The sequence below is a fragment of the Gymnoscopelus braueri genome (assembly GCF_963280865.1).
Source record: "Gymnoscopelus braueri genome assembly, contig: SCAFFOLD_113, whole genome shotgun sequence".
Classification (NCBI taxonomy): domain Eukaryota; kingdom Metazoa; phylum Chordata; class Actinopteri; order Myctophiformes; family Myctophidae; genus Gymnoscopelus; species Gymnoscopelus braueri.
Window position 1 is genome coordinate 1 of NW_027660441.1, and position 144,179 is coordinate 144,179.

The 144,179-nt window shown below is 41.4% G+C and overlaps 3 protein-coding genes across 3 annotated transcripts; 2 read left to right on the plus strand and 1 right to left on the minus strand.

Moving 5' to 3' along the window:
* Window positions 1–3,371: 3,371 nt before the first annotated feature.
* LOC308081558 (protein NLRC3-like) lies at window positions 3,372–89,925 on the plus strand (the record flags this gene model as incomplete). Its single annotated transcript, XM_080457922.1, has 17 exons — window positions 3,372–3,489; window positions 21,043–21,130; window positions 25,418–25,499; window positions 71,069–71,184; window positions 74,927–75,020; window positions 75,127–75,230; window positions 75,565–75,705; window positions 75,847–75,933; window positions 76,101–76,343; window positions 76,525–76,572; window positions 77,089–77,575; window positions 78,592–79,968; window positions 80,069–80,239; window positions 81,044–81,217; window positions 81,397–81,452; window positions 84,718–85,242; window positions 89,915–89,925. Exons 6-17 carry the CDS (start codon window positions 75,185–75,187, stop codon window positions 89,923–89,925), a joined length of 3,366 nt encoding a protein of 1,121 aa, XP_080314048.1. The 5' UTR covers window positions 3,372–3,489; window positions 21,043–21,130; window positions 25,418–25,499; window positions 71,069–71,184; window positions 74,927–75,020; window positions 75,127–75,184.
* Window positions 39,002–40,642, minus strand: LOC308081557 (uncharacterized protein; the record flags this gene model as incomplete). Its single annotated transcript, XM_080457921.1, has 1 exon — window positions 39,002–40,642. The coding sequence occupies one exon, from the start codon at window positions 40,640–40,642 to the stop codon at window positions 39,002–39,004; it is 1,641 nt and encodes a 546-aa protein (XP_080314047.1).
* Window positions 89,926–89,947: 22 nt separating the features above from the next.
* On the plus strand, window positions 89,948–104,340 carry LOC308081560 (sorting nexin-4-like; the record flags this gene model as incomplete). Its single annotated transcript, XM_080457923.1, has 13 exons — window positions 89,948–90,039; window positions 90,434–90,572; window positions 92,272–92,421; window positions 93,287–93,334; window positions 93,759–93,814; window positions 97,256–97,328; window positions 97,571–97,632; window positions 98,046–98,111; window positions 100,044–100,133; window positions 101,680–101,779; window positions 102,117–102,262; window positions 103,486–103,600; window positions 104,153–104,340. 13 exons carry the CDS (start codon window positions 89,948–89,950, stop codon window positions 104,198–104,200), a joined length of 1,185 nt encoding a protein of 394 aa, XP_080314049.1. The 3' UTR covers window positions 104,201–104,340.
* Window positions 104,341–144,179: the final 39,839 nt, after the last annotated feature.

Sequence of the window (144,179 nt, forward strand, 5' to 3'; positions counted from 1 at the left end):
AGATGGAAACTTTTGTTTTTTTATCTTTGGTAGTCTAGGACACGTGCACAAGTTGTTTGTGAGGGGCCTCCAAATGGCCGGCCTCTCCAAAAGGAGGGCTAAACAATTAGCAAGGTACTGCTCAATATCCGCGATTATAGGAAGCCGCTCAATTTAGAGGAGGCGTTGTTTCCTTTACCCATGATTGTTTTCCGCTGTGTTCGACAAATGTGCCATCTTTTGTTTTGTATGTAACAATGCTCTGCTTTACATGCACTTTGTAACTGGCTGTTTCCCTTTATCTGACTGCACTGACAGTGTTTATGTCCTTTGTACATCTTGTACTTCTGTTTATGTGGACATAAATAAATATTTCGTGTGTGTGTGTGTGTGTGTGTGTGTGTGTGTGTGTGTGTGTGTGTGTGTGTGTGTGTGTGTGTGTGTGTGTGTGTGTGTGTGTGTGTGTGCTATGACAGTTTACCTCAAATGATATTAAATTTAAATCTCAACATATAGAATCATGAGCCCTGTATGTATTGAGACGTATGTTATGGCCAGATTATTGCTCTGTGTGTGCAGGGTGGTCTGGGTAGGTGTTTGACTCCCTGCCCTGGCCAGGAATAAACCCATAAGGGTCCATTTGGTAACTGGAACCAAATGGACCCTTACAGATCTGTAACTCTGAGAGTGTACACATGGAACCAAATGGACCCTTACAGGTCTGTAACTTTGAGAGTGTACAAATGGAACCAATGGACCCTTACAGGTCTATAACTCTGAGAGTGTACACATGGAACCAAATGGACCCTTACAGGTCTGTAACTCTGAGAGTGTACAAATGGAACCAAATTATTTTCACACATGAACACATTCAGATTCACAGATCGTTTCTGTATCCGCTCTAGACCAGATCTGTAACCTGCGACGCCCTTTTCACCTCCTCTTGATTGGTTCTCATGTCTTTTCACCTCCTCTTGATTGGTTCTCATGTCTTTTCACCTCCTCTTGATGGTTCTCATGTCTTTTCACCTCCTCTTGATTGGTTCTCATGTCTTTTCACCTCCTCTTGATTGGTTCTTGTGTCGCTGAACTGTCAATCTTTTTTTTGTGACCAGTCCATGGTCTGAGAGGAGGAGAGGAGGAGAGGAGAAGAGAGGAGGAGAGGAGAGGAGAGGAGAGGAGAGGAGAGGAGAGGAGGAGAAGAGAGGTGGAGAGGAGAGGAGGAGAGGAGAGGCATAGAGGAGAGGGAATAAGGTTTTTAAGAGAGGAGGTCTTGAAAGTTGGCATCTGGGAAACAAAGGAATATAAAGCCCTCTTTACATCAGAATATTTCTAGCATTACCAGTGTTTCATCCCAGTAAAGAATAATGATACATTTGCCCGTTGTGCAGTATGCAACAGTTACTTTTCTATTGCCCACAGTGGTCTAAATTACTGTAAAAGAGGTGAGTATAGGTGAGTAGTATGTAGCAATGCATTGCAACGTGTTGTGAACTTGTAGATCAGCTTTTTTTCCCCCGCTAAACGTTTGCTCCAGAATAGTGAGGCTATGGTTGATGTGGTTCAGACATGCTGAATAATAGAATGGAGTTTTACTTCCCCTACATCCAACACACACACATTGTTTATTCAATACTGGATACACATCTGGATCCACACACAGAGGAATGTTGTCTGTCAGAGTCAGGCCCTCCCTATTCTCTCTGTGATTACAACATGTTGAACTGACTTCAGTTATACCATTTAGACCCTCTATACTTGCACTGTACTTGGTGCGTTCTATCCTCCATCTACATCAAATCTCTTGCAAGGTGTTGTGAGCTTGTAGATCGGCTATTCTTGGCAAATATTCCCCCCAGATTAGGGATGCTGGGGTTCAAGTGGTTAACGATCAAGTATAAAGTTATTTTCAATCAGTCCTGATGGAAACGGATATTCTCTCAAGTTTTCCTCATGACATAGTAGCTGTCCTACTGTCTGTCTCTCCTACACTGTCTCTCCTGACAGTGTAGGAGAGACAGACAGTATGCAAGCTGAGAGGGAGACAGTGTAGGAGAGACAGACAGTATGCAAGCTGAGAGGGAGACAGTGTAGGAGAGACAGACAGTATGCAAGCTGAGAGGGAGACAGTGTAGGAGAGACAGACAGTAGGACAGCTGAGAGGGAGACAGTGTAGGAGAGACAGACAGTATGCAAGCTGAGGGGGAGACAGTGTAGGAGAGACAGACAGTAGGACAGCTGAGAGGGAGACAGTGTAGGAGAGACAGACAGTAGGACAGCTTAGAGACAGACAGTGCAGGAGAGACAGACAGTAGGACAGCTGAGAGGGAGACAGTAGGACAGCTTAGAGGGAGACAGTGTAGGAGAGACAGACAGTAGGACAGCTTAGAGGGAGACAGTGTAGGAGAGACAGACAGTAGGACAGCTGAGAGGGAGACAGTGTAGGAGAGACAGACAGTAGGACAGCTTAGAGACAGACAGTGTAGGAGAGACAGACAGTAGGACAGCTGAGAGGGAGACAGTGTAGGAGAGACAGACAGTAGGACAGCTTAGAGACAGACAGTGTAGGAGAGACAGACAGTAGGACAGCTTAGAGGGAGACAGTGTAGGAGAGACAGACAGTAGGACAGCTGAGAGGGAGACAGTGTAGGAGAGACAGACAGTAGGACAGCTTAGAGACAGACAGTGTAGGAGAGACAGACAGTAGGACAGCTGAGAGGGAGACAGTGTAGGAGAGACAGACAGTAGGACAGCTTAGAGACAGACAGTGTAGAAGAGACAGACAGTAGGACAGCTTAGAGGGAGACAGTGTAGGAGAGACAGACAGTAGGACAGCTGAGAGGGAGACAGTGTAGGAGAGACAGACAGTAGGACAGCTGAGAGGGAGACAGTGTAGGAGAGACAGACAGTAGGACAGCTGAGAGGGAGACAGTGTAGGAGAGACAGACAGTAGGACAGCTTAGAGACAGACAGTGTAGGAGAGACAGACAGTAGGACAGCTGAGAGGGAGACAGTGTAGGAGAGACAGACAGTAGGACAGCTGAGAGGGAGACAGTGTAGGAGAGACAGACAGTAGGACAGCTTAGAGGGAGACAGGAGAGACAGACAGACAGACAGACAGACAGACAGACAGACAGACAGACAGACAGTATGCAACAGTATGATCTCTCTCTCTCTCTCTCTCTCTCTCTCTCTCTCTCTCTCTCTCTCTCTCTCTCTCTCTCTCTCTCTCTCTCTCTCTCTCTCTGCACAGACAACCCCTCCCTTCTCATTAGCCAGAGACCAGATTGAGGCAGAGGGAGAAAAGATTCCAGTTGTTTGCTGGTCGTTTTCCCCAGCGAGAGAGAGAGAGAGAGAGAGAGAGAGAGAGAGAGAGAGAGAGAGAGAGAGAAAATGGATCAAGTCGTGTAAAATAAAACACAGTCTTACAGATTCAAAGGCTTCATGAAGAACAACGTTTAGTCATCTAGCCGACAGTGTTACTGATGTTAGTTCCACTTTAAACTCTGGGTAAGTTAAGTTTTGTTGCACAAAATACATTAGCTGCTAAGTTGCTAACGTAAGATCCATGATGGTAAAATGTTTACTCAGTGAGTTAAGTTGAACTAAACAGTGAAACAGTCATTTGTGTATTTGTGGGTTTATTTTGTGTTAAATTAACACGTGGTTACATTACACTAAAGTTTGTTACAGTAGCTCTCCCAGGGCTGTTCAAGAGAATGTATCTTCATATCACAGTGACTGTGTTTACATGGACCTTAATATTCCACTAATAATCAGAATATATCTTCATATCACAGTGACTGTGTTTACATGGACCTTAATATTCCACTATTAATCAGAATATATCTTCATATCACAGTGACTGTGTTTACATGGACCTTAATATTCCACTAATAATCAGAATATATCTTCATATCACAGTGACTGTGTTTACATGGACCTTATTATTACACTAATAATCAGAATATATCTTCATATCACAGTGACTGTGTTTACATGGACCTTAATATTACACTAATAATCAGAATATATCTTCATATCACAGTGACTGTGTTTACATGGACAGGGGGGGTTACCAATCGTATCAAAACACAAGTTGACTGACAGTCAATGACACACAAGTAAGACGCGCGAACGCTGGAAGCGAACGCAGCCCTATTTTTTTTTGGTCTTTTTGAAATTGTTATGTTGTGTATTTACGGACTTCCGTGTTAATAATCCGTGTTATTTCACCGTGATGGGGAGAGCGTAGAGAGAAAGTGACGTGACTGCCTCCGCCTCGTATTGAAGTTAATGGGGGGGATATGGTTCTCCTACGCTCCACTCTGACATTTGTCAGCAGGCAATGAGAGCGTGAGTCACATGGGGGCGCGTCTGTCAGCAGCCAATGAGAGCGCGAGTCACATGGGGGCGCGGCTGCACACATACTGCACACAGAGAGACACACACACAGACAGAGACACACACACCCCGAGCATGGTGTCATAGTAAGCTGCACTTGGGCGGAGGCGTTCGCAATCACTGGCTGCTATTTATATATTATTATATCACTACATAATGTTATATCATTGACCTAAATGGTGATATATCAACAAGGACAGGGCTGATGTAAAAAAAAAAGTGTCTGTATCAGAAATACTTTTGGACAGGAGAAAAACTATGGGTTACTTGCGTAAAAGGAACCGGAACGCGGAAATCATTCTCTTAACACACCAGCTTCCTTCTGCCAAGCAAAAAAGAAGGGTGTTTTTGTGAACAACTCGTTCGCAATTTACAAAACCGGTTTTGTTGCATTGCTTCTCTCGTTGTTCACATATGGGAGATATAAACCCCCGGAATGTATCTACGAATCGAGATACCACAACCTGCTGTCCCAGGCGTGGCCCCTGACACCCAGGCGCCATCAGACCCACCGGGTCTAAGGCACGGAACAGGAGAAAAGTGGGGCCCTGACAGACCAAGGTCTGCCTTATAAACTAAAAAGCAGGCACAGCCTGTCTATTCTAGTGGGGGGGAGGGCCCTGACAGACCGAAGTCCGCCTTATAAATCTAAGGCCCAGACATCGGCCTATCATACACTAAGGCACAGGGGCATGAACAGAACCTACCGCCGTTCCATGCACCCATCCACCCTCAGGTGGAAGCCACACCCAGGACTGCGTGCGCCATGGAAGACGCCGCCACGTCCAGGCTGTAGAAAGCAGCGAAAGTCGACGGAGACGCCCAACTCGCTGCGATACAAACGTCCTGAATAGACACCCCTCTGAAGAGGGCCCAGGACGCCGATACACCCCTAGTAGAGTGCGCTCTCAGGCCCTCAGGCACTGTGGCTCCCCTACTGGTGTACGCCAGGCGAATAGCCTCCACAATCCAGCGGGAAAGCGTAGACTTAGTCACCGCCCTTCCCCCAGGCCCGGGGCCCAAGGAGACGAACAACTGGCTAGGCCGGCCCTGGGCCGCAGTCCTCCGGACATACAGCCGCAGGGCTCTCACTGGACAAAGACAGTGCAGCCTCCGATCCTCCTCTGAGGCAAACGGAGGCGGGTGAAAAGCCACCAACTCGGTTGGCGTAACCACCGCCAGGTGGTTCTTGGGGATGATTGCCGGGTTAGGTTTTAGAACAACCCTACTGCCATCACCAGCGAACCTCATGCACTCCGGAACCACCGAGAGGGCATGTATATCGCTCACCCGTTTCGCTGTTGTCAGCGCAACCAAGTGTACCGTCTTGAGCGTGAGGAACTTCAGTTCCACCGTCTCAAAAGGTTCAAAAGGAGGACGAGAGAGTGAGTCGAGCACCAGGACCAAGTCCCACGTGGGAAACAAGGACCTTGAGACAGGATGTTCACGCAACGCGCCCTTCATGAACTGACACACAAGTTGTTGCTTCCCCGCGGTTTTCCCATTGAAACCAACATGGTTGGCCGAAATGGCCGCCAAGTACACTTTGACCGTGGAGAAAGCGTTTCCAAGATCCAACCTATCCTGTAGGAAGGTCAGGATGTCTGCGACCGAAGCCTGGAACGGGACCACAACTGGGGACCGTTCCACACACCACTCCTCGAACACACCCCACTTAGCTCCATAGACGGACCTAGTGGAGTGTGCCCTAGCGGCCTGAATAGTAGCTACCACTCTAGGTGGAAGTCCAGTCGCAGTCAAATTTTCCCTCTCACAGGCCAGACCCACAGATCTAGGTCGGCGGGTCTGGGATGATGAATCTCGCCCCCCCCCCCCGCCTGCTGCAGCAGGTTCTCTCGCAGCGGGAGGGGCCAAGGCCGCTCGTATAGGAGGGGAGCTATCTCCGACCTCCAAGTGCCCCATGCTGGAGCCACCAGCAGCACCGTCAGGTCCCGGAGCCTGATCCGTTCCAGAGTGGGGTGGTTCAGCTCCAGTGGAGGGAACGCATAAAGTAGCCCCCCCGGCCACTCGTACGCCAGGGCGTCCAAACCCAGCGGAGCCTGGCCTTTCATTGAGAAAAACAGCGAGCACTTCGCGTTCTCCTCCGAGGCAAAGAGGTCCACCTGGGGCCGACCGAACCTGGTCCAGATCTGGGCCGCGACCCTGGGGTGCAGAGACCAGTCTGAATAATGAGTCCTGCCTCTGGACAGAAGATCGGCTCCCCTGTTCAGAAGTCCAGGCACATGAGAGGCGCTGATTGATTTCAGGTGCGAGTCGCACCACAGTATCAGCCTCCGAGCCAGACCATCTAAGGTAGGAGACCACAGACCTCCTTGCTTGTTGATGTAGGCCATGGTCGTGGTATTGTCTGTCCTGACCAGAATGTGACAACCACCGATGTGGGACCTGAAGTGTTTTACCGCCAGAAAGACTGCCATCAGCTCCGAGTAGTTGACGTGGGCTTTCCTCATACTGCGGTCCCATAGACCCCTGGCTATCCGGCCCTCGAATGTTGCGCCCCAGCCTGTCAGGCTGGCATCGGTGGTGATCATCTTCCTCGAGATGATCCTCCCAATCGGGACGCCCTCCGACAGGAAAGAAGCTACTTTCCATTGTTGAAGGGACTGCATGCACGCTGCGGACACCGTCATGCGACGAAAACCCTGAGTGGCCGGGATCCTGAGGGAGCCCATCCATCTCTGAAACGGCCGCATGTGTAGCCTGCCCAGGCGCACTAAGGAAATGGCCGAGGCCATGAGCCCCACTGCCCTCATGCAGATTTTGTACTGGACCTTGCGTCACAGTTGAAACAATGCCAGACACTTCAGGAACGAATTTATCCTCTCCTGAGACAGACGCGCCCTGAGAGCGACCGCGTCCAGCGCGATACCTATAAAAGTAGCGCGATGGGACGGGGTGAGCACGCACTTCTCGAAGTTTAGCGTGAATCCCAGGGAGGTCAGGTGCGACACCACCAGATTGGTGTGATGACATGCTTCCTGATGCGAATCCGCCGTCAAAAGCCAATCGTCTATGTAACTCGCTATGCGAACGCCACTCTGCCTCAGAGGGGCTATCGCTGCCTGAGTGCATTTCACGAACACCCTGGGACTCAGGGACATCCCGAACGGGAGGACCAGGTACTCGTACACCCGACCCTCGAATTCGAACCGCAGGAATTTCCTGTGCGGCGGGTAAATAGGGATGTGGAAATAGGCGTCCTTGAGATCTATTGAGCTCCACCAGTCGCCCTGGCGGACTGAGCGTAGTAACGCTGCTGCCGTCAATATTTTGAATTGAAAAGTTTTCAAATACCTGTTGAGAGCTCTGAGATCCAAAATGGGACGTAATCCACCCCCTTTCTTCTTGACCAGGAAGTATCTCGAGTAGAAACCGAGACGCTTTCTCCCGGTAACACTTCCCGTACGGCATTCTTGCGTAATAGGGAGGAGATCTCCTCTCGTAACGTCACCGCCGCTTGTGACAACAGTACTTTGTTGGACATGGGTGGTTTGGTGGAAAACTGCAGTCTGTACCCCTTTGCTATCGTACGAAGCACCCAGGGGTTGGGGTTGCATTTCTTCCATTGCTCGATGTGCATTAACAACGGATTTGGGGGGGTTGTTATTGTAGTCGAGCGTACATGAGCCGCCATCTTGGCTGCACTCGTTGGCCTGACAACCGTGCTTGGTGTTACTTCCGGGCCCATGTACGTGGCCATTTTGGAAGTACTGGCCGCACACGTGGGCACCGCCATTGTTGCCGTCGACACGTGCCTGCAAGCAGCGGCAGCCATTTTGATTGGCAACACGTGTTGTGCAGGGGGGGCGGCCATTTTGGCTACCCCCACCGTCCTCACGACATTTTGGCTTATTTTTACCTTGTGGCTCTTTTTCATGGACCAAGGAAAATTTTGGCGTGACCCCTTTGGAAAATGAAGGTTTTGGCCCGCCACAAAGCCTTTGTTCTGTCCAGCGACCACCATGGTGGTCGCTGGCTCATTTTGGGTGCTTTTGGTTGCAATTCTTTTTAGTTTTTTATTACACAAGCATTTATTGTCATATAAGAAACATTTGCAACAGAAGCAGGGGACACAAGTGCATGCACATTCACGTAATCCTGTACTATGAAATGTGTATGTGTCTTGTAACTCGGGGCTCGTGGCGCAATTTTCTGTCGCCGCTAGCTCCGGTGAGGATCTCCTCCTCTTCCTCGTCGTCCTGGCACTGAGGCCCGAGGCCACTAGAACCTGGTGCAGATCCCCCGTCTGAGGGGAGAGGGAACCAGGGGAGAAAACGTCCCTGCTCGTCTGGCAGGGAGTGACAGTGTCACCTACCCCGCTTGGAATGGCGACCCCTGTAAGCGCCTCTCTGGTGAGGCTTGCTGGGTGGGGGGCGTGAGCGGTCGTCCTCCCTCCGGTCACGCTGTTCGCCTCTGGAGGCAGGCGGGGCGGAGAAGGAATGGGTCTGGCGAGACGGAGCGTCCTGTCGGGTCGGTGGTCTGCCTCTCTCCGGCCGCGGAGGACGGTTCTGGGGTTTGGGGGGAAGGGACCTGGCTGGAACTTGGATGCAGGACAAGGCAGCCTCGTCCTGAGCTTTACGCACTGCGTGGCTGTCCTGCAGGTAGCCCATGCCCCCATGGAAAAGATTACCGGGAGTCACCTTAAGGTTCTGGAGGTTCTTCTTGTCATCAGGACCCTTGAAGGTGACGTGGTCGAGCCACCGCGCTCTCTCATGAGTGACACACAGTCCGAGCCCCCTGCCAGTCCACTCTGTGGAGTATTTGTTAAGCAGGATAATCTCCTGTGTGATGCGCCTCATCTCTGCTAGCTGCTGAGGTGTGGCGGCGTCTCCTGCCTCGCCCAGGAGCACTTTCAGGGACCCCTGCAGCAGAGCTGCGGCGTTGAGAGCCCTAGCGCCCGAAGTAAAAGCCTTGTAGATAACTCTGGTGGCTGCTGAGCCAGACACGTCCTTCTCGTTGGTCAGACACGGAGGATCCTTTACCGTGGAGAAGGGGGGCTTCTGGCCGCGTGGCTGGCTATGGTTAAGTGAGAGGGCCAGGGTGCGATCCATGGGGGGGAGGGCCACGAGGCCGAGCTCGCTCGCACCCGCACAATCGATGTTAAAACGTAACCTTTTAGGTTCAGCGTCCGGGCCTAAGGGGGAATCCCACGACGATGAGAGGGCTGCGCTGAAACCCTTTGCCAGGGGAAGCTTAGATTTCTTGGCAACCTTTTCGTCCACCGAGTCGAGACCCTGAAACTCCGAGGGGTTGGTGGGGGGCTCCTCGGTGTCGTCAGCCGGCCACTTGAGACCGCATCTGATGGTAGCTGTTTTGTAGAGCTCCAGTAAGGTGGTCTCACCTCTTTCGGCCGGTGGAGGAGCGCTGCCAGGCTGGGCCACAGCCGCCACCGCAGGTACAGTAGCAGGGAGAGGGGTCCTCACTTCAGGTGGGCCGAGGACTGGGGGGCCACGGTCATCCGTGGCATCGGCGTCGTGCAGGACGACCTCCCCTTCCCCCTCGACTTCATCGACGACGTGGTAGCCGTCTCCATCGTCATCGGAGGCCCGGGGTTGGTAAGAGGTGATGGCCTCGTTGTCGGCCTCGTCATCGCCGACAGAGGTAACACTCACCGGCGGGGAAAAGTAGCGAAGAGCTGCTCGATGCTCGGCGCCGCTGCTGCGGCCCTCAGGTGGGGTGAGAGGGGGATCCACGTTGGGCTCGGTGCCCTCGTAGTGTTCCCTCGTTGTAGGAGAGCGTGAGCGGGGGTGTAGAGTAGGCCTCGGGTAGGCCGATCGGAGCTGCTCCCGCGGTTCCAGAGCCCGTGCAGAGCCGGCTGCTGCTGACGCTCGGGGCCGTCGACGTTCCTCCCATCCGGTGGCTAGGCTAGCTGGCCCGCGGTCCGCCGATCGTCGAGAGGAATAGTAGCGGCGGTCTCCGTCGAGCTCGTCCTCGTAGCTGTCATACAGGGCCCGTGGTGGTAGGAAGAGCCTTTGGGCCCTGCTGAACTGGCTCCTGAGCTCGGAGGTGTGCATGCCTGCACACTCGAAACACCTCGGGTCGCCGTAGACGGCGTCCTCAGCGTGTGCGAGGCCCAGGCAGCTTACGCAGTGGTCATGCATGTCCCATTCGTCCAGAGGCTGGGAGCATGAACGGGAGCCGCACCGCCGCGGGGGAAGATCCATGCTGGTCTCCCGGTGTCGGCGATCGGCGACGGCTGGACGGTCCCGTCGAGCCATGGTGAAGAGGGTGGCTAGCTAGGCTAAAACCACCGAGGAGAAGAGCTAACCGCTAGCTGCTAGCTGGGCTAACGAAGGCTAGCGTGGATGAAGGTTAGCAGTGTTTTCCGCGCCGGGAAAACAGTAGTTAGAAGAGGGAGAAAAGGTCGGGGAACTCAGTGGACTGGGATCCGACCCGTCGCTATTGAGCTTGTAGAAACCTGCAACGTCGATTCTTAGAGTGTGGAGCTCCTTCAAACGCTTGGCAGAAAGAACAAAGAGAATGACTTCCGCGTTCCGGTTCCTTTTATGCCTTCGGGGAAGGGGCTACCGGAAAGCGACGGGAGGCCCATCGGGCCAAAAAGGGTTTTGGCCCTGAGGGAGTGAATGTGAAGCTTCTGTATCATCGCCAGAGGGCGCTGTTTCCCATATGTGAACAACGAGAGAAGCAATGCAACAAAACATTAGTTAAACTCCAATCTGGGAACCCAGAGCCAAATAAGAATGAAAAACAGCGCCCTCTGCTGTTTGTACTATCTTACTTGGCTCTGGGACAATGACGACGTAGCACCCGTGCGCAAGGAAACCGGGGTTTTGGTCTGCCTTCAGCCTTTCACTTCCGGTGGTGCCACTATGTTTTCATTCCCACTAACAATATTTCTACACGGAACACTAACACCACTTCTCCCAGAGAACATGGATCGTTTTGGTTATAAGCCCACTTGTTTCTATGATGAAAGAGTAAGTTAAAATGTGAATATCTTTCCGTGGTTTTGTCTGCTCCGCGGACGCTATTGTTAAATTAGTTTGGGTTTGTTTCGAGGGGGAAGGATCGACGGACACGTGAATCCCGCCCACTACATTTGATTGGGTAAAGCGCGGCCTGCTTCCTGATCTGAAGGCACGCCCACTTGTAGCCCAGTGCGTACATGTTATGACGAACCTTCACGACAGATTCCAACGCAGAGCAGAATCTGTTCTTGAGAGATTAGTTAAACTCTAACTCTATGGTTAAACTTGCAGAGTGACGCTACATCTTCTGATAGATGTACTTGAATGTTGACATGAAATAATAATCCTGTTTAGTGTTTCATTAGCACAATCGATCATCATCGTGACAAAATTGGCTACAGCTTGTAGCGACGGCGCACGTCAACACACGTTGAAACAAAGGCAAAGGAGGATTCAACAGTGATGTCACTACAGGAAGTAGCACGGACAAAGCTGTTTATAAACCTCAGTGACATCACTGACTAATCCTTGGTATCTTCATGTGACCGACTCAACTTTTCTCTGCTCTGTGGAAAATCCTGGCGACGCAAGGTTATAGATTGACGACAGGGAAAACTTGTCTTGACGTTCTCGGTCTCGCGGACAGGTGGTCCTAAACCCAATACCATGGGCTTGAATCTCTGTTGGTTTACTTTTATTATTATTATTATTATAATTATTATAATTATTATTATTATTATTATTATTATTACTATTATTATTATTATTATTATTATTATTTTTCATTGATTCAGGAAAGAGAAGCTTCAATACACTTTCTCTAATAGCAATTTCGAGCTTGTAGATCAGCTTTTTACATTGGAATATGGAATGTTCCAATGGGCCATATGCTGCCCAGTTGAACAACAAACATTTTCAACTCCAAAATAGGGAGGCTAGGATTAAAGCGGCACTATGTAACTTTTTTTAAATGAATGAAATGTTATATTGTCCAATCTGTATGGTAGAGTATTTTAAAACAATATTACTTATACAATTGGGGTGGTTGTATTTAGTCTCCCTAGTCTTCTATTGAGACATTTAGATCGTGTCAAAGGTCATGTCTCACCTAGACGCAGGATCTGACACATATTTTGACCATCAGGTCAAGATTAAATTTGCTCCATTTGATCAATGGTAAAAAAAATCAGCACATGTGCAGGAAACCGCGTTAAAATCCGGAGTAGAAGAGGAAAGTTACATACTGTAGTGCAGCTTTAATGGGGTTAATATGCATAATAATATGCATGTATGCATGTGATTTGTTTTTTGAATTTGCTGTGAATCCCATGCACCTCAACAGAGAAAGTTATTATTATTATTTTATTTAAATTAATAGTTTAACCATGCAGTCAGCGAGATTCATATTTTGGATATTCATCCGTTGAGTCATTTCTTGAGTGCTCACGCCAGTAATGTCCTTCCAATTTGACAAGAGCTGCATAGAACTCTATCTCATGAGTATAGGGTGACGAGGCGTCCTGTTTTATGTGGAACCGGGGAGACGGAGAGAGGGAGGGAAGGAGTGAGGGGCGGATAGAGGAGGATGGGACTGGAGAGAGAGACAGGTTTAGAGGGGACCTAGAAGGAGAGAAAGATAGTATGTGGGAGAGGGGTAATGCATAGAAAGTGCTCCAATCTTGGAGGTGCAAAACATTTTTCTTTGGAGGTGCAAGAAATTCCAACAAGTTCTTTGGCAAGGCAATGTAGGCTATTCATTTGTTTTCCCCCTTACATCATTTTGAGCTTACTATTACTGCAAGACGTATTCTGCAGCTTTTACCCTACTTATAACTTTTTCCTCCAAGATTCTCTAAGATAGCCCATCTACAATCTTACAATGTGTCGCATTGTGACACTGCTCATGCTAGGATTTGAAACTGGCTGGTCACAATGTGTCTACAGTACTTTTTCCTTGTCCTGTAATCTGTTTTTAACTGCTGTACTGTCTTTGGCGCCTGAATTTCCCCAGTGGGATCAATAAAGGTCTTTACTATCTTATCTTATCGCCCTGTTTGAAATTGTCTTTGTGTGTTTGTGGGAGAGAGAAAGACAGTGTGTGATGTGTGTGTGGGTGTGGGTGTGGGTGTGGGTGTGTGTGTGTGTGTGTGTGTGTGTGTGTGTGTGTGTGTGTGTGTGTGTTCTGAATGGCTGCCATGCCTATAAAGGGCTTTACATAGCACGCCACGACAGAATAGTTGATCTCATAACTAAGGACATATAATCATGTTACACCATCAGTGAGAATGTACACACATTTCTGTGTCAAACCTTCCATGTTTCAACTCTGTACTGAAAATCCTGAAATCTTTGCACATCTCTCTGCTAATACACCAGATGTTGTTGTTGTCAATGAAGGCTCCAGATTAGTTTCCATTCTTGAAATGGCCTGCACCTTTGACTCTAGCTTAGAGGAAGCTTTTATGACCCAAGTCATTAAATACCAGCCGCTCCTCTAGTCTATACCATCACAGAGCTACAGTAGGTTATAGGTGCAATCTACTTGTATTTATCTTTTGCAGCCTAGGACATGTACATAGGTTGGTTGTAAGAGGCTTCCAACAACTTGGGATGCCAAAAAAAGCAGCTTAACGGCTTGCAAAATTCTGTGATTGTTTTGGGTGGTCCCCAGTTCAAATATGATTATTTTAGGGGGTTCCTTGTTCAAATATGATTATGATTATTTTGGGGGGTCGCGCCCTGAAAAGGTTGAGAACCACTGGACTAGACTACATATGGCTTGCGATAAACTCCAATACCGACATGAGCCCGTAAAATGATATGATATAAAGACAGACCCACATATGGGGAGAGATTTGTCTCAAAAGTATTTGTGAATCCAATGCCAAGATGCACAAATATTCCATGATTTACAAATGTGTTTCCATGATTCACAAATGTGTTTTGCAATCTGCAAACACAAATTATTTATTTGTGACTTTTGTAAATATGAATTTGTAATTTTTACAAAAATGTATTATACTTGTGTGTGCATTTATCATAAAATATCATTTGCAAATCATCAATTCTGCGTGTCAATTGTTGAGTCTGCATTTGTGAGTAGACCAACACACGCATACATTCCTTTTCCCTGTTACATCATTTTGAGACAAACGTCACGCTTTTTAAGAACATTTTTACAAATGTATTTTCCTATCTGCAAACTTACTTGTAACTTGGCATTTAAATACATGTGCTATGATTTGTACAAATATATGACTCTTTGTAAATATATAATTTGCAAATTGTAAAAATAATTTATACTTGCAGGCGCATTTATCATAAAATATCATTTGTAAATCATAAATTCTGCATGTGAATTGTTGAATATGCATTTGTGAGTACACCATCACGCGTATTCAGTTTTGAGACAAGCTTCACACTCTTTTGGTGAGATTCACTCACACATACCTGCAGATCCACACTGTGCTTGTACTGTCCCACCCCCACCCCATGGCAATTACAGCCAGGTGGGCACTGCCACTAATCAGTTAGACAGGAGGGATTTCAGATTTTTCTTTTATTTGGGGGTAAAAGTTGGGAAGCTGACTATTTTACATAATTCAAGGCTGCTGAATCTGAATAATATGGTTCCCATACAAATTTGATTGTTTTTAACCTTCTAATTTGCATTAAAAAATGGCTGCCAATGTTGAACAATTTCAACATGGCAAGCAACACTGAAAAATAAAGTGTCTATATCTATGTTCTGAGGGTCAGACAATGTGTGTACGGTATTTGTAATGTAATTAGTGGTAAGCCTACTTCTAAATATGCAAATAGAGGCCTCCATTACAGAAAACAGTTTACTACTCAAAGAAGTGGCCCATATGCACCCCCCTTATTTTCTTTTCTTTTCTACTTATCTGTATTTTTGTGTGCACTTCAGACAGTTGCTTGATTCAATATTTAGACATTTAATGTTAATTTAATCAGTTGCAGGTGTTCATGCTACATACATACATGCGTACTGTGTATACAGTACATACATATATACATACGATCAGCACCAAACTTGGCACAAACACTGTTCAGGGGTCTGCCATGACAATAGTCACACCAGGGGCCCCCAATGTATTTTACCTTTTGTAACTACGTGTCTTTGTGACAGTAGTATTTTCATGCTGGCATACCTGAAGAATATGTACAGGGCAAGGTTCGAGTCAGAAAATGACATGAGACATGAAACTCCACATTAGCCAAGAAGAGACAGACATGGACCACCCGTGATCATGCCATGAAAAACAGTTCACTCAATGACTTGGTGACCTAAGATGACACGTCGATGTAGTTGACAGCAGTTACTGGGAAGTAGGAGGTCAAGAAATTCCACAGAAAAGGGAATATAATCTCAAGGGGAAGTGTAGCAGATTGCCTTAGTTACAGAGCCGTAGGAAGCCATTCCCAGTTGGGGGGGGATATATTTGTACCGGCCCACACGCATGCATGCGTCGTGCGCGATTTTTTTCACGGATTTTCGCGGATTTTGAACTTTTTTTGTTACTTTATTTCGGTTTTAGGGTTAGGTTAGGGTTAGGGTTAGGGTTATGTTATTTTAATTATTTTGGGGGAGCCAGCCCCCAAACTCCTGAAATGCATAGAAATCTATGAAATTTAGAATAAAAAAGCCAGCCCCCCAAACCCCTAAAATACATAGAAATCTTTATATTGTTGTCTGAACACTATTTATTTATTTTTGTTTAAGTATTTATTTATGTATTTATGCATTCATGAATTATATTATTTATGTATTTGTGTTTAAGTATTTAAGTATTTAAATGCATTTATGTATTTATGAATTATATTATTTATGTATTTATTAGCTGTTATAATAATCCATTGTGAAGAATTCCTTTTTCCAGATGAGCATAACAACAACATAAGAGTTGTTCTTTAAATGGGCACACTATTTAATTATATTGATTAATATATATTAAATACATGTTTATTTATTAGACTTTAAAAACTCAACATTAATAAACAATCAACCATATTACTATTAGTCTACTGAAATAGCCTAGACTATGCCCACATCAGCAGCCAATATGTAGCCTGTTGGGCAGGTAAATAGAAATACTGACATCTTGTTAAAAACACAACCAGATAAATAAGATGTAATATCCCATACCGAATCGATCTTAGGAGATGTTTCATTCATGAAGAACTGTGACACTTGTGCTTAGGTCCTTTGGGTTCTTATATTTTTTGGAATGTTGTTCTCCTGAGGCATGTCTGTCTGATGTCAGCCAGCCCACCATGCACCACAGAAAACATACGCCGACATACTTTAAAAGGTTTACAGTTTGCTTTGTAAACTTCTCCAAACATCTCCACTGACGCTGTCAGACAAGGCACAGCTCCGCACAGAACGTATCTTAGCAACGTGAAAGCGCTATTGTCATTGGTCGTGTTTTGAGTAATGAGCCAATGAGCTGCTGAGCACACTCCCAGACAATGGCATTATAGCCAGCGTTGCCAAGTCTGCTTATTTCCAGCAACCAAACTTTGGCTTGTTTTTGGCTTGTTTTTGTAGGTCGCCTGGCTCATTTCTCTCACTATACTTGGCAACACTGACTCACTGCGCTCCCACTCTCCCAGTAAGGGTACAGCCACACATGATGGGATGGGATGGGATAGACGGGCGGAAGTCCCATACACACCCATGTTATCGCGACCGTTCTTCCGGTTTTAAACTTAACATGGGTGTGTATGGGACTTCCGCCCGTGTTACGGACGGTATCCCATCATGTGTGGCTGCACCCTAACACAGCAGAGCAGAGAGACAGGACAGCACCGCTCTGTCATTCAAATTGATTCCCCGACCTTAAAAATACGGCACACCCACAGGCCCACAGCTGGTCTCTGATGAGCAGGTAATGAGGGGGGAGGGGGAGGGAGAGGGGGTGTGGGAGAGGGGGGGTGGGGCCGCTCTTCCACCTTCAAGCAGCTCACACAGCTGATCGTGATCTGGGCCCAGCAGCCCTCCCTTCCAGGCAGCGGCCGCGGGGTCCTAGTGCCGGCCTCATTTGAGGCTTTTTTTCCTCCTCTTTTTCCCCATGGCCTCGCGGCCCAAATACCGGTTCGCGGCCCACGCGAGGCCGCTCCGCGGCCCACGGGGGACGAATCCCCCCGTCCCCCCCCTTTCCTACGGCCCTGCTTAGTTATCATTATTAGGAAATGTGCCCATGTAATAGGGTGTGTCTGCTCACTAATACATAAGTTACAAATCAGTATATTAATATGAGTTTGGTTCCTCAATTGTTGTTTGTCAAACTTTTTGGGCTGACCCCATGTCCAGGTGACCTTTAGTCTAGTTATCTCCCATAATCACTCTAAACTTTAGGTAATGTTTCAACCAAACTGAAATGCAGATGTCCTTTGTTAACATAAAACAATCAGTCATGATTAATTCCACATTTCTATAAAGAAAACATCAACACAATGGATGCAACTGCTAAAATAACCTGAAAGTATTGAATGTGACGCAGGCTTCTTCTTTCTGGCGGAGTCAGGTTACTCCTAAAAGGCCTCACAGTGGATTTGTTTCTATTATAATAAACAATTAATTCCATCACTCATATTATAAGCATCAGATCACTTTTCCTCCATTTCATTATCAGATGTTGTACACATACATATCTTTTAGTTAGTTTCATACTTCAGCATGATCGATACTGTTGATTAAATTACATTATTCAAATAATCATAATTGTCATCATGTCCAGCATGAGATCTGCCACTCTGCTTCATTACAGTCAAGATCCTCTTTCTTGACCCCCCTGTGGTTTTGTAATGGCCCAGTACTTTTCCCATATGCATGTGTGTCTGTATCACAGCATTCGTGCCTCACGCCCAATCTATGTGTGCGCGTATGCCTGTGTATGTTGTAATCGGCTTTCTCCAGCCCAAAGTACAGGATACACCTGCTATGTACTTTCGTGTACTAAGCATTTTCAGTTCCTCAGATTATATTCTCATCTATTTCTTCATTTCTTCATCCTGTTCGCCACTGAGTGACCAGTACTGTCGACATCTCCAGTGTCATACGAGGTAACCTTCGCGTCCAGTAACCAGTAACTTTTTGTGTGTTGTATTGCAGTAACATCCTGTCCCCAAGATGTTTGGGGAGCTTTACTCACACAGCATTATTCAGTAAAGTGATTTGATTCATTCTTCATTAGTGTAAGCTTATAAGCAAGGTTTATGATCCCCGCTGTGCTTTACTCTTTCCTATTACTTCTTCTCTTCTTTGACCATTGTTTAGTATAGGCCTAATAGGCAGACATGGAGACCATTATCACCTGCCCTGGCCTGGGATTTGCCATAAGGGATCCAAGGTACCCACGGTTAAGGGAAGCAGGGTTGAAAGACTGATCTGAAAGCCATGTCTTTCGACACATAATGGGAACGGATATTCTATATAAAGTGAACTATATTTAACCACTTAAACTCTACATGGTTGACCGGAGGCCCTTGGGGCTTTATACTAGTGTATTTTCCCTGGTGTTAGGTAGGACACCTAACAGGTTGACAAGTAGCCTTTCCTGAAGCTCCTACGCCCAATATCTCCCCTGCCAAGTGGGGATTCCCTCTTGGCTCCCATGCGGAAGACCCAGGTTCAAATCCTGGGTCTTACAGTTGTAACAACCACTTGAATCTTAGCATTCCTATTCAGGGGCAAATAGTGAACATCTGATCTACAAGCTCACAACGTGTCTCAACGTGTCACAAGTAACGTTATCATGCATGTTGTGAGCTTGTAGATCGGCCATTTTCGGTTATTTGGTGTTCAGAGAAAACAGGAGGGCCAATTATAGAGCCCTGGGAAATTGGTCAAATAAGTATATGGTTTAAGTTGTTTCCACATCAGGAGAGGACATAAAACGTGGGATTACAGCTTTATTTTGGGGGGTTGGAGGGGGTGATATTATTCAAGTCTCTTGCATGAACAAAAATGATGTTGCGCGTTTTCCAACGCAACACTGTAAAATTGTGGATTTCATAGATGTTAGTAAGGTTGTGGTGTCTATTTGCATAGCTCTCCCGTGGCCAGATTTCTTTAAAAAAAGTTTTTGTATTACAATCTAGGTAGCTGGCTAGCAGTTTGTATGTTAAAGCGGCACTATGTAACTTTTTTTTAATGAAGAGAATGTAATTTTGTCCAATCTGTACAATTGGGGTGGTTGTATTTTGTCTCCCTGCTCTTCTATTGAGACAAAAGGTCATGGCTCACCTAGACACAGGATCTGACACGAATTTTGACCTGCTAGTCAAGATTAAATGTATCCCCTGAGCAAGTAGGCAGGCTCTATTAGCTCAATGGTAAAAAATGTCAGCGCTTGACCAAACCATTCAGCATTGGAAAATATAGATGACTCGATTTTCAGCCTGCTATGTGGCGCTCAAATCGAGTCCTATCGCGCTGATCAGAGCAATGGCCATTTGAAATGTTTGACACTGCTACACTGCTGCAGTGTAGTGCCACATATGTGTGCAAATTATTTACATTTTTGTGTGACTATTGTCATGGCAGATCCCTGACCAGTGTTTGTGCCATGTTCTTTTGTTCAACTTCCCAACGTTTACCCCCAAATACCTATTATTTTCTGAAATCCCTCCTGTCTAACTGATCCCTCCTGATTAGTGGCAGTGCCCACCTGGCTCTAATTGCCATGGGGTGGGGGTGGGGCAGTCCAAACACACGTTTGGATCTGCAGGTATTTGTGAGTGAATCTCACCAAAAGAGTGTGAAGCCTGTCTCAAAACTTAACGGATCTCACCAAAAGAGTGTGAAGCCTGTCTCAAAACTTAACGGATCTGCACAGATCTGCAGAAAGTATGAATCTCACCAACACACGGATCTGCAGAAAGTATGAATCTCACCAACACACGGATCTGCAGAAAGTATGAATCTCTCCAAATGTGCTAAAAACTTAGCACATGTATTTAAATGCAAACTTACAAGTTACAAGTAAGTTTGTGGATAGGAAAATACATTTGTAAAAATTATCTTAAAAAAGAGTGATGTTTGTCTCAAAATGATCATGTAACAGGAAAAAGGAATGTATGCGTGTGTTCTACTCACAAATAAGATCCAACAATTCACACACAGAATAGATGATTTACAAATGATATTTTATGATAAATGCACACACAAGTATAATATTTTTTTGTAAAAATTACAAATTCAAATTTACAAAAGTCACAAATAAATAATTTGTGTTTGTAGATTGCAAAATACATTTGTATGTAATCATGGAAACACATTTGTAAATCATGGAAGCACATTTGTAAATCAAAGAATATTTGTGCATCTTGGTATTGGATTCACAACTACTTTTGAGACAAATCTCTCCCCATATGTCCCCCCTTTGTGTGGGATGAGAGACGTCATCAAACGACAAGTTGACTTGCAAAAATCAGAAGTCATTAATGCCCTTACAGTTTTTCCTGTCGTTCGCAGTGTATGGCCTTGCTTTTTCCTCATGTGCTTTAAATTATGCCAATAATATGCATGTGTCATAATTCCTAGTAGTTCGGGTAGTTTATCATTTTGTGGTAGGTGGACCTCATCAATGACTCAAGCCCAGGGGCCTCCACAGGACCACAACCCTAAATCCCGCCTGGTTGCATTGTAACATGATACTAAGCACACATTTTTTTCTCACAGTTTTTTTGTTGGTGAGGAAGTCCTCAGATGAACTCAGCCACGACTCACAACATGACACTCCCTGTGTTTCAACTGCTGCTTCATGAAGGTAAATTACGCACAAAGAAACACAACTGGAAGGGCTTCAGCTCTCATCTTGTACTAGTGGAGAAATAGGATCACGATGCAAAGTTATATTCACCTTCAGGTGTTGTTTGTTTATTGAACTTTATAAGCATGATCACTGGTTCAAAAAGACTGTCATTAAAAAAAACTACATAATTTTTTGGTATTGTCTTTTACTGTACTGTCTTTTGTCTTGACACAAAAAATTAAATAAATTAAAAAAACTATTATAATTTTTTTAAATTGTGTTGCTGATTCTACAATAAAAAAATAATAAACTATAAACATACCTTGAAGTATAGGATCCAATGAATGTCCAATGTGCTGCAGACTATAGGGACAGAGAGCTTCTCTCCTCAACTGGATTACAACAAACAGAGTCACACTCCACCCAGCGTCACTCTCTGACGTCAGAGCCCCAGGTGAGCTGCCTGACAGCAGCTTTATTCAGGTTGCTTAGCAACATAGACGTACAATGCAGGCGTCAAGTCACACGGTAAAAAAAAAAGGAAAGGATCAGTGGTGACTGGTGGAAAAAGTATTCAAATGTTTTACTTAAGTAAAAGTATCAGTACTGCAATGTAGAAATACTCTGTTACAAGTAAAAGTCCGGAATTCAAACTTTACTTGAGTAAATGTATTGGTATCAAAATGTACTTAAAGTGCCAAAAGTAGAAATCAGTCATGCAGAATGTCCCCATTTCACAAGTTTTCAAATTGAAAATGGCAGATCTACAAGCTCACAATGCGTCGAATTGCAGCGCATTGTGAGCTTGTAGATCTGCTATTTTCAAATTGTCGAACTGTACTGTACATAGGGCTGAAGTGGGTAATGTATGTTTTGTAATAATAATCAAAATGGAGGGTAAAAAATGGCAGTGAATGTCACCTCCTTTCTATGGGAAAATTGAGTTGATAAGTCCCTATATATTTAATTCATTCATTTTGAGAACTTGAAATGGGGCATTCTGCACAGTGAGTACTTTTACTTTTGGTACTTTAAGTACATTTTGATGCCAATGCTTTTGTACTTTTCCTCAAGTAATTTTTTTATTCCGGACTTTTACTTGTAACAGAGTATCATTGCAGTATTGATACTTTTACTTAAGTAAAACATATGAGAACTTCCATCCATGCAGCCCATTAGACTCTATAATGCTAATGCTAATAATGGGTATAGGAACACGTTTGATTTTCTGTGTAGCCTATTTGATTATTTCACAATTATGCAGTATGACCATTAAAATTCAATTAAGGCCTATACAGTAGATGCCCATTTCAATTAAATAAAATCACCTCTCAACTTCTGAACATGCTGTGTCATGCTCTGGCCTCTGGATACATTATTAGCAGCATAATGCATGATTCTAATGGGCTGCAGTGATGGAAGAAGTACTCACATGTTTACTTAAGTAAAAGTATCAATACTGCAATGTAGATATACTCTGTTACAAGTAGAATTGAGGAATAGTACAAAAGTATATTGGCATCAAAATGTACTTAAAGTACCAAAAGTTAAAGTACCCATTGTGCAGAATGTCCCATTTCAAGTCGAATGAAAATTGTGTATGTTTTGTAATAATTATCTAAATCAACAACAATGTAACTAGTAACTAAAGTTTTCAAATAATTGTAGTGGAGTAAAAAGTACAATATTTGCCTCCGAGATGTAGTGGAGTAGAAGTAAAAGTATTGAAAATTGGAAATACTCCAGTAAAGTAAAAGTACCTCAAAATTGTACTTAAGTACTGTAGTTGAGTAAATGTACTTAGTTACTTTCCACCACTGAACACACCATCATATCACTGCTCCTGTCAGGGCTGCAGGTGACATCAGGGCTCCAGATTTGAGGAGCTTATAGGCTAAACGTGACATTATCTTTTAAATCACTTCTTCAGACCTACCTTTTTAGAGGAGCTTTCATGTCTTATATTATTTCTGCTTTAACTTTTTTATTGCCTTATTCAAACCCTTATTGTTATGTGTCCTGTGCTTTAATGTGTTGTGATTTGTGAAGCATTGTCATGTGTTTTGGGAAAGTGTCATTCAAAGTATTATTATTAATTAATTAATTAATTAATGTATTATTAGTGTTATTGTTGTTAGTGATTGATTGATTGATCACTTTTAACAAGTTGTACAACAGTACAGCAAGTACAATTACACAAGCAATGCTAAAACGATGACAAAAAAAAAAAGCCTCGATGGCTTGTTTCCATTGTGGTCATATGTGTTTCCATTGTGGTCATATGTATTCAATTCATCATAAGACTTACAATACAATACAAATCATCATCAATACAGGAGAAATAAAAGGTATATTTAGAGGGGAGGGGGGGGTTACTCTCTGGTGGCAAACTAGAAGACTATCTCTTCCAGTAGTGGTTTTTAATGAGGATAGGGAGTCACACCGTTTGATGGCTGGTGGTAGGGGAGTTCCACATTTTGGTGGCGGAATAGTAGAATGCATTCATCCCTGACATCAGTGGAGCTCCCTCTGGTGCTGTGCCCATGGGCGTCTCTCACTCTTGTGTAGTAGTTTGACAGATACATGCAGGGCACTGATCCCCTGAATATCTTGAAGACCAGGCCCGTTGCAAGGTGCTGTACTCTGTCCTCTACCCTGAGCCATACCAGCCTAGTAAAGTGAGCTGAGGTTGGGTTAGGCGAGTCCTGGGAGTCTAGTAGTCTGACTGTTTTGAGGTCTGTATAGTTTTATTTTTAGAGGCATTTAGGTGCTAGAGTACCATGGAGGTGCATGCATAGTCAAAATCAGTGGTGAAAAGTAACTAGTACATGTACTCAAGTACTGTAAAAGTAACGAGTACATGTACTCAAGTACTGTAAATAGCCGATCTACAAGCTCACAAAAGATCGCAAAAGATTTGTATATTGAACTTGTGAAATAGGACATTCTGTATAATGAGTACTTTTGGTCAAAATGACACTGGATGAGTGTTGTTGTTGTTGTTATTGTTATTGTTGTACATGTAACAGCACTATATTTCCCCCTCAGGGAGCCTAAGCTGTCCATCATGTGTTGTGGAGCATGGTGTAGGCCTAAGGTTCCTCGTGGTGAGCACAGATTACTGAACATATCGTGACACAGATAACACTAATCCACTTACCTGTTCCCAGAGCGCCTGCTACTTCTCTGTGTCATCTCAAGCTGTCTTTTAGATGGGCAGTAAAAGGACCTAATGTCACAGGGGGAAAAAAAATTCACATCACAATCAGGTTGAATGGGTGAAATGTATTGTCGTGCCCATCATTTGCAAGAAAGGGGGAAAGAAACAGAAAAAACAAACAGTTCATACATATATATATATTAGAGGTGTAACGATACATTTTAACGATACGATACGCATCATGATACATGGTTGACGATACGATACATGGACGATATTGGTTCATTCATATCGATACGATACAATGATTTACAATCGATACAGTAACTATTTAGCAAAGAAATGTAATCTGTGTGACACATGTGGATAGCGCAGAATTTTTAAGTGAGACATTTATTATTATGGATATAAATAAGTAAACACAGTGATTATTGACATGAACACAGAGAATACTCACATTTATTGATAGACCAAGTCTTTTTTCTTCTTTAAAATTGCTAAATACAACAATCAAAATGTACTTAAAGTACCAAAAGTAAAAGTACTCATTATGCAAAATGTCCCATTTCAAGTTTTCAAATGTATGAAAATCTTTTGAAAATAGCAGATCTACAAGCTCACAATGCTTCGCATCGCAACGCATTGGGAGCTTGTAGATCTGCTATTTTCAAATGGCCAAAATATATATAGAGCGTGCCAACGTGTCGTCACCACGGGGGGGCGTGGCATTGGGCGTGGCATTGGGCAATGTTAAGTCAACCTGGTTTTTACCCCTCAAAGATGTCCACCGCTACCAAAAGACACTTGTTGACGCCCCCTTCAGGATTGTTGGCACGCTCTATAGGGCTTAAGTGGTTCATGTATGTTTTGTGATAATAATCCAAATCTACAAAGTAACTTGTAACTAAAGTTTTCAAATAATTGTAGTGGAGTAAAAGTACAATATTTGGATCCTAGATGTAGTGTAGTAGAAGTAAAAGTATTGGAAATTGGAAATACTCAAGTAAAGTACAAATACCTCAAAATTGTACTTAAATACACTACTTGAGTAAATGTACTTAGTTACTTTACACCACTGCTCTCCAGTGGTGGAAGAAGTACTCTGATTATTTACTTAACATTTTATTCCTCTTGTGTTCCAGCATGCACTGCATCCTGTAAGCCTACAGAGCGAGCTGTCTGACCAGGAGCTCCTCGCCACTGCTGTGGAGTCTGGCTCTCATGGTGAGTACACAATTTTCAATTTTCAATTCAATTCAAAGGGCTTTATTGGCATGAGAAAACATACGTTTACATTGCCAAAGCAGAAAGCATAATACAACAATACAGCAATACAATCAAAACAAAAAATATGTACATTTGAAAGTCAGAATCTTCGATAGGTCAATTTCTATGTACCAAGATCACTGGGTGCAGGTATAGTGCCGGAATATACACAATGATTAGTCTTTAGGGTGGTTGTGTTCCGTTTGATATCCTTTTCCTATCACAGCAACTCACGAATCTTGCTGCTGTGTTTGCACATTGTTGTACTTCGCCCAGCAGGTATGGGAGTTTTTTGTCATTGGTCATGTTTTCAAAATCTCCGTGTGTGGTTGTAATCTGTGGGAAGTATGTGTCTCTGATGTCTTGGTACAATGGACAGACGGTTAGGAAGTGTAGCTCGGTTTCCACTTCATTTTGTGTGCAGTGGGTGCATAGTCTGTCTTCTCTCGGGATACAGGTCTGCCTGTGACGACCTTTCTCGATCGCAAGACTGTGCTCACTGAGTCTGTACCTAGTTAAGATTTTTCTTTGTTTTGGGTCAGTCACGGTGCTCAGGTATTCTGCCACTGCGTATTCTCTGTTTAGGGCCAGATAGCATTCTAGTTTACTCTGCTTTTGTGTTGCTTCTTTCCAGTGTGTCAGGTAGTTTTCCTTTTGCTGTTTTATAATTTGGTTTAGTCCAATGGGTTTTCTATCTCGTGGCTCTGTTTGTGCCCGGAGTTCCAGGGCCAGCTGGCTGAGGGGGCATCTCTCTAGGGTTTCGCTGTGTGTGAGTGCCTTGTTATGGAGTGCATCTAGGTCACTTTCTTTTAGGTGGTTGTAGAACTTAAGTGCTCTCTTTTTTATTTTGATAATTAGTGGGTATCGTCCTAATTCTGCCCTGCATGCATTATTTTGTGTTTTTCGCTGGGTACGGAGAATGGATTTGCAGAATTCTGTGTGTAGGGTCTCGGTTTGGTGTTTATCCCATTTTTCAAGGTCATGGTTTGCTAGTGGTCCCCAGATCTCACAACCATAGAGGGAAATTGGTTCTATCACAGAGTCCAGTATTTTAAGCCAGGTTTTAATTGGGATGTCTATTTTGATGTTTCTTTTGATAGCATAGAATGCCCTTCTTGCCTTGTCTCTCAGGTCCTTTACAGCTTGGTTGTAGTTCCCTGTGCTGCTGATGTTTAGGCCAAGGTAGGTATAGTTTTTTGTTTGTTCTAGTGGGATTGTATTTAGGAAAAATTGATGGTTTTGGCGGCTGGATCTTTTTTGAAATATCATGATTTTAGTCTTAGTTAAGGCAGGTACAGACTGCAAGAGCTTTAAGTGGTCGGGGGGTCATCTGATCGTTAAGCATTACACACTGCAGGAGTTTATTTCTTGAAATCGGCTGTCATAATATCGTTGTGGTCTTCACAACAGGATTGATCCCCGACAAGGGCTGACACACTGTAGGATAGTTCACTAGGATGCTATCTCCAGAGTCAGACCCAATACATACATTTGAGTTTATTCCAATTCATTTTAATCGACGTATCCCGTGATATGCCTCTCTCCCTCTCCCCCCTCTCTCGCTCTTTCTCTCTCTCTCTCTCTCTCTCTCGCACGTCAAGTGCGCAGAAGCGGTCAGTGACAGCGTTGCCATGTCCGCTTATTATAAGCGACTTTGGGCTTGTTTTTCTGTAGAGTTGCTTGTAAATATTGGTTGTTGCGGGGTGCATTTTTTGGGCTTATTTGTATAGTTGCTTATTTGGCCTTGTTTCCTAATGTTGTTTAAACCAGTGGTTTAAACAACACATAATATGTATTTGTCCGCAGACCCCCCTTCTGTAAATATGTTGTGCCATCATAGACCCCCATACAAGATTTGTGTGGATTTGGAAAATATTCCACAATTTTCTCAAGATTTTTCTTTGAAAATAGCTGCGACGCGTTGTGAGCTTGTAGATCGGCTATTTTCAAATATCCAATGTATTTGTAAATAGGTTTAAAGTGCTCAAGTGGCCTTTTCTTGGGCTTGTTTTCATAGACCTGGTTGCTTATTTCTCTCGCAACATCTGGCAACGCTGTTCTGACACAACGTGCACATGCTGCACACACACACACACACACACACACACACACACACACACACACACACACACACACACACAGAGCTCGCTCTCGCTCTCACTCTCTGTCTGTCTCTCTCTCTCTGTACAATTCCTCTAAAATAAACAGCCCACCAGGCTCGCTAACTCTCTCATTTTGTTTTATAATGTTAACTTAATACAGGACTGGACGATAATATTGCGGTAGGGACTGTTTGTTGTGGTCAGATCCAGCGACTCCCCCCTAGCCACGGTGGCTGTAATGTGCTCTCATTGGCTGTAGCGTGCATCTCCTCGCAAGGTGGTCGCAGCCCCGTTCATATTGTATGATATTGTCTGCTGTCCTGTCCCAGACAGAGCTGAATATCTAACATGGTAGTTATCTGAAAACGGTCTGAAAGCCGTCGCAGAGCGGATAATCGCGGCCATATCGTCTCGCGGTGCCTTTCACACATAGCGAGCATTATCTCGCAGATCAAAGGCCGATCTGCGTCAGATCGGGAGGTTTTGTCGGCAAAAAATGTCGGCGACAGCAATATCGGACCCAATCTCCTGCAGTCTGTACGGGCCCTTAGGTTCACTGTCAGGGCCCATGTCTGGGAGAATTTGTGTAGGAGATCAAGTTGCTGCTGTAGTCCTTCCTTGGTTGGAGACAGCAGCAGCAGGTCATCTGCAAAAAGTAAGCATTTGATTTCTGTGTTTGCCAAGGGGATGCCTGGAGCTGTGGACTGTTCTAACGTTTTTGCTAATTTGTTGATATATATGTTGAAGAGTGTTGGACTCAGGCTGCATCCCTGTCTAACTCCTCGGCTTTGGGGGAAAAAGTCTGTGTGCTTTTCGCCTATTTTAACTGCACATTTGTTGTTAGTGTACATTGATTTTATGATGTCATAGGTTTTCCCCCCAATGCCACTCTCCAACAGTTTGTACATCAGACCCTCATGCCAAATTGAATCGAATGCTTTTTTGAAGTCGACAAAGCAGGAGAATAATTTGCTTTTGTTTTTGTTTAATTGGTTGTCAATTAGGGTGTTTAGAGTGTAAATGTGGTCTGTTGTGCGATATTTTGGTAGAAAGCCAATTTGTGATTTGCTCAGGACATTGCTTTCTGTGAGGAAGTTTAGAATTCTGTGGTTGAGGATCATGCTGAGGATCTTTCCACACGTACACACCACACACGCCGATATATCATAACTCTATGACGCACGCACATACGCAGTGATGTAAACTTTAACTAAGTACATTACATTTACTCAAGTACTGTACTTAAGTACACTTTTGAGGATTTTTTAATTTTTTTACTTTACTGGAGTATTTCCAATTTTCAATACTTCTCCACTACATCTCAGAGGCAAATATTGTACTTTTACTCCACTACAATTATTTGAAAACTACAAGCTCACAATGCCTTGCGATTGTAGATCTGCTATTTTCAGAAGATTTGTATACATTTGAAAACTTGAAATGGGACATTCTGCATAATGACTACTTTTACTTTTGGGTACTTTAAACACACACACACACACACACACACACACACACACACACACACACACACACACACACACACACACACACACACACACACACACACACACTTTACATCACTGGCGTAGGGTGGACTCTAATGTTGACCGGGCAGGATCTGTTCCCCACCCCCTGTGCCCCCCCCCCCCCCCCACCCCCCTGTGTTGCGGGACACATACACGCGTGAGCGCGCTTTCTTTTTAAAAAGTAATCAATTAATGAAACGACCATAAAGCAACATTAACAACACACTCTACCATCCTTCAGTGGTGGAAAACTTACTCAAATGTTTTACTTAAGTAAAAGTATCAATACTGCAATGTAGAAATACTCTAGCTGTTACAATTAAAAGTCCGGAATTCAAAATGTACTAAAGTACAATGAGTAAAGTATAAAAGTATTTGCATCAAAATGGAAATGAAATACTTGAGTAAAGTACAAATGCCTCAAAATTGTACTTAAGTAGCCTACAGTGCTTGAGTACATATGCTTATTTACTCACCTCTGTAATTTAATTCATGAATCCCAGCCCAGGATCAATTTTCTTTTGGACTCCTTAGGACATGATCTGACAGCTAGACAGGGCAGGCCGGGTCTTTACTGACTGCAATAAAAAGACAGGAGAGGGGTGTGTGAGGGATTGTAGTGGGTGTTAAAAAGCCCACCAAGTTGGACAAGGCAGTGATTATAAGTCAGTAAGGTCAGTAAGGTGTGTGTGTGTGTGTGTGTGTGTGTGTGTGTGTGTGTGTGTGTGTGTGTGTGTGTGTGTGTGTGTGTGTGTGTGTGTGTGTGTGTGTGTGTGTGTGTGTGTGTGTGTGTGTGTGTGTGTCAACTAGCATGTCCCTGCTGTGATGAGAGAGAGAGAGCGAGAGAGAGAGAGAGAGAGGGTTCGACCTTTGCTGCGTGTCACCCCCCATCTCTCTCCCCATTTCCTGTCAGCCTACTTTCCCTATCCCTCTCTAAACAAAATAATAATAAAAATAAATATATTTTAAAAGATATTTTCGTGAACGGAAATGACGACCGGATGCCTGATGAAGCCATCAAATCTATGAAAAAGTTAAACTGCAACACCATGTTATACAATATGTAGTGGGGGTCCCTGCTTCAGCTCTCTTTCAGCTAAGGGGTCCTTGGGCTGGAAAACGTTGAAAACCCCTGGAATAGAGTAATAATAATAATAAATATAGCTGCAAGCAGCGATAATACGGGGCCAGGGATTGCAGAGAGAAGAAAGAAAGAAGCAATGATAAGTAATATGCACAATAAGCCATAGAAACATAGAAGACTGAACTTGAGAGAAAGAAGACCATGCAATTAACAAATGAGCATTTAAACCCTCACTAACCCTAACCTCAGTAAAACTATGCCTTCACCTAACCTCAAGAAATACTATGCGTAAGCCTACGAATGCCAAATCATGATCACCTCAACACATCGTCGGGGACAGGGATTGAACCGGTGACCTCCAGACTCATAGGCTGCCTTTCTTCTCATTGAGCTCGAGATATGATAGCCCTGGTAGTGTCTGTTGATATATATAAGTCTTTCCGTCCCTGATAGACCAAGCCTCTGTTTTGCTAACTACTCTAGATCACTGGTTCCCTAACCATCTACCGAAATTGTACGTCTCCTCGGAACAGAAACCAGTGAAAGTAGCCGATCTACATGATGATGAGAGAGAGAGAGAGGAAGAGAGAGAGAGAAAGAGAGGCAGTGAGAGAGAGGCAGAGAGAGAGAGAGAGAGAGAGAGAGAGAGAGAGAGAGAGAGAGAGAGAGAGAGAGAGAGAGAGAGAGAGAGAGAGAGAGAGAGAGAGAGAGAGAGAGAGAGAGAGAGAGAGAGAGAGAGAGAGAGAGAGAGAGAGAGAGAGAGAGAGAGAGAGAGAGAGAAAGAAAGAGAGGCAGTGAGAGAGAGGCAGAGAGAGAGAGAGAGAGAGACACATGGAAACTGGAGAGAGAGAGAGAGAGAGAGAGAGAGAATAGATTGGAGAGAGAGAGAGACATGGAAATGGAATAGATTGAAGAGAGAGAGAGAAAGAGAGAGCCATGGAAACGGAATAGATTGAAGAGAGAGAGAGACATGGAAACGGAATAGATTGATGAGAGAGAGAGATGGAAACAGAATGGATTGATTGGACATCTCAACCTATTGCCATTAACAGGAATCGAACTCTCAACATTCGGACTAATAGGCTGCAACACTACCTATAGTGCTATAGCTTTGTCCAAGCTGAGGTTGTCTGTTGAAGATCATAAACTCTTGCCTTCTGTCATGAACCAAGCCCCTGTTTCACTAACACTAAGATCAGTCGTTCACAAACCATTTACCAATAGAGAAATTGTATGTCTCCTCGCAACCGAAAACAGTGAAAGCAGCCGATCTACAAGCTCAGAAACACGTTGCTATCTGAAAAGTTTTGAGATTGTAGATCGGCTATTTTCAGAATGAAGTATGTCATATATTGAAAAAACATACTCTCAAACTAGAAAATGTGCTCCTCAGAGCACAAGTCTCCGCCAGCAGACCCGTGCTATTTTAATAGCACGGGTCGTCTTGGTAGAACGGGTCGTCTTGGTAGAATGCGCGTGGTTTTTGGTGTTCTGCAGGGGCGACTGAATATGTAGTGTCTGCATCTAAAAGATGTTCTTCTTGAAGCAATGTGTCATATGGGAGTCGTCGTAATTGACTGGTTTGTTCAAATGCTTGTCTGTCTTCTTCATCTTCATTGTCTTGAACAGTTTCAGCAGTTGATTGGTGTGTTTGATCTATGTCAGTTTTCTCTAGTGCTACATAATGTATTTGATCAAGGCGGCCAATTGTTACAGTATTAAGACTTCGGCCTTGTTGTGGGATCAATTCAACTCTATAGTCCTCTTCTGTGTTACTGTTGTAGATGAGTATGCTTTCTTAGCTTTGGCCTTCTGCGCCTTTGCTTGACCAATGTTAGGTGTTCTCAGAGGGACACACACACGCACGGACGGGTGATTTGGACTGGAAGGTACTGTTCCAATCAAGACTGATTGATCCTGTCTTACCTCACTTCAAAAATGTAAACGGCCTTTTGAAGTGACACACCTATTTATAGGATTGTATTTCGTCATGCGTCCCTCTAGTCTAGCCAATCAAAGGCATTGGTGTCAACATATTGACACGTGTCACGTGGAGCTTGACCAATGTTAGCTTGGCTAACAATGTTTGCTCACACACGGCGGGACGAAGCGAAAACATACTCTCCACCTACGGCCTTGTTGTGGGATCAATTCAACTCTATAGTCCTCTTCTGTGTTACTGTTGTAGATGAGTATGCTTTCTTAGCTTTGGCCTTCTGCGCCTTTGCTTGACCAATGTTAGGTGTTCTCAGAGGGACACACACACGCACGGACGGGTGATTTGGACTGGAAGGTACTGTTCCAATCAAGACTGATTGATCCTGTCTTACCTCACTTCAAAAAGCGTAAATGGCTTTTTGAAGTGACACACCTATTTATAGGATTTTATTTCGTCATGCATCCCTCTAGCCAATCAAAGGCATTGGTGTCAACATATTGACACGTGTCACGTGGAGCTTGACCAATGTTAGCTTGGCTAACAATGTTTGCTCACACACGGCGGGACGAAGCGAAAACATACTCTCCACCTACGGCGGAGACAATAAGCATTTCAGGTTATCTTTAACAATTGCACATGCATTAATTGACACAATCATGTTGTGTGCAATGCAACTTTAATGAAGCCTGCATCAAGTGAGGTTTGAACTGGCGACGTTGCGGTTGTCAGGCAGACGCTTAAGCGAGAAACCATTGGACCGACAGACCTGAACTGGTGAAAAAGCAGCTCACACAGATGATACAGTTTCACGCAACTAGCTGAAAAATCCTGGGTTTAAGTGTTTTTCAAACTGCTCAAAATTGCGGACAATCTAAGGGCGGAGCTTACTGGTCAAAGCGATAGATGTGTACCTCATGAGTCAAGGCACAAGTGTAAGCAAGTTTCACGACTTTCGGCCAAACGAGGCATGACTTTTGCCTGTTTAAAGTTTGCTTGTTTAAAAAATTGCTATAGCGCCCCCCTTTGGCCAATTGAGATTTGTTTCAGTGATATTTGGAATGACCCTCTACATTACTGCAAAGTTTCAAAGAAATGTGAGTCTGCATGTGTGTGTTAGGGGCAGATGAATAATTGTCATAAAACTGCAATATTCATTGACTCATTAAAGCTTCATTTTTTCACTTATGGAAAATCCTCTGCATCGTTGAGTCGGCATAGGTCCAAAGTTCATGTGTAAAAAGTTTCGTGCAGATTACTCAAATATCCCAGGAGGAGATTTAACTGTTTTTCTTATAATTCAAAATGGTGGGAGATCTAAAGGTCAGAGGTCAAAAGTCAGAGTTTCATGGCTGTAGGTCAAACAGGGCATGAGTTGTACCTGTTCAAAGTTGGCATTTTCAATTGAGTGCTATAGCGCCACCTTTTGACGAAAGATTGTGAGATTTATTTCTTGATAGTTTTTCATGACCATCTATCATATGGCCGAGTTTCGTAAAAAGCGTATGCACGGTTCAGCCAGAACTGCGAAAAGTGGCAGAAGAAGAAGAAGAAGAAGAAGAAGAAGAAGAAGAAGAAGAAGAAGAAGAAGAAGAAGAAGAAGAAGAAGAAGAAGAAGAAGAAGAAGAAGAAGAAGAAGAAGACGAAGAAGACGAAGAAGAAGACGAAGACGAAGAAGAATAATGCCAATATCAAAACGGAGCCATGCTGGCAGCCTGGCCCCGTAATAATGCCAATATCAAAACGGAGCCATGCTCGCAGCCTGGCCCCGTAACAATACACCAAAGTGTGTGAGCCTCAAGGCCTGCTGGGAAGTCTCTGAAAGAGGGGAAAGAAAACAAAAAAAACAAAAAAAACAAGAAAAAGTGCTCCTCGGAGCACAGGTCTCCACCAGGTCAGGTACGTTATTCTGGCCTCCTGGTGGCGCTATAATAGGCCAATGTGAAAAGGGTGCCAACCGTGCCATTTATTCTTGCATTGACACTGCATTCATGATTTGAGGCATTTTGTTCCAAAAATGTGTTTTTCTAAATTAGACCCGCTGGTGGCGCTATAACAGGCCAATGTGAGAAGGGTGGCATTTCTTCCTCGGCCTAGTGGGAATGTGCGTTTGAAATTTCACGGAAATCGCAAGCTGTGTATACTTTGAGGCTTTTTGTTCAAAACGGACCAATCCTGCAAACTTTGGAAGCCAACCTTAGGCAATGAGGATGGAATATGGGAAATCGGACAGATCCGTGTTGATCACATGACTATAGTGATACTGTGTACCGATTTGCATGACGTTTGGATAAAATTTGTAGTAATATTGCACAAATCGTCCTCCTGGTGGCGCTATAACAGGCCCATGTGAAAGATTTGGGGCAGAGGTTCTGAATTGGCATCCAGGGAGTGTGTGTGCACAGTTTCGGAGCGACCGGGCCAACGGTGCCGGAGAAAAGCTGGTGACAGACGGACACACACACACACACGGACGGACGGACGGACATGGGGTAAAACATACTCTCTCGCCATGCCTTCGGCCTGGCGGAGACAAGAAACAAGTGCAAGTCACCTAGGGGCCTCCTCTGTGTGCAAATGGTGTAATTTAGTACATTCTGGCGATTACTTTTTTATTAGGGTTGTACAATTAATCGAAAAGGAATCAAAATCACAATATTAAAGCTGCAGTATGTAATTTTCCTCTTCTATCCCGGATTTGAACCCATTTTCCTGTGGAAGTGCTGGATTTTTATGATTGAGCTAATAGAGTCTGCCTGCTTGCTCAGGGGATATATTGAATCTTGATCATCAGGTCAAAATGTGTGTCAGATCCCATGTGTCTAGGTGAAACATGACCTTTGACACAATCTAAATGTCTCAATAGAAGATTAGGGAGAGAAAATACATTACATTGTATTAACATATTATACCATACATATTGGACAAAATAAAATTTTAGTCATACAAAATGTACATAGTGCCGCTTTAACTACAGCAATTTACAATTCACAGATGCTGCAATTAATTGCATAAAGGAGGGGGGGGGTCCAACATTTATTTCTAAACTAGGTATTTAGTGTGTTGGTATTGGGCCAAGAATCACATACTATATTGATTTCACCCTTTAATATACAGTACTGTACTGTATACTAAAGGTCCATACATTGTTGCATGTTTAGTTCACTGTCTAGAAGTCATGCACTGTATCATTTACATGTTAATGTTGTTTTTCTTGACATTCCAATTAGTTTCCATTCCTTTCAGTATGGCATTGTAAGAAAATTGTTTTCAATGGGCTAAACATGCAATAATACCAGTTTGATCCTTTGAATATCAATTTATTTTGACATCATCAAATGTGGAAGTTATACGAGTAAATAAAATTGAAGCTTGACTTAAACACTTTGAATCTATGCTTTTAGTGATGGAGTCCTATTTGTTACTGCACAAACATCTCTTACTTATCTGCTAACCAATTTTTTGATTTTTAATTGTCCACTGTTTCAGTTTCAACATGATTCTCGAGTCTTGTGCTCCACACTGCGGCTTAGTCACTGCCGCTTCCTGGTAGCAAACCAACCAAATCTTTTTTTCCTTGGAGGCCCATCTTCTTACATCTGACAAAAGTCACACCTTAGACTCCTACATACACACTGATTCTCATCCCTATTGGCTGAAACATTGGTTTTGTTGTGTTTATTCCTTAATAAATATCTTGCTTGTTATTCCTTTAATTGTACTCTATTTCCATTTTGTTACGAATCTGAGCCAGTTTGTAACAACTTGAATAATGAAAACAAAAACAACAGTTGTTGACCTGTTATTAAAACTGAAAGGTTGTGAGTTCTGAAATGAACAAGGAGTATTGAACAAGAAGAAATCAGATACTGTATGTCATCTTCTACGCACTTAGAAGCTGGCGTTACAAGTTTGATGGAATGCAAGTCAAGGAGAATCAGGGGGACAAGTGTATGAATAACATATTCTAGTTATTGTGACCTTTGTCAAATAACCAGTTCAAGAAAACAAAACAACACATATCACATATTTTCTGAACTCAAAGTTCTACTTTGGTAATGCCAAAGTTTGCCAGTAGATGTCAGTCATGTGCAGCACTAACAGAAGGCAGAAAGGCCTCAGGATTTTGGTTCTCCATTCAGCCTCCTCTCAACCAAAGCCTAAAACCTCCTGACATTCACTCTCTAACTGAGTCTGACACTGTCTGATGTCACCTGACGGAGCGCTGCAGGACTGAACTAATACAAAACGGGGTTTCCACAGTAACCTTCAGTACCGTTGTTGACTATTGTTGTTCCTAATGCAATTTACCCACTTTAACCTACTTAGTTTACTGGGGTCCACGATGGCTCTATACTAGGTCCGCTGGTATTTTCCTCTATACCAAATGTTTTTTTGTTGTTGCTGAAAATAGCTGATGAAAAAGCTTACAGCGCGTCTTTTTTACCTATTGTAAGGATCAGTTATTTTCGCCAAATGTTTGCCCAAGAGTTCACGTGCATGGCTAAGCATGTCATAGTGGGGTGAAAAGGCTGTGCATTAACTCATTTTCAGGTTTTAATTTCATGCAAAATGATTTTCAGGTTTTAATTTCATGCAAACTGACCTTAGGGCGCGCCCCCACCAAGAGTTGGCTGGCCGCTGATTGCAGAATCTGCCAATGCATTGTCAATGCAAATGCGTGGATTCTTGGAAAAAATCCGCAAGACCAGGAATCCACGCATTTGCATTGACAATGCATTGGCAGATTCTGCAATCAGCGGCCAGCCAACTCTTGGTGCCTTAGGGCGCGCTCCCACCAAGAGTTGGCTGGCCGCTGTTAAACGCAGGTTGTGCGCGGCCACAGTTTTTTGCAGCCAGCGGATTCTAAAAAACGGGAGTGTCGCGCCTGTCACTCACTTTCAGGACCCTCCCCGCAGCCCGCACTGCCCACTGCCTGCTGCCTTGAGCACCATGTTGCTTCCTGAGTCTTGAGACGGTCCGCCTTCGACTCACCCGATTGGACAGAGGGAGAAAATCAGCGCCTGCCTCCAGCAGTTTTATGCTTAGTCGCGGAGAGCAGATAAACGCAAGGTCTGCGCGAGAGGCGGAAAAATCTGCTCTTGCGTGAATCAACGCATTTGCATTGACAATGCATTGGCAGATTCTGCAATCAGCGGCCAGCCAACTCTTGGTGGGGGCGCGCCCTTACCAAGGTTCATGCACTGTGCATATATCTGTCCGATTTTCATCATTCTAGAATTGCTGTAATTGTAACAATTCATAATAATAGAAGAGAGTTCTCTATGAGAGAGCAGGTGGCAAATGTAATGAATTTGAGTATCAGCATGGTCACATATCTGTGTTTAACCAATAAACAGTTGTTTCACGTCCTGGGATCACAATGAACACCTCTCTGTCTGAAATATACCACACACTACTAATTAAAACATCTATACAAAAATATATGGAAATTGTTGTTTTATAATGATACTATTTTGACGTTTATACATATATCCTCACACCTAGGAACACAGCAGAGGCTTTCATAATGATGTTTTATTCATCATTCATCAGGTATTAAAGATACTCAATCTCTATATTCTGATTGCTATAGGTTTGTATACATGTAGTAACAGGGGTCTCTGCATCTAGCTATTTTATATTGTTCTAATTACAAATTTTGTTTACTAATTTCTTTGTGTCTTCACTTCCAATTTCACTTGTTTCTTCTGTATCCTGTATGGGTTCTTTCTCCTGATTGGACATACTGTAATTGGTATCCTGCCCTGAAAATGCATTTTCAGTTGATTACAGAGCTGGAGACACAGGGAGAACCCTGTTAGTGAACAGGCACTCAAATGATTACTATCAGAATATAGAGTTATTTTGCATTTATTTTCACACTTAATGTACCTTTAACTGTTTTTAAATACATTTTATTATTAATCTCATATTATGTAAATCCATTTTGCTCATCACAGTAGCTTTAGAACAGATATAACAGGTATTTGATTTTTGACATAGACCTTTCTAAACAGATAAAGCATCACACAACATGGTAATTATTTACACCTCAGATTTTTGCTGGATACTGATTATAATCATCACTTAATATAATCTTAATCTAGTGCCCATAACATCACATACTTGAGCAGCCCTTTACTTCCACTGCACAGAGCATGAGTCCAGTACACAAAGGATTATGGTCACCATAGTCTTTACTAATTCTACTCATTATGATCTGGATTGGTTTAATAACTATCATCTGAGTTTCAGCTCATCAAAACCAATTGAAAAATCTGGTGAAAAGGACTTTATTCAATCATGTCTGAAACCCATTTGAGTTGCATCAGGAACCTTTGGTATGCTGTGTTAAAATGCAAAGCAAACAACTATACCATATTGTACACACTGTATCACTATAAAAAGAAAAAGAAAAAACAACAACAAAATATGTTTACATGTTAAATATTTTGAATACAGTACATGATTAAAAACTAAGGAGTAAAAGAAGTAGATTCCTAAAGCCCTGGAAATGTAATAGGTTTTAGAGTTGAACATGTAAGTCAACTCAGTGCCAATGGCTCTAAGGCAGTCAGGACTGTCACGATGGTCCAGTTTATAGTGTGTGGCCATAGAGTCTTCATCATTACCAAAAAATATATATATTTACGCTCATCTGTTTTCATTTTCATTTTGCCATCCCAAAAACGACAGGGACATTCTAAGTAGTAAACACAACAAGTGTTAGAAATAAAGAACCCACTAATCAGTTTGTTTGTTTTCTTGCTATTTTTATTATCAATATTCACATTCCAACCTCAAAGTCAGTGGTGTACATGGTCCTGAACAATTGGTAAAACTTTGCTAGAGAGGAGAGTTTCTCCTTTTTCTACCTTAGTCGTGTACACTGCCTTTCCTCTCATATCCTTCAGGGACTTAATGCGATTCATGTAGCCTGGTTTGCATTCAGCCTTCTCTCCCTCAATGAGCAGGTCTATGTACTCTGGAGTGGAGAGTGGATTGGGCTTCAGTGCAATCTCTTTCAGTCTGTTTAAACACTTGGCTGATAGCTCCATTAGTATTACCACCTGCATCTGCAGGTCATCATATTCAGCTGTTAATTTAGCAATCACGTCCTCAACAGACATCTTTTTCTTTGAAGCTGTTTTATATTTTTCTTGTAACTCTTTCACTGTTCGCTTTTCTTTGACATCTATGTATTCCCAAACGTACATCTGATTAAAATGTACACTCCAGTGGCATTTCTTTGGGCACCTACGGCAGTGCCCATCTGATCCAATTGCACAACAATTAATCTTATCTGCATCATTGCTATACGCACAGGGATAGTGGCATGTTTTGTTGCACTGCTGACAGTTGGTGTTGAATCCATCTTTTACAATTTGGTTTGGCTTTTTGATTGTGACCTCAAACTCAAAGTTCTTATTGGCAGCAATATCAGCTTTGTGAGTGTCAAGTATTTGAGCTGTTTGTCTTATCTCATCGAGCTTAGCTAACCCAAGTGTGACCTGCTCCTGCAAGTTTTCAAGTGAGTTTTCAAGCTTCTTTCGTTCTCTGAGGACCTCCTTTGTTAAAGTCAGACTTGTTGTACTAATTAGGTTCAAAGCTTTGAAGAAGTTCCTCATGCTTCTGAAACCCATGTCCCAAAACATTTGATCAAAGGAACCATCTACATCATTATCATCATCGTCATCACCACATTTACCTGCATTGTTTGCGCCACAGGATGTGTTGTCTGCAAACAATGCAGAATTGTTAAATTTGAAATGAAGTGGCATTCCTTTGTTTCCTGTAGGACATGGGACCCCTGACTCTTTGATTGCCTCCAGGACTGGTGGGGCCTGACCATCTGCAAATGTCACCAAAATCCTGATGTTGTCTGCTATGTCTTTGCCAAAGATTGAGAGCACTGAATCAAACACATATCTCTGTGCAGGTGATAGCCGTGCAAGAGAGGACTGAGCAACAAAACAAACAGCATCAATTTCAGAGACACCATGAGGGTCTTTGAAAAGATTGTTCAGTTGCTCTGAGATCAGCTTGTCTCTATCTATTCCCCGAGTGTCACCAAAACCTGGTGTGTCAACGATGGTTAGTGAATAGTCAATCTGAAATCCCTCTTGGTGGTTAATTTTGTATGCAGTGACTTCAGATGTCTGACTCTCAGCTTGAGATTTCGTTGGATCCTCATAAATTAACTTGAACCGAAATGAATCCTCCCATTTCACACCAAGGATGTAGTTGATCATCCCATTGATGAGGGTGGTCTTTCCTGCCCCACTTGCTCCAAGAACCAATATGGTGCGATTAGATTTAGGTGAGTCTTTACCTAAACTAAATCGCTTACATCCAGCAACTTTTAAGAGGTCATCCTCTTTCATGGGCAGTTTGTCAATAATGGGGGCTCCTTTATGCTCTACTGGTTTTTCTCTTCTCTCTTCCATGTATTCTTGCCATTTTTCGGGAAAGTGGTCATTAATGGGGGCTACTGTATGCTTTACTAGTTGTTCTCCCTTGTATTCTTGCCATTTTTTTTGGGTGAAACCTTTTGCGGCCCCCCACATCTTCCCTAACATATTAATTTCACTGTGTTATGTCGTGTAGTCAATTTAAAGTACAGAGTACAAAGATATTTTTCTTGTGACAAATTCTTGTCAAGTCTTGCTGTGAATAGCCTACTGTAAGATGATGTTGCTGTTGACTTCTTTGTGTCTTTTGAGTTCTTGTTGGTCCAGCCTACAAAACACAAAACACAAAACATCTATTCAATCTCAACCAGTCTGTCAAACAACCAATTTGTCTGACGTCAACATCATCATCAGCAACATTTCCCAGTCAGCATCCATCGGCAAATCCTGCTCCAACAGTCTAATCATCCATACAATAAATAACAGTAGAGCAGAATTTAGTTATTTTGTCTTCTGTCACCTTACATGTACAGTACAGTAGATTAACAAACAGTGGTCTTTACCACTAAACAATCAAGTTAAAGACAGTGTTTTTACAGCTAAATAATCAGGGTGCACATTCAACTGTGTTTTCACAAATGAATTCTGTACTTAAGTTAGTGACAAGTATTGTTCGACAGGAGTAATATACTACTGTAATATTGCTTTTAAAAGCAAATAGCTTTCACATGTACAATACTATAAAAACCAGGCGCAGGACAAATTTATCAAAGACTAGTAAAATGAAAATAGAGTCTGCACACTTTTAAGTAACCTGCTCCATATGCAGTCGATAGTTTATTACGTTTCTACCAACACAAGGTCTTCTTCTATCTGAAGTAGACCTTTTGTTGGTCGAAATGTAATAAACTATTGCTATTGGCAGCAAGTTACTTAACAGTGTGCATACTAGAGCAGTTTGACTACTGATGCAGTGCAGCTAATGAGTGAATGATTTGACCAAAGTTATTATTTTATTATTTTAACCAAAATTAAGACTAAAAATACAAAAAAGGGAGCAAAAATTGCATTTTGACTTGACCTACAACCTAACTAGAATACCTGAAATCAAACATAAAATAAAAATGAATATTTGTGAGCATGTGCGTGATATTATGATAGCGTTCCACCTGTTTTTGTCACCCACCTCGGTGGCTGACCATGCCTACAAAGTTATCTCATTTGATATCCTCAAATTATTGTTTTCAAACGAGGAAAAGGCAGAAGGAGCGAGTGCATTTTCCGGCAGCGGCTGCTGCCGCGGAACTGCCACGGAACTGCCGGTGGAGGAGCGGCAGCTGCCGGCAGTGACTGCCGGCGGTGGAGCGGCAGCTGCCGGCGGAGCAGCGGAACTGCCGCGGAACTGCCGGTGGAGGAGCGGCAGCAGCGGAACTGCCGCGGAACTGCCGGTGGAGGAGCGGCAGTCAACTTATTTTTTCCGCCGATAAAGTATAGTTTTGGACCATGACGGAGGCGCGCCGACTCAGCAGACCTTGAGGCCAAGGAGTCGCGCCCGAGCGCCTCCAGGCGCGAGTGCCCGCGACGACCGGCCGATGGTCTGCTAGTCGACTAAGCGCCGTCCGAGTTATGTACCGATAGGCACAGATTCGTAAATAATATTGGTGGGGACTGCGTTACACAAACGCAGCACACTCCCAAAGCTGGCGCCGCCGGCAGCTCCGCGGCAGCAGCCGCTGCCGGAAAATGCACTCGCTGTCCCTCGGAAAAGGGGGTGTTTCATGCTGCTTTAAGAGTCTCAGTTCTAGCAGTGAAACTATGCGAGCATACTAGGCTCTACTAAAATCAAATGACCACATGATCAGCAGAGTGGGATGTGCTTTAGTAAATACATTAAATATTTGTAAAATGTTCCCAGATTGTCAGTTTTTCCCCCACTTTATATAGTTTCATAGATGACAGTGTGTTACTGCATGGCATCATACTGTACCTGTGCTGGCTGCTCTTAGTTCAGTTGATGAGCTCTGGAGTCGAGTATCGTTGTAACTCTAAAGGCAGATCAGGGCATCTGCACTGAGGTCTTCAAATCTCCTAAAAACAATGAGCATAACATGTTACACATAATCTGTATCTTATTCCCTGCTCTTAAGACATTGAGATCCTTTGTCTAGATGAGACATGACCTTTGACATCAGGCGCGCAGGAAGTCGTTAATACCTAGGGGGGCTGTGCGTCGGGGGGGACTCGCGCGGGTGTGCGATTTTTTTGCGATGTTTTGGGGGTTTTCTGTGTTTTTCCCCACACAAAAAGGCAGAAAGACAGTGTAAACACCAGGTTGAAGTTCATCCATGACCGTAACAGACTGCTATGATCCATAAAATATATATATATTATAAAAAATAAAATAAAATAAAACTTTTTTTTTTTTTTTTTTTTTCTTCCCATCACCAGGGGGGCTGCTCCCATCACCAGGGGGGCTGCAGCCCCCATAGCCCCCCCCTTCCCGCGCCACTGTTTGACATGATCCTGTTTCTGGTTTGACACAAATTTTGACTTGAAGGTCAAGATTCAATGTATCCCCGGAGCAAGCAGGCATGCTGCATTAGCTCAATGGTAAAAGATGCTGAACTTGCGCAGGAGACCTGGGTTCAAATCCGGGGTATCGAGGAAAGTTGCATAGTGCAGCTTTGAACTGAAATGAAGCTATTGTATCAAGATCAGCAGGCGGCAATTTAGTAATGTAGTAATGTAGTGTGTCAGACACAACTGTATTAGAAATGCGAGGTTAAAATTGGCCTGTCACAATTGATATAAATTCTATTATTTTGCATAATAGTCATAATTGTTTCCATGCAGATTTGTTTTCATATATTTTAAAATGTTCAGAAATATTGGAAATAGCAGATCTACAAGCTCAACTTGTCACATATGTTGTGATGTGACAAGTTGTGAGCTTGTAGATCAGCTATTTCCACTATTTAGAAAAAAGAACATTTTAAAAGTATACAATTATTAAATATGGTCTACTTTGGCCATAGTATATTATCATTTGTACGACAATAATCGTCAACTAATATAAAATGTCATGATCGTGACAGCCCTACATATCTGAGCATCTGACCTGGGGAGTGGGGCTTCTTCTGTGTGCACAACCATGTGATCAAATGTTATAACAATGGATGAAATCATCAACAAGCTAAGCTCTCTCTGTTGCTACTGTAGGCCTATACTTTTGGAAGTGGAAATAATTCCTACCATTTGTTTTCTTAGTTACGCTAAACTGTTGCTGGGAAAAGACCAAATTTAGCTAGCATAGGTAAGAATATGACTGTAACAATGTGCTGGTAGGTATATCAATGTTCTGGTAACCGTATTCCTACCAAAAATTAATTAATTAATTTAAACATTATTACAGATCCATATCATCAGAATCACACTTTTGGTGGGTATTTAGAGCAATGGCTATTGAACACCCTTTACGTCTGTGTGTTGGTAAAAACAAATATTGAACCAAAGAAAAGTATTAAAAAGCGCTTCTAACAAAACCAGCTAACTCCATTGGATCCTCAAACTTTCTGTTAAACCAGCTAACTCCACAAAAGGGGGGTGGACTTAGCTGGTTTTGCTGACTCCAGGCTCCACACCCTTTTGACCGCCAACCTCATTGTGAGCTTGGAGGTCCATTCAGCTGTTCTTATCGATATCAAAACCTCCACTTTTTGTTTCGTTTACTGATGCTGTGATGCATTAGGAGGCACAGCTCTCCCTACAAAAATATGGCAGCTGCGATGACGCATCACTCCAATAAACTGCACCGGCCAATAAGGTATCTATGTTTATATATCAATGGCAGTGATCATGACCTTCAGGATAAAGCTAATTATCTTAATTATACCACATATCGTTCAAAGTCCCAATTTGTCCAATATAAAACTTATTGGGCTGCACTAAATGTATGCAATACAATAAGTTTTTCTGCAGTGATTGGAATCTGCCCTCTCTAGTTGCTTAATAACATCAGGGCCAGTTCTAACTGGTTATGATGTCTAGGGCGAACCCCTCAGCCGCACAAATGTCACCAATCAGAATTTCCAAAAAAAAAAAAAAAAAAAAAAATACAATTAAACACAACAACAACAAAATAATAATAATAATAATTGATTTATTGTTTTTATTGGCAAAAATGCATGCATGTGACCATTATAATACATACATGTCAAAAAGATGAAATACAAAAAGGCAAAAAACTGGTACTTACTGGGTGTCATTCAACATACAGGTCTTGATCACAGCCGGTGTCAGTGATGAATGAAGTCACCTGAACAGAAGACAGACACTTCAGTTATACCATCCACACACAAACTGGACCTAAAGATTACTGTACATGATAATATCATTTAAAGCGCGTAGCGTAATTGGTCATGGTTAAAATGTTGTCTAATGTCTAAATGTATGTTTGCAGGGATCAGTTGCTCTAGCTATATTATGTCTCCTGTATGCTTACATCCTTATTATCTAACATAAAAGTCAAAGTGAATTCTAGGAGCCCCATACTGTTGGTATTATTCAGGTTTAGGTGAGCGGGGAACATATAGAACCCGGGGAACATACGCTCCCTCATTAAGATGCTTGTCAAAACGATTTTTTTCTCTTTTCTACGATATATTCCAAGAAAATTACGAATCATCTTAAGTGACAAGATTGTACCACACCTCACACATACATTAAGTAAAAACTACAGATTACACCCAATTGATTTATTTATACATGTAGACAACAAATTAGTGCTTTGCAACCGCTATGTTGGATGGTACTGTCAAATATTTTCCCTTCCTACAGATCAATTATAAAAAGCTCTTAGTAACTTACTGTGTTCCGTTGGTGCTCCGTAACAAGAGATGAGGAAGATGTTCTCTGCACCGTATTTATAAAGCCAGAAGAGAAAACCACTCCTCTGGCGCTATCTGGTCAAAATAAGATAGCATTTTTTTTTTTTTAATTCCTTTAGTTAACCATTGATCATTTTCTCCCTTTCAATTGGGCCGTGGGACATTTTTGAAAAATGTCCTGCTTCGCACTCACACAGTTACACCCATCAACACCTTGGAACTGCTCAGTACAACACTCCCACTTTGTAATATGTTGGTGCACCTATAACAAGAATTAATTGGATAACATATCCAATATGAGAGTGGGTGTGTTCAGTGTTGTAGGTGATTGATGTGGTTGGCATTGGTAGTTATAACATAGTTTTGGAATGTATGTGAATGTGAGCAACTGATGGTAGTGCAGATGAGTGGATAGGAAATGGAAATGAGTGAAATGTGTGGAAGCAAATGATGCTAGAAAGTGAAAAGAATATACGAGATTGTAGAAATGTTTATAATTTATATAAATAATATGAATATGGATATTATATGTGTGTGTATGTGTATATATATATATATATATACACATACACACACATATAATATCACACATATATATGTTCAAAGAATATAGACGAGATTGTAGAAATGTTTATAATTTATATAAATAATATAAATATGGATATTATATGTGTGTGTATGTGTATATATATATATATATATATATATATATATATATATATATACATATGTCACAGTACGTTTGGAGAACCAGTACGATTGAAGACAGAGCGCTCGTTTTTAGGCACGGGGCTCCTTCGGGGCGAGGCGGGGCTTTTCGAGACAGGGTTTATTAGCGAGGCTCGCGAGGAGGAGAAGGAGGACGGCGCTGCGAGGCGGGGGGTTATTACGCGAGGCTCGCGAGGAAGAGGAGCCTCCTCCTCCTCCTCCTCCTCGCGTAATAAACCGTCCCGTCCTCTCCTTCTCTCCTTCTCCTCCTCCTCCGAGGAGGAGAAGGAGAGCGCGGAGAGGCGGGGCTTTGATGCGCCGACGGAGACCTGTCTTTTGTTGTTCCCCCCCACATAGCAACCAGGAAGCTACGCTAGGGGAACCATAATATCTATGAGGGGAACGCTGAACACGCGTTCACACGCACGGCGCGCCGACTTAGTGGAGCTTGAGGCCGAGGAAGCGCGCCCTCGCGCCTCCAGGCGCGAGTGCCCGCGCTGACCGGCCGATGCTCCACTAGTCGACTCAGCGCCGTTTGATTTGTAAACCGATAGGGACAGAATAGTTCTTTTCATGGATCACTGTGTGTGTGTGTGTGTGTGTGTGTGTGTGTGTGTGTGTGTGTGTGTGTGTGTGTGTGTGTGTGTGTGTGTGTGTGTGTGTGTGTCAGGGAGAAAGTAAAACAAAAGCCAGAACACAATAAAAGTATCTAAACAGTCCTGCTTTCAATAAACCAAAAAAAGCAAGAGCGCGTGCGCGTGTGTGTGCGCGTGCGTGTGCGTGTGTGTGTGTGTGTGTGTGTGTGTGTGTGTGAGACTGTGTGTGTGACTGTGTGTGTGTGTGTGTGTGTGTGTGTGTGTGTGTGTGTGGCCATATATGTTTGTGCACAAGCCTGGCTTGTGGCTCCCTCTAGTGCTGGGTGGGTGGTAAAAACGAGCGCGCTTTCTTCAATCGTACTGGTTCTCCAATCATACTGTAACATATATATGTGGCACGTTGTGCCTCAATCATAGCCTGGTAAACCCTCCCTCCGGAAATCTCATTTCCATTTGATTCCAGGAGTGAGTCTGGCATGAAGGCTTGTCTGGGCGTTTCTAGTGCATTACCAAATAACCGAGCCAATCAGCGTCCTCGCTCATTGTTTTGTGATTGACAGCGGGGGTAGGCCAATCAGGTGGAACCCGAGTGGTTCACACGTCATTAATCAATACACCTTTCATACAAGCTGCTCATTAACGTCAAAGACAAACCAATTACTCCTGGTGATAATCACTGCAGCCTAAAGTGGCTTAATTGGACATCAAAGGGCCACTTGGACATCAAAGCTACATTACTCCCGCCCAGCTCCAGCCCACAGCCAAATTGCCCATATAGGTCTGCAGGCCAGACTCACTCCTGAAATAAAATACAAATGAGATTTCTGGAGGGAGGGTTTACCAGGCTACCTCAATCATGTCATTGTCACAAAACCTTGAGTAGAGATGGGATTTATGGCTCTTTTAAGGGAGGGATATGTTATATATTATGCATATGTTATATATTATATATACATTTATTATATTGTCGTTGTCCAGCAGGAACCAGCTAACTCCATTTTCAGCGCTATTGAACACCCTTTACGTCTGTGTGAAAAAAAATTACTAATGAAGGAACTAATGAAAAGTATTAAAACGCGCCTCTGACAAAAACTCCCAACTCCATTGGATCCTCAAACTGTTTGTCAAAACCACGCAACTTCCCCCCTCTCCTCTTCTGCTGCTGTTGCACAGCACAGCGCAGAGCGAACTGCGCAGAGAGCGAACACAGACAGAGGAGGAGCAGCACATAAACAAACTAAACGCCAAGGTTTTTCTCCCCGTAGTCTGTTAAAACTATGCAGTGTACCTTTTTATCTTTATCAAACTTAGCACTGACGGCCGCTAATGTTATGAAAACAAGTAATTCTATTTCTAAAATCTATGAAGTATTTAGTGAGGAGAGCAATGTGACAAGAAATGAGTTCAGAGCATTTATCTCGCTAGTTGAAGCAAACTCCAACTCTGTGAACCCCTCTTTGCAAACGTTATTGTAATATTTAAAGTCCTGTTTATTATTGTAGGCCTATATAATAAGTGTCATGAAGCATCAGGGCATTAATTCACACGTTGTGATGCATTGTGCAGCTTGGAGATCCATTGTTAGCTTTTAGGAATTTAGCCCCATTTGAAACCTCTCCTTCAGCAGCGATTGGAGCTATTGTCAGCTTTTCCGACTCCTAACTCCACTTGAGCTGGATTTGGGTAAAAAGTGGTGATAATATAATGACACATGCAAGTATCTGACAATATATGAAGTCACTATACCAACTACTTTGATGAGGCTGTACTGCTTTGTTTTAAAAATATAAGGTTTTCTTCATTTCCTGAAAAAAAAAATATATATATATATATATTTTGTTGTTTCATTTCCTGAAAAATGAGCGTTTTAGAGGTAGCTGGTTGCTGCTGGACAGCAGAGATATATTAATTGCATATATTACAATAAGATGTATTATAATGTATATGATATATTATAATATAATACATATTGTATTAATGATGTAATCTATTATTATTATATATTTTCAAATATAATATATTATCATAATGTTATATGTTGTATTATTGTATATATGATATAACATCAATTATAACATATTTATATAATACAAATATAAATAATGTTATGAGATATAAATATACAAATATGTATATATATTTATTTATATACAATTATAAATGTTTTTTAAATATATAAATATACAAATGAGCCATAAATGAGACAGTCTTTTGAACGGCTCTGTGAAAGGAACGGATCGCCAAGACCCGGCGGTCACCAGAGATTTTGACCCAGGACGATTCGACCCGGACCATTCGACCCGCTTTCGACCCGCTTGGACCTGACATTTCGACCCGGACCGCGAGAGAGAGAGACAAAGAGAGACAGAGAGAGAGAGAGAGAGACAGAGACGTAATAATAATAATATGTACATTGATTTACCAAACAATTATTATTTGTCTGTCAGGGTGAAACAAGCCCAAAGGCTTTCAAGCACAGCCATTGAGATAAAGTATAGTTTTGGACCATGACGGAGGCGCGCCGAATCAGCAGACCTTGAGGCCAAGGAGTCGCGCCCGACCGGCCGATGGTCTGCTATTCGACTAAGCGCCGTCCGAGTTATGTACCGATAGGCACAGAATCGTAAATAATATTGGTGGGGACTGCGTTACACAAACGCAGCACACTCCCAAAGCTGGCGCCGCCGGCAGCTCCGCGGAGCTGTAAGGCATACATTATTATTTTATTTAGAAAAGAAGGTTTACAAAAAAACTTCTTTAAAAAAAAGTATGCAACTGGGGGAGCATGCTTACAATATTTACTCTTAAATATACTCAGGACCTCACCGTCACCTTGTACCTTCAGGACCTCACCACCGTCACCTTGTACTCTACTACCCTCTAGGGGTTACACAGATAATTCGACCCGGTAAATTTGGGTCGAGCTGACTCAAATTCGCGGCTGGGCGAATTGTCCTGGGTCGAAATCTCTGGTGACCGACCCGGTCCCCTTAAAAGAGCCATACATATTGCGCTGGTGATGTACGTGGAATGTGAATACTGATTAAGTGTGACATATCTATTGGTAAATAGACGTGTGAACTACTTCGAAACTTCCATATGCTGTGATTAGCACCACTTCAATAGCACAATAGCACCATTATTACCTGAAAAGCCGTTTGAACAGCTATTATAGTTTATTCTGTATAGGGCCTAGGCGATATATTTTGGCAGTGGTGGAAAAAGTACTCAAAGTGGTTACTTAAGTTAAGTACCAATATTGCAATATAGAAATACTCTGTTACAAGTTTAAATCCATACAACTTAGCAATACACATTTTTGGAACAAAATGCCTCAAATCATGAATGAAGTGTCCGTTTGCCGTAAAAAACAAATAAATTAAAAATAAATTCTTGCAGAATGTTATTTGTTATGATACCCTCCATCACATAATATAGGCTACTGTTATTGGATTTCTCAGCTATATTATGTGTTAACAACACTGATATCTTATCTCAAATGCAGGTAGGAGGTTTTACCCCGCTTTTCCTGGATAATTTAGCAGATAGGAGCTTTTGCACTGCAATATTCAGTGATTGCATAACTATATGACAGAGTAAACTCTGTAGAAGCAAATACATAACTTTACAACTACAAACAGTTGCATGTAATTATTCTTTTTTTATTCAAAACCCTCCAATAATTGTGAACAAATTGAACAAAATACTGTTCACTGGATGGCTCAAAGATTCAATAATAATAATAATAATAATGGATTTTATATAATAATGAGGGACATGAAACTCCAGGCTGATTTTGAAATTAGTTTTCCAGTTTAGGTTAAAAGCTACAGCAGATTAAAAACATGGCAGACTAATAAACAACAAAGCTGCAACAAACAAATGAATAATGAGTGTGTTCGATTTTCAGTGTGATCATCGGATCTGAGGTGAACCTTCTTAAATGAAGAGTAGAACAGCAAGGCAGAACATCAAGATGACATCACATCAAGACTGCAGGGACAAGGGCTAGATCGAGGCAAAAGACTGAAAACTGGACTGGCATGACAAACAAGAGTACTGGACTGATTGGGAGCAAGGCAACACAGAAAAGAGTGGCACAACACTAGCAGGACAGAGAGATGCACAATCACACACACAGACTAACAGAAGGACTACGGATGGCGACCGCGGGGGGGGGGGGGGGTGGTGACGACGGAGTGCGGGCGGTGACGACGGAGAAAACAGCGCTACTTTTTCACAGTGCCCCAATTATAAGAAACATACATTTGTTGTCAGCAGTGCATGCAGCTGAGGGTTGTGTCCATGTAAAATGTATTGTAATGGAGTTGTTTTCACCTTATGACCCACACAAAGTACATAATACTTGTATAACGAGACAATAAGGAAAAAACAGACTCAAAACACAGGGCAGCCATGGGTGTAAAGGAACATCTTTGTATTCAGATCAGAGAGAAATTAGAAGGTTACGGTATCACAGGTATAGGTCCGCATCATCGGTCGGCATCTCTCTGTAGTGTAACAGAGAACGCACCAGGTTTTAACAGTGTCCAGTAACATAAACATATGACAGGATGTGACATAGATGAGGTTCCGGGCGAAGGTGGACTTCTCGGATTGGATGAGAGCGATGATTACGTCGTCGTCTGATGATGGTAGATGATGAAGATGGTAATGATGGTGTGACAGTTTATCTCTGGACAACAGCGTCCCCATGTCTGGGTCAACACGTTTGACATCTCTGACCTGTCACTGGTCAGGGGTGGCTTGGTGACAAGGGTGTAAGACAGCTGTAGAAAGGATTAGTGTGGAAACAAAACATAGATAGTCACAGAGACAGCCTGCAGCTAGTTTGACCTTGGCTTTCATAGACACAGAGTACAGAGTATTATACATTTAACATGACTGATTTACAGGCCCAAAAAGACATTATTAATAGGACATTTTAACCAGGTTAATGGACCCTAGACACATTATGATAATTAAGATAAGAGATCAAATAACTCTATCATATTGATTGATTGATTGATTGATTTAATACTTTATTAGTCCGAAATGTAAACAGCACGGAGGTATAGTAGGCCTACAGTAAAACGTGGGCTAAAAGGATAACACGAAAAAAGTCCTGGGGACTTGTTTCCATTGTGGTCCTATTTACGTGGTAGCCTACTTATTGTACCATCCATGGGTGAACCATGGGTACAATAAGTTAAATCAGTTGGATCCTCTTCTCCTTGTTTTACACCTGGAATAATAATAATGATACAAAGGGACTGAAGGGGAAAATATATAAATTGCCCCAGTTTGTACATTAACACCTCTATTACAAATACAATATACAGTAAGCCTACCTACCTGATATATCACCAGTGCACAGGTTTGCATAGATCAGGGGTGTCAATACTTTTCCATGAGGGCTACATGACAAATGTATGAGATTTCTGTTGGCCAGATACAAATGAACTTCACTTTATTTTTATGTCCTTTCTCTCTTTTTTTTTTTACAAGCTACCCACATATTGCAGTTCAAATGATAAGAAAACATAAAAAAATAAAATAGAGTATGCAAACAACTTCTTGTCAGTGCAGACGATTGCTGCAGAATTCACAAGGCATTCTTTTATAAATCCCCCCTCAGCTGATGGCTCGCTGTGTTTCACCATCTTGTGAGCCAGGAAATAACTAGTCCTGATGAGACCATCATTTGTCATTTAAGCTTGGTATAATGTCCTTGCTGTTTCTGCAATTGTGTTAGTAACTCTTACTTTGCCACTCAGTGTGATTGTACTACATTTATAATGTCCTGGACTGCATTATTTGAACAAAAAAATCATTATATTTTCTTTTAATTAAATGTTTTTATGAAGGATATAGAGTGGTGTGGTGACATGCACTAAATTCCAACTGGACCCAGGAATCGAACACTGGCATAGATGAAAGATCGGAGAATAAATTGAGTTATTTCTAAATAAGGCTATGCAAACATGAATTAACATGAGTTAAATTAACTTCAACTCAAAAAGTTTTATTTTAATAGCTTTTTTTTTCTTTTTTTTTTGTGAGATCTGACGTTCATAGTGACAGAACACTGTCCCAAAAAAAAAAAAAAAAAAAAAAAAAAACAGAAGACTTCTGTTTTTTGTTTTTTTGGTTGCATAGTGTTCTGTCACTATGAACGTCAGATCTCACCAAAAAATAAATTAAAAAAAGCTATTAAAATATGTGATCTAACCTAAGGCCTATCCGCGCACCTTTTAAGCTGTGGCGGCTCAGGGGTGGAGTTATGAAATTTTTCTACTGTACCATTCATCCTAAGATATCATAACGTCATAGAAAAGGTAAGAAAACTTTAGTCCAAAATTCTCCTTTAAGTAAAACCATCCATTAACTGTCACTTAGCCCATTTCCCAGAAATGCAACCCTGCAAGAAAACAAGTTCAAAGTCAAAGTAATACGTATTTTATTGTCTGGTTTGTGCCAAGATACTCTTTGTACACTGTTGTTCATTATGTGGCAAGAGGCAGCAGATAACACATTTTTTTTATAGGATAATGGTCTCATACAGGTCAATGTGGAGCAGGTTGAAGGTTCAATGTTTTTTTTAATTATCACATGCACTTACAATATAATTTTGCTGTTACAACATTGAAGTCCTCAATGGTGTGTCACAACCCGGCCCGCGGGGCCATGACAAATTGAGGAGGACACGGTGGTAGTGCTAAAAGTAACAATGATTAATGAACAAAAGTAACTAATGCTTACAAAAGGTATGAGATGTGCAATTCAGTAAGATCAGTGATGTCAACAATGCCTTTTGCAGGGTGAGAACAACACAGTCTCACTCCGAAGAAGGCACATATTGCCTTTTGGTCAGAACCTCAGGAAGGCACTATTTGTTAAGCACCCCTGGCCACTAATCATTCAAATACAACGAACGCTATCACAGTAGTGGACATACACATTTGTTACATTAGTAGCAGGCTGCAGTGACCTAAAAGTCTTGACAATAGGAATGACAGGGCGATTTATTGGAGAAATGATGGTGATTGTGCTGTCCAGCTCAGCTCGGCCAACAATCACGGAGCCCTGCCGTTACTGCGTCTGTGATGTCGGCAGGGAGCTGTGTGTCTTAGCGAGTATTGGATGCTGCTATCTGGAAACTGCCCTCAGCATGACACGACCAATGAGAGGTAGCGCTTTCGTTGTTGCTAAGATACGGTGTGTGGCACATAGCGTCTCGTGTGTGGCACATAGCGTCTCTGCCCCATAGCCTGTAGATCTCTCGAACATGATTGGCGTAGCCGTAGCGTTTTTCGCCTGCTAAAAAAACTCCAGAAGATTCGCCCCAAAAAACACTCGCCCCCATTTTCTTGTATTTGTTTTACTTGAGGATAAGGTTAGAAATAAGTTTAGGGTTAGGCATAGTTTTACTGAGGTTAAGTTTAGGAATAAGGTTAGGTTTTGGCACCGTTTTACTGAGGTTACGTTTAGAAATAAGGTTAGGTTTAGGCATAGTAGGCTGGTTTACTGAGGTTATGTCTAAGAATGCCAGGTGAATAAACTACCGCCAGATTTGCCCGGGGCGACTGTGTTTTGGGGCGAGTGTTTTGGTATTTAACAGCAGTGCAGTGCGCATGAGATTGGTTACGTATCAATCGGCTGTTAACATTAAACTATGAGAGAACAGGCGATATGGATTTGGGAGCGTAATTACAACGCATTGGTCTCACTTTAAAACCGAAGGTTAAAGAGTATAGCCTATCTGTTATGAAAGAACACCCCCCCGCCCCCTTGGCAAAAACTCTTTAGGAAAGGGCCGTTCGCCTCTCTGCTAGAAACATGCGACCGCCTGTCTTCCTGCCTTGGAAGAAATGGGCCTGTGACGTTGAATTGTGGGCGTTCACTCCCTTTCATATATATAGGGGGGCGGGGCTAAGGTCCCTAGGGACTAAATCTGTTTACTGGAGTGGGCACACCCACTCAAAAACATTTAAAACTAAAACATTTAGAGGGGGAAAAAATACGTTATGCCCAGTCACTATACTGGAGGCCAAGTCTAAAATAAGAATTGAACACATTGGATATCAATACAAAGCAACTGAAAAAAATATACATTTTTCTCAATGGTAGATGGAGACTATTTCAAGTGACAAACCTGAGAACAAGTGACCAAGATATGACTGCATGATAGACTAGTATCAATCAAAAATAAAAGGTGGCATGAAGAGGTACAGGAAGAGTGAACAAGAGAAAATAATTCAGCTCTTCTGTTATTTTTTTATTCATGCACTGCATTGCTATTATATTGCCATTTGAACCAAAAATTCAAATGGCAATGTAGCCAAATGTAACCTGGTGTGAAAAGGTCTCTACAGAAATGATGTAAAAAAAAATAACATTTTACATCTTGAGAATGAGATTATATAAGGACAAGCTGTTAGGAATCCATACAAATTATACTAAGAAATAGTATATCTGTCTATTTTCTATTCTATTCTCTCTGCATCTCCGATGTCTGATATAATATATCAGACATTATATACTGTGGGATATATAATATCCTAGGGTCGCCAACACCTGCTGCAACAACAAGAAGGGGACGTTTGTGTACTCACTTTATGTATATATTTGAATGTTTTCTTATGTTCTTATTATCATTTGAACTGCAATATGTGGGTAGCTTGTAAAAAATAAGAAAAAAGGAAAGGAAAAGGAAATACAAATAACTAAGGTGAAGTTGATTTGTGTCTGGCCAACAGAAACCTCATGAATTTCTCATGTGGCCTTCATGGAAAATTATTGACACCCCTGATCCATGCAAACCTGTGCACTGGTGATATGTCAAGTAGAACTAGGACTATGTGTTTCAAACAGTGGTGTAAAGTAACTAAGTACATTTACTCAAGTACTGTACTTAAGTACAGTTTTGAGCTACTTTTACTTTACTGGAGTATTTCCAATTGTCTATACTTTTACTTCTACTCCACTACATCTCAAAGGCAAATATTGTACTTTTACTCCACTACAATTATTTGAAAACTTTAGTTAATAGTTACTTTGCAGATATAAATTATTACATTATAAAACATACATTAACCACTTTACACCTTTACACTTTATACCTTGGCTATTTGAAAATGCGATGCGACACGTTGTGAGATTGTAGATCTGCTATTTTCAAACATTTTAGTACTTTTACTTTTGCTACTTTAAGTACATTTGGATACCAATACTTTTATACTTTCACTCAAGTAAATTTTGAATTCTGGACTTTTACTTGTAACAGGGTACTTCTACATTGCAGTATTGATACTTTTACTTAAGTAAAAAACATTTGAATACTTTTTCCACCACTGGTTTCAAATCTCTTAAAACATGTGTTTGTAATACAAGCTCACTGACAATAGGTTAACAATAATGAAGCAAATCATTGACAGCTTCCATGGGAAAGAAAATTCTTTATTATTTAATGGATCATATCTGATCTTTCTCTCTCATATAAAATAGTTATTTTCATAACCTGTGTATCAAAGGTTGTTGGTTGGACACAGACTGTCTCCAGTATAGAGGATGTTTGGGCGTACAACCAGGTGACCTGATGAGAGGCTGGTTAATGAGTTAAGATGAAAGGTGCCTTAAAGCCTTTATTTACATATGTTACATTATATTACATATATTAAAATTATGTTATAATGTTAGAAATAGTAAATACTCTACATGCTAGGTGAACAATTTACTTTAGTAGATTAAATACTACATATTGCTTTGCATCATGAATTAACATATTTTCAAAAAAGTGCGTGAAATTTACAGTATTAGCATAGTCCATTAGGATAATGGATCTGAAAAATCCACTTTTCTGGGAGAATTTACAAAAATAAATTATTGCAGAATGTTATTTGTTATGATACCCTCCATCACATAATATAGGCTACTGTTATTGGATTTCTCAGCTATATTATGTGTTAACAACACTGATATCTTATCTCAAATGCAGGTAGGAGGTTTTACCCCGCTTTTCCTGGATAATTTAGCAGATAGGAGCTTTTGCACTGCAATATTCAGTGATTGCATAACTATATGACAGAGTAAACTCTGTAGAAGCAAATACATAACTTTACAACTACAAACAGTTGCATGTAATTATTCTTTTTTATTCAAAACCCTCCAATAATTGTGAACAAATTGAACAAAATACTGTTCACTGGATGGCTCAAAGATTCAATAATAATAATAAATATAGCTGCAAGCAGCGATAAGCGGGGCCAGGAGAGAGAGAGAGAGAGAGAGAGAGAGAGAGAGAGAGAGAGAGAGAGAGAGAGAGAGAGAGAGAGAGAGAGAGAGAGAGAGAGAGAGAGAGGGAGAGGGGGAGAGAGAGGGAGAGGGGGAGAGAGAGAGAGAGAGAGGGGGAGAGAGAGAGAGAGAGAGAGAGAAAGAGAGAGAGAGAGAAAGAGAGAGAGAGAGAGACGGAATAGATTGAAGAGAGAGAGAGAGAGACGGAATAGATTGAAGAGAAAGAGAGAGAGAGAGAGAGAGAAACGGAATAGATTGAAGAGAAAGAGAGAGAGAGAGAAACGGAATAGATTGAAGAGAAAGAGAGAGAGAGAGAGAAACGGAATAGATTGAAGAGAAAGAGAGAGAGAGAGAGAGAGAATCCGAATAGATTGAAGAGAGAGAGAGAGAGAGAGAGAGAGAGAGAGAGAGAGAGAGAGAGAGAGAGAGAGAAACGGAATAGATTGAAGAGAAAGAGAGAGAGAGAGAGAAACTGAATAGATTGAAGAGAAAGAGAGAGAGAGACTTGGAAAAGGAATAGATTGAAGAGAGAGACAGAGAGAGACTTGGAAAAGGAATAGATTGAAGAGAGAGACAGAGACATGGAAACGGAATAGATTGAAGAGAGAGAGACATGGAAACGGAATAGATTGAAGAGAGAGAGAGAGACATGGAAACTTAATAGACTGAAGAGAAAGAGAGATGGAAGCAGAACGGATTGAATGGACATCTCAACCTATTGCCATTAACAGGAATCGAACCCTCAACCTTTGGATTAACAGGCTGCAACACTACCTATAGTGCTATAGCTTTGTACAGATTGAGGTTGTCTGTTGAAGATAAAAGTGAACCAGTGAAAGCAGCCGACCTACAAGCTCAGAAACACGTTGCTATCTGAAAAGTTGTGAGATTGTAGATCGGAGAGAGAGAGAGAGAGACATGGAAACGGAATAGATAAGGATAATTCCTTTAACAGGTCCGTTCATGAAAGTCCTTGCGGTCTTGTTTCCAACGAGGGCCTGTGAGCAATTAGGGGTTAAGAGTCTTGCTCAGGGACAAATTTCATTTGCTGGCCTGGCCTGGAATCGTACCTGGGGCAACTAGGGCCTCTGGCTCCCTAGGCTGGCTCACTAACCACTCAGCTATGGCCGCCCCTCAAAAGAGAGAGAGAGAGAAAGAGACATGGAAACGGAATAGATTGAAGAGGGAGACATGGAAACGGAATAGATTGAAGAGAGAGAGAGAGAGAGAGACATGGAAACAGAATAGATTGAAGAGAGAGAGAGACATGGAAACATAATAGATTGAAGAGAGAGAGAGAGATGGAAGCAGAATGGATTGATTGGACATCTCAACCTATTGCCATTAACAGGAATCGAACCCTCAACCTTCGGATCGACAGGCTGCAACACTACCTATAGTGCTATAGCTTTGTCCAGGCTAAGGTTGTCTGTTGAATATAAAAGTGAACCAGTGAAAGCAGTCGATCTACAAGCTCAGAAACACGTTGCTATCTGAAAAGTTTTGAGATTGTAGATCGGCTATTTTCAGAATGAAGTATGTCATACATTGCAAAAACATACCTTCTCAGATAAGCATTTCATGTTATCTTTATCAATTGCATATGTATTCATTAATACAGTCTTGTTGTTTGCAATGCACTTTAAATGAAGTCTCCACCAAGTGAGGCATGAACCGGCAACCTTGCTGTTGTGAAACATTCTCTTAAGCGGGAAGCCATTGGACCAACAGACAAGAACCTGTGAAAAAGGAGATCACACAGATGATACAGTTTCACGCAAATAGCTGAAAAATCTTAAGTGTTTTTCAAACTGCTCAAAATTGCGGACAATCTAAGGGGGGAGCTTACTGGTCAACGTGATACATGTGTTCCTCATGAGTCAAGGCACATGTGTAAGCAGGTTTAATGGCTGTCGGCCAAACGAGGCATGACTTTTGCCTGTTTAAAGTTTGCACTTTCAAAAAATCGCTATAGCGCCCCCCTTTGACCAATTGGAGTAAGATTGGTTTCAGTAATATTTGGAATGACCCTCAACATTAACGCAAAGTTTCAAAGAAATGTGAGTCTGCATGTATGTGTTAGGGGCAGATTAATAATTGTCATAAAACTGCAATATTCATTGGCTCATTAAAGCTTCATTTTTTCACTTATGGAAAATCTTTTGCACAGGTTTGTCGGCATAGGTCCAAAGTTCATGTGTAAAACGTTTCGTGCAGATTACTCAAAAATCCCAGTAGGAGATAGGTTTTAACTGTTTTTCATATAATTCAAAATGGTGGGAGATCTAAAGGTCAGAGGTCAAAAGTCAGAGGGTTAAAGTTGTTCATCATGAGTAGACGCATGTGTGTATTGAAGTTTTATGGCTGTAGGTCAAACAGGGCATGAGTTGTACCTGTTCAAAGTTGGCATTTTCAATTGAGTGCTATATCGCCACCTTTTGACGAAAGATTGTGAGATTTATTTCTTGATAGTTTTTCATGACCATCTACCATATGGCCGAGTTTCGTAAAAAGCGACAGCACGGTTCAGCCAGAACTGCGAAAAGTGGCAGAAACAGAATACGTACAATAATAAGACAGGTCCAGAGCTGAGCTCTGGCCCCGTAATAAGACATTTTATTTGTATAGCACCTTTCATGACATCAAACATAAAAAACAATCAACAAAAGAAAAAGAACACAATATTAAACAAGATTGAAAATAATAAGATCGAAAACATGATCAAGAACAAATTAAAAGGAGGCAAGATCAAAATTAAAACAATACAAGAAAATAGCAAGAATAAAACATCACTACATCACTTTAGAAGGATTACAGACTTTAGACCTATTCAAAAATGTATTAGGCCTATTTACATTTACAGGGAACCACACAGACTACCTGTCACTTTTTCTTTTTTTTTGTAATTCAAATGTTTGTTTATTTTTCAAAATGGTACAGAATGTAACTCAATGGTACAATGCAGCATAATACAACAAGATAAAAGCAAAGCTTAGCAATCCCAATAATAGTATTGATTACAGAGAAGTTCTCACAATCGTCTGAGGATATGAATTATAGCTGATGTTCTATCAAGATCAATGTTCGTTTGTTCATTTAAGGTTCATATAAATCCAAAATCTGTCCCATGTCTCTTTCATTTTTCCTTCTCCATTCACTCTACCCAACATATATTCATATGATGTAATCTTAATCATTTCCTCATTCCACTCTTTAAGCCCAGGTGTTCTACGCAGCAGAATTCTGGCAGCTGTAACAAGTCCAACTTTTACAATGGTGAATTTGTTGTTAGTTATACCAGGGACCGCTGCTCTGTCACCTAGGAGACAGAGCCGCCGTTGTGGGGGTAGAGTGAATCCCACCCATTTCTTCATACATTCAAGAACTTTACACCAGAATGAGTATACCATGCGACATTCCCAAATCATATGCATATATGTGCCAACTTCTTCTTTACATTTCCAACATGTATTGTCATCCGCTATTCCCATTTTAAGTAATCTAGTCGGTGTAAAATAATATCTATCCCACTTCCTACATTTGCTATAACTCTCATCCAATGATCATCTTCAATATCAATACCTATATCCTTCTGCCAAATCAATTTCAGACCATCACATGTATCTGTCAACTATTTAAAGGGTAAGACCACTTTGGTAGAGGTTTGGGTTGTGTAGTTACCTTGCCATGATGTAACTCCAAAGGTGGGCAAGAAATCAAAAATAATTGCTCCATTGATTAGAAATCAAAATATGCTCCTCATTGACTTACATTGTACGGTAAAACAGCTCTCAAAGTCACTCTTTTAGCACATAAATGAACCCAAACATAGCCGATTCAGACAATATAGAGCATCACCAAACCCAGTACTGTTTATTTTTTAAATAAAAATGTCAACTTCCTGTTGATTTTACTATTTGAAGATCTGGATCCGGATCGGCGGATCCAGTTCAGGTTTTCTACTTATTAAAAATGGCAAAATCAAAAGGAAGTTAACATTTATATATAAAAAAAAACAGTACTGGGTTTGGTGATGTTCTATATTGTCTGAATCAACTTTATTTACGTTTGTTTATGTGCTAAAAGAGTGACTTTGAGAGCTGTTTTACCGTACAATGTAAGTCAATGAGGAGCATATTTTGAATGATCAATTTCTAATCAATGGAGCAATTATTTTTTATTTCTTGCCCACCTTTGGAGTTACATCATGGCAAGGTAACTACACAACCCAAACCTCTACCAAAGTGGTCGTGCCCTTTAAGTACACACTTCAATAAGGAACCATACAGACTTTACTCTACTCTCTCTCTACTCTATTGAGATGTATTAAGAACATTTTCAGGGAACCACTAAAAGCAAGAGTAAAAAAGTGGGTCTTGAGCTTCCTTTTAAAGCTACAGGTATCTATGGTCGTCTGATAATGATGTAGGCTACCGTGTATGTTCACATCATGTATACATGTACACATTTTTCTAATATTCAATTTAAAAAAAAAAATTGGACAAAATAGCCAACTTTTACATCAAGGTGCCCAGATGTCCCTAGTGCCCACATATCCTGTATCCTTTGTAAATAGCAGGTGGGCTGAGCTCACAGATCAACAAATTGTAAATTGCAATATTTGAAATTTTTTTATACATTTGGAAACTTGTGGAATGGGACGTTCTGCATAATGAGACCTTTTACTTTCAGCACTTAAGTATTAAGTATATTTTAATGTGAATACTTTTACTCAAATACATTTTGAATACCGGACTTTAATTTCTACATTGTGGTATTGGTACTTTTACTTAAGTACAAAATGTGATTACTTTTTCCACCACTGGACAAATCCGTATGAGAACTCATCAAATAGATAGATGAATCAATTAATCAATTGGAAAAAAATCAAATAGAAATTCATTATGATTTTGTATTTATTTATTATTAATCAATAGATCAGAACTGGGCTGGCCAATCAGGCGGGGCAAGTGCCCCCCTGCCCCCTATAAAATCGCCACTGCCACGTAGGCCTACTGTGGCGATTACAGTGGTTGTGCTTCACCTGATAGGAATCCATCACAACAATAGACAGAGGTCTGGTCACAGACCATAACACTCTTTTAAACCTCGCAGCAGAACAGGAGAAGGGCTGAGCTGGGGAGGTTGGCTGCTGGATGATTACGATGTGTCAGTTTGTTTGTTTGTTAGTTTTTTCTCTATTCAGGATACATACCGCCAGCCAACGTCCCGTCTCTCTAGTCACCTGCAACTGGCAGCACTAGCCTATTTCCTCCGCGGTAGAAAGACAGGTGACACGAGGTTAGCACGAGCCCCGATAAAATGTAACTACTGTATTACTATTATTATTATATGCCAATATTGGACTGTCAGAATCCAGGAGATTTTCTTTCCCCAATAGCCAAGCCCCCCCCCCCAAGCCACTCACACAACCCACAGACCAATATATAACATTGCATTGTCAATGTCAACATTGCAAAATAAAACATTATACACTTTCACTGGAAAGGGTTTACAACAAAGATTTTTTTTTGTGAGTTTGATACTTTTATCAGGCTTGCTGTACTAGCATTGGAAAATGATGGGTACAATTTCACCCATTAAACCTCTAAAAGTAGGCCTACAGAAATTGATTTGATCCAAGACCCATCTTTAATAATAACCATTCATTACTTAAAAGTGAATATCTCTGTATGATTGCATGCACTGACCACAACCCCTGTGGAAAATCTTTTCAACTTGTCAACTATTTTAATGGACTTGTCCTTAATGATTTATTACTTGTCAGGACAAGTGGGACAAGCCTTACAGTATGTTGACCCCTGTTGTATCATTACATCATTACATCATTGTAGAGTATGATGTAGAGCAAAATGGCCACTATGTGAAGGTATTTATGTTGACCTGAACAGCTGGAGATCAGATCTGAACTGAAGTTCTATTTCTTTCAAACCCTTCAGATGACACTTAGGTCAAAGGGTTTGGCTTATTACTCTCATCATTGTTGTCTGTTCTTGTTTGCTGGAGCCCCCCACACTCAGAGCCCCCCACCTCACGTCTAAAATACACTTTTTGGCTAGAAAAGAAAATATTTCACCGGAAGGAAAAATCTGGTCAATAGAAAAATTCCATTGACCAGATCTGTAGATTGCCCAGTGCAGTAACAAAAACATGTTTTCCTTCCGGTGAAATATTTTCTTGATAAGAACAATATACCTTCATCGTTCTTTTTGCTTATAGAATCTGCACACATGTCTGTCTTGTGTTTGTGTCTTACTTCATGTGTATGAGAGAGAGAGAGAGAGAGAGAGAGAGAGAGAGACAGACGACAGACAGACAGACAGACAGACAGACAGACAGACAGACAGACAGACAGACAGACAGACAGACAGACAGTCAGATTGTGCAATAAACACAATCAAAGAGTATATTATTGATATTGCCTCCTCTGAATTAGGCATACAAGTTATAAGGAAATGTATACATTGAATAGTCCTCTTTGTAAGCAATATGGCCCAAAGTTTAAGACTAAACCAACAAAAATACTATTTATAAATTACACAAGGACATGCGTTCACACCCTTACTATGACCGTGACCAGGTAAGGAGGCCTACCGTACTATCAAGGGCAAAACCACCAGATTTCTGAACGGTGTCGAATAATTCTGAGATGTGAACATTTAAATTAACTCAAATATACAAAAAAATATCCTCTCTCCATAAACAGTTGTGGGAAAGTTCATGAGATATGAGGGCCTTGAGGGCAAGGTATTTATGTTAAAGGTATTTACTGCTTGTGTTGACCTGAACACCTGGCTCTGTGGAGATCAGATCAGAACTGAAGATCTGTTTTCTTTCAAACCCCTTCTTATCAGATGACACGTAGGTCCGATGGTGTGGCTTATTACTCTCATCATTGTCTGTTCTTGTTTGTTGGAGCCCCCCACACTCGGAGCCCCCCACCTCACGTCCAAATTACACTTTTTGCAGGGCTGCCAACATTGCATTGCATTGTCAATGTCAACATTGCAAAATAAACATTATACACTTTCACTGGAAAGGGTTTACATCAAAGCTTTTTTTGTGAGTTTGATACTTGTATCAGGCTTGCTGTACTAGCATTGGAAAATGATGGGTACAATTTCACCCATTAAACCACTAAAAGTAGGCCTACAGAAATGTATTTGATGACTGAATGTAAGACCCATCTTTAATAATAATTACTTAAAAGTGAATATCTCTGTATGATTGCATGCACTGACCACCACTGCATTGCATGCACTGACTGGTCCTTGTGCATGAGTCTATGCACAAGCCCAGTGTTACAGCCTAAATGGTGACATATAGAATACTGTGTCTGCAGAGGGCACTGTGTTCACTGTCTGTGGAAAATAAACTAGTTGTTTATGAATATTAATAATAAACTGAGGTGGCCTTTTTAACTCAAATTTGTATTTGTTTTATCTTTCCCCTTTTATGACCTGATCACTTTAATTCAGGGCTCATCACCATGCCAGCTTGTGATGGACATTTTAACCTTTTCTTTTTTTTTGCCACATACACAGTAAGTAATACTGAGCCACATGTGTGGTTTGTCCGCAAGTGTCTTTCCAAGTTCTCTTTCTTCTCCATCACGTGCAGTTCTTGCTGATGTGACAAATACTTTAGAAGAATAATGATGAGAGAGCTCTATCCAGTTCCATGTTTGGTACACAAATACATATGGCTGAGATTTCAGTTCCTTTTACTCAGTTCTCTATCTGCTGGAAAGGTCTAGTCAAATGATTTATGGTTTGTCAGAAAGTGTCTTTCCAAGTTCCCTTTCTTCACTTACTGCATAGTTGTTGCAATACATTTTCCCATCAAAAATAATGTGTTGTAAACTATGTATTTTGTTTACAGTTTAGGCATTTAGCAGACACTCTTAATCCAGAGTGACTTACAGTAAGCAGGACACAAGATCATACATCATATTACATCATAATACATCAAATGCATAAACATAGTGATCTAATAATAAGGTAATACATAACATAAGTAAACCAATAATCTAATAATAACTAATACATATGTAAACCAAGAACCTATCATCAGCCTACATTGAAACTATACACACTATAGGATGCCAGGCCAACAATGACCTGGCATCTGTCTACATAACATGCTATCTAGGTTACATTTTAGCCTTTGCATTTGTCTCATGAGGTCTGTTTCCAAACTCATTCAACTGATGTGGTTGAAAAATAGTAGTAGCTTAATAAACAAAACACTGCCCCACTCATTTGTTAGTTTCAAGAGTTGTGGTTTCCGTTTAGGTGAACAAGTATTCGATGTTGATAAGAAAATCTTAGACCATGCATAGGTGGAAGGTGGTATGATGTAAGGTCTACAATATGTGCCACGGACATGGACAAGTCTTGCCACGGACACGTTTGTCTGTGTACGGACATGTTGAAGACCCCTGTTACTTACTAACTACTTACTTTCTTACTTATTCTACAGCAGCTTTTTTATTTGTCATTGGTCAACCTCTCTTCATTCCACCAATAATTACAAGTACACCACACCCCATTCTCCTTGGCCCAAGGGCTTTTAACAGCTTATCTCTGCATCATGAACAGGCTACCTGATGGTGAAAGATTGTGTTTTATTGTTACATCTTGTGCAGAGGTAGTGGTACATCAGAATAAAGCTTGTTTTTTTTTGTTCGGCTTCCTTCAGACAATGCAGCAGCATATGTAGGTAATGATAATAATAAGTGATGAAAAAACAAACAGGTTGGCATATGTACAACGTGCATATAAGCTTGTAATATGATTTACAACAACAGCATTTATCAGTCGCTGCCACAGTACCACACAACAGTTTAGGTAGGAACAGTTCCAGCATATTAAGACCTGAGGCCGATTCTACAAATACCTTCTAAATCAGTAGCTCTCACACTTTCAAGATTTCTTCAAAAATGTTCAAAAATAGCAGATGTACAAGCTTGCAGCGCGGCACGAAGTGACGCACTGTGAGCTTGTATGGGGGGGTTGTAGGGGGGGTTAAAAAGGTAGCAGCAGTCACTGTGTTCTTAAGGTGCTGTTTTCAAAGACCTGTTCTTGTCGAAAGTTGAAAAACCCATAATTCACGTTTGAAAACCACCTGGGGTGGAAAAACCACACCTGGTGAGTCCGCATTTAGGGAAGCGTGAACGTAATCTACATTTCTCGACAGTTTTTCAAAACTCCTGAGAAAAGATGCTGTCAGATCAGAAATTGAAGCTCTGAATTCTGCAACTGGACGGACAAAACAATTCACTATATTAGTTATTCTACAGCAACTTTTGTATTGGTCAACGTCTCTTCATTCCACCAACTATTACAACACCACACCCCATTCTCCTTGACCCAAGGGTTTTTCACAGCTTATCTCTGTATCATACCTGAATGTGACATGTGACCAGTCTTCTAAACCAATCACAATCTCATTTCACACATGCAGTTCAAAACCTGAAAGTAGGATTGAAAACCGAATACCTTTATTTAATGAATGACATTTTTTTGATAGCCTTAGATAATTTCATCTGGAGTTAATTCAACGTGTCTTCTGTGCAGAGTGTGCATTCTGGGTAGCATTCTTTAGCTGTCAGAGGAGGCTTCTGGGTGTGACCTTTGACCTCTAGTGAGAATCTTGCTGGCAGGACAGACATTGTAGAGCCAGATAACAACTGTCTTTAAAGTGTGTGTGTGTGTGTGTGTGTGTGTGTGTGTGTGTGTGTGTGTGTGTGTGTGTGTGTGTGTGTGTGTGTGTGTGTGTGTGTGTGTGTGGTGTGTGTGTGTGTGTGTGTGTGTGTGTGTGTGTGTGTGTGTGTGTCTCAACTAGTTAAAAGTTAAAACTTTGTTTTGTTTTGGACGTGCATTTTTGTTATTGACAGTTTTGCGTTCCATTACTATTTTTGTTTTAGTTTCCCCTCTTTTTCAGGCTTGAGTTACTAAGTTACTAAGTATAGAAGGTACTGAGGAATAACTACAATATGAACTGATTTCTTTTTGTTGTATTTCTTTTGTTGTATCCACATTCTAAAATATTTGGTATTGTATATTTCCATTAAAGAGATGCAGTATTCTAGGTTGTATCTCAAGTCTCAACTCAACTCAAACTTTATTCATAATAGGGCTTTAAAAACAAACAGTTGATAATAATAATAATAATAATAATAATAATACCTGGAATTTATATATCGCTTTTCTAACCACCCAAAGTCGCTCTACATGTGTGTGGCGGGGGATCTTAAAATCAATTCTAAAACAAACTGTGAGCCAGTGGAGTGAGGTGAGGACTGGGGTGATGTGGTCACGCTTTTTCTTGCCAGTGAGGAGGCGAGCGGCAGCATTTTGCACAAGCTGTAGACGCCTGAGAGCTGATCAATGCCTACATACTGTAGTGTACAGAGTGCTGCAGTAATCGAGCCTCAGAGAGATAAAAGCATGGATGACCCTCGTATCAGCCATAACATTATGATAGGCATAAGGACACAGTTGTGACAACAGCCAATAGTTATGGCTTATGGAATCAAACAAAACACACACTGACATTTAAGGACCTTCTCACCTTGTGCAGTGCAAAAGCGACAGGCGGTCTTCAACCACCATGACCTCTTTTAATAAGTAGATCAGTGTTTCTCTAAGTGGGTGCCGTGGCACCCTAGGATGCCGTGACGGATGTCCAGGTGTAACGGAAATACAATTTATATCCATTTTAGGCTATTGATTTATCGATTATTGATTATACATTTAGTATTCATCTTACTTCAGTTATATTAATATATGACTGTATGCTGATTTGTCTGAATGTAATGTCCCAAGGGAAGTAAATTAGTCTGATTATATGTCTTTGAGTTTAGTACACCCTCAGAGTAGGCCTACTTATTAAGCAGCAGGCTCATAGAGCAAGGTCAAGTAGCTTATTCCTCTGTAGGCAAGCGGCAGACCTAGACAGCAAGACGACGAGTTATAAGGTCTTATGAACGCAAGGAGAATGTTTCTCGTATCAGGCGTCAGTATGCTGGCTAGGGCAGTGACTATGGCCTCGGCATAGCAGTGGGCCTTCCATTCTCAGTCGATGAGAATGGAACACATGTTTATAGTTGGTCAGGGACAGGGTAGTGTCGCCGCTCTTGGACGCTGAGCGTGGGGCAGCACATTTCATAGTCAGGCAGAATTGAACTTCCATACTCAATTGCTGAGAACACATCTTTTGGTCAGACTCCTGAACCTTCCGAGGCAAACGGACACTGTACATCTCTCCCTCTCTCTTCTCTCATCACTTTCCCTTTCCAGTTAATACTCTTTATTCTTATTTTCTCATCATATTATTGTCATCTGTTGTATTTAATAAATCTATTGAAACCCTATCAGTATTAACACTTCATTCTCTCACCGAGGAAATATTGGATTTCCACAACACCAGGGATGCCGCAGAATACTTTGATAATATTTGGAATTTATAAATATCACTTCAGTTTAACCACATAGTCGTAGACCCTCTATACTTAGTAAAACAGACCTGAGTTTGACTGTACTTGGTGCTTTCTTTTTCAGTGTACAGCGCAAGTCTCTTTACCAAAAATAGCAGATCTACAAGTCCACAACACGTCACGTTGTGACACGTTGTGAGCTTGTAGATTGGCTATTTCTGCCGAAAGTTCCCCCTAGAATAGGGATGCTTATGGGTTCAAGTGGTTATACGCCAAGTAAAAACGTTGTTTTCAATCTGTCCTAAGGGAAACAGATATTCTCTCAAATTTTCCTTGTGATATATTGGATCTCAGAGGGAAACATATTTACGTACCATAATATGGCATAAGGTTAAAAAAATTAACGTCATTCAGGGGTGCCGTGGATGATAAAGTTATTCAGGGGTACCCTGAGCCAAAAAGGTTTGAGAACCACTGCAGTAGATGATGACACAGCCAGCCTGAGACATAGGGTGCGTTCGGAAATGCACACCGGGAGCGCACTCGCCTATTAGTTTGTATTGGCCAGTGCGCTCAGTGCTATATTTCCGAACGCACCTATAATATGCAAATAAGGCCTTACTGTAGTGACCTGACCTGCCATGTGCCATCAACAACCTTGTTCAACAGTTAACACGAGGACCAGGGACCCTGGGCAATCAGAAAGGACAGCCAAGCTAAATATTTAGACTTTTGTGAGCAGAAATGAATCCAATATTAGATAGGATAGTATAATTATGGTTGAAACCCCAAACAACTTATAGAAAGTATTCTCAATGGATTCTGTACTATTGGGTATGCTAAATAACATACAAAGAATCTAGGAAAATCGTGTATGTGGTATGCGGTAAGATGATTATTTTGCATGTCCATGGCAAAAATGAAAATGTCCATCACAAGCTGCCATGGTGATGACACAATCCATAACTGAACTGAGATGGCTGTAACACACCTCCGTCCCTGCATGCAATAAGCTACATAAGGAAGGGGGGGGCTGTCACTCAGACTCCGAGTGACCAATGGAGAGGTGTCTTTTATCTTTCAGCGTAGGACCCACCTTCTGACCTTTCACACAAAAAATCAGAGAGAGAGAGAAGAAAATAATCGAGAACGAGAAGACAGAGTTTTGAGAGAGAAGGCTTTTGCAATCATTTTTATTAACATAACACATTTGAATTACACACACATTTTAGTGTGTATTTTGTTTTATGTAGTTTAAAAAGTTTTTCCTTTTTTTTTTTACTCTTGAGTTCTAAAGGTTTTGTTTCTTTAAAAGTCTTTCTTGTCTTTCTTGGCTTGCAAATATATATTTTTTGATTGCCGTTTTAATTTGTCTTCATTCAAAATAATGTTTTGCTCTGTTTATATAAATGTTTTTGCTTGCAGTTTTACTTAGTTTTCATTCAAAATAATGTTTTGCTCTGTTTATATTTTTACTCTCTGAAATCTTCTTCTTTTGTTTGGTTAATAAAGACACAAATGTAACTGTGTGTGTGTGTGTGTGTGTGTGTGTGTGTGTGTGTGTGTGTGTGTGTGTGTGTGTGTGTGTGTGTGTGTGTGTGTGTGTGTGTGTGTGTGTGTGTGTGTACCTTTACCGGCTATATGACTTTTAGTGATTCTTCATGGGTCCAAATTGGCTTGGCAGCAGATAATGCTCTGACACAAAGCTCCAGTGAGGGGAGGGTGGACAATGAGCCCAATGTGGAGCTTATTTGCATGGGGTTGGGTGGGGGCGCTATTTGGATTAAGGGGATAAGGCCCCTTTTGGATTCGATAAGTGTGTGCGTGTGTGTGTGTGTGTGTGTGTGTGTGTGTGTGTGTGTGTGTGTGTGTGTGTGTGTGTGCGTGTGCATGTGTGTGTGTGTGTGTGTGTGTGTGTGTGTGTGTGTGTGTGTGTGTGTGTGTGTATGTGTGTGTGTGTGTTTCTCAGCCAATGGCTGTAGGCGGAGGAAATGTATATAAATGACCACTTTACCTACAAATAATTATAGGGTATATACTTCAGCAAGCTTATAACTGTGCTTGTTTGCATGGGCAATTTTGTGTGTGTAATGCAAATGTGTGCCTGTGTGCTGCACACTCCTACGTATGTGTGAGTACGTGTTAGGATTCACATGCACGTACAAAGGTCGGGTGTGTGTGTGTGTGTGTGTGTGTGTGTGTGTGTGTGTGTGTGTGTGTGTGTGTGTGTGTGTGTGTGTGTGTGTGTGTGTGTGTGTGTGTGTGTGTGTGTGTGTGTGTGTGTGTGTGTGTGTGTAAGGGGTGTATCCTCATGCTCCAGAGACAGGAGGGACTGAACATCTAGGAGGACAACAGGTTGTATCTTGTTGTCCAGAATGTTTCAACATGCTAAACTCTGACACACATCACACACACAAACAAATGTGTAAAATAGTGAGCATCCTTTTCAGGTTAGTGGGGGTTACAACAATGTAAGCTGCCAGCTGACACCAGTTGACCTCAGGTTTTCTTTTCACAGTATTTAGCTGAGTTTGAGGACGTTACTGACAACAGTTGAACTCAGACACTCTGGATTGTTGAAGGTGGATCAGCTCAGCAGCATCTTTTCTTTGAACATCTCCTCTGCAGATGAAGGTAAAATGTTTCTTTGATTTAGTCTGGATTTGAATGAATCACGATCCATATGTAATGTTTGATGATAATAATGAGAGTAATTTAAGTGGTGAAGAACAGGGAAAACTGTTGCGCCTTTCTTTGTCCTTTGGTCAAGGTTGACTCAAAAACATCAAGGTAAACTGGCAGAAGGAGACTCGCTCACTGCATAAAAGTTAAGGAAAACTATTTTATTATGCTCATCTTGTGCTCGGTGCTCAAAGTGAATTAAAAAGCAAACGTTTCAGTCCTCCCAGGACCTTCGTCATTGCTATAAGGGTGGCACACAGACAAATACACTGCTTTTATAGGGTACTAGATCACCGCAGCATTACCATGGTTACGGTGGGGCGTGGACAGATCATTGCAGACAAAACCAGGGTTATACATGTTGCATTTGTGTTACATTTGAATCATGAAGTTCACTATTACAGTTTACGCATCCAGTCATTTCAGCATTCTCTTGATGAACATTTTTGAAAAACATTTGAGAAACATTTGAAGATTTTTTCGAAATAAATTTTACAAAATAGTACAAAATAAGATAAATACAGGGTTCCTATAGGTAGCACTGGATATGTGGAGATTACTAAATGTAATCTCCAGTATGTAGGCAAAACATCCAGACCAGTCCGCACACGCATTATAGAACACATGAGTGCCATCAGACGCAAGGATATTAAATCTCCTATTGCCAGACACTTTATGGAAGCCGGTCACTCCGTAGCAGATCTGTCATTCACAGTGATAGAACAAGTTAAAGGAGAATTTTGGACTAAAGTTTTATTACCTTTTCTATGATGTTATGATATCTTAGGATGAATGGTACAGTAGAACATTTTCATAACTCCACCCCTGGTCCGCTACAGCTTAAAATGTGCGCGGATAGGCCTTAGGTTAGATCACATATTTCAATAGCTTTTTTTTTTTTTTTTTTTGGTGAGATCTGATGTTCATAGTGACAGAACACTATGCAAAAAAAAAAAAAAAAAAAACTAAGTCTCGCTAGATGAGATTGAAATCTCGAGATTTCAATCTCGTCTAGCGAGACTTCTGTTTTTTTTTTGGACAGTGTTCTGTCACTATGAACGTCAGATCTCGCAGGAAAAAAAAGCTATTAAAATATGTGATCTAACCTAAGGCCTATCCGCGCACATTTTAAGCTGTAGCGGACCAGGGGTGGAGTTATGAAAATTTTCTACTGTACCATTCATCCTAAGATATCACAACATTATAGAAAAGGTAATAAAACTTTAGTCAAATTCTCCTTTAAGACATCCAGAAGAGGTGGTGATTTAGACACCAAACTCTTACAAACTGAATCCAGATGGATTTTTCACTTACAGTCTGTTAACCCGGGTGGCATGAATGAAGACCTTTCCCTCCAGTGCTACCTATAGGAACCCTGTATTTATCTTATTTTGTACTATTTTGTAAAATGTATTTTAAAAAAATCTTCAAATGTTTCTCAAATGTTTTTCAAAAATGTTCATCAAGAGTGCTGACATGACTGGATGTGTAAACTGTTTGTATAGTGAACTTCTTGATTCAAATGTAACACAAATGCAACACTGTATAACCCTGGTTTTGCTGTCTGCAATGATCTGTCCACGCCCCACCATAACCATGGTAATGACCTTGAGTAGTGTGATCCTCAGCAGCACCTGAGCTGAGGTGATCTAGTAGGCAGTGTATTGAGGACTGAAACGTTTGCTTTTTAATTCACTTTGAGCACCGAGCACAAGATGAGCATAATAAAATAAAGAAAAAATATTTTCTTTAAGTCTGTCAAAGGAGTTTTCCTTAATTTTTATGCAGTGAGCGAGTCTCCTTCTGCCAGTTTACAGTAATTTAAGTGGTAGAATTATGACAATTATGACTAAAATGAAATGAAATGACTGGCTCTAATGTGTTTTCCTTTACATATTAGTTGGCCTAACAGGACAATGTGATTAAGTGTGATGATGGATAAATCATCCATCATGGGTTATGATAATTCACATACTGATACGTTCGTGGTGGTTTTGTTTTTGTAGTTGGGCTTCACTGGGGCAATATAGACGCATTTCCAGACAACGTCACGCTGATAAGAAGTATGCGCGCGCAGGTCGGGGCCAATAGAACCCGACCTTGTATTGTGAATTTGTACTTCCATGTACTGCCATTCTCATGTCTTACTAAATAAAGTAGGCTACATCAATCAATCAACCTCTCTAGATGCAATGTAAAAGTGGTCATTGCAGTGCCCTCACATGTAAACACTTTCAGATGCTGTTTTCCTCCCAGTGTGGAAGAAGAAGGTTTAGGATGGATGTTTACTGTGATCTCTGCCTCTTGAAATACCTTGGTATATGTTGTGTGTCAACTTGTGTGTAAACAATTATAGCGCTTCTCAAAGCAGTTGTCCCCCAAACCCCACCTCCAGTCGCAGAGGTAGCGCTCTAGCCTGATTATCAGACTCAAGCTGCAGAGTGAGCGGGGTCTATGGTCTGGAACCAGGCTAAGCGCTCTATGATCACGGCACCAGCTAGCCCTGAAACATGCATGGCGCTACTTGTTCCTGAAATGTTTACATTTACAACCAGCACATCTACATAAACGCTCAGATTTCAAATATAAAGTGCTGACCCCCCGGCCACGGATGTTACAAGTTAAAGCGCCTGGGTCTATAAGTACCCTTATCGGGTATTGTTCAATAAAAAGCTTTTTAATCCAATCGCCAGCCATTTTCTCCGATTTCTTTCCATATACTTTCAACAACGAGCCCTTACCGGTTGGGAGGTGTAATTGCACTCTGATACACTATTTAAAGAAAACAAAAAATAAATAAAATCGGATTAAAATGCTTTTTATTGAACAATATGCAAGATACGGGTACTTAGACCCAAGCGTTTTAACTTGTGACATCCGTGGCCGGGGGGTCAGCACTTTATATTTGAAATCTGAACGTTTATGTAGATGTATGTACTGGTTGTAAATGTACATTTTTCAAAAAACAGGAACAAGTAGCGCGTGACACGAGCGTCGTGTGAACCATGGCTACACCAGAGCCTGCTTGATCACGCAGCTGTATGTATGCCCTCAAACCTGATTTATGCTCCGCCGTGCGAAGGTGTTGCGTGCAGAGAATAGCAGACCTCCAAGCTCACAACGGTCGCATCCGCGACGCGTTGTGAGCGTGTATATCAGCTGTTCTCAGTGCGCAATACCATTGCGGGTTGAAGTATATGTCGCCATAGAGCGTCTCACCAGCCGACACACAGAGGAGGTTGAATGAACTGAAACTAGCCCTGAAACATGACTGTCATATGTGAACCATGGCTAAACTGAAACCAGCGCTGCTCAAAACAACAGGTTTGGGGGTCTGTTGGGAATAGATTACAGGCACCTGCGCGTGCAGTCTCAATAAAGAGAAATCCGTCTATGGAGCGTTGTGTCAGCAAACTGTTTGATGGTGGTTTGAACAATCATGAAATACAAAGTGAAGAGGGTCTCACCCTACCATTTGAAGATGGTTTGAACAATCATGAAATATAATTATGAAGTGATGAGAGGGTCTCACTCTACCATATGATGACGTTTTGAACAAGCTTGAAATATAAATATGAAGTGCTTCAGAATCAGGACCAAAGAGACGCACCATGTCACACAACCTCCTTTCTCCCCCACAATCCATATTTCAACTCTACTTAAATAATAATAACTCTGTTTTATCTGTCACCAGGTCAATGTGCACCATCTAGTGGAAGTATTGTAAAACAACACCACCTGATCTCTGAGATAAACACCATCCAAATGGAGACAGTGAGTGACTGTTGGTATGTTTTGATAATCAGGAGCTTTTTATCCTGTCAGATTTATGTATTTACCTTTTATATTATGACTAAGAGATCAATGAAGTAAATGTGAATCAATGGATGACAGAGTGAAGACATGTGACCAGGAGGGAGCTGTGTTGTCCTCAGTGGAGATCCTGAACACAATGGAGCAACTTCAACTTCCTGAAAAGTCAGATGAGGACTGTCCAGGTAACAATGACATTTGATAATAGATAATAAAGAAAATTATGAATTAGGCTATATTATGTTTAAAGAATTTTCATTTCTAGTGAAATTATTGCAACACATTATCAGCAAGACTGTACAGCTACATAAACTACCTGAATTCATATCAATGTGTTTATCCCCTGTTCAAAGTCTGTAAGTTGTTTTAAAGCCTTCTCTGCTTTTACAATAATTTGTGTTATTCAAGCTGTAATTATTGCATTTACTTTTTTACTTTACTTTAGTTTGTAACATTGAATGGGATAATTTTTACACTCAGAGAGTTTTAATAACAGTTAACCCTGATTGCATTATGCAGGTCCTTCAGTGGTACCTGCAGTTCCTCCAGCTCAAGTCAAAGCCCAGAGTGGAGGCATAGTGATGTCTCCTACCATCTGTGGTCACATTGGTGGTTCTGTCAACATCAACATCGATGTCAGCTCCACAAACAGAGACAGAGGTACATAATGTATTTGTTACCAGGCAAATGTGGTATTTCCTGGTAAGATATGAATGACATTCTCCCCAGATAATGACAATCGTCCTACTTTATGAATGTCATTCTCCATCACAGAGCCCACTTCATTATCCTCTTCTGCAGGATCTGAACTTCCATCAGAAGACTCGGCTAACAATCCTACCATCTCTGGTCACATTGGTGGTTCTGTCAACAGCTCCACAGACAAAGGTACATAATATATTTGTTACAAGGCTAATTTATAGCCTACTGCTAAGCTATGAAAGTTATTCTCCCTAGATAATGACAAGAGTCCCATTTCATAATGATATACTGCTACAGTATGTGAAGCATTTCTCAACCACTCTCCCCCCCCCCCCCCTTCTACTTGCAAACAGCACCTTTTGTGACGCAGAACAGGGCACAGTTGATTCAAAAGGTTAACACAGTCAAGGCTATAGTAGATAGTCTAGGAACGATGGTCCATCATGAGTTCCGTGCCAAGATTCAAGCCCAGGAGACAAGCATGGACCAAATGAGGCTACTGTATACATTGATGCCAGATGAAGGGGGGGTAAACATCAAAGCAGCATTTTACGATGCCCTTAAACAACACGAACGGCAGCTGTTGGAGAGCATGGGTAAGATCAGATTTAGCAATAAATTACTTACTTTTACTGTAAGCTCCACAGGCGGAATATTGTCTACCAGGCTACTGTGTTATTTTCTACTGTAAAGATTGACATAATGACAAGAGTCCCATTTCATGAATGTCATGTCCACTCACTGAGTCCACTTCATTCTCATCTTCTTCTTATGCAGGATCTGAAAGTCCATCTGAAGCCTCAGCTAACAAGCCTGCTGAGAGCAGTAAGAAAGTCTTTATTTACAGCTTCATCATCACAATATCACAAAGTGATGGCAACACATGATACATTTGAAAAACGAATTATAATTATCCTGTAGTCTTCTTGATGACTGGGGGGGGGGTGAAGGTAATCTAAATTTGATCAATTCTGTTATTACTAGCACTAGCCTTTGTTCAGTGGCCCTTTTTAACCAATTGATCACTCTTCTGAGATGAACATTCGGTGAAAATAACCGATCTGCAAGCTCACAACGCGTTGCAGCATCACCACCATGATGCGTTGTGAGCTTGTATCTCACAACAAGATGAGATACAAGCTTGTATCTGCTTGTATATATTTTCAGCAAAGATATTTAGTTTAGCCCTTGGGAATCCGGTCAACTAAATACGAGACCCATATGAATATGGTCAACTATTTAAGTTTAAGTGGTTAACTTGAGAATTACCAACCCTTCTCATTTGTGTTCCACAATTACCATAACATGCCCTTACTGATCCTTTGCTCTTTGGTCCTTTAGAAACTCTTGCTGCTGTGTATCAACAACGATTCAAGTCTAATCTGAGGAAGAAGTTTCAGGTTTTGTCCACAAAACAAGGGAAAAAAACATATCTGAATGACATTTTCTCAGAGATCTACATCACAGAGGCTGGGAGTGGTGAGGTCAATAAAGAACATGAGGTCAGACAGATTGAACCAGCATTCATTCAACCAGCAATACAAGAAAAGATAATCAGCTTTGAGAACCTGTTTAAACCATTACCTGGATCAGATTACCCAATACGAACAGTGATGACGAAGGGAGTGGCTGGCATTGGTAAAACAGTCTTAGCACATAAGTATGCTCTTGACTGGACAGAAGACAAAATCAACCAGAATATCCTCTTCATGTTTCCATTCACTTTCCGACAGCTGAATACCCTGACCCCATCCCTTAAAAAAGGTGGAACACTGGCATCCTTGAAAAAAGGCCTGAAAAAACACCTTTTAGGAGGCCAAAGGCAGAGGTAAATATCACTTCTCCCTTAGACAGGTGATCACCCCCCCCCCCTCTTTACCCCCCCCCCCCCCCCCCCCCCCCCATTTTCCTACTCTGTACATATAGTGTTTTATATTTGTGAAGATTTTGAATTTTGGTGTTATTTTTGGGCGGTGAAACCGCCCCTATATGTGAGGTTTGGATATTTGTACAGCAAATCCTGCGCTGTGATTGGCCAAAAATGTACCCCGCCTAACCCTGCACCGTGATTGGCCAATCACAGTCTATTCAGGACTGTGATTGGCCAGTGTCACATGACACATGTGTATAGCCCTATATAAGAAACCATAACTTTAAAAAAAACATAAATTTGTTTTTTTTAAGTTATGGTTTCTTCCATCACTTCCATCGGAATATGACTTTCATGACTTTCATAAAGAGTGTTTCAATAAATGTATTTATTTATTGTACATGATTGGTTGACTCCATTCAGTATTGTGATTAGCTAGCAAGACACCGCCCACTTCACACAGGGTGTGATTTTTGGGCGGTGAAACCGCCCCTATAAGTGAGATTTGGAAAAATGTACAAATATCTTGGGCAGTGAAACCGCCCCTAAAAGTGAGGTTTGGAAATTTGTACAATTATCCTGCACCGTGATTGGCCAATCACAATCTATTCAGGACTGTGATTGGCCAGTGTCACATGACACATGTGCATAGCCCTATATAAGAAACCATAACTTGAAAAAAAAACATGAATTTGTTTTTTTCAAGTTATGGTTTCGTCCATCATAAAGAGTGTTTCAATAAATGTATTTATCTTTTGTACATGATTGGTTGACTCCATTCAGTATTGTGATTAGCTAGCAAGACACCGCCCACTTCACACAGGGTGTGATTTTTTATGTTATGTTGATGAATTGAATACATAGGACCCCAATGGAAACAAGACTGCAAGGTGTTATGCTTTTAGACCAAGTGTTTGACTGTACTCGTGCTGTTTGCATTTCTGTCTAATAAAGTATTCAATCAATCAAAATAGGAAGAAGGCCAAGGTTTTCAGCTTGATGGAGCTTCTTCATCATTACTTTGGTGAACCCAAGGAAGCAGAGATCTGCAGCTCTGACGGGTCCGGAGTTGTGTTCATCTTTGATGGATTAGATGAATGGCAGTTTCCTTTAAACTTCGAGAGCAATGAGATCTTGACCGATGTCACAAAGCCAGCCTCCGTGGACGTGTTATTGACAAACCTAATCAAAGGAGACCTGCTACCCTCTGCTCTCATCTGGATAACCACTCGACCTGCAGCAGCCGATCAGATACCTTCTGATTATGTTGACAGGATGACAGAGGTGAGAGGCTTCACTGATGCTCAGAAGGAAGAGTATTTCATGAAGAGATTCAGTGATAAGAATGTGGCCAAAACAATCTACTCACAAATCAAGAAATCACAAAGCCTCCACATCTTGTGTCACATCCCTGTCTTCTGTTCCATCATGGGTGCCGTTCTGGAGAATGTGTTAGGAGAACAGGATGAGAAAGAAGCAACACCAAAGACCATGACTGAGATGTTCATCCACTTCACGGTGGATATGTCCAAACAGAATGATAGAAAGTATACCGACAGCACTCAAACCCATTCAAAAAGGAATCCACGAAATGTCATCCTGTCTCTGGGAAAACTGGCTTTTCACCAGCTGGAAAAAGGCAACCTGATCTTCAGCGAAGAAGACCTGAAAAAGTATCGCATTGATATCAGAGATGCCGCTGTGTGCTCAGGAGTGTTCACACAGATCTTGAAAGAGGAGTATGGGTTGTACGAGGACCAGGCCTTCTGCTTTGTCCATCTGAGTGTTCAGGAGTTTCTGGCTGCTCTTTATGCCTTTGTGTCATTCATCAACAAAGGTAAAAACGTACTGTCAACCTCCAAGAAGTTAAAGCTATTAAGAAAAAAGGAAGCTCACTTCTACCGCAGTGCTGTAGAGAAGGCCTTAAAGAGTCCCAAAGGACACCTGGACTTGTTCCTCCGTTTTCTGCTGGGCCTCTCATTGGAGACCAATCAGACTCCCTTACGACGACTGCTTGATGTGAAGACAGGAAATAGGTCGAAGGCCAATAAGAAGACAATTGACTACATCAAGGAGAAGATCAGGAAGAATTCCTCTCAAGAGAGAAGCATCAATCTGTTCCACTGTCTGAATGAGCTGAATGACCATTCTCTAGTGGAGGAGATCCAACGGTCCCTGAGTTCAGGAAGTCTCTCCACAGACAAGCTGTCTCCTGCTCAGTGGTCAGCTCTGGTCTTCATCTTGCTGTCATCAGAAAAGGAACTTGACGTGTTTGACTTGAAGAAATACTCTGCTTCAGAGGAGTGTCTTCTGAGGCTGTTGCCAGTGGTCAAAGCCTCCAAAATAGCCCAGTAGGTGCATGTATAATAAATGGTTATATTCATGTATTATATTATGTGATCTTATTCTAATTGAAAATAAAGTACAATAATAATGTATTTTTTTCTTCAGGCTGAGTGGCTGTAACCTTTCAGAGAGATGTTGTAAGGAGTTATCGTCAGTTCTCAGCTCCAGCGTTAGGTTGAGAGAAATTGACCTCAGCAATAATGATCTAAAGGATAGAGGCGTAGAACTGCTCTCTACTGGATTGGCGAGTAAGAACTGTGTACTGGAGACTCTCAGGTGAGTAAGTATGTGCACTGATAATAACTGGTTAGATTCAATATCATGTGATTGTATTTTTATATCATACAGATGTCTGCTGAGATTGAATTTTGGAGTATTAGACTGCAGGGCACAGACACAATCTGCACAATACACAACACACTACAATACACACAATACACTATAACAAACGCAATACACTGCAATACACATAATACACAGCAATACACAATACACAACACAGTACAATATACTACAATATGCTACAATACACATAATACACTACATCCATCATAGGGAACATGTCAGTGTAGAGGAGGCTGTGTACTATGTACTCAAGATTAAATAAATCAAAGATTAATGATTTGAATTGTTACATCTCATAATACGAGTGGTTTTGGTTCTTCAACACTGTAGCAGCAATAACAACACTAACAAAGATAATTAAGAATAATGACGGCAGTAAAGTTAAAGGTAAAGAAAAATAAAGTAATATGTACATTCATCATAACACACCCTGAGGTAATTAAAGATTCTGTGTGCATGGGTCTTACTTTAAATATTATATGCATATAAAGTAGTATGTACAGTATGTGTGCACTGCACTGTATATGTGTATATGAGTAGCTATGTGTATGTACATGTATGTGTGCATAATTATGTTTGTGTGTACATTCATACAGTAGGTAACTGTGTGTGTGTGTGTGTGTGTGTGTGTGTGTGTGTGTGTGTGTGTGTGTGTGTGTGTGTGTGTGTGTGTGTGTGTGTGTGTGTGCGCGCGCGTGCGTGCGTGCGTGCGTGCGTGCGTGCGTGCGTGCGTAGGTTGTCAGGCTGTCTGGTCACAAAGAAAGGCTGTTCTGCTCTGGCCTCAGCTCTGATCTCCAACCCCTCCCATTTGAAAGTGTTGGACCTTAGCAACAATCATCCAGGAGCCCCAGGAGTTGCAGTACTGTCTGCTAGACAGGAGGATCAAAACTGCAGCCTGGATTCTCTCAGGTATATGGAGACACTTGATGTCACTCAGTGTCAATGTGCTCTAGTAGGTGTACAGTACGCTAACACCGTGATGTTCTATCGTATTGTTTAATGTTTAATCGTGTGCAATCATTATCATTTATTGTTTCTATTTTCAAAGAGAAAATACAGGCCTGACTTTGTCTCTCCCTCACCCCCAGTATTGACCATGTTGGAGTGTGTTGGCTGAAACGAGGTTTAAAGAAGTGTCCACCAAGTAAGTGTGCATACTGTTTTATTCATTAAATCAAAACTAATCAATTGTAACCCCGGTTCTATGAAGTACGAAGCGAGAGGTCTCGCCAAGACACCGTTCTTGTTCAAGGCAGATGAGAAGAGGAATGTCTTATTCTTAAGTGATGATTTATTTGGATACGCCCCCTGACTATATAGGACGGAGGGCGGGACCTCCGGTCAGGAAGGCGAATCAAAGTCCAGCCAATTTAAATTGTCTGGAAGTGTATCAAGAAATGCTTCTGTGTTCACGCCAGGGGCGCTCTCCCATAGTGAGACCTCTCGCTTCGTACTTCATAGAACCGGGGTTACGGTACTAACCTATAGTTATGGTGGTTCTAAGACTAAGACGCTGCTTTGTTTGATGTAATCCAGCTTGTCCTGTTAAAATTGATAAGCAGTTAGTTAATCACTTTCATAGTGAATTAATGAGCAACTGAGCACTGAGATAAAATGCGCTCAATCTGCACTTATTGTCTCCGCTAGGCCAAAAGGCATGGCGAGAGAGTATGTTTTACCCCCTGTCCGTCTGTCCGTCCGTCCGTCCGTCCGTCCGTCCGTCCGTCCGTCCGTCCGTCCGTCCGTCCGTCCGTCTGTCCGTCCGTCCGTCTGTGGACAGCTAATCTCCCGCACCGTTGGCTTGATCGCAGCGAAACTGTGCACACACACTCCCTGGATGCCAATTCAGAACCTCTGCCCCAATTTTTTCAGATGGCCCTGTTATAGCGCCACCAGGAGGCCGCTTTTTGCAAAACACATTTTTTTTCACAGTACTCCTACATATTTTGTCCAAACATCATGCAAATCGGTACACAGTATCTCTATAGTCATTAAACAAAAAGCGTCTTTCAGATTTTTCATATTCCATCCTGATTGGCTAAAAATGGCTTCCAAAGTTTGCAGGACTGCTCCGTTTTGAACAAAATGCCTCAAATTATGAACACAGCATGCAATTTCCGTGAAACTTTGCACGCACATTCCCACTATGCCGAGGAAGAAATTCCACTTGAGATTTTTCTAATCAGCCTCATGGTGGCGCTATAACAGCCCGATTCGTGTTTTTACCTATAACTGCACCAATCTGTGTAAAACTTTGTATGTGCACTCCATAGAGGTCAAGGAAAAACCTTTGCCCTGCATTTTTCACATCTACCTTTTATAGCGCCACCAGGAGGCCGACTTATGTAAAACATATTTCTTTACATTACTCCTTCCGATTTTATCCAAATTTCACGCAAATCGGTAGACATGATCTCTATAGTCATGTGATCAAGATGGATCTGTTTAATTTTTCATATTCCATCACGATTGGCTAAGATTCACATCTAAAGTTTGCAGGAGTGGCCCGTTTAGAACAAAATGCCGCAAATCCTGAATGCAGCGTCCGATTGCGGTCAAACTTTACACGCACATTCACACTATGTTGAGGAACAAATGCTACCATTTTAACATTGGCCTGTTATAGTGCCACCAGCAGGTCTAATTTAGCAAAACATTTTCTTGGAACAAAATTCAAATCCTCAAATCATGAATGCAGTGTCCGATTGCCTTGCAAGACCTAAGAAGAAATGGTACCCTTTTTACATTGGCCTATTATAGTGCCACCAGGAGGCCACAATAATCTGACCTGGCGGAGACCTGTGCTCCGAGGAGCACTTTTTCGAGTTTGTATTGGGTTGAATCCGCACTTACATATACTGGGGGAACTGTACACAGGTGCAGACAATTAAATGAGTATGGCTTGCCCCTGTGTGTGTCATGGTAAACACAATCTTTTGGATACCTATCACATCATACGGGGGAACTTCAGGAGCCACACAGGAGCACGGAGAGGAGAGCAGTTAGGGGTCAAGTGTCTTGTTCATGGGACACTCCAAGTTTTTAACTTAATTTAAGTAAAGTAAAAGTACCTCAATATTGTACTTAAATACAGTACTTGTGTATTAGTTACTCTCCACCACTGCATATGGGTTAGGGCCCATTTTGTTCCATCTGTACCCTCTCAAGGTCACACACTTGGAGAGACGTAAATAAACGAAACAAAAATGTGACACAATCATTTCTCATCTAACTAATAATGTGGTGATGTGTCATTCATACAGGTTGATGATTTCAGATATAGAAATGGATTAGGGTCCATTTGGTTCCATTTTACCCACTCAGATGTCAGCTCAGATTTATGACTTTGTTAGGGTCCATTTGGTTCCATTTGCACCCTCTTAGGGTCCATTCGGTTCAATTTGTACCCTCTGACAGTTACAAACGGGTTAGGGTCTATTCGGTTCAATGTGTACCCTCTCAGAGTTTCAAATGTGTTAGGATCAATTTGCTTCCATTTGTACCCTCTGTAAATGGGCTTGAGTCCATTTGGTTCCATTTTGTATCCCCTCTGCATTTACAAATGAGTTAGGGTACATTTGTTTCCGTTTGTATCCTCTCAGAGTTACAAATGGGTTAGGGTACATTTGGTTCTGTTTGCACCCTCTCAGAGTTACACATGGGTTAGGGTACATTTGGTTCTGTTTGCACCCTCTCAGAGTTACACATGGGTTAGGGTCCATTTGGTTCCATTTGTACCCTCTCAGAGTCATGAATGGGTTAGGATCAATTTGGTTCCATTTGTACCCTCTGACGGTTACAAAAGGATTAGGGTCAATTTAGTTCAAATTGTACCCTCTGTCAGTTACAAATGGGTTAGGGTGCATTTGGTAAAATTTGTACCCTCTCAGTTATAAATGGGTTAGGGCCCATTTGGTTCCATTTGTACCCTCTCAGAGTAAAAAATGGGTTAGCATGATTTGTTTCCATTTGTATATTTTTCAGAGTTACATTAACTGAGAATTATATGGTGTAACATTTACTGTATCCAATACGGAGAATGATGACAATTTACAGAAGGTTTTTTGAATCTTTTCAGGGTAAAAAATAAATAGCGGCTCTACAAGCTCACAACACGTCGCATCGCATCGGAACAGTACTTCCATGTACTGTTATGTACTGTCATGTACTTTTCTCATGTCTTACTAAATAAACTACATCAATCAATCAATCAATCAATCGCGACGTGTTGTGAGCTTGTAGATCCGCTATTTTTTTATAGCTTAAATATAAAAAAAGGCATAAGTGGTCAATGTACAGTATGTGAATTATCTTATTTTCATTTATTATTAATAACAATATTTATACATCATTATTAAGTTGGATTGGTTTGTAAAATGGTGTTGTATTGTATCTTGTTCTCTCATCAGATGTGTGTGAACTCACACTGGATCCAAACACAGCACACAAACTCCTCTCTCTGTCTGAGAACAACAGGAGGGTTACACATGTGGAAGAGGATCAGAAGTATTCAGATCACCCAGACAGATTTACAGACAGGGGACAGGTGATGTGTAGAGAGAGTCTGATTGGACGCTGTTACTGGGAGGTAGAGTGGAGTGGATGGGTTCAGATAGCCGTGACATACAGAGGAATCAAAAGACAGGGTTATGGTAAGGACAGTGACTTTGGAAACAATGACAAGTCCTGGAGTCTGTATTGTACAGGTGATGATAACAGTTACCGTGTGTGGCACAATAACATGTTCACTGTCGTCCCTGTCAGTATCTCTGGCTCCAACAGAGTAGGAGTGTATGTGGACTGGCGTGCTGGCACTCTGTCCTTCTACACAGTGTCCTCTGACACACTGACTCACATACATACCTTCTATGCCACATTCACTCAACCCCTCTATGCTGGGTTCTGGTTGGATCCTAAATCCTCAGTGTGTGTGTGTCAGAGAGAGGAGGGGAAGGAGGGGGCGGAGGGGGCGGAGGAGGAGGAGGAGGAGGAGGAGGAGGAGAATGAGGAGGAGGAGGAGGAGGAGGAGGAGGAGGAGGAGGAGGAGGAGGAGGAGAATGAGGGGGAGGAGGAGGAAGAGGAGGAGGAGGAGAATGAGGGGGAGGAGGAGGAGGAGGAAGAGGAGGATGACGACGACGATGATGACGACTAGGTGGTTAGGTGTTAGGGTTACAAATGGGTTAGGATCCATTCGGTTTAATTTGTACCCTCTGACAGTTACAAATGGGTTAGGATCCATTTGGTTCCTTATGGAGTGGTGGAAGAAGTACTCAGATTTTTTTTGTATTGTAGTAAATGTAGCAATACCACAATGCAGAAATACTTACAAGTAGAATGTCTGTTTCCAAACATTTCCTTGGGTAAAAGTACATAAGTATTAGCATGGAAATATATAGTACTCATTATGCAGCATGTCCCATTTCATTTGTTGTCAATGTTTCAGAAATGGCAGATCCACAAGCTCACAACACGTCACATCACACCACACATAAAATAGGGCTTAAGTGGTTAGATTGGGTTTTGTAATAATTAGATCTGCAAAGTAACTTGTTAAAGCTGTCTAATTTTAGTGGTGTAAAAAGTACAGAAGCATAAGCATTGCAAAATGGAAATACTCAAGTAAAGTAAAAAATACTTCAGAATTGTTGACGGGAACAGTACTTGAGTAAATGTACTTTCCACCACTGTCCGTGTGAGTTACAAATATCAACATGTACAAATACAAAGTGTATGTACAGCTTGTAAATATGGTTGATATGTTGTTCAGAGCCACAACTACATGATGTTTGCTGTTTGTTTCATATGTTCACATAAGAATCAAGCATGCATAGAGTCAATAAGACATTTACTATGCCATGTTGTTGCTTTTTAAACTCTGTCATATATAAACTACATGGTGTTTGATATGCTCTGAAATTCTGATTCTCATTCATGTGGGAGTCTTTTTGGTTTTGGACGTCTTTTTCCTTGAAGTGTCAAGAACCGTAGAAAATGTCACGATTGATTAAATATTGTCTTGCCGTAATCACTCACTTTGCAAAGCTGAGTTGGACAAGAATTTCATGATAACTGCTAATTATGTACATTTGTTATCGAGTATTATGACAATAAACTTGACAAAATACTTGTTTCATTCTCTTTGAAAAGCACATCGGTTCATTTTTTCATATATTTTGAATACATAACAAATAATTAATATTGTCTAGGATTAATCACTTCGCAATTGTGCAAGAGTTTGTGCTGATTCTGTCCGTTGATTAAAAAACTTAAAGAATTGGTTCTCAAAGTGGGGTCTTTTAATTAGTTAATATAGTGTCACAATCATTTTAACCACTTTAACCATATTTTATTCTTTGCCTATTCAAAATAGCAGATATAGGCTACAAGCTCATATAGTGTGTCACTTCTTTCCACGCAATGAGCTTGTAGATTGCTATTGTTTGCTTTTTTTTGCAAATCTTTCAATATATATATTTTAGAGTGAACATTTTCAACTCAAATCTTTGCTTCTGGGGGTTCCTGGCACAAAATATTTTCAGATGGGGGTCCGCGGCCATATACATATCATATTGGTCCGTGGCACGGAAACGTTTGAGAACCAATGGCTTAGGATCAAGGTTTCTTCATTTGTCCCTCACAGTACGTTTTAACAGCGGGCGACTCTCGGGCGATCCCCGGCGACATCGTCCAAAAGATAAAGAAAATCCATCTTTCATCGCCCCCCCGCCCACTTCGCCCTATCGCCAGTAGTCGCCGGCTCTCATAGACATATAATGCACTTCCGGAAAATACTATCCTGATCGCCCGCTGATCGCCCGCTGTTAAAACGCACCGTTAGACTTAAAGGAACATGTCTTGGACATGCCAGCTACTACATGAAAATATATACAATTATAGTATTATTTTAACATACAATTATCAATTTAAAGCTAGGGTAAGTGATGTTTTTTTGTGTTAGAAGGTTAAAGCACTACAGTATTTTCTGATAGTAATCATTGTTATAGAGTGTTTGTTCAGTCACAGGGGTCTCCCATCCCATCTCCATAAAGATAGCAGTCATGAAACGGTCCCTTAAAGTACTATGACAAACTGTCGCCATCTAGTGGATAAAACTGTGGAACACTGAGCTCATCAAACACTCATCAGCTCATCTCGCTCTGCGCGTGCGCCACAGGCCTATCAACCAGTGTTGCCATGTCGGCGTATTATAAGCGACTTTGGGCTGTTTTTTTCTGCAAAGTTGCTAGTAGTCGCGCGGGTTGCTTTTTTTTGGCTTTGCGTACCATTTCGGCTTGTTTCGAAATTGTAGATACTTATTTAGGCTTGTTTCCAAATATTTAAATGATTATTTAAACCAGTGGTTCTCAAACATTTTCATAAAGTTTTGTGCCCAGGGAGCATTTGTGGTGTTAGAATGTTTCCAAATATTCCACATTTTATTGCAAGATTTTTTGAAAGTAGCAGATTTACAGCATCACGGCGAGTTGTTAGCTTGTAGATCTGCTATATTAAAATACCCGATAGCATATCGGTTTATAAAGTGCTCATGTGCTTCTTTTGGCATTGTTTTGCTCGCTTATTTCTCTCACAAAATATGGCAACACTGCTATCAACAAATAACATCAGGGAGGATGGCGGATGATGATGGAAGAAGAGAGGAGTCAGCAGCTGCAACGACCCCATCATCATCACACCATGAACCGCTTGATGATGAAGCACAAAACATCAAGAACACAACGGTAAATAACACACAAAACAAACATGAAGAAACGACATACAACTCACATCATCACATGATGCGAGAAGTCAGCTTATCACTGTGTCTGTGCTGAGACTAGCTCTGATCCATAGCGTTAGAAGGAGTTCTCCTTCATGTTACTTACGAGCCGTTGCCTCTACTTGCCTGAACACCCCAGTAGCGCAGCCTGTCGTCTGTAGTAAAAATAGAAAAATCACCTTTGCTACTCACCAAAACAAAGACGGTTTTAAGAAGTTGAAATCCTACTTTCTTTAGTGGGAACACTCGGAGCCCCCCACATCATTTCTAAAATACACGTTTTGACCAGGAAAGAAAATATCTCACCGGATGGAAAATAAATTTAGTTGCTTCACTGCGCTCTCTACAGATCTGGTCAATGGGATTTTCTATCGACCAGACCTGTAGGGGGCGCAGTCAGTGGAATAACTCAAACATTTTTCCATCCGGTGAAATATTGTGTTTTCTTGCCAAAAAGTGTATTTTAGACGTGGGGGGGGGGGCGCTCCGAGTGTTCCCACTAAGGAAAGTAGGCTTTCAACATCTTAAAACCATATTTGCTTTGTTGAGTAGCAAAAGTGTATTCTTTATTTTTACTACAGACGAGAGGCTGCGATACCGGGGGTGTGCGGGCAACGCTTGAAAAGTAACATAGCGTTAAGGAGAACTCCTTCTAACGCTATGGACCAGAGCTATTCTGAGACAGAATGACATCCTTTAACGTTATTTTTACTACAGTGCGTAGGGCCTATGGCTTGAGTGGTTGGGAATGAGTGTCTTTTTATTGTATTTTAACTACAACATGAAATGTGATCATTGCATTTTCAGACCACTAGGTGGCGCGCGTGTAGCCCCTCTGCTAGCCCTCAATGTTTTTGCCATCATGGCCATCATACTGATATTAACAACTTTAAGCCCTATGTGAATTTTGAATCATGAGCAGTGGTGTAAAGTAACTAAGTACATTTACCCAAGTACTGTACTTAAGTACAATTTAGAGGTATTTTTACTTTACTGTTGTATTTCGAATTTTCAGTACTTTTACTTCTACTCCACTACATCTCAGAGGCAAATATTGAACTTTTACTCCACAGTGGAGTAAAAGTACAATGATTGTAGTGGAGTCTCCACTACAATTATTTGAAAACTTTAGTTACTTTGTGGATTTTGATAATTATTACAAAACATACAAAACCACTTTAGCCCTATATATTTCGGAGGAAAATATTGTACTTTTACTCCTCTACAATTATTACAATTATTTGAAAACTTAAGTTACTTTGTAGATTTTGATTATTATTGCAAAACATGCATTACCCACTTCAGCCCTACATACGGTACAGTTCGTCCATTTGAAAATGGGCAATCTACAAGCTCACAATGCGTCGCGATGCAACGTATTGTGAGTACATTTGAAAACGTGAAATGTGACATTCTGTATAATGAGTACTTTCTACTTTTGTTATTTTAAGTACATTTTGATCCCAATACTTTTGTACTTTTACTCAAGTAAATTTTCAATTCCAGACTTTTACTTGTAACAGAGTATTTCTACGTTGCAATATTGTTAATTACTTAAGTCAAACCATTTAGTAACTTTTTCCATCACTGATCATGAGAATAGTGAAAATAGCATGATCTGCTATTCTCTATTACATTTTTCCATATGTAACATATTTTGAGTATGAAATATTAAATATGGCGTATTCTGGCCATATAATGGGACATTTTTTGTACATTATTGATATGCAATTATTTGTATGACAAATAATCGTCAAGTAAAATGTCATAATCGTGACAGCCCTACCTACACTATAACTTAATGTTTTCCCACAATGATGTTGTCTCAGATGGAGGATGAGGACTCAACTCTCCTGCAGAGGATGGAGATCAGTGTGGCGGAAGCAGAGAAACGCAACGGCAAAAACACCATGAACATACAGGAGACCTTCACGGTGTACCTCGTTGAAACGCGGTGAGAATTACAGGCTCTTTTTACCACCTTTTAAGACCTATTTTGTTTGTTGTACAACGGTGTCGTGCGAGAATAGATAAAATAGCAGATCTACAAGCTGACACCGCACCACGATTTGACGCGATTGAAAAATTAATCCTGTGTGTAAATGTCGTCAATCATCACCAGTCTTAAGTTTTCTACACGTTTGGTAATATATCAAAAGGTCGTCCAAAATCTGGATAAGATTGACGCCCCCGGTAGTACAGTCCGTAAAACTGCTTAATTTACTTGTCAGATTATCATTTATACATTATGAAACATAACTATACACAATGTGTATACAATATTGTATGACATACAGTACAAACATATACATTACGTACCTCTGTTTGTTTGTTTTCCCTCCCTAAAGTCCAATGGATGCGATCACTGGAGGTCACGGCCAGGCCCCCGACTCCCTCTGGAGGAGGTACAGTGAATTTGAGCTTCTGAGGAACTACTTGCTTGTCACCTATCCCTTCATCGTTGTTCCTCCTCTGCCTGAGAAGAGGGTGAGTTTAACCCGTTCGATCCGGGCAACGCGTCTGTGTCATTTTAACATTTATTTGGCTTTTTTTTTTTTTTTTTGAAAAATCGTGAAAGTTTGTACAAATCTTTGAATATATATATTTTTAAAAGCAAACATTTTTAACTCAAATCTTTGCTTCTGGGGGTCCCTGGAACAAAATATTTTGAGATGGGGGGGGGGGGGTCTGTGGCCATCATTTTGGGGTCCTTGACATGAAAAAGTTTGAGAACCACTGATATAGCAACATGAGTTTAAAAAAAAAAAAACTGTTAGGATGTAGAAGACATTATTTTGTAGAATCCCCAGAAGCAAAGATTTGAGTTACAAATGTTTGCTTTAAAAAAAAAAAAGTGTCCTTGAGCAAGACACTTAAACCCCAACCTGCTCATGAGGTTGGGTTCCTTGCACGGTTTCCTCCACCCTTCGGTGAGTGAAAGTGCGTGTATGGGTGAATGCACATTGTAAAGTGCTTTGGAGAAAGGTGGTCTGTATAAATGCTCCATTTACCATTTTTACAATGATATAATCAGATAAAGGAGGGTTCAAGTGCACTGTAAAGCCTAATTTATGGTTGGAGCGACGTGTCGCACTACGTGTCTGAGATTAGAGCAGTGGTTCTCAACCAGTGGTCCGGGGACCACCAGTAGTCCTTGAGGGGGTTCCAGGTGGTCCCCATGCAGCTAAATGATGAAGAGTTGGTAACCAAATGGACTAACATGTAAAGTTTATGAGAATACTCGGCTAGCGGGCCAGGCGGAGGAGGAGGATGGCATGTTTTATGAAGAAGATGAGATATTTGAAGAAGAACATTTGGTTTCATTTTACTCTCTCAAGAGTTAAATTATTTTTAAACAGCTGCATTACTTAATTAAAGAATTGTTAATATTTTGATCAATGTTGGCCTGTTATCTCTCCTATTGTACCAACATCAATACATCATGGAATTGTGGACACAATCTTATCCAACGATAACAAAATAGTTTTGGGTTCGAGAGTCTAAATCTCATCAAACGGTGGTCCGTGGCTCAAATGCCGAATGAATTATGGCCCTTGATATGAAAAGGGTTGAAAACCACTGGATTAGAGCATTCATATTGTCTGCCGACAGCCTCAGCAGAAAATGTTAACGAGGAAGTGAACGTGGTCTTGCGCCTCTCGTCTTCCCAACCAATATTATGAAGCGTTTGTTCCATTGAATTGAAGGCCTTTCATTTCAGGTACACGACCATGGACATATAAAGGTACAGTAGACGCCTCCTCTGGCTCTGAGGCGTGATCCCAAAACCTATACCACTTGTGCAAGGACGCGCTGTGATTGGCCAATATGCTTGTGCAAGGACGCGCTGTGATTGGCCAGTAGCCACTTTGAGTGGTAGTTGGGGCAAACGCTCTCGCCAAAACATGATTTACTATTCTGTCCCTATCGGTACATAACACAAACGGCACTGAGTAGGCTCAAGCGAACTTCGCAACGTTCGGCGCGGAAACTCGCTCGCTTTAGCTCGCTCGGTGGTACCTCACGTGGCTCAAGTTCGCTTGAGACTGCGCGCCATAATATCGTTATTTTGGTCACAATAATCGTGACATGAAATTTTCATATCGTCCCATCCCTAGTCCGCCACATATTTTTTGGTCGTGCAATGTGTCATTCGACACTTGTCGACTCTTGTGTTGTGTTACAGGCAGAGTTTGTATGGCACAAGTTGTCAGCAGACAACATGGACCCAGATTTCGTAGAGCGCCGGCGGGTCGGGCTGGAGAACTTCCTGCTTCGTGTGGCGTCACATCCTGTCCTCTCCAACGACAAGATCCTCTATCAGTTCCTGACCGAGGTACCTGTCATCACCTCTTTGTCTACGTGACTATAATTTTACCACATGAACCCTAGGTCCCTATTGTGGGCAGTGGTGTAAAGTAACTATGTACTGAAGTACTGTACTTAAGTACAATTTTAAGGTATTCTTACTTTACTCGAGTATTTCCAATTTTCAGTACTTTTACTTCTACTCCACTACATCTCAGAGGCAAATATTGTACTTTTACTCTACTACAATTATTTGAAAACGTTAGTTACTAGTTACATTGTAGATTTTGATCATTATTACAAAGCCACTTCAGCCCTATATAGGTACACTTCGGCCCTTTGAAAATAGCAGATCTACAAGCTTGTAGATCTGCTATTTTCAAAAGATTTTTATACATTTGAAATGACATTCTGCATAATGATGAACTTTTGGTACTTTAAGTACATTTTGATACCAATACTTATGTACTTTTACTCAAGTAGATTTCGAATTCCGGACTGTTACTTGTAACAGAGTATTGCTACATTGCAGTATTGATACTTTTACTTAAGTAGAAAAAAACTGATTGTGGGCACTGGGCAGGTGAACATTTGGCAAAAATAGCTCGATCTGCTATCTTTGGCGAAGAGATTTGGTGTAAAGGGGGAAAAAAGAGAGGGCCAAGTACAAACCCCCCAATGTATAGTAGTAAGTATAGGTATAATAGGGTTTAAGTGGTAAAAAGAAAATGACACAAGAAAAGGACATTTACATTTAGTTGTGTCCTTTTGCCTGCCTAATTCTTGATTCAGTCTTTATTCATTTCAACATGACTCATTCATTAATTTCAATGAATATCATTTCAAGGTGAATTCTTAACTAATTCCATTGTTTTGTCTGCTGAAATTGGCAGGAACATGGCTGGAAGGACATGGTGTATGAGACGGGATTTCAGGCAAAGGTACCTCCTTATCTACTGTAGCTGTATCTCTGTCTGGCCTCATCTAGGTTCACGTTAAAAAAATGCAATATTTTCTCTAGATCTTATTACATCTTATACAGTAGCTCAGTGGCATTTTATTATATTATATAACATTCCACTCTAGTGTAAGTCCTCATTTCCCAGGTAATAATTCCCCCATAACAAACATAACTATAACCTTGTTATATATGTTAAAAAATGTTTATATACATTTTTTTTAAGCGAACATTGTAACTCAAATCTTTGCTTCTGGTGGTCCCTGGAACAAAATATTTTGAGATATGTTTTTTCAAAAAACTGTTAAGATTTAGAAAACATTTTTAGAATCGCCCTCAGGTCTCAATGGGTTAAAAAGTTTGAAAATCGAGCGCAAAATACAACTGAGTGTGTGTTTATTTTGTAGGTAGATTCCAGGCTGAGAGCTCTCAGTGCCACCTTCAGGGTCAGGAGCCCTGATAAGTAAGTCATCTTTCTCCCCTTTGCACAGTATAAGATATTTCAGGCCATTTTATTTTCAAGTCGCCAATAGATACTGTATGTTCCCACTGGTAACCAGGCTAATGTTGTGCATTTGCCTGCCGGATATGAATGGCATAGTGCAGCGATTTCCAACCTGTGGGGTGGGTGCCCACTTGTTGGCCTTGCCCGTGTGGGTATTGCAAGCGGGTCCCCAAATAATTGGCAAAAGACATTGGCCGCGTTTCCCAAAGAGATTCGTAGAGATGCTGCGTAGAGATCCTGCGCAGGTCCTACGACGGGTCTTACGTGTGTCCACACAGGCTGCGCAGTACCTTAGCAGGCACGTAGATTTCAGGTCATGCGTAGCCTACGCAGCTTGCGTAAGAGCCTCCTACACAGCTGGGACCCGGCGAAACCTACGCTCTACCCTCATTAGAAGCAGCTGGTTGTCTAAACTGGCTTCAGGAAGCACCATCGTCGTAGGTTTTTATTATTATTATTTTTTTTATTCGCACAATAAAAACAGAACAAAGGTAACATAATTAAAACAACACAGAAATAAGTGCAGGTGAGAAAAGGAAACCCATAAAGGGCTTATAGAGGTTCTCACCTAAAAATAATAAACAAGTAGTTAAACATAATAATCAAGGTTCCCAAGTCCACGGCGTTACGTGTCTGCTAAAACTACATTCGGGCAACAGCATGCACGTATCCTACTCTCCTCAATACTCCTGGGAGAGGCGTAGACCTGAGTGCTGTCCTACGCAGCAGTTTGTTACGAGCGCCCTGGGGCGCTTGTAACACCCATCGTAGCGAAAAACATTTAATTTATATATATATATATATATATATATATATATATATATATTATATTATATTATATTATATTATATTATATATATATATATATATATATATATATATATATATATATATATATATATATATATATATATATATATATATATATATATATATATATATATATATATATATATACTGTATATATATATATATATAAATTACGGCCGGGCCGGTGCGTAACGACAGCTTGCAGATCAGTTTTTTTGGGTAGGGCGATCGGCTGCGCTGCTTCGTCCTCTATGTGTGAACCCGAAGTTTACAAATTGTACTCTCACGGATGATCCGATCATCTGATATAAAAAATATTAAGCATAAGCCAAGTTAACTAAAGGTATATAAATGATGAATGATATAGCAGATCTACAAGCTCACAACGCCTCACAAGCTTGTAGTTCTGCTATTTTCAAAAGATTTTGGACACTTTAGTGTTTTATTTACCTTGCAGATGTCACCTCACCACTGTAATTTAATTCATAAATATATTATTCAAAAGTTGTATTTGGAGTGGACTGCTTCAGGACATCTGACAGTTGGCTCTGGTATTTTTATGATCCATTTCACTGTATATATTCGCAAAGGGAGTTTAAACTGCTGTGTTGCGTAGGACAGCACTACGTAGTTTACGTAGGCTTTACGTAGGCTTCGTCCAGGAGGTCTTTACGTGCATGCTGTCTCCGAATGTAGTTTTAGCACACACTAGGGCATTCACCGAATAGTCGAATATTCGAATATCAAACCGACTATTCGACTATCAAACCACTATTCGATTATTCTATTAAAAAAAAAAAAACGTCAACTCGCATTCCTTGAGTCGAGTCATCAATGCCATTGAAAAAAAATATATATATATATTTTATTTTTTATAATCAAATCGATTAATCGAATATTCGAATACTTATAGGTCGAATAATTCGAATGCTAAAAATCACTATTCGTGAATGCCCTAGCACACACGTCAAGCTGTGCGCTTGAGAACCTACGACGATTGTGTCTCCAGAAGCCAGTTTAGATGGCACGTAGGGCACACACAGCTGCTACTAACGAAGATAGTGCGTATGGGGGTTGCTACTGCGCAGCTGCGTGGAGGCTCTTACGCAGCTTCTACGCTACGCACGAGCTCAAATTCGTTTGGTAAACCCGGCCATTAAGATTTATGATAAAATAACATGAATATAGTGTATCTTGAAATGTTTTTTCTCCAAAATCTTGCACCAAAAAAAAAGAGTTCATTATGATCCAGATAAATAGGAACTTAAAGTACACTATGTTGGTTCCATTGATCCAAGCCGGAACACAATCAATTGATTGATCATTAAAATAAACATGCTCTGAAAATGCATGCGTGCGGCACACCCATCGGACCACTTAAAGGACGACTTCACCAAGGGGAATCCAAGCTAATGGAAACTGCAGGCTTTCTATTCCGGGAATGCTATAATGGAAGCCATTGTTCTCAGGATAATAAAATAAAATAATTAAATCTTGTTTAATTTTTTTTTATCTGCCTAATGATATTGTCACTGGTAGGCGGGTTTCTGAACTGCCCACAGCCCTCCTATGAGACGGACAGAGTAGAAAAAAATTGTGCTAATGTATATTAGTGAGGACCAATTATATGAAGATAGGTTGAAAATGGGTGAAGTCGTCCTTTAACACGGCAGCGTTAAGTGGTCAGATGGGTGGGCTGATTTGCAAGTGGGCCCTGATACAGAGAAGGTTGGGAACTGCTGGTGTATGCTGGTGTGCAGTGATGATGCACTTACTGTATGCAGAGCATCTTACAATGAGTGTTGCCAGGTCTGGGGGCTCTTTGTCTTGCTCAAGCACACTGTGACAGAGCATATAACGCACTGTCACAGGACATAACCCATTCAAAGCGGGAACGCATCTGTGTAACCACTTTAACCATTATTTCATACTTTGGCTATTTTTGGAAAATCGTGAGAATTTTGTGCAAATCTTTGAATATATATATATATATATATATATCTATAAAGCATTTTTTTAAACTCAAATCTTTGCTTCCCTGGAACAACATACTTTGAGATGGGGGTCAAATACATTATGATTTTGGGGGCCCTTGACATGAAAAAGTTTGAGAACCACTGATATTATAGCAACATACGTTTTCTTCAAAAAACTGTTAGGATTTAGAGGACATTTGCTCATAGCGCAGCACCCTGAGCTTGTATATCTTCTATTTTTGAATAGCCAAAGTATAATGGTTGTATAAAGTGGTTAAAATCTAAAATGACAGATACTTTCCTGGTCTTAAGTGGGTTAACACCATGATCACACTAATGTTAGCAGGGATTGAACCAGGGATATTTCTATTATGAGACTGATTCTTTAATCAATTTTACATTTTCATTTCAATTTAGGCATTTAGCAGACGCTCTTATCCAGAGCAACTTACAATAAGCAAGGCAATCACATACATCGAATGCGAGTGACCAAGATATGTCTGAAAGGTAGCCAGATCTTGGTCAATCGCTAGCATTAATCAAAATCATTACTTTAACCTGTAAGTCACCACTTTAACACCAATCCTGAAAACCACCCCATTATCTCTATCAGACGTTTTGTGGAGATGAAACACTACAGTGACGAACTGCAGTCTCACACCTCACAGCTTCTCAGAGTGCGAGCAGTAAGTTACATACTGTTTTTTTACACACACACACACACACACACACACACACACACACACACACACACACACACACACACACACACACACACACACACACACACACACACACACACACACACACACACACACACACACACACACACACACACACACACACCCCTCATCATCAACTAAACCTTTGTTGAAGTAGGATTTTAAATCTCACAAACACTTACATCCACCTTCTCTTCCTCTTCCAGAGGGTTGCAGACCGACTATATGGCGTTTACAAGGTTCATGCAAACTATGGAAGAGTCTTCAGGTATCACACCAATTATATGACAGTAAAAAGAACTAAGACTATTTATAAAAAAATATTTATGTCTAGAAATATCTTGATCAGGTTGAGGGATTGGTTTTATCCTATTGTGCCATCACATGAATGTCATTTACTCATTCCAAGAGGATATATATGATATAGGATAATTGTATGATAACCCAGGTTATTTAGCTAGATCATAAGTGGTTAATTGGGAGATAAAAATACATAAATGAGAATCCTTCTTTCATCTAGTAGAAAAGTAATTTGCTTCCAAGGCTTCAGTAGTGTGTGTGTGTATAATGCAAATATTCAATAAAATAGTGGCAGTGCATCATGAGTAGAAAGACTAATGACTAATACATACAGTATGTGTTTGTTGCAAGTGCACTCACATCCATGTGTGCTCATTGCAGTGAGTGGAGCGCCATAGAGAAAGAGATGGGAGATGGATTGCAGAGTGCCGGCCACCATATGGATGCGTGAGTAATGGATTCTACCTCGTGCTCATTTTGGCTTGTTGACCAGTTCAAAACTGTGTCTATTTATATCACATACCCAAGCAGTGGTTCCCAACACCTGGTACTACTGGTTTTCCATCCCACCAGGATTCACCTAGTTCTGCTGTAGCTGTCTGATCAGGGACTAGTTACACCTGCTAGGATTCAGCGTATGAGTAGCACTGCTTAGGCAAGTCGTGCGGTAAGCACTGGTAGTTGATGGTAGGTGTCCATATCCCAGGGGTCTAGCGCATTGTAACGGGGACACACTCCCGCGTTATCGGCTGATACCGACAATAAGCCTCTCCCGACCTACTTACTTAGGATAGAAGACCAGCAGTACTGTCAGCGTTTAAGGTCATAATGGACCCTTCGCTAAACCCCACCCCAAATGCGATTGTCGAATGATAGTTTAGCAACCGTTGCTAAGCTGGCATATGGTTTGGCAAGCTTCCGTCACCTGTCATAGCTGTCAATGTTATTTCGCCCGCGCACACAATCATTCACATCATTTGCAACCTAATAGTGAGAATAGGAATACCACGATAACGCAATGGTGACTATGGAGGGCACTTAACACTTCAAGGCTGCATGGGTGTGTTGTTGAACACATACACAGTTCGGGAAAGTTACACAACTCACCAGTCCAGGTGATGGCAATAATACTAATCACCGTAATCGTAACAAAAGGTGCAAATCATATAAAACATAAAAATGTACAAATTCGCAGTGATCTGATGCTGATGATGTTAAAGTTGATTGAGTTGGATACTGTTTCTCCCTCTAACATTTACCGTGTTTTTAGTTCATCGAAATAATGTCCTGAAATAATGTCCAGTGCATAGACTACTGCAGTCCTTGTTGACTAGATTTAGATTTAGAAGAGATTTTAAAGCTCTTGCTCCTGAAATGATCGATTATTTATATGGGGAAAAGCCGTCATTTAACATGCAAGTCAATGGGTGAGAAGCAGAGCTTGCCAGACCTTGGTCCGACAGAGTGGAGTGGGTGGGGCTTAGCGGAGGGTCCATTGCGCCACACTCATTTTTGACATGGGTCAGAGTGGCTTATTGTCATTATCAGCTGAGCAATGGGGCCATCTATCCCCTTTACCATGCGCTAGACCCCTGGTAGATGTTTTGCTTTACCCTCAGCTCCCAGTACCTACAGCATGTCTTAGTTACCCAAACCATGCTTCTCATACACTGAGTTTGCGGTGCCCTGGATGCATTGTTGATTTTGTCGACTAAAACTATGACGAAAAATGTTCGTCGACTACCTTTTTTTACTGAAAAAAAAAGAATTAAAAACTAATTTAAAATAAGCTATGATGATTAAAACTAGGACTAAATATACTGACAATTTCGTCAACAAATAAAAACTAGACTAAAATGTTTGTGAGGGACTAGTGGAGAAGAGATTCAGAGTAGAACTAAAAGACAAGTAATTTTATGCTTGGTTGCGCTCGGGTGTTGCGCTCTGAAAATAGCAGATCTACAAGCTCACAACACGTCGCGCTGCGACGCGTTGTGAGCTTGTAGATCGGCTATTTTCAGCAAGCAACCAAGTGTAAAATCTGCCATTACGACACCATCAAGCCAAGGCCTGCGAAAAAACATTTTAGTCGATTAAATCAACTGTAGATTTAGTCGACTAAATCTCGACTAAATCTAGAAAACTATAACATTTCAGATGACTAAAATATGACTAAAACTAAATGGAATTTTATTCAAAAGACTATGACTAAAACTAAATCAATATTTGCTGTCAAAATCAACACTGCCTGGATGAAATCCAGGACCTTGCGATAGTACAAAAGCGAGCGTTGTACCGACTGAGCTACCCCGGGCAGTGATGGAAGTGAATCTGTTGACATTCCAGTGAACAAGTACATTGTCCTGTTCAATACTGTAGCTATGCTGCCTCAATAGATGACATCTTGGAGGAAGAGGAGCACTATGCAGACCAGCTGAAGGAGTATCTCTTTTACGCCGAAGCCCTAAGGTAAGCTATTCAAACTTTTGAGTAGGTCGCTTCACCTAATCACATATACGCAGTGGTGGAAAGTAACTCAAGTACTGTACTTAAGTTCAATTTTTAGGTATTTTTTACTTAACTGGACTATTTCCAAATTTTAAATACATTTACTTTTACATCTCAGAAGCAAATATAGTACTTTTACTCCACTACAATTATTGGACAACTTTAGTTACTAGTTACTTTGCAGATTCAGCCACTTCATAGACTCTGACTATTCGAAAATAGCCGATCTACAAGCTCACAACGCATTGCGATGTGACACGTTGTGAGCTTGTAAATCTGCTATTTTCAAATTATTTTATACATTTTGAAAACATGGAATGGAAGATTTCTGCATAGTGAGCACTCTCTACTTTTGGTACTTTAAGAACATTCTGATGCCAATACTTCTGTACTTTTACTCAAGTAAATCTGAATACCAGACTTTTACTTAGAGTATTTCTACATTGCAGTATTGATACTTTTACTTAAGTAAAAAAGTTGAGTATTTTTTCCACCACTGCATATACGGTGGTGTTTTCCACCCACTGTGTCGGAAGTGTAAAATGAATATGGTCAATGGAACACAACACAAACATGGCAAAGAAAGTTTCTAGCGTCCACTGTGGCAGAGTGATGGTTTCTAACACATGGATTAAAGTTCTCAGCTACGACTGATTTCATTTGGATTCCACAAAAGTCTATAATATAAAAACATGAACAAGATGTTTCGGTTATTAGTTGTTTTAAGATGAAAGAGTTATTGAAGTGTTCAAACTGGCAATAGAATAGACCAGATTAAATAATCTTTTTGGTCAAACTAGCTATAAAATGCATGTTCAGAAGCATCTTCCAAAAAAAAAAACTAATGGTCTCGGATATTTCATAAAAGCGAAGGTTAAAGGCTCAATCTGTGATTTCTTCAACTGGAATGTAGAACACATCTGTGTCATTTTATCAATTTCTTTGGCTATTAAAAAAATAGCAGATATACAAGCTCATAGCAGCTTGTAGATCTGCAATTCTTTTGAAAAATCGTGAAAATTTGTGCAAATCTTTGAATATATATATTTTTAAAGCGAACATTTGTAACTCAAATCTTTGCTTCTGGGGGGTCCCTGGAACAAAGCATTTTGACATATCTAAAAATGTTTTCTAACATATATGTTGTTGTATCAGTGGTGCTCCAACTTTTCCATGTCAAGGACCCCCAAAATGATATGTATTTGGCCGCGGATCTCAAAATATCTTGTTCCAAGGACCCCCAGAAGCACAGATCGGAGTTAAAAATGTTTGCTTTAAAACATATATATATATATTTAAATTTTCCACAATTTCTCAAAAAAATAGCAGATCTGCAAGCTCGTAGCGCGGCTATGAGCTTGTATATCAGCTATTTTTTGAAAAGCCAAAGAAATCTGAAAAAGACACAGATGCTTTCCGGTCTTAATGGATTAAACCACGCTAACATCCACTGTAGTGCGTGATGATGATTTCTCAGACCTTTGCCCTCTGCCTCGCCTCTCTGCAGAGCAGTGTGCAGGAAGCACGAACTGACCCAGTTTGAGCTGGAAGTGGCATCTCAGGACCTCATCTCCAAGAAGCAGCAACGTGATGAGCTGGCTACTGGGGTAGGTCCTGTTCTCACCTGGAGGTCCAACACACCTTATAAGTTAAAGCTTGACCAAGTGGCTAGTTTCAGACGCAAACACACAAACTGGCGCCTTAACATAATGCCGATATGGTTTACTTATTTTTTTGTTTTGTTCAACAAAGCAAAAAGGAATAATGAAAACAAGAAAGAACAAGCTGGAATTAGTTGCTGGTTTACTGATGCTGTAAGGTGCTTAAAACGCTGGGACTGCGCATTTTGGCATGGTGTTTAAAATGTGCGTGGATTAGACTTTTGGGAAAGCCATATGAACCCTGTCTGGGTATCTCTCTGTCGGTCTGTCTGTGGTCTCTCAGATTGTGCGGACGTTCTCCTTCAAAGGAATGACCAACAAGCTGTTTGGCCAGGAGGCTCCTGAACAGAGGGAGGCCAGACTCCAGCTGCTGGAAGAGCTCATAGTGGAGGGAGAAGAGACGGTGAAGGAGAAGACAGCGGAGTGCCAGTGAGTACCAAAGACTCCTATTCTATGCCCCATTCAGACATTCAATTGCTTTCTAAATGTAATACTGTACATGACTTTAAAGCAGTGGTTCTCAAACTACAACAAATTGTACTTTTGCTCCACTACAATTATTTGAAAACTTTAGTTACTTTGCAGATATACATCATTATATTATAAAACATACAGTAACCACTTCAGCCCTATTTTATACATAGGCTATTTGAAATAGCCGATCTACAAGCTCACAACACGTTGCGTTGTGAGCTTGTAGATTTGCTATTTTCAAACATTTTAGTACTTTTACTTTTGGTACTGTAAGTATATTTTGATGCCAAATTGCCAAATACTTCTACATGGCAGTATTGATACTTTTACTTAAGTAAAACATTTGAGTACTTTTTCCACCAAAACATTTGAGTACTTTTTCCACCAAAACATTTGAGTACTTTTTCCACCACTGTCCATTGGTAAAGAAGTACCTTCCCCCCACCACCGTGGAGTCTAGGGGTTTGAATCCACTGCGGTGCATCCGGCTTTGTCGAGCGTCTATACAAACACAATTGGCCCATTTTCGGTGGAGGGAAGCCGGGCGGGGAGGGTGATATTTGTCACTGTACACACTGTGTCCTCCCGTTGAAGTTTCTCACTGCCAGGTGAGCCAGTAGGGTGCACCAGCAGTGGCAGCACCATACATGTGTGTGTGTGAGGAGGAATTAATTGTCAGAATGACTAAAATGGGAAGAAAAAGTGGTAAAAATTGTCTACTACAGTGGTTCTCAAACTTTTTCATGTCAAGGACCCCCAAATTAACACTTATTAGCCCACGGACCCCCATTTGAAAAGATATGCCAGGGACAAGATAAGAGGATTTTTACAGCTCTAGCAGTGATTCTCAAGCATTTTAATTTCAAGGACCCCCAGTTTGACATGCATTAGGCTACGGACCCCCATTTAATGGCATTTCTATCTCTGGGACCCCAATTTATATTGTAAAAAATGATAATTTAACTTTGAGAGTGTACAAATGGAACCAAATGGACCCATTTGTACACTCTCAGAGTTACAAAACTATCCATCATTTAGCTGGGGACCCCCTGGAACTCCCTCAAGGACCCCTGGTCCCACTTTGAGAACCAATGGTCTACTACTCTAAATTGGCAAAAAAAAAAGAAGGAAAAAAAGCCACAATAATGATCATGTGCTGCTCTGGATGTGTGCTGCAGAGAGCATGTTGAGGGGGCGTGGGTGGACATGCAGCGCTTCCATGAGCAGAAGGACAAAGACCTCCGTGAGGCACTCATCAATTATGCCGTCATGCAAGTCAGCATGTGTAAGAAGGTGAGCTCATCCACCAGCAGGTCTGGTCTTTCTTAAGGTCATACTGTGTAACTTTTTCAGTTAAACAATTATTGTTGATGTAATCTTTCACAGGTATCCATTTCACAATAACCATTACACATAAATGTGTTTTCTGACAACTTCTTTTTTTTTTTTTTGCGAGTGTCTGCTCCTCGCACCAAAAAGGCAGGTATTTATTCAAAAGTTATTACATACTGTTTTAAGTTAACATAAAATATCCTCGGCTCTAGGCAGCATTAGTTTTGGAGCGGTACTTCTGTTATAGCAAACTGAATTATGGGAATCGCAGTTCTAACAGACAATTGAGCAACTGCAGGTGTTGACAAAAAGACTATTAAAATGGATGTTACACAGTAAGACTTTAAAGGTAGGCTAAGTGATATTTATGGTTAAACGAAAAAGTTGAGAATATAGAAAAAAAAACATTTAAACAAAGTAATATCACTTATCATACCTTTTAAATGTTTTGGATCATGTCATTAGTCATTAATCTCTTTCACTTTCTGTCTGTCTCTCTCCTTCTCCCTGCAGGGAATACAAGTGTGGAGTAATGCCAAAGATTGTTTCCTAAAGATGTAAAAGTCTGAGCCATATTCAGGGGAGTGATACATGATACATCAACCATCATGGATGTACGGCCGCACTGGTTCGCAATCTCAGTTGGAAATTGCAGTAGTCAAATAGGCCTAATGCAATTTGATTTCTTGGTTTAATTTATTTCGCAGCCCTGCGTTCACATGATTGGTCTGCATTTCAGATAGGGGGATATGTATCATTGTGCAGCTACACTACGCAATATGCATTTTTAGACCGCAGATTCTTTGGCTATTCTATTAATTTCTGTCTCAGCACACACTTACTGCAGCACAATATAAACCTTGAAATTAGGTTAAAAACTGTCTATGTATGCGTCCATGCAGCCAGTAAATGGATTATATCCATGCATTATCCAAATCAGCCCATTTCATAAATTGATATCCACAACCATAACACTATGCATATATTTAAAATATAATAATAATACATTGCCTTCATAGTTCAGTATTTGTCAAATCTAGAGAATGTCAGCTGTTGGCAAATCTGGGTACTGCGATTTGGTTTAAATAAGAAGCCTGGATGCAATATTTAAGACAACATATTTTCCAGGATGTTTACAGTAATAATTTAAATGTTCTGCTATGAGTAATGTTGTTACAGAAGGCATCACTTTCTTCAACTCTGCACAAAAAGTACGATCCCAACAGTTGATAACAGCACATTATTGCCTACCATGTTTGGTTATTTGTACTTGCTTGCTATTTTAAAATGTAATGTAGACGTGAACCAATTAATCAGTTAATTGTGATGTATATCGTGTAAACATTTCTAATCTTGATATTTGTATTATTTAGATAACACTGTTATCTTGGAGCAATGGACCAGATAGCGGCTTATCTTCTAGCTCAAGGGCACAGCACTGAATGATACAGGGATTGAACCTGTGACTGAATAAATGCAATATGGTGGTTGGTATACATTTTAAATAAGCCTTTAGGGTTAATGTGTGCTGTTAGTAGTTGTTTTGATTTTTTGCCAGCAATAAGCTACAAGAATTTTGACATTTTAAAGCTCAATGTGGATACTGGCCTCCATGTTAATTATATTTATGATTTTAATAAAAAATGATATGACATACCACTAACTGTTTTCCCAATCTTCATATTAAAAACAGTGCAAGTAACAGCCAGGGTAAATAGTGGAAACAACTTTATTAGGAGAGTTAAAAGCCTAACTATTTCGCAAAGAGAAAAACATTAAGCTAAGACTAAACGGCTAAACAGATATTATTTGAGTTAGGCGGGGAAAGCGAAAAAGGTGGGTTTTGAGGGAGGCTTTGAAAACGGCAAGGGTGGGGGTGGCTTTGATGTGAGGTGGGAGTGAGTTCCAAAGAGAGGGGGCTGCAACTGAAAAAGCCCTGTCACCCCAGGTGCGTTTGTTTGTTTTTTGGGGGGTTTCCAGGAGGTTGGCACCTGAGGGAGCGGCAGGAGACGCCAGTTGGAGGAGGTCAGAGAGGTAGCGGGTGGCCTGGTTGTTGAGGGCTTTGTAGGTGGTGATAAGCATCTTGAAATCGATTCTGTGTTTTACTGGGAGCCAGTGAAGGTCATGGAGGACTGGGGTGATGTGGTCTCTGGATCGGGTTCTGGTGAGGAGGCGGCGCGGTAAGGTCCAGGAGGATGAGCAGAGAGGGGGAGCCATCAGGAGGTCATTTCTGACCAGGATTACAGACATGCATATAGAGATTCTGTGCATTTATTTGTAAGATGACTGACAACAGGAAGTGATGCCCATAATTGACACAGCTCCTTTTCCCCAGTAAGCTACTTGGGAAACATTTGGATGGAAGATGAGTTTACCTGCAATTCTAGTTACTGTAGTTTTGCAGTCTTCTTTTTAAATTTTTAATTTCAGTTAACATTATTTTTTCTTTTTTGTTGTAAATAGTAATTGCTGTAGAGTACAGCATATATTTGAGTGAGAGAAATAGACAGTCAATCAGAGAGCGAGTCGCACTGTATTTCAGTTTATGAAACCAGTGTGGCATCACGAGGGGACAGGTGGTAGATGGGTGTTACATTCCTACACCCAAAATGGCCGTTGTAGAAAGAACTACAACTCCCAGGGTGCCTCAACCAGGAGACAGGTGTAGGTGTTTGAGGCACCTAATTGAGGCAGAGCTGGGAAAATACATACCAGAGCAAACAAACACAGCAAGCAGGACAGAGAGGAGCTGGACCCCTGAAAACCTCAAAGTGGACAAGACTGCATTGACGTTAAGTAGTACTGTGGACATAGTTTTGGGCTGGATCATTAGTCTTCCTTTGGGACGATTTATGTTATTATGCAAGTTGCCTAATGTTGGCATATTCCTGAGTTATTGAATAAACCCAATTTCGTTTTCACCCTGGATTTTGCCTGTTTGTACTGCACTGCCTCACACTATCCCGCTCCATGCCCCTCATGACATTACACCAGGAATAACAAGAAGGTTGAGTGAGTTGAGTGAAATTACTTTTATTTGAGGGTGACAGACAGGCCTCACCCAACCAAATGATGAAGACTCAGTGTCTCTGAGTGTCTTCATCATGGAGCTGTGGAAGAAGCACAAACATTTATACAGAACAAATAGCAAATTATTAAGTCACTCACACCTTTTATGTCAACGATTCAACAGTTGCTATTATTCAAGAGTGCATGCTGATACAGTATTTGTTGCCATTGCTAATAGCATTAGAAAGTATTATTTAACTTAGTTTTTTTTCTCTAAATTAGCGTTGTGAGCTTGTTTTCCTCTTGCATAATATTTGGCAATTTGGCCAATTTGGTATTAAAAAGGTCTTAAAAGTCATTAAATTGTAACTTTAGAAATGTGCAGATACCCTGTTATTATACTGTATGTTGGTTTGTTTACTGTTGAGTTGAAAACAATGTTGCACATTAAGCTAATCCTCTGGGGACCCCCAAAATAATTTGGGGGCCCTCAACTCAACCTTTTCAGGCCACAACCCCCCAAAATAATCATATTTGAATTGGGGACCCCCCAAAATAATATTTCAGTTGAGGCATTACATTTAGTTTGACTCGGTTCCACACAACGCCTCACGCTTCGTGAGCTTGTAGATCAACTATTTTCGCTTCTTATATTATTTGGCCAATGTTTGACTAGTTTTTGTTGAATAGTTTGTTGATTACTTTTGATGCAGCAATGTTATTTTTTAATTTCATTTATTTTCTTTCATATTTTAAAGTCATCTGGGGACCCCCCCCAAATCATGTGGGGGTCCCGGCCCACAGATTGAGAACCACTGCTCTAATGAACACAGTGGACAGTGATCACAGCGGGGAACCTGGCAGGAGATTGTGTATAGCCTACTGTATGCACCAGCGACTCTTGGCTGTTTGGTGGGGAATAATACTGGGGACAGCAGCATGAAACTCTGCACACATTAAAGGGGGATTTCCATTTATATATATATATATATATATATATATAGAATAACAATTTCCTCTTCTCTTTGTCGTTGCTAGGAAAGCGGTAGAATCATGACACTAGTAGTTATTTTAGTCTCAGATCTGTTAAAACAGCAAGGGAAACAGCACTGCGCATATTGGCAAAATACACACTTGGACCCAGAAGTTGTTCTGACGGGGCGCAACGTCACGGCTTAACAACAGAATAAACTGAGAAAAGTAGGACGTTTTTTGGAGGTTGCTATAAATGGAGGGAGAAGAGGTGCCACTGCAGCCAGAGGCCTCAAAAGACCAAAAAGGAATGAGGCAAATTACTTACCGGATCTCCCTGACGGGAAGGATGAAGCTACGCTAGAGGAGCAGAGAAAGCACCTATATAGTGGAAGAAATGAAGAAAAAAAACGGAACCCCAGTGCAAGTGGCATTGCCGTAATGATGGACCAGACCTTTGCACTGTGGAGACGGGAGCTTGTGGTGGACGAACCTCCAGTGGCAACGATGAAGGAGCGGTGGCCAGCTCTTTTTGTTTTTCCCTATAATAACATAATTTTAAATCACATCTCCAATCAATAACGGTTTCTCTGCACGATCAAACATACATTTTGGTGACATGTGTTCATGCTGTAACTGTACTGTAAGTTTTGAACTTGAACTTTATTTGTTCATTATCCACTTCTAGTAACCACGTGACAGCGCTGCGTATGCTTGTTCTCCAGCAATTTCTACACCACTGCCTTGGTAAGTTCTCATAGTTACATCTTAAAGGTCAAGTGAAATGACATTTCTGTTCACTTTATTTTGAAGTTTCAGTCTGAAACGGCCTTGCAACCAATCAGAAGGTTCCATCCCTTTAGGCTGCTATGGCATGGTACTATTTGTAACCTAAAATGTTTTCAGGTACGTATTTTACTGTGCTGATTAAGTTTACAATGAGTAATACACCGTCAAAAAACAAAGTAGGCCTACCAATGTTGATAAAACTTCTAAATGCTGATGTGTGTAAAGTGTGTACATTTCCCTGTTGTAATGTTGTTTTTGTTTGGTTCTATACAGGATTGTGAAAGCGAAAGTGAAGACGCCTGGGCAGAGGTATCGGTGGGATTGCTCACTCGGTGCCACGCTACTATATGAGCTTGCAGATCTGCTATTTTTTAATGGCCAAAGTATAAGATTAGTAAGTAAGTACATTTTATTTATATAGCACTTCTCACAGAGATGACTCACAAAGTGCTTCACATACATATAGATTAAAAAACAAAACAAGGTATTAAAATAGGTAGAACAGTAAAAAGCCTGTACAATTAATCTCAAGCAGAACAGCAAATAACGATACAAACGTGGAAATAAAATCATGTAACATTTGCAAAAGCTTGTTCAAATAATAGCGTTTTAAAGGTTGTTCTTAAAAATGTCCACAGAGGCTGCAGTTCTCAAGGCACGTGGAAGAGCATTCCAAAGCTTGGGAGCTACAGCCTGAAAGGCTCTGTCGCCTTTTGTAATTAAATTCGTGTTGGGAACTGTTAGCAGACCCTGGTCAGCAGACCTAAGGGCCCTTCCTGGCACATAACGTGGGACGAGGTCGGTTAGGTATTTCGGGGCCTGACCATGCAAAGCTCTGTAGGTGAGCACCAGATGACTTTGAAATGGACTCTAAAATGTACAGGAAGCTAGCCCCTACGGAACCTCTCCCTCCACTATATAGCTCCGAGATGAGGTTCCTCGTTTGTTTCTGCCGTTTGGGGTAGACATTGTCGCACATTTTCCACTTTACATGTTTCTTACCCCTTTTTGCACATCGTATCCAAAAAGTAAAGCATTTCCGCCACTCTCTCAGATGTTTTAAGTTCTAGTAAGTATTAAAGGTAGGTTAAGTGATATTTTTTGGTTAAAACAAAAAGTATTTTGTTAAAAGGTTGAAATACTATATTCTGATAGTAATCATTGCTATAGAGTGTTTTTTCAGTAACAAATGTCTCCCTGTCTCTCCAGCTCTTTAATAAACAGAAAATACATTTTTCGGTAGGTGTCAAAATCTCAGCCAATCAGGAGAAAGTACCCATTTTAAGCTTAATTTGTATAGTGTTCCAGTTCCAAATTTGCCTGCTCATTTCTTAGTGTCATCACTTCCAATTTCACTTGTTTAATCTGTATCCTGATTGAGTTCTCTATCCTGATTGGATAAAATTGGAAATGAAACTGAAACGAAAATGCATTTTCTGTTTTATAAAGAGCTGCAGAGACAAGGAGACTCCTTTTACTGAACAAACACTCTATAGCAATGAGTACTATCAGAATATAGAGCTATTTAACAATTATTTTAACCAATGCAAATCACTTACCCTACCTTTAAGTTCCATAATATTTTGCATTAGAAGATGCAATTCAACATTTGACCAGTAGAATCAGTAATGTCATCTCTACGGGTGCAACTCTTGCGCAATGTCTTAAAAACATGTAACCGGATGAAAACCGAGGCAAATTAAATACTTTCTTCAACTCGTTGGATAGCTTTTATGGTCCGCTAGAACTTAAAACATCTGAGAGAGTGGCGGAAATGCTTTACTTTTTGGATACGATGTGCAGAAAGGGTAAGAAACATGTAAAGTGGAAAATGTGCGACAATGTCTACCGCAAACGGCAGAAACAAACGAGGAACCTCATCTCGGAGCTATACAGCGGAGGGAGAGGTTCCGTCGGAGCTAACAGGAAGCCAGTGTAAAGAGGCCAGGACTGGGGTGATGTGGCACCTTCTGCTGGACCTGGTCAACAGTCTGGCAGCAGCATTCTGAATTAGCTGGAGGCGGTCCATGCTTGATTTATTGAGGCAGGTGAAGAGTGAGTTGCAATAATCCAACCGTGAGGAGACAAATGCATGGATAATCATCTCAAGTTCTGGGAGGGAGACAATTGACCTGAGTTTTGCAATGTTAGTAAGGTGGAAGAAACATGTCCGGGTGACTGATTTGATTATCAAGATAATGGATAAGTGGTTAAAATCTACATACTGTACATACCGTATTGCATACATGTTATTGTAGAGGTTCTCAAAGTGAGGTCCAGGGACCTCCTGGTATACTTGAGGGGGTTCCAAATGGACCCTTACAGATCTGTAACTGTGAGGTCCATTTGGTTCCATTTGTACACTCTCAAGAGTTATGACTGGTCCTTGGAATAAAAACGTTCAAGAACCGCCGGTATTTGATAGTTCGATAAAAAAACATTTGTACAGTCTCAGAGGTCACAACAGTTTGTGACCTCTCAGAGTTATGGGGGGGGGGGGGGGGTCCTTGAAATAAAAAAACACAGCCATATGAGAACCACTCATCTAAAGCGTAGTACCTTGTTCCCTCCACCAGGTGTACTCGTTGCAGCACAGTAAGGAGGACCGGCTGGCCTACCTGAACCACATCCCTGGAGGGGAGCTGAGCCTCATGCTGCTGGTGGTTCTGTTTGGTGTGCTGGCTCTGGCCTTCCTGTCCGGATGCTACATCCGCCTGGCCGCACAGGTCAGTGCTGGACACTTAAACTAAAGTACATTTACAATGTAGTCATTTAGCCAGTAAAGTACATTTACTCAAGTACTGTACTTCAGTACACTTTTGAGGATTCTTTTACCTTACTGGAGTGTTTTCGATTTTCAGTACTTTAACTTCTGCTACACTACATCTCAGAGACAAATATTGTACTTTTACTCCACTACAATTATTTGAAAACTTTAGTTACTAGTTACTTTGTAGACTTTGATTATTATTACAAAAACATACATTAACCACTTCAGCCCTATTTAAACTTTGGCTTTTTGAAAATAGCAGATCTACAAGCTCATGCGACGCGTTGTGAGCTTGTAGATCTGCTATTTTCAAAAGATTTGTATACATTTTAGACATAGGATAACTTGTGAAACGGGACATTCAGCATAATGAGTAATTTAACTTTTGGTACTTTATGTATATTTTGATGCCCATACTTTTGTACTTTAACTCAACAAAATTTTGATTACCGGACTTTTACTTGTAACAGAGTATTTCTACATTGCAGTATTGATACTTTTACTTAAGTAACAAATGTGAGTACTTTTTCCACCACTGCATTTGAGAGAGAGAGAGAGAGAGAGGATTTTTGTTGTTCAGTAAATTATATTTGGACTGTTTAAATTGGGGTTTGAACCAGGGACCTACAGACTTGCGGGTAGACAGTGTAAAGGATAATTCCTTTAACAGGTCCGTTCATGAAAGTCCTTGCGGTCTTGTTGCCAATGAGGGCCTGTGAGCAATTAGGGGTTAAGAGTCTTGCTCAGGGACAAATTTCATTTCATCGACACATTTGCTGGCCTGGAATCGTACCTGGGGCAACCAGGGCCTCTGGCTCCCTAGGCGGGCTCAGTAACCACTCAGCTTTGGCCGCAGTACTGACTGAGCCATTGGATTTCATGTGTAGTAAGTTATCATACAGCATGGGTTGCTTATTATATACATACAAGCTCATAACGCGTCACATTGTAGATCGGCTGTATGTGGTTACTGTAGGTGTTGGATTAATAATTACATCTGCAAGGTAACAAGTAACTAAAGCTGTCATATGCTGTAATTGTATTAGAGTAGAAGTAACACAAATGGAAAGTAAAGTAAAAGTACCTCAAAATTGTACTGTGCTTTGTAAGCACTTGTATTGGTACTTGAGTAAATGTACATATACACTTTTCAGCACCATTGAGGAGCCAATGACTGACAGGCTAGGTATCACCAGGTGCACTAATTGCTAGAGTACAGAGGGACATGGGTTGATATTAATGGTATTAACTCAAAATGTATATATCACACAGCTTAGATTTTTTGATTAAATCGGAGAGTGATGTAAAAAAAATCTGTAGTGTAAAAGTTGCACGTTCATCAAATGTCAATGTATATTGTGTCTTGTGTCTGGGTAGCTCAGTTGGAAGAGCTCTCGACTCTGAACCGCAAAGTCATGGGATCAAATCCTGGCAAAGGCAACACTGCATAAGAGTAATCTGGTTCCCTGGTGTGTAGAGCATTGTGACATGTATAGACTCATTTGTTTGTTAATGTTGCTACCCTTTAAATGGCCATGGCCAATAGCGTGGCATTGGGCGCTTAAAATTAAATATTTGAAAAACTAAACATTATTTCAAAGAAAAAGCCACCAGGCCACTAATGAGTTGTGAGTAAAGACAGGTGTGATTGGTGATGAGTGAGAGCAGGTGAGAGGGGTGGATCCAATCCATGGGAATAGAGCAGAAGTGAACATGCATTAATTAACACATTGATTGCCAAGAACGAGTTAACTCGTTTTTACTCGTTTTTAAAATCCATCACTTGATTGCCAAGATCGTTTTTAAGAAGAAAAAAAATAATAATAATAATGATTTGTTGAAGATCTAGACTCCTATCCACTTCCTTGTTAACTTAAAACTTACAAATTTTGTATCTCAGCTCCTGAGTACTTTTTTTTTTTTCAATGAAAAATCTCTGGCAATAAAATGCAAAAAATCTGAAATAACTCTGGCAATCAATTTAACAAAGTCATGATTTTTGTTCAGTAAACTATATTTGGACTGGTTAAATTGGGGTTTGAACCAGGGACCTACAGACTTGCGGGTAGACAGTGTAAAGGATAATTCCTTTAACACATACAGTGCCAAGAACGCGTCGACACGTTCTTTCAAATCCATCGCCTGAGTGCCAGGATCGTGTATACACGTTCATTTGACTTTTAATTGGTTTAAGGTATATTGCAACCTTCCACAACCTGTGTATTAATATTAAGCTTCTAGGACAAAAGAAAAGTCACATGATCGCAAAAGTCACATGATCTGAGCAAAACACTACAAATCCGGGTGCAGAAACACAGTCCCTGTGGCATTCTAAACAAACATTGAGCAGAGACGGACGGACAGAGAAATAGAGCGAGAGAGAGCGAGAGACAGCGACTGAGAGACAAAGAAAGAGCAAGCGATCGTTATTTTGGAGTTAGTTAGGTAAAGTTAGGAGAGGTGCAATATATATATAGTTTAGAGTAAGAGGTTTATATAGTTTCTATAGTTTCTATAGTATAGAGTTAGGTGTTATAGGTGGGAGTCGGGAATATACATTTTAGGCGAGATGAGAGGAAAAAAATGCAGGGGCAAATGCCCTCGGAGGGACCCGACTCAAAGAACTCTTTTGGAGACCATGGCCTTCACTGCTCCCTCGGGACCACCACCACCACCACCACCACCGGGACCACCACCACCGGGACCACCACCACCACGACCTGTGGAGCACGTGAAGCCGTCGGCGGTGGCGTCTTTCACCGCTCCCCCGCGACCACCTTCGCAACCTGGGAGATCCGCGGAGATGAAGGGCGGAGATCAAGCCGGAGATGAAGGCTCTCACTGGCCCGGAGGGATCTGAATACGTGGAGCCATCTCTGTCGGTGAAAGACAGCTATGCCTTCACGTGTTCAGAACCCTCGCGGGGACCACCTCCGCTGCGACCACCTTCGCCACCTGGGAGATCCGTGGAGATCAAGGTGGAGATGGAGACCCTCACTGTGACTGCCCCGGAGGGATCTGAAGACGTGCAGCCATCTTCGTCGGTGAAAGACGCTTATGCCTTCACGTGTTCAGAACCCTCGCGGGGACCACCACCACCGCGACCACCTCGGCCATCCAAGAAGGTGAAGACTGCCCCCGCGGGATCTGAGGAGACATCGGTGCCTTTCACCGCCCCGCGGCGGTGCCGGCGGCGGCGGCGGCGACGGCGGCGGCGACGGGCACCTCCACCACAACCACCTCCGCCACGTCCACCACAACCACCTCCCCCACCTGCGGAGGTATCTGAGGACACGAACCCACCGGTACCAGACATCGATACCGAGGTCCCGTTGCGTCGTAGCGGCAGACCGAGGACCGCGTCGTATTGCCCAGACCCAAACCCAGATACTTCTGACGGTGAAGAGACCTCCGATTCGGACGACTCTGGCAGTTGGGAGCCAAGCCCAAGGAAACGATGTCTGTCTCCGTTTATCAGTGGTAAGAATATATATATATATATATATATTTTTTTTTATATAATATAATATATATTTGGTTGCACTCTGGTTGCACTCTGAAAATAGCAAATCTACAAGCTCACAACGCCTCGCGCTGCGACGCGTAAATCGGCGCGTAAAGCTTGTAAATCGGCTATTTTTTTACCTGATATATTGTATAAAGTCTGTGTGGGGCAATACCTACTTATATCAACTTCATATTGACATATAAAATGGCACCAAACAATTCAATCGCATCACAATATAGTGTTTTTATATTTATGATCATTGAATGGTGCCATTTATATTTTGATGAATTGAATACCTATGAATGGTTTCATTCTTTTTAGACAAATTGTTTGACTGGGCCTGTAACAACTGTAGGTGTGTGTAACACCTTATTTATATATGGACAATGTATAGCTGTAGTATACAACCCTCTAGCTTGTATACAAGCGTCATGGTGCGGAGTCCCCCTGGTCTAAAGTTGTGTTCGATTTTTTCACATTGCCATCTCTCACATAAACGTTCAGATTTCAAATATAAAGTGCTTACCACCGAGCCACGGATGTTACAAGGCGACGCAAACCGCGATAAGTACTCGTATCTCCCGTATTGTTCAATAAAAAGCATTTTAATCCTATCCCCGGCCATTTTCTCCAAATTGTCTCCGATACTTTCAACCATGCGAAACTAATGGTTGGGAGGTGTATTGCACTCTGATACATTACCCAAAAAAAAAGAAAATGGCTGGCGATGGGATTGAAATGCTTTTTATTGAACAATACGGGAGATACGGGTACTCATCGCGGTCCGCGTCGCCTTGTAACATCCGTGGCTCGGTGGTAAGCACTTTATATTTGAAATCTGAACGTTTATGTTTATGTGAAAGATGGCTATGTGAAAAAAATCGAACACAACTTTAGACCAGGGGGACTCGGCACCATGACTGTCATGGTATGACAGTCATGTTTCAGGGCTAACAACCCTCGTAGACGTATTTATGATTCTGGCCTTCAATCTAAGACGTCAGAATCATAAATACGTCTTCGAGGGTTGTATACTACAGCTAGACACATAGACCACATATTTGGTGGCAATATGTAGGAGGATATTGCACTCTGGGTCAGCCAGTTATAAAATATGTATTTATTTTATTCTGTATCTATCTATATGCATGTGATTTATTTGATTATGTTGACGATGTAGCCTATGAATTTGTTGACTTGTAGATCTGGGTTTTTTTTTGGGGGGGGGGGGGGGTGGCATACTTCAAAGGGATGACAACAAATGTTTTGATGCAGTTATGGGTCGACATGAGGCCATGTCAACAAAGATTTTTGTAGATCTGTTTTTTTTGGGGGGGAGGCATACTTCAAATGGAAGAGGTCATGTCATGACAACAAATGTTTTGATGCTGTTGTGGGTCGACATGAGGCCATGTCAACAATGATTTTCAAATCCCTTTGATGTCATTTTACTATGACAACAGATGCAGCAGGCTTGTAGATCTGGCTTTAGTTTTTGGGTTGGAGGCCAGGTGCACCGAGGCCCCCACCATCATAATAAAATTCCTCAAAGGGGACTAAGGTCACTTTATGTCCACAACATCAACAGCGTTTGATCTTGTTTACTTTCAGACGATGACTATGTGTCTGATGGTGAAAAGGAGTCGTCATCTCATGCACCTTCCAGTTGTAGGAAAGGTAAGACTTGTAAGACTACTCAAGTAGACAAGACACTTGTCTGCCTGAGTCTGTTTCAAACATTTTCTTTAGACAGTAGACTTGTACACATTGTACTGTAATGGTCATTTTAAGGGTATCTCTGTATGTGTTTGTCTATATTGTATGTCTGGACATACAATATAGTATAGTATAGTATTGTATCTGGACATACAATATAGAGAAACACATACAGAATACACACACTCAAGAGTTTATGGGGGACTGACAGTCAAACAGTCAAACTTTTTCTGAATTGATTGGTTTTACATCATAGCTGGCATCGTTCTTACTTATTTCTGCCAGTAATGTCACACACACAATGATATGTTGTGCCATTTTGTACTTATTTGATGTATATATTATTTATTGCATTCAGATTTACCACAGTAATGGCTAAAACCCCACTCTGCAATGATAAATGTCATTCATTCAATTCCAAGTTCCACAAAGTAATGCAGCAGTGAAAATAATTGTACATACTATTTACCAACGATTTTATGTTTTACTGTGATTTCAGACATGGATTTGGACGAAGCAGGGCCATCGTCTTCAACTGCACCACCTGTCTGCCGTAAAAGAAGTAAGACAGTTTTCTGTTCATCATCACTGTTGTACCACACAACATGATTTTGATAGCGCATCTTATATGATGTGTATATACTGTTATTGCATTCAGATTTACCACAGTAATGGCTAAAACCCCACTCTGCAATGATAAATGTCATTCATTCTAAGTTCCATAAAGTAATGCACCACCTGACATGCTGGTAGTGAAAATAATTGTACATTCTATTTACCAAACTATTATGTTTTACTGTGATTTCAGACCTGATGGATTTGGACGAAGCAGGGCCATCGTCTTCAGCTGTACCACCTGTCCCCCGTAAAAGAAGTAAGACAGTTTTCTGTTCATCTTTTGACAGCACATTTGATTCAGTTTTAGTCATAGTCTGTTGAATAAAATTCCATTTAGTTATAGTCATATTTTCATATGAATCAACACTGCCACACAAATAAAAAAATATGTATTTTATGGTAATTGTGTATTTCTGTAATTCACAGGACGTGGTGGGAGGCCCCCAGCTGTACAGCCTGAGTGGAAGGACACAGATTGGGAACCTAGGGCGGACATCCCCTTCACTGCTACTGCAGGTCCTCGCAATGCCGCTGTAGAGCTACAATCCACCATGCCTGTTGACTTTCTTTCCCTTTTCCTGACGGATGAGCTGCTACAAATGATAGTGGAGCAAACAAACATTTATGCTGAAGCGTTCATCGCGGCCAGGGATGAGGAGGAGGTGGCGCAGCATCCAGAAAGCCGAGTGAAGGACTGGAAAGACGTTTCAGTGGGAGAACTGAAAAACTTTTTCGCTCTGTTATTCCTCACTGGCCTTGTGCGAAAGCCTGCACTACAGCACTATTGGTCGACTGATGAGCCCTTACTCACGCCTTTCTTCTGCAAAAACATGCCACGCAACAGGTTCCAGATTATTTGGCGGTTTCTACATTTCACCAACAATGAAGCTGATGCTGCTGCTGCTGCCGCTGCTGCTGCTGCCGCTGCTGCTGCTGCTGCGGCTGCTGGCGAGGTTGCCGTCGTGGACAGGCTCTGCAAAATCAACCCGGTCTTGCTCTACCTGACAGCCAAATTCAAGGAGATGTTCGTTCCAGGTCGCAACATCAGCATTGATGAGGGGATGCTTCTGTGGAGGGGACGCCTATCCTTCAGAGTGTACAACCCACAGAAGCCCACCAAGTATGGAATAAAGTCCTACATTCTGTGCGATTCTGGAACGGGGTACTGTTACAGCATGAAGCCATACTCTGGACAGTACTCTTCCCTATCAGACACCGTCACTTTTCTGTTGCAGGGTCTTACAGGGTACGGGTATTCTTTGTTCATGGACAATTATTACAACTCCGTGGCACTGTATGAATTCCTCCTGAAGAACAACACACATGCCTGTGGTACTATGCGGCTAAAAAGGGGTGAACCACAAGCCATGAGGGATGTGACGGTGTCCAGCCTGAAAGTGGGAGAGCGGAAGATGCTTCACAATGGCAAAGTGATGTTATTGGCCTGGCGAGACAAACGCGTCGTAAGATTGATCACAACCCAGCACAAGGATGAGATGGGGACCCAGCTTGTGAGGCAGAAACACCACAGAGACAAAGTGCCACAGGAGAAACCAGTTTGTGTCCTGGCATACAATAAGAGCATGAATGCAGTGGACCGGCTCGACCAAAACCTAAGCTACTACCCCTTCATCAGGAAGACAGCCAAGTGGAGCAACAAGTTTGTGGTCTACCTGTTCCAAATCTCGATGTACAACGCTTTCGTACTCTACAAAGCAAGGAATCCAGGTGGCAACTCTAAATGCATGTTCGACTTCATCCTCAGTGTTGTCAAGTCCTGGACCGCTGTTAGATATGCCCCAGCCGAAGCAGTTGATGCCCCACAAGATGTCCCACCAGACCCGCCTGTTCCCCCCCCGGCCGCCTGTCAGCAGCAACCTCGCCAGCAGCCTCACCCTGCACCCCCCCTGCCCCCTCCGCCCCCCCCTGCCCACCCCAGGCGTCTCCCGCCCCCTCCGCCCCCCCCTCTCCCCCCCCGCCGTCCTTATGCACCAAGAAAGGACCCTGTAGACCGAATGAGTGGCGATATGAATGTCCATAGGCTTGTCGATATCGGCCGCACCGCCAAAGGAACGAACGCAGCGAACTGGTGCAGAGTTTGTAAGAGGAGAGGGCTACCACGGAGTGACACAACGTTACATTGCGAAAGCTGTTTGGTCCCCCTCCATGCTAAGACATGCTTCAGTGTGTACCACACAGAAGTATTTTTGAATCATTTTGATTGTATTTGTTTGTTTTACTTACTAAAATGCACTTTTGTTTTATTTTCATTTTGTATTTATTTTGACTTTGATTTATGATTTATTATGCTCTGAGCCAGCCAACAGTTGGCAGTAAATGTCTCTCACTGCCCCAGAGGGATCTGAGGACGTGGAGCCATCTCTGTCGGTGAAAGACATCTATGCCTTCACGTTCTCAGAACCCTCACGGGGACCACCTCCGCCATCCGAGGAGGTGAAGACTGCCTCTGAGGAGACATCGATGTGCTGGCCAGGCAAAACACACAATTATGATGATGTATGTCATTCTGTACTTATTTTGTATATACATTTGAAAGGTACTTGAAAGCCATATAAAGTGTGTTCAAATGTCTTGAAAGCCATATAAAGTGTGTTCAAATGTCTCTGCCTGAGTCGTTTCAAACATTTTCTGTAGACGGTAGACTGTTGGTTTTATATCATAGATATACAATTGCAAGCTAGCAGGTATGTACTCTTGTGTGTACAAATGGAACCAGTGAAATCAGTGTCCTAATCTGAAGAAAACCAAATGGACCCTACGGGTCCATTTGGTCAAAATAAGGCTGTATATACTGTAAGACTGTTTCACTCTAAAAAGTCAAACATTTTCTAATTTGACATAAAACCAATCATAGATGCTATCTGGATCTCAGTGCTGTATGCATGGCATTCACAGAAAGCATGGTGTGTAATGAGGGAGGCCTCACTTACCGTTCATACAGTCTATATGTCTATATATGGTTTCTATCAGGGGTCATCAATTTTATGTTAGTAGGTCCCCCATAAGTTATGGGGGACTGGGTGTTGTGGTCAAAATAAGGCTGTATAAAAGACTGTTTTGGTGAAAGCAAGCTATATTCAACTACCAATAGCTAAAGAACAGAGCATGCTAGGAACTCACTTTTTATCATAGATATACAATTGCAAGCTAGCAGGTATGTACTCTTGTGTGTACAAATGGAACCAGTGAAATCAGTGTCCTAATCTGAAGAAAACCAAATGGACCCTACGGGTCCATTTGGTCAAAATAAGGCTGTATATACTGTAAGACTGTTTCACTCTAAAAAGTCAAACATTTTCTAATTTGACATAAAACCAATCATAGATGCTATCTGGATCTCAGTGCTGTATGCATGGCATTCACAGAAAGCACGGTGTGAGGCCTCACTTACCGTTCATACAGTCTATATGTCTATATATGGTTTCTATCAGGGGTCATCAATGTCTAATGGATTAGATGAATCCAATACAGATGTAAGGATTTAATTTGACCACCAGAGGGGGGCCACCTAACCTAAATTATAAGAGGACTTCATTTATTCATATAAGAAGAAGTCATTTAGGAGGTTAGGAAGGCCCCCCTCTGGTGGTCAAATTAAATCCTTACATCTTTCAAGTTGCAACAGTTTTAGATGAGCCAGCCAAAACCTCTCCCTGTGTGTGTGTGTGTGTGTGTGTGTGTGTGTGTGTGTGTGTGTGTGTGTGTGTGTGTGTGTGTGTGTGTGTGGAAAAATGATAATGGTGTGTAAAAACAAACTCAAACATTTGGCACAGATAATGCCAAGTCTTCACACACACACACACACACACACACACAGATGAAATGGTGTGTGTCATTTTGCACTTTTGATATAACTTTGAAAAGAAAAACGTTGAAATGAGCTTGAGATGTTTATCAACAAGATTCATGTTGATAAACGTTGAGATGTAAAAAAGCTATATAAAAGTATATTCAAAAGCACTTTCTCAGTGTTGTTAGAAAACAACTACTGTACAGATGTCTGATGTCAGTAATGTGTCACTGAAGTTGAAAATATAAGGGTCTAATCACTGTTCTGCTTGAGAGAGACTGTTTCACAAAAACCTCATTATCTCTGCTTTTTGTTCCAGACAGCTGATTTTGCTGAAAGCAAGCTATATTCAACTACCAATAGCTAAAGAACAGAGCATGCTAGGAACTCACTTTTTTTTTCTGGTTAAAGTAGAGATTCTGATCTTTATTTTGATATTTGGTATTCCATGTGTTCATAGTCCTTGCACAAAGAAATCTGTGGGTCTAGATAGACTGGTCAGAATGCTCAAAAATGTCTGGCACAGGCAGCTATGGCTGGTGTTTTAACTCTGGCACTCAATGTGTTAATAGGTCTGTTCATGAAAGTCCTTGCGGTCTTGTTTCCAATGAGGGCCTGTGAAGAATTAGGGGTTAAGAGTCTTGCTCAGGGACAAATTTCATTTCATCGACACATTTGCTTAACCTCACTCCGTCAAATGGAAGAAGCTTGCGACACACATTTTGTTTCACAGCGTACTTGCATCTGAGACTCCGGGCGCAGAATCGATGACAGACGGAGTTTCATTTTTTCAAGCTACTAGGCAGGTGATTGGATGATCCCGCCCCTAGCAGCCGCTGATTGGTTCGTATGCGCAGTGGTTCGGGCAGCTTTACTCTGTGAGCAATCCCAGACCCTCCTTCCTGAAACCAAATGCAAATGAGATTTCCGGAGGGAGGGGGGTTTACCAGGCTAACATTTGCTTGCCTGGCCTGGAATCGTACCTGGGGCAACCAGGGCCTCTGGCTCCCTAGGCGGGCTCACTAACCACTCAGCTATGGCCGTATTACTGACTGAGCCATTGGATAGACAGAATTGGATTTCATATTTGGTAAGTTATCATACAGCATGGGTTGCTTATTATATACATACAAGCTCATAACGCGTCACATTGTAGATCGGCTGTATGTGGTTACTGTAGGTGTTGTATTAATAATTACATCTGCAAAGTGGGACAAAAGGGCGAATGAAGTACGTCATACATTGAAAATAACTACTTTCAAATAAGCATTTCACGTTATCTTTAACAATTGCACATGTATTCATTGATACAGTCATGTTGTGTGCAATGCAAGTATAATGAAGTCTACATGAGATGGGATTTGAACCGGCGACCCTGTGGTTTCAAGGCAGATGATTAAGCGATCAAGCTATTGGACCAACAGACCTGAACCTGTGAAAAAGGTGCTCACACATTTATTTGACACAGTTTCACGCAAATTGCTCAGAAATCCTTGGTTTAAATGTTTTTCAAACTGCTCAATATGGCGTAAAATCTGAGGGCGGAGCTCACTGGTCAAAGTGATAGATGTGTTCCTCATGAGTCAAGGCACATGTGTAAGCAAGTTTCACGGCTGTCGGCCAAACGAGGCATGACTTTTGCCTGTTTAAAGTTTGCATGTTCAAAAAATTGCTATAGCGCCCCCCTTTGACCAATTGGAGTAAGATTGGTTTCAGTAATACTTGGAATGACCCTCTACATTATTGCAAAGTTTCAAGCAAATGTGAGTCTGCATGTACGTGTTAGGGGCAGACGAATAATTTTCATAAAACTGCAATATTCATTGGCTTATAAAAGCTACATTTTTTAACTTAGAAACTTTTCATGAACTGGGATTTTAGATATTGGTCCAAAGTTCATGTGTAAAAAGTTTCGTGCAGATTGCTCAAAAATCCCAGGAGGAGATAGATTTTAACTGCTTTTCATATAATTCAAAATGGTGGAAAATCTAAAGGTCAGAGGTCAAAAGTCATGAATATGAAAGACGCATGTGTGTATCGAAGTTTCATGGCTGTAGGTCAAACAGGGCATGAGTTGTACCTGTTCAAAGTCAATTGAGTGAAATAGCGCCACCCTTTGGCCAATAGTTGTGAGTTTCGTTTCTTAGTCGTTTGGCATAGCCCTCTACCATATTGCTGAGTTTCGTAAAAATTATCCATATCAATATCCATTAAAAAAACAGGCCGATTCACTTTTTGGCCTATAACTCTTGAACCGTAGGTCATAGCATCAAGAAAACTCGGAGTGATACATCTACATCACATGACCAAAGACAAAGAGTGTGTGCCGATTTGTGAGTTTTGGACCAAATTTGCAGGAGTAATAGCAAAATATGTGTTTTCAAGATAACACAAAATGGCGGAAAATCTTGAAATCGGAAATGGGCGGGACCTATATGGGAAGTTGCGTGATGATCTAAGGAGTCCAGGGAAAAAAGATTTTGATGCTATGACCTACGGTTCAAGAGTTATAGGCCAAAAAGTGGGCCTGTTTTTTTAATGGATATTGATATGGATAATTGTATGGATACTTTTCAAAATAAAGTTTGGTACCCAAGGCTAGAATCCATCAGTAGGTCCCAAAGAAGCCTCATTAAAAAAATGGCGCTTTTATCCGCTTCGTTTCGATAATGTAAAAAAATGGAGTTAGGCTTCTAGACTAATAAGGCTTCGAGCCTGATAGGCCTCGAAACCTTAATAATTAAATATTATTGCTTATTTCTAAGGTGTTCTGTATGCCAATACATGACAAAACTATTCACAATGATTGGTTGTATCCTAATTGTATAGTTTTGGTAATTGAGAACCATTAGCATCATGATTAGAACTAATGATCCAGCCTGCTTAGGTAGACAGTAGCGAGGCAAGTTTCTTGGCTCTACTTCCTGGGAAAGTTACCCCCTTCTAAAGAACCTGTGATTACTCGCACCGGCTATGGTAAATTGTCAGAATGTGATCAAAAAGATGGCTATTTACTGTAGTTATTTCACAGAAACGTTTGAAAGAACAGCCTGCAATATTTTGAAATAAGGCACCATTATGGTCCTTGAATCAAGGCATATGACTCATCAAGCTTTACATTTAGACAGTTTGCTTTAGGGACAATCTTTATCACAAAACATATTATGGGTTATAGGCAGTTTAAATAGTAATGGCTGCAAATGCAACAAACGGCAGGGCAACATCAGCCATGGGTCGTCCAGCCAGGTCTGCCTCAAGCTGATCATGCCAGAGATGCAATACTCAAAGGTTCTCTTCAGATCTCAGACACTTCCTTTAAACTAAACAGAAAAACACACAAATCAGACTGATTTTTCTCTCTCTGAGTTTAGAAAAATGCAGTTTTGATTACCATTTGCCTCAAATTTGATGCTGAATTTGAGAATGACAGAATGTCATTTCCTCATGGCAGACAAAGACAACATTTCAGCCCATAAGAATCTACCAATATGCAAACGAGGCCTATCATCAACTTACAGTAAATCAACTGTCAGGCACATACCACATGTGACAGTTGAAAAAAACAATCTACTCTGATTAGTCAGGTGTGTTGACTGATGTCCAGGTGAACTCATCTGTATATTTCTCGAATGAAGGATTTTACAAACAAAATTACAAATGTAATAATATACAATATAGTATGTTATTGATGTCTGTAAGGTTGTATTGACTTGAAAAATCATTGCATTATTGAAGTTAGTACGTCTGTAAGCCCTGACATGCACCATTGCTGATATGGCACCCTGTGTAATGTCTTCTTGTCACGGGACGAGCAGATACCATACCGTTTGATACGATCTGAGAGCACCGACTCAGTTGTGCCAGTTTGCATTCCTGAGATTTGCTCAGCCACCTAAGATGGTACCGAAGGTGACTCGAGATGAATGAACAAACTATACTATAAAAATGGTCAAACATTGGCCAAATTGTCAAATATAAAAGAAACAGGCACAAATTGTGAAAATGGACGATCTACAAGCTCTCACGTTGTAAGCTTGTATATCGACTATTATCTGTGAAACCGAGTGTAACGTCTCAAATGTAAATGTAACGTCTCAACTCCTACAATTCCAAGTGCTTGTCAGGATGGGGAGTCCCCAGTTCAAATATGATTATTTTGGGGGGTCACGGACTGAAACGTTTGGGAACCCTTGCTCTAGCCTGTACTGCTTTTTAAATCATGTTGATGAACAGTGCAAGACAAGCTTTCCAGGTGATTCCTTTGTGGTGATGAACAATATTCTCTAAAGATTAAGAGTGTAATGTATGTCATGCAACAAACATTGTGGGACATTTAAGCAGCAAAACCAAAAGCATTAATTAATATTAGTTCCTGATTAATAGCCACTGTCACCTTGTCTGCAGAAATGCATGCAATATGCAAATCAATTATATTATCTGTTGTGCAAATCTCTCTCAATAGACGCACCAGGAGCATTTATTTAATTGACATAATGTTGTCTTTTTCCCATTTACAGTTGTGTGAGTTAGAATCAGAATGTAACCATGGGAAACACTCCACTATTGGGCTAAAAGTTATATACTGCCACCTTCTGGTGAAACAGTTAAACTGCTGTACCTCCAGGCTGTAAAGTACACCTCCACAGCCCCTGCAAGGTGGGGCCCCACAGCCCAGCAATGCAAATCAATTCATAGCATAATACAAATTACAATTGTCTTGTGGGTCTACATTGGAGGTGGACAGTGGGCGTCACATATCACAGGGTGGATGGTGAACGATGGGTGTCACAAACATAACATGCCCATACATGGAGACCACTTTAAACTAGATTTTCAGGTATTCATGGTGGCCTGAAAATCTAGTTAAAAGTATCAAAATTGTGATATTGAGTATATTTATGCAGAAACATTAACTTCAACAATATATCTGCAGGTGTAAAGCTAGCTTAAATAAGATAGCAACCTGCATCAATATGGACAATAAACATTAATTTTCTGATTGGTGGATTTCAAAATAAGTTGTCATTAACACATAATAAAATAATAAAACTTTATTTATATAGCACCTCTCAAAACTGTGTTACAAAGCGCTTCACAAAGAAAACAAGAAAAGAAAACCGTAACAAACAAAAAAAACGATTAAAAACAATGCAGAAAACAATGCAGGAATGCACAGGTACAATTCACTTTCATACCGGTGCAAAAAAAGCTGTGGAGATAGACTAGTATAATTGACTAGGAGTGGGGATTAAAAGCTAATCTATAAAAATGGGTTTTAAGGAGGGATTTAAACCGAGGGACAGACTCAGTGAGCCTGATCTCCAGGGGTAGGGCATTCCAAAGAGTAGGGGCCATACGACCTTTTGAATTTAACTGACCTTTTGGAATGGCCAGGAGCGCCTGGCCTCCGTGGGTTTGAGGTTTGGAGCAAGTGGGCCAAGGTTGCTTTCAATCTGGGCTCTGGCGAGGGGGGGGGGGGGGCGAAGACCAGAACCTCTGATTTATTTTCATTGAGCTGGAGGAAGTTATCAAACATCCATTTTTTGATTTCGGCTATACAATTATGGAGGGTGGCTAAACTGTCTTTGTTGTCCGGGGTTATTGGTATGTACAGCTGCGTATCGTCGGCATAGCAATGAAATTGAATGTTGTAGCTGCGGATTATGTCGCCTAAAGGGAGCATGTATAGGGAAAAGAGGATAGGGCCGAGGATCGAGCCCTGGGGGACCCCACAATGTAAGGGGGCTAGGGATGATGATACATCTCCAATGGCGACCGCGAAGTGTCTGCCACTGAGATAGGAGATGAACCAACAGAGGGCGACACCCGAAATGCCCACGACTGTCTCCAGCCGGCTAATGAGCACTGCGTGGTCGATGGTGTCAAAGGCCGCCGTTAAATCCAGCAGCACGAGGATGGAACAGTTACCTGAGCCGGTAGACAGCAGGAGATCATTCGATACCTTCAAGAGAGCTGTTTCAGTGCTATGCATCGGGCCGAAGCCTGACTGAAATTTTTCAAAAATATTATTGGTACTCAAGTGGGTTAGTAACTGATTAAAAACAACTTTTTCAAGGACCTTGGATAAAAAAGGGAGTTTGGAGATGGGCCTGTAGTTGCTCATAGAGGAGGGATCTAAATTTGATTTCTTTAACAGAGGAGTGACTATGGCAGATTTTAAAAAGGCAGGAACAGACCCGGAGGCTAGGGAGGTGTTAACTAAAGATAATATGTGGGGACCAACAGAAGGTAAGATCTCCTTCAGAAGTAGGTGGGAATGATGTCCAGGTTACAGGAGGAAGACTTCATATGGGAGATGGTTGAGAGGAGGGTTTCTAGGGATATCAATTCAAAGGAGGAGAAGAAACCAGTTGGGGAACCCTGAGAGTTGGAGGTAAGTACGGGGGGTTGAGTGTTGGCCATCTGTGATCTGATCAAATTAATCTTATCTGTAAAAAAGGTAAAAAATTACTCACAGTGCTCAGAAGAGGTAGGCATGTCGAGATTTTGGGGAGCACCAACAACACGTTCAATGGTTTTGAATAGGGTTTTGGCATTGAGATGATCGTTAGAGATCAGGGTGGAAAAATATTTGGTTCTTGCATCTCTGACAGCAATGTTGTAATTTCGCATGAGATCTTTAAGAAGTTCATAGAAAACAAGTAATTTGGAGGATTTCCATTTTCGTTCAATTTTTCTTAGCTCTCTTTTAAGAGCTCTAGTGTGGTCAGTTAACCAGGGTGAGATTTTATTGGGTAATTTAGTCCGGGTTTTGAAGGGGGCCACGAGGTCTAATGTTTCTTGGCAGGTTTTTGTTAAAATAAGTGAGTTGATCGTCGATGGGATGGTAGGGAGCTGGGGCAATTGCATTCGTATCAAAAACAGTGCTAAATTTACTGGCAGTTAAGGATGCGAGACCGGGTGGGAATAGGTGTTTTCCTGGAAGGAGGAGCAGACATCAAACTAAAAACAACACTTTTGTGATCGGACAGACAGAAATTTGCAGTTTCTAAATTAGAGATATTCACATCAAAGGACAGGACTAAATCAAGAATGTGACCTTTGTCATGAGTTGGTCCTGAGGCATGAAGCACAAAATTAAATGATTCAATAATATTCATGAACTCCTTGGCTAAGGGGTTATTAGGACAACATACATGGACATTCAGATCACCAATAAGAATTATTCTACTATTCTTCTTTGTCATAACTATAGATAGTAGATCAGAGAATTCTGGAATAAAAGAAGCATTCGATTTTGGGGGACGATAGACTGCAATAAACAGGGTGGGCTGTTTTTTGTTTATGGAAAAAGCCAAATACTCAAAAGATGAAAACTCGCCAAATAGGACGTGAGAGCAAATGTAATCAATATTAAAAATTGCGGCTAAACCACCTCCAACACGGCCTGAGAGCCTAGGTTTCTGCAGATAAGAAAATGCGGGGGGGAGGCTGCATTGAGAAGGCTAAATTCACCGCTTTTCAGCCACGTTTCAGTGAGGATGAAAATGTCAATATCATTGGAAGTAATAAAATCATTGCAAATACCTGATTTATGGTTGAGTGATCTAATGTTTAGGAGAGCAATTTTTATTTTGCCATGAGATGAGGTAGTCGAAACAGGGGTCATAGTGGGGTGGATTGGAATAAATAAAAAAAAAAATAGAAAAAATAAAGGCTATGGCAGTGCAATCTGAGTGTTGGGAATAGTGTCTATCAGAGATTATTGTAGGAATGTAAAAAGTGGTAGGATTTGTGAGCCCACCTGGCCACAGGGGGGGGGGCTGGAGTGGTTATAGGCGAGACAGGTCACTTGCTGGGAACCGGAAGTATTTTGAATGATACCGGAAGTAGTTACAACGGGAGTGTAAACAACAGTAACAACAGGCGCGTTGCTAGGCGCAAACAGCCTTTTCCCATAGAGTTGAAGGCAGGGGGGCGGGGGGGTAAATAGTCAATGGAGTGGGCGGGGTTGATCATGTGTTTGCCAGACCCAAGGGGTCAGGCTTACATGAGGCTTTGTACCTGTTTCGTCCATACATGGGCAGGGGCCATTTGTCCTCCGGCCCCAGCCTAAAAAGTCTGTCCATACTGTACATGGGCATAGAAGGGACACACGTCGTGCCCCAGCCATAAAAGTCTGTCCCCCTTTCGTCCATACATGGGCATAGACACAGGCTGACACGTCATGTGAAGTCTGGGTCTGGCAGAACTAGGTCTCCTGGTCTTGTTTGAGTAGTGGTTGATCAGTATAGGAGCGGCGCAGATTGTTAAGTTTGGGCATCGTCTGCTCGGCGGTGGGGCGACGTAGATTGCTAAGCAACATCTTGCATCCGCGGTGACTCGGGTGGAGACCATCCTCGGCATAGAAGGAGGGGTGGTCCCAGAACAGAAAAAAGTTCTGGATATACCCAACGCCATAGGTGCAGCAGACAGACTGCAGCCAATAGTGGAGGGCCATTAGTCTGCTGAGGGAAACACCTCTGCGGTTCCGCGTGGGGAGTGGACCGGACAAAAACACAGACTTTCCACAACTACTGAGGAGATTCAGGAGATGAATAAACTGGATCCGACTTTCTTCGGAATAACAATCATTTGCTCCAGAATGAACAATGATTTCTTTACTGTGGACGGTAGAGAAGCCAGGATAGCGGGGAGATTGTTGACGATGTGTGCAGTGGTTGCGCCTGGAAAACAGTGTTATTGCATTTGCAAATCGAATGTGCTTTACTATGGAATCAACGATGATTACTGCAGTGGGTGGAAAGAGAAGTGATGGAATGGTGACACCAGGATGCGACAGGGGGGACAGTGGTGGGCTGGTGACCACCAGAGTGGGGGGAGCAGCCTTCTGCGGTGACTGGTGACCGGTGAGTGTATCACGGCGGTCGTTTTTGTGGCTATTGGTGGACAACTTGGACCTGGTCGAGGACAGTGGACCGTTCGATAGAAGACCCGGAATTGAACCGTCCGTTGGAGGGCCCAGGTTCACGGGGGGGGGGGGGGGGGGGGAAATCATCCACAGCCAGCATGGAGAATTTATTACTGGTGGGGAGCGGGGGTTGTTTTAGTGCCGGTGGGGGGGGTTGTCGAGGTTTGCTCCGAGGGACCGTTGTCCAGGGGCCCGGTGTGGAGCTGGTCGAGGGTGTGATCCTGGGCCTGGCACCCTCCTGAGCCCAGCGTCTCGGAGCAGCAGCGTCCGGAGCCGTCGAGGACCTTTCAGCGGGGACGGTCGCGTCCAGCTCGCCCCTCCTAGCAGGGCGGAAAGCCGGACACATTTTGTCCACAGCGGCGGCGACTGTTGCATCCAGCTCAGCCACTTTGGGGTGGCCGATGGAGATCACGTCGTCTGTCGCGTCGGGGTCCGGAGCTGCTGGAAGGGGATCATGGCAGAAGGAATATAGGGAGTCGAGGAGCAGTTCATCATCCTTTATTTGATGCAGCAAGGAGCCGGGTTCGGTGATGTAGAAGTGGGTCGTCCTGGAGTTAAAGTTGTAACCGTACGGGCTAGTTCTGTTGTAGCCCGACGGGCTAGTTCTGTTGAGTAGCGTCCAACCGGTACTCATGCGTTGGAACTACATGGTTCTCATCCAATAAAAGTGTACTGTTGTCACTTAACATGGCATACAATTATAAAATACTAAAAGCTCGAGTGATCAGTAGAATATATGTGTATAAAAACCCGATTATCTGGCGGTTTTGAGATGATCAGCTTGGAGCGACGCTAGCTGCGTCCGCACCCTCTGACAGCCTGCCATAATATGTTATCATTGTAGATCCTGCAAGGAATATGTTGGCCATAAAATACAATGTATCCTTCAACTTAAAGTTTGAGACATTTTTAAATATGTCTCAAACACAAAGTATTCTGGGCTGAATAGCTGTTATAACAAACATGAATGGCTGACACCCAGTCAAGGGCAAGGAGTATATTGAAGAAGGAGAGGTCACACAGAACACTTTCTAGGCACTGGGAGGCATTGAGAGCATATGAATAAACACCCTTTAAATAACCATTTCAGGAAAATAAAGAAGACATATCACACTTTGAACTTCAGTCAAATGAAGTTGACAAGGGGCTGTATGAACCTTCTCTCTGTGAATTTGAACAGCCACAAAATAGGGCCCACTTGTTTAGCTGACCGTAGGCAGTAAAGCCAATTGGCCCTCTGGGATAGCAAACAGTTGCTCTACATCAGGGCTTGGCAACCTTTTTGACATGATGTGCCATGTTTGTTTGTTTTTGTTCGTTTTCCGTGATAGTCAGTGTGCCATCCCACCAACATTACATGTAATTATGACACCTAATCAAAATAAAATATTTCCAACATAATTAGAATTTCCATATACATAATGTAATACAATTTGATCATTAGATAAATAACCCCACCAATCTCCCAGACTCCCACCCCATCTTCTTCATCAGTCAGAATTCTGAGTTTAAACTAAATAGGATGATAGGCAGCATGAATAGCAGGAAGGATTATGTGCAGGAGATAAACTGTATGCAGATTACACTAACTAGCCAGTGTGCCTGTAAGTACCCTCCCCCATGCCAAAGGTGACACCCATGCCTATGTGTCTAACCCTGCTCAACATTAACCATGTGAACCAGTGTCCCAATTCGGCATGTCATCAGGAAAACTTTTGGGTCCAAATGTAATTATTTATTTGGTTCACAGGTCAAATCAGTCTTCATGCTTTTGGGGGATAAAGGATTACCTCATGAATACATGCACTATTAATGCAATATCATTTATCTACCTTTAACTTATTTGGCTGGCCAGTTGAAAACACTGTGTGGTAACTACACCTAGGCTTTTTTGGGCAGTATAGACCCCTAACAACACCAGTCAAATGTATTTGAATGAAAAGTATATAGGGTTTAAGTTAGTCAAAAAACAAGAACGAAATGACAAAAGTCATTGTGTGTGTGTGTGTGTGTGTGTGTGTGTGTGTGTGTGTGTGTGTGTGTGTGTGTGTGTGTGTGTGTGTGTGTGTTCATAGACCTGATTACTTGTTTTTCGGATTGCTTGTTTCTCGCCAAATCTGGCAACTGAATATGCGACGCTAATAATGTTTTTTATATAAGTGGTGGCAACATTTTTAGACACCACACGGGTCTTCCCAACAATAGCGAAGATTGAAGTCAGTGTGAACATGGCCAAATAATAACTTAATAGCCAAACTAGGTCTAATGAAGCACGCTAGCATTTAGGCTAACTCTCCTGCCTAAGGCAGCAGTGCAACTTGCACTGTCTGCAACTTAGTCTGTTACAGTGTAAATGAGGGGAGCGGAGGGCGGTTACTGCGGAGGACGGGCTGTCTCCCCATTGGCTTAAAGGATGGGCCGAAGGGGAAGTGTCCCCATTGGCTTAAAGGAGTGAAGGACAGCCAGGACAGCCAATGATGAATAGGTGGCGACTAGGTGTCGAATGATGATGATTAGTCTGACTCTTCGAGCACCTGGTAAAAAAAAAACTCACTTTCCTCACTTGGTGTTTATGCACAGTTAACCCTGTTTGGCTGTAGTGGATGCTTACACTGAGCATCATAATTCATTGGACAGTGACACACGTTTTGTTATGTTGCTTCTATAATCTTATCTTTTGAGTTTGACAGGATACAATGATAATGAGGTTAAGCTTTAAACTGAAGGTAATTTCATGCATGTACTGTTTAGAAATCTCATCACCATTTGTAGAGTTTAACATTATGTGCAATAAAGTAGTAATCTTTGCTATTGTATCGCATACAGTGTCCTTTACATGTCATGACCTCCGCATGTCTGTGACAAATCAGCATTTCCGTCCATTTTGAACCAGGCCTCTGTGTCTCGAACTACTCTATATCACTATATCTTGTTTCCAATGAGGGCCTGTGAGCAATTAGGGGTTAAGAGGCTCAGGGACAAATTTCATCGACGCATTTGCTGGCCTGGCCTGGAATCGTAACTGGCAACTAGGGCCTCTGGCTCCCTAGGTGGGCTCACTAACCACTCAGCTATGGCCGCCCCTCTCGAGAGAGAGAGAGAGAGAGAGAGAGAGAGAGAGAGAGAGAGAGAGAGAGAGAGAGAGAGAGAGAGAGAGAGAGAGAGAGAGAGAGAGAGAGAGAGAGAGAGAGAGAGAGAGAGAGAGAGAGAGAGAGAGAGAGAGAGAGAGAGAGAGAGAGAGAGAGAGAGAGAGAGAGAGAGAGAGACTAGATTGAAGAGAGAGAGACATGGAAACGGAATAGATTGAAGAGAGAGAGAGACATGGAAACGGAATAGATTGAAGAGAGAGAGAGACATGGAAACGGAATAGATTGAAGAGAGAGAGAGACATGGAAACGGAATAGATTGAAGAGAGAGAGAGACATGGAAACGGAATAGATTGAAGAGAGAGAGAGACATGGAAACGGAATAGATTGAAGAGAGAGAGAGATGGAAGCAGAATGGATTGATTGGACATCTCAACCTATTGCCATTAACAGGAATCGAACTCTCAACCTTCGGATTGACAGGCTGCAACACTACCTATAGTGCTATAGCTTTGTCCAGGCTGAGGTTGTCTGTTGAATATAAAAGTGAACCAGTGAAAGCAGCCGATCTACAAGCTCAGAAACACGTTATCTGAAAAGTTTTGAGATTGTAGATCGGCTATTTTCAGAATGAAGTATGTCATACAGTACATTGCAAAAACATACCTTCTCAGATAAGCATTTCATGTTATCTTTATCAATTGCATGTATTCATTAATACAGTCTTGTTGTTTGCAATGCACTTTAAATGAAGTCTCCACCAAGTGAGGCTTGAACCGGCAACCTCAATGTTGCAAAACATTCACTTAAGCGGGAAGCCATTGGACCAACAGACCTGATCCAGTGAAAACGGAGGTCAGACAGATGATACCATTTCACGCAAATAACTGAAAAATCCTGGGTTTAAGTGTTTTTCAAACTGCTCAAAATTGCGGACAATCTAAGGGCGGAGAGAGAGACATGGAAACATAATAGATTGAAGAGAGAGAAAGATGGAAGCAGAATGGATTGATTGGACGTCTCAACCTATTGCCATTAACAGGAATCGAACTCTCAACCTTCGGATTGACAGGCTGCAACACTACCTATAGTGCTATAGCTTTGTCTAGGCTGAGGTTGTCTGTTGAAGATAAAAGTGAACCAGTGAAACCAGCCGATCTACAAGCTCAGAAACACGTTGCTATCTGAAAAGTTTTGAGATTGTAGATCGGCTATTTTCAGAATGAAGTATCTATACTACAATCCGCAAACTGGCTGTAAGAACTGGCTGTAAGAACGAAGTGGGAACGAAACACCGCTGTTGCCAGATCGTGCGTGAGCAACAAGCAACCAGCTTCATGAAAAAAACACAAAGCTGCGCACTGTGCATGCGTCGACGCACTTTCTCTAACCAATTTACACCCACTTCACGCTTACAACACCTGGACATGGCAACCCAACCTGTCGTCGCTCATCGTTCTGTGATTGACAGCAAAAGTTGGCCAATCAGGTGGCGAGTTCGAGTGAGCCCGAATGGCTCCGAGTGCAGCCGACAAAAGACGAACGGCAGCCATTGTTGTTTGTGCGAGTCAGGGTGCGAGTGCCTTCACTTCTTATTTTAGCTTATAAAACGCTCTCAAACTTCTTCTTTGAGGCACGGAATTCACTTATAACATATCGTTTGGATAGAATTTAGTTGTTTCACTTCATATGTGTGGTCAATTAGTCATGACAGAGCCTATTTAAAAATAAAAATTCAGAGAACCGGCAGGGGCGGGCAGTCACACGCATGTATCCGAATAAGGCCACCTATTTTGGGCATGGCCATCTCAAAAGTCCCCTCTGTGTGTGTGTGTGTGTGTGTGTGTGTGTGTGGTGGGGGTGGGGCGGGGGGGACAGCCATGCGCGCACACCGGGACAGAGGGGGAGAGAGAGGGAGGGTGGGAGAGAGAGAATAGTTAGCCAAACACAGCGAGAGAATTTTCGCTGACGGACAGAGAGAGACAGAGAGACATAGAGGGAGAGAGAGAGAGAGGAAGAGAGGGAGGGAGGGAAATTGAGAGAGAGGGAACGAGGGAGGGAGAGAGAGGAAGACAGGGAGAGAGAGAGGGCCAGAGGGGAGAGAGAGAGAGAGACAAGGAGATGGAGAGAGAGGGAGGAAATTTTTATCCCACGATTTTCGAACCCCAAAATAAGCGAGCCCTCGCTTATTTTTGCGCGGACGTAATTTGTTTGTCATTGTGGTGAATGTTGTGTGTGCTGCTGATGTTGCTTTGGGGGGGTTAGGGGGGGGGGTACTAGAATTCTGCCCGCGTAGCGGGCAGAACTTCTAGTGTCATACATTGCAAAAACATACCCTCTCAAATAAGCATTTCAGGTTATCTTTACCGTTTCCACATGTATTCATTGATACAGTCATGTTTTTTGCAATTCAATTTAAATGAGTCTGCATCAAGTGAGGCTTGAACTGGCAACCTTGCGGTCGTGAGGCACTCGCTTAAGGGAGAAGCCATTGGACCAACAGACAAGATCTGTGAAAAAAGAGATCAGAGAGATGATACAGTTTCACGCAAATAGCTGAAAAATCCTGGGTTTAAGTGTTTTTCAAACTGCTCACTTTCAAACTGACGGAGCTTACTGGTCAACGTGATACATGTGTTTCTCATGAGTCAAGGCACATGTGTAAGCAGGTTTAATGGCTGTCGGCCAAGCGAGGCATGACTTTTGCCTGTTTAAAGTTTGCATTTAAAAACAAGAAATGACAAAGTCATAATATACCCGCTTGCGGCAGGCTTTTTTTGCCCCAATCTGCAGCACAAAATGTAAAAGTTGTCATTAAAATAAAATCTCAGCCATTCCAATGCAACAAAAATAACTCCACAGAGGTTCATTGGTTGGCTACCAATATAAAGTGTGTGTGTGTGTGTGTGTGTGTGTGTGTGTGTGTGTGTGTGTGTGTGTGTGTGTGTGTGTGTGTGTGTGTGTGTGTGTGTGTGTGTGTGTGTGTGTGTGTGTGTGTACAATATCAATAATAGTGAAAATAATTGATCTACAATCTCACAGATCTGCTATTTTCACCAGCTGATATAGTTACTTCATAATGTAGCCTACCCTTACCCTGGGAGCTGCTGTGCTTTTTAGATGCCTCAATAAAACTACAGTGTGCACAAAAACAAGAGACCAGAGAACAATGTATATTTCTTTTATTTTACTGTACCAATTATTTGAGGTTGCAATCATTCAAAGTTGATGTTTATTTATATACACTTGTCTACTAGTGGACTCTCATTGACATCAATGCATTCTGTTGGCACGTGTGCGTGTGTGTGTGTGTGTGTGTTTGTGTGTGAGAGAGAGAGAGAGGGAGAGGGGGAGAGGGGGAGAGGGGGAGACGGAGAGAGGGAGGGAGGGGAAGAGGGAGTAGGGAGCTGTCTATTCTTTAGTTTATGAATGATTTAGATTACACAATGATATACATACGGTACGTCCATCATAGCATGAAAGTTACAAGGGTGGGTGAACTCTTATTATATGGTTATTAGTATACAGTCTGTTGGCTTTGTAGAGGACACAGTTACTTGAGGACAAGAGTGAGATCAAGTTCAGTTAAGGTGAACAGATAAAGAATAATAAAGATAATAAAGTGTTGGAACACTAGTGTGATTACATGCGTAGGTGTGTTGTAATGTAAGTTACTTTTGAAGTACAAATTAACTTCAGAATGTTCTAGTAATTTTTTCAAGACTATTTAATTAATAGGCAACATTTTTCACAGGAAGGAATTTTTCTCTTTCTGTCTTTCTCAAAATTGTTGCCTGATGTCTGGCAGCAGGTCCTTGGTTTGGTTTCCGGGGCCGGCAGCTCTTTGCTAAATAAATGAATAAATAACCAAACAATCATTTCCAGCACATGAGCATAAAAAAAAAATCAGGAATAGTTAAATATTCCGTAATTCATATCAATTCAGGTAATTTGTACAGCATAGTGCCCTACGCACCCTTCGTGTGTGGTGCGTGCGTGCCTATAGCGGTGGTACTGTACCAAAGATAAAAAACTAAGAATTTACATCTATAGCCTAGCTGTGAGATGGTCTGCTCTAGCTGTTGCACAAAAATCTAATAAGATTTCGGAATAAATGCTTTATAAATATTTCCTGATTTTTGTCTTTTTCAGTTGCAGCGGAGAGAGCGCAATCAAATGATTGGCTCAGGAATGCGAAAAAAACAAAAAAAATGGTTTTGAATTCAAGGCTTCATGGGGTGTGTAACTGAAAAAAAAAAAAAAAAACAGGAAATAGGTATTACTATATTTGTGTGAGAGAGAGCGAGAGAGTTCAACACATCACAGGTAGGAGCAGGCCCCCCACGCTAAGGGGCCCGGCCGGTGCGACTGCACCCCCTATAGTTACTTCTGTCTGTCATACTTTAATAGGCTGTTTAAATGATGTTGATATGTCAAGATATCACAGATGTGTCTTTGACATCAATGAGGAGACATTGCTGGAGCAAGGTGTGTTTCTTTGCATGCCCAAAATGCCAGTTTGAATTGAATTGAATACTTTACTAGACATTAAATGTAAAACAGCACAGGGTACAGTCAGACATTTAGGCTAAAAGGATAACACAAAAAAGTCCAGGGGACTTGTTTCCATTGTGGTTTCGCCTTCTCCAGAAATCATTATATCACATTATTATTGCTGATAGATGGTGACTGATTTGTCTAATTTAAGATAACACACTGTTTTTTCTGTTTTTTTTTCTTACATTTTTATCCCACAATTTTGTAACCCCATTTTTTTACACCCAGCGCCAATTGTCTATGTAATCCTGGGCACTACCTTCCCTCTGCCAACCTAGGGAGGCCAGGGCCGAGCTCATGCCTGGAAGGAACACGTTATTCCAACCAGTTCCTTTCCCCTCCATCAGGCGCCCTGGCTGGCCAGGGGGAGGCAGTAAAGTGACCAGGATTACTGCATGTTTTTGTGAGGGTACAACGCATTGTTTAACTAGCTAACACACCCCAACGCACCTCTGGATCATCTAAATAGGACCCTACGGGTCACAGATTGACTGAGGAGTGAAGACAGAGAGATATACATTATATGTATATGTATTTTTATAAACAGTTTTTCATCCTTTGTTTAAAGGAGGGGAAAATAAATGTCTGTGATCGCAAAACATTCCATTGACAGGCAACCCCTGCAGTCCTGTGATGACAGCCCAAACAGTCAGGTCAAAAATGTTATATTAATAATAATTAGAAAAAGTGCTCCTCGGAGCACAGGTCTCAGCCAGGTCAGGTACGTTATTGTGGCCTCCTGGTGGCGCTATAATAGGCCAATGTGAAAAGGGTGCCATTTATTCTTAGGCCTTTCACGGCAATCGGACACTGCATTCATGATTTGAGGCATTTAGTTCCAAAAATGAGTTTTGCTAAATTAGACCTGCAGGTGGCGCTATAACAGGCCAATGTGAAAAGGGTGGCATTTCTTCCTCACCCGCGGCGAACAGTCAACGCCAGCGTCCTCACTTTTCCCACATTCACACACCAATGGTGGCAAGCTAGCACCGACCGACTCATTGGAGGCAATGTAGGGTTCAGTGTCTTGCCAAAGGACACGTTGACATGTGGTCAGGAGGAGCCGGGATCCGAACCGCCGACCCACGGATCATTAGACGACCTGCACTACCTCCTGAGCCACAGCCGCCCGACAAAATGTACTCTGTGGTCTTTAGATGCCTCAATACAATTTCTGTGTTCACATTGACAAACAAGAGACCAGAGATCTATGTATATGTCTCCTTTTATTTTCCTGTACCAATTATTTGACAAAGGTTGCAATCATTCAATTAAATATTGTTACGCTTTTCTACTGGGCTCTCATTGACATCATTGTATTATTTTGGCTCCAGTTTGCCTGTGGTGCCGAGATATTATAACATATTGTGCCTGAACTCTTCCCCTTGCAATTCTTTGTTCCATGGCGTCTGCTCTTGGTTTTGTTCTGACTGTATGATTCCACTAATCATAATTATATGTAAAATATACAAATAATAACCCCATGATCTCCATCCTGAGTTTAATCATTGATGTTATACTGCAGATTGCAAGATGTTAAATTGTGTGAATATATGACCTATAGCTTGTTAAAACATGTTTATCAGTATCAAAGTCTAATTGCATCAGGATGATATGAAGGCAGTGTAACCTTTAGACCACACAATGACAGATGAGTTTGACTGTTGATTAACTATTATATTAGTTTATAGTATTATAACTTCAGAAAGACTCTGTCCTCTTTCACAACCTGTTAGAGGAAACACACTGTTTACAATGTGTTCATCCTTCATAATTTAAAGTGTATCATTAGTTATATATTATTGGCATTATGGAAAATGACCTGGGGAAACATTGCAACAGAAACTCTTTCAACTGTTTTGGTATCATATATATTACTTAGCATATAAACATGCTAAAATAGGTGATGTCACAATATCCCATTGACTCCCATGTAAAAATGTATAATAATAAATGAAAGATGTATCCATGTTTTCTAATCTGATATCCACATCAAAAGGGTCAGTACTGTCCAGTATCAACTAGAAACTGTGAAACAGTGCCATTCCTGTATGTTATGCATTTTATATATTTGTATGCACTGTCTTCAATTTGTCCTAGGTTCAGCCCTTTCATTATTTATGTTATGACAACAAAACAAATTCCAAACGGAGACCATAATCTGCACATCAGATGTATATGAACAGTCTGTGTGTGTGTGTGTGTGTGTGTGTGTGTGTGCGTGCGTGCGTGTGTGTGCGTGTGTGCGTGTGTGTGTGTGTGTGTGTGTGTGTGAGTGTGAGTGTGAGTGAGTGAGTGAGTGAGTGAGTGAGTGAGTGAGTTCCATCTCCTGGATGAACATAATATCGTCTTATCCATTCATTTCCTATGGTGGTCATTTTAAACCGGCATACACTAAAGTTGTATAAACCTCAACATTCAGTGAAAATGGTGATCAGAAATGTTATATGTTCACATGTCTAGTGGGGAGGAAATCATAAGGCCTTGAGTCATTTAGATATGATAAAACACAATATTCATCATTCATGAAAGTTGCAAACCAGTCACATTTGATACGAAAACTGGAGGAAGGTTAAATAACATTTTGGTCATTGCTGTTTATCTTTCAATAGCTAATTTGACAGCTGCATTATCATTAAAATGACTTGTTTGGTAGAAAGACATGAAGGTTACAGTTTTGAGCAATTCATGTTTGAAGACAATCTTCAAAAATAATGACTTGACACATTTATTTCGTTTTTGCCTCTCTTTGTGTAAACATGTACTATTGTTACTTGGACTGTACCACCTTGTTACATATAGGTGTCTGACCGCTGTTCTGAATCCATGGTTCTACTTTTTGGAATTACAAAAAATGCAAATAATAATTTCTGATCACTCTATTTTAAGTTTTCTGTTTAATAATTGTGTGGAAGTGGGGTGAAGTTTCAAACTAAACTATGATTTAAACCTTTCATCTTAGCTCACTAACCCCTCCTCCCATCCAGGTCCACTGGCTGTAGGCCAGACATCCTCTACTGGAGACTGTCTGTGCACAAACACACTGATATGACGCACAAAGATAAGACATGATCCATAAAACCATAAAGAAATTTGTTTCCCAGAAGCTATCAATAATTTACCAAATTATTGTTAGCCTACTTGACTGAGGAACACATGCAAGTGTCAGTATTATTCTACAATAAATATATACTGTAGATATACAGTGTTGTTTGCTGGTTACAATATAACATACTGTTTCCACTGTTTTAATTATACCGACCTACTATAGCAATTTTCAATATCCGTATCATCTGTGGGGAATAATTCTCATTGTGATTTTTGGGAAGGTATACACCCCTAGTGATAGGAAATATGTGATAGCATTGCAGCAGTGGTAGCTTTCTGTGTGTTATCACTCCATTTATAACCCCATGCCAAAACACAGTTTTCAAAATTATCCAAATAACCGAATGAAGCATGCTATTATGATACAGTATACTGTACAGACCCACATGACACTGTGAGATATTTATTTATATTAACATGTATATTTAAGAATATGGATGTTCATAACATGTATCAGTGTACTGATAGATGCTCTGTGTACTGATAGATAGTTTCTGCTCTACACATCACACTCATTTTAGCATTAAAAAGAGAAACGCGGAGGCACGGTGGCGCAGTCGGTAGCGCTGTCGCCTCACAGCTAGAAGGTCCTGGGTTCGATTCCCGCCGGGGACGCTGTGGTCGTGTCTTCTCCTCCGCGTCATCAGCGCCCATACCCTAGGTGGGGTTGGCGAAAGGGCCTACTCTGTGTGGAGTTTGCATGTTCTCCCCGTGTCTCCTAGGGTAGTTAATACCCTCACAAAGACATGTAGTAATCCTGGTTGCTATACCGCCTCCCCCATGACAGCCGGGGCGCCTGATGGAGGGGAAGGGAACTGGTTGGAATAACGTGTTCCTTCCACGCGCTACGTCCAACCAGGGAAACTCCCCCCTGTCAGGTGACAAGAAGGTCAGTTGGCTCTCATGCCTGAAGGAAGCATGAGCTCGGCCCTGGCCTCCCTACTGTGGGGGACTGGTGTAGTGCTGGTGTAGGGCTGGTGTAGCGCCCAGGATCACTTAGACAACTACTTCTGCATTGGCTTGTCTTACACTGTGGGAACAAACACCACCATCATGTTTTGAAACGGTAAAGTTGATGATCGTGCATGTTGGTGGTACATATGAAACTGCAGCTAACAGCTCTGTCTGGTGTTGTGTAGAGAACAGGGCCGTGGGAAGACGTTTTAGGTTAGATGTGCTTTATATTGGGGCCGGGGGGGGCTGATCGATATACATTGCTGCACGCAGGCATTGAGGACAGCAACACTGTTCTAAATTCATCCATACCGTGATTAGAAAAAGCTATCAAAAGCAGCATAGAACACTTATGCTATCTAAAAAGCATATTTAAAACAGTTTACTCTTCATTTGGCACCAAGACATAAAGATCATGAAAGCCAAGACTGTTAATAAAATAAGATATCACCACAAAAAGCCAAAGGAGTGTAGGCTACATTTTGTAAATGTATTCTCAAATTATCCATAGCTGACGTTCGTGTCACGTTTCACCAAGGAGCATAGTCTATGCAAAGTCAGACTGCATAAACACATATTCACCCCACAGGTACCATAATAACTGAAACACAAAACACTGAAATTTGTTTCACAAACTATCAAAACATGCAACAATGCAAAACGCCATAACATGGCAACGAAGTTTAATCTAATTACATTAACTAACAAGCAAGCAAGCACACAATTGACAACAAGTAAGTATCAGTCCGATTTTTCATATTCCAACTACGACTGGGTTTCAAATTTTGCGGTAGGGGCCTGTTCAGCAAACAATTCCACACATCACACATCTTATCTGCTCGATATTTTTATCACACATTGAGGGGCCTCTAAACAATGCAGAGCCAAAAGCGATGTCTTGTGAGTCATGTATGACCATGAGTCATATTCTATATTGTTTGTATGTAATTGGCTTCAAAAGATGCATGGCCGGTACTGACACAGCCTAAGGTAAGCCTCTTAGCCAGGTGAAGACCTGTGCTGAAAGCTCAGCCATTATTATTTGACAATTTGGCCAATGTTTGACCAGATTTATATTATAGTTTGTTGATTAATTTTGATGCAGTATGGTCTTTTTCCATTTAAGTTTATTTTTTTTGTTATTAAAAAGGTCTTAAAATTCCTTAAATTGTCACTTTACTGTCATCTGGGGGGCCCCCCAAAATCATGTGGTGACCGCCCTGGGGGTCCCGACCCACAGGTTGAGAACCACTGTTATAGGCTCCACCACCCCTTTAACACACAACATTATGTAAGGGGGGTGGGCTTGCCATTTAGTCACATGGTTTATTAAGACTTTATAAGTCAGGGAGCATCATGTCAGTGCAGCGCAGTACTTCTCTCATCAGATCAGATCAGATCAGTGAAGGGAGGTTTAAAGGAAAGAAAGATAGAATGAAACAATGTAGGTGACAAGGAGACATTCTAAACCAAGAGGATATAAAGTAAGTATTTGTATTCAGCTTTCTGGTTACATGTAGAGTTTGCATTACAAATATTCATTGTTTCAGTTTGTTTATCAGTTAGTGAAAACTCTGTTATTATGGTAATAAGTACAGGCACAGATCATATACCAAACCACATTGCTGTCTGGAGAAAACTCATACAGTTATTGACTAAAGACCTATTCGCACGGGATTAGTATAACAGTATGTAGGGACCTCAGGTGATTTGTAATAATTACAGAGGACATCTGTTTTTTTATCTGTGCGAATTGACCATGTCTGTAATTTGTTTTACTTTAATTACAGGCCAAATTAACTACTATATTTCAGCAAACACGGTGGTCCTATGATAATAGTAGTCCCGTGCGAATCAACATCTCAGTAATTTGGGGTTGAATTTAGCTTTTTAATAATAATAATAATAATCAACTTTATTTGTATAGCACCTTTCATGACATGAAATGCAGCTCAAAGTGCTTTACAGAACAAGAATAAAGCATGAGTGCTCTCCAAAAAAAGCTAAATAATGTCACAATTGACCAATGTAATTGAACCAACGTTTACATGCCAGTAAGTATTACCAAGGCAAGGGTGATTTGCGGGGCCTGTCGCTGATCTGCACAGTGCCCTGCTGGCAGTGGTGTAAAGTAACAAAGTACATTTACTCAAGTACTGTACTTAACAGTTTTGAGGTATTTTTACTTTACTGGAGTATTATCAATTTTTTGCACTTTTACTTCTACTCCACTACATCTCAGGGGCAAATGTTGTACTTTTACTCCAGTACAATTAAAAACTTTACTAGTTACTTTGTAGATTGTTATTATTACAAAACACACATTACCCACTTCAGCCCTATATACATTTCGGCCATTTAAAAATAGCCGATCTGCAAGCTCACGTTGTGTTGCGATGCAACGTATTGTATCTGCTATTTTCAAAAGATTTTTCAATACATTTTATACAAATGTGACCAGGGCCCTTGGGCCCGGAAACAGGATACCAGACTACGCCACTCTGGGAGTTTCACCCAGAGAATATTATATAATGTACAATACACCTTGAATACTAGACCACAGGTTATTATAATGAGGAGCAGAGACGTGTGTTTCCAGTTGAAAAGAGTATATTCGTTTTATTTATAATAAGGCAAAATAATCAACGATCAATAATACTTCAAACTAGATAAAAAGGATCAAGTTCATGAAATATATTTATTACTTTCA